General features: G+C 46.1%; 6 protein-coding genes across 11 annotated transcripts; 2 read left to right on the top strand and 4 right to left on the bottom strand.

Annotated features, from left to right (window-relative positions):
• Window positions 1-82,458: 82,458 nt before the first annotated feature.
• Window positions 82,459-90,178, top strand: HOPX (HOP homeobox). Of its 3 annotated transcripts, XM_041479756.1 has the most exons (4): window positions 82,459-82,809; window positions 86,589-86,715; window positions 87,291-87,466; window positions 89,737-90,178. In XM_041479756.1, exons 3-4 carry the CDS (start codon window positions 87,323-87,325, stop codon window positions 89,812-89,814), a joined length of 222 nt encoding a protein of 73 aa, XP_041335690.1. In that variant the 5' UTR covers window positions 82,459-82,809; window positions 86,589-86,715; window positions 87,291-87,322; the 3' UTR covers window positions 89,815-90,178. The 3 variants fall into 3 exon arrangements, with proteins under 3 accessions (XP_041335690.1, XP_041335688.1, XP_041335689.1); XM_041479754.1 differs by lacking the exon at window positions 86,589-86,715 and having other exon boundaries at window positions 82,464-82,809; XM_041479755.1 differs by lacking the exons at window positions 82,459-82,809; window positions 86,589-86,715 and adding an exon at window positions 86,956-87,028.
• THEGL (theg spermatid protein like) lies at window positions 89,921-99,845 on the bottom strand. 2 transcript variants are annotated; one of them, XM_041479751.1, is made up of 8 exons: window positions 98,562-99,845; window positions 97,758-97,811; window positions 96,657-96,779; window positions 94,984-95,097; window positions 94,570-94,690; window positions 93,391-93,522; window positions 92,758-92,927; window positions 89,921-92,168 (listed from the first exon to the last, which is right to left on the bottom strand). In XM_041479751.1, the coding sequence occupies exons 1-8, from the start codon at window positions 98,615-98,617 to the stop codon at window positions 92,054-92,056; spliced, it is 885 nt and encodes a 294-aa protein (XP_041335685.1). In that variant the 5' UTR covers window positions 98,618-99,845; the 3' UTR covers window positions 89,921-92,053. The 2 variants fall into 2 exon arrangements, with proteins under 2 accessions (XP_041335685.1, XP_041335686.1); XM_041479752.1 differs by having other exon boundaries at window positions 99,447-99,845.
• A 777-nt stretch (window positions 99,846-100,622) lies between these two features.
• Window positions 100,623-106,653, bottom strand: ARL9 (ADP ribosylation factor like GTPase 9). Its single transcript, XM_041479753.1, has 4 exons — window positions 106,399-106,653; window positions 105,822-105,990; window positions 102,885-103,060; window positions 100,623-101,804 (listed from the first exon to the last, which is right to left on the bottom strand). Exons 1-4 carry the CDS (start codon window positions 106,546-106,548, stop codon window positions 101,625-101,627), a joined length of 675 nt encoding a protein of 224 aa, XP_041335687.1. The 5' UTR covers window positions 106,549-106,653; the 3' UTR covers window positions 100,623-101,624.
• A 2,014-nt stretch (window positions 106,654-108,667) lies between these two features.
• On the bottom strand, window positions 108,668-122,598 carry SRP72 (signal recognition particle 72). The gene is made up of 19 exons (XM_041479750.1): window positions 122,438-122,598; window positions 121,327-121,447; window positions 119,438-119,561; window positions 118,491-118,634; window positions 117,609-117,720; window positions 116,534-116,565; window positions 115,836-115,960; window positions 115,686-115,743; window positions 115,375-115,506; window positions 114,831-114,959; window positions 114,262-114,334; window positions 113,622-113,686; window positions 112,525-112,620; window positions 111,961-112,064; window positions 111,277-111,354; window positions 110,529-110,666; window positions 110,213-110,250; window positions 109,733-109,892; window positions 108,668-108,921 (listed from the first exon to the last, which is right to left on the bottom strand). The coding sequence occupies exons 1-19, from the start codon at window positions 122,541-122,543 to the stop codon at window positions 108,747-108,749; spliced, it is 2,010 nt and encodes a 669-aa protein (XP_041335684.1). The 5' UTR covers window positions 122,544-122,598; the 3' UTR covers window positions 108,668-108,746.
• A 1,385-nt stretch (window positions 122,599-123,983) lies between these two features.
• LEPROTL1 (leptin receptor overlapping transcript like 1) lies at window positions 123,984-129,316 on the bottom strand. Of its 3 annotated transcripts, none has more exons than XM_041479993.1 (4): window positions 129,189-129,316; window positions 128,894-128,969; window positions 127,465-127,651; window positions 123,984-126,430 (listed from the first exon to the last, which is right to left on the bottom strand). In XM_041479993.1, exons 1-4 carry the CDS (start codon window positions 129,202-129,204, stop codon window positions 126,314-126,316), a joined length of 396 nt encoding a protein of 131 aa, XP_041335927.1. In that variant the 5' UTR covers window positions 129,205-129,316; the 3' UTR covers window positions 123,984-126,313. The 3 variants fall into 3 exon arrangements, with proteins under 3 accessions (XP_041335927.1, XP_041335928.1, XP_041335929.1); XM_041479994.1 differs by lacking the exon at window positions 123,984-126,430 and adding an exon at window positions 126,445-127,335; XM_041479995.1 differs by lacking the exon at window positions 123,984-126,430 and adding an exon at window positions 126,445-127,306.
• A 108-nt stretch (window positions 129,317-129,424) lies between these two features.
• On the top strand, window positions 129,425-139,664 carry SARAF (store-operated calcium entry associated regulatory factor). The gene is made up of 6 exons (XM_041479973.1): window positions 129,425-129,574; window positions 130,215-130,390; window positions 131,630-132,020; window positions 135,029-135,137; window positions 136,641-136,759; window positions 137,277-139,664. Exons 1-6 carry the CDS (start codon window positions 129,499-129,501, stop codon window positions 137,300-137,302), a joined length of 897 nt encoding a protein of 298 aa, XP_041335907.1. The 5' UTR covers window positions 129,425-129,498; the 3' UTR covers window positions 137,303-139,664.
• Window positions 139,665-140,962: the final 1,298 nt, after the last annotated feature.

Below are 140,962 nucleotides of genomic sequence, written 5' to 3'. Positions count from 1 at the left end.
AAAAAGTAGTCATGGACAGATTTGCACCTCATGAATCCCTAGGAGACTAGACTGGTGACTGCCCCCATTCTGGGTAAAAGCAAATTAAAAGAAGCCCGGGCCAATTTACTTAAAGGTCTTCTCCAAGTCCAGCACTGTCTTTGGACTTTATCTCTAAGGCCACCTTGAAGCTAGACTACCCCCTTAAAGCTGGACTATCCATTGCATAGCCTAATTAGATGTGCTTCTTTCTTTCCACTGCCTTTTTGCAGGTGACTTTTCTCTGGAGTGACCATCTATGCTGGGGTGTGCTGCCACCTCTTTATTTTATCCAGGGGTGTCAGTAGCATATTTTCATGTTCTTGAGCACTTCAAAATGAAGTCCAGATGGAAACGATGCCTGCTGAGAAATGTGGGACCAGCTGACTACACTGCTCAATGTGGCCTTCGCTGTCTTTTTTTTTTTTCCCTCAGAATTAGGAACATGAGGGTAATGTCAAAAAGGATGACTTTTTCATGGGATAATTCTATCCAGCTCTGAAACACCCTTATTTCTGTCTAAAATATCTCTGGCCTTTGAGCTGTAGCATCAGCATTTCCTTCCCACTGGAAATATTCAGGATTTTTTTTTGGAATTGCGTGCATGGGATTGAGTGTGTGGGTCATATGTGCTGTCATTTGGTGATGGGGCAATTCTGACAATGCCAGGGACATTGTTTCCTGTTTAGCAAGTTTCTGAGTGTGCACTAGTGTACCTGTGAGAGAAAGGACAGAAAAGTGATCCTAACTGTGCTGGGACACCTTCCAGCCCTGTGGCAGGCTGCAGTGTGGGTCACAGGCTGCTGTACAAAAGCTGTCTCTTGCGCTGTCTTTTCTCTGGCTGATGTGCTTTAAGCACCACCACTGCCAGGTCACGTTCCCTAGAGGAAGCAGAGAAATATCAGGTCTGTGCAGCCAGTCAGCATTCAGATAGGTAACAGCATCCTTGTTCTGACTAGACTCAGGCAACTGAAAGCCAGAAAAGTAAAAAATAAAATAAGTGCCCTCCAAGTCCCTATGATTTGCAGGCAAACACGGTTCAGTGCCACTGTGCTGCTGGCAGGGCAGCACAGAACCCGTAATTTAGCCCCAAAACCTTGTCTAGGAAATCAGCAAAAGTGCAGGACAGCCAGCTAATGGCTCTACAAGGACTGGGTACTGGAAACGAAAGGACCTTTCAAAACAAAACCAGGAGCATTTGCTTTATGTGAGACAACAGGAAGGTTTCTAAGTTTTGAAGGATGCAAATGGATAGAAAGAAAATCACTCCTTCACCTGGGCAGGAATGTTTCTAAGTTTTGAAGGATGCAAATGGATAGAAAGAAAATCACTCCTTCACCTGCAGGAGTGGTTCTTCTGCACCCAGCAAGAAGGCTAAACCCCTGCTTGGTGTGAGGTTTCTCTTCCTTCTCGCCAAACAAAAGAAGTTGAGCTGGTGTCAGTCACTGCTGTGGCATGTCTTGGGTCTCCTGCACAGTCTGGAAGGGGCTGGCAGAGGAAACCCAGGGTCAGTTTCTTGCTTTCTCTCTCTCTCCCCCATCCCAGTGCTGAGAAACCTGTCATCTTTTCAGGAAGGCCACTGAATGGAGATGAGGTGTTTGAAAGAAGAGACTGCCACAGCAGCCCCAAACCTGCTGGATTTGGGGCAGATATAGAAGCTGGCTTGTTTTTCACGTAGACCAACAGCCACACAGGAGCTGACTGATGAGTTTGTAGGCACCTTGGAAATCCTCTTAGAACATGCCTACCAGTCTGGTCTCCTGAAATCCACCTGGCTGGAAGCACCCCAAAGCACTGCTCCACTTCCCATGGTGAGCTGCTGCCACAGGTCAGAGCAGCAGCCATGGCCCAGCCCCAAGGTGTTGGAGGGGCAAAGTGGGGATGACATTCCTCTGACCCACTCTTGTACACTGCCAGGGAGGGAAAACCCAGCCCTTTGCAAGCAGCTCCCCCACAATCCCAGCTTCTCAGATTTCATCTTTTGGGATCCACCACTGGCTGGTCCAAGCACTGCACACTAAGTTACAAATATGCAAACAAGTGACATGACCCAGCTCACAGCTGGTACAGCACCTTGCTGTGTCCTGCACTTCCTTGTGGAATTGTGTCGGGTCAGTTAAGCACCATTTCTCCTTTTTAAGTCTGTGCTGATTTCTCCTGATTACCTTCTTATCCTTCATGATCCTGGAAATTATTTCCAGGATTAGCTGAGGTGAGGCTGGCTGGCCTGTAGTTCACCATACCTTCCTCAGGATAGGAGTGGCACTTGCTTTCTTCCAGTCTTGAGCAAATGCTCCCACTTGCCATGACAATTGACACACCAAAGGTGGGGGAAACAGCGGACAGGCCCTGCATGTCATGCTCAGCAGTTCCTCACCTCTTCACAGGTATTTCCTCAGCCAAATTACACTAAAACCAGGGCTGCCTTGAGATCTTACACAGTTTTGACCTCTGATACTGAGGATTTTCTTGCCCTGTGTGCTGCTTTCTCTGGAAAGCAGAGAGTGATGTGACATGCCACTCCAAGCTCTGCTGGGATAGGGTCTACAGCTCATTAGAGCATGGCTATGTCTTTAATTGACCAAGATGTTTAAATTTAAACTCATAGTTAAGGACATTACTGGATCTGGATCTAAAGGAGTGAGAGACATTGCTGCTGTAAATGATCCCACTGCTTCTCCTGGCCACTTCTACAGTCTCTGTTCTGGCCCACACTCCTGACTGCCTCTGCACATATGTGTGGCCCACTCTGCAGAAATAAGAGCAGCACTTTAAACCTTTAAGGTAATTATTGGTTTAGCTTCAAAGCACATACACCCTGCCTAAAAGAAGAGTTTTGCACTCACACCCAAAGCAAGAAAAGCCACTTGGGGATCTCCGGAAGAGCTGAAGGAAAATTTCTTTAAAAGCCTCGGGTTTGGAGAAGATGAATAAACATAGGAAGTCAGCTGTTTGGCATTCACTCTGGGCTCTCTCTGTGTTTTCTGAGTGCCTACCAGCCCCTGAGGATGGAGCAAAGGCTGACACATCTGGAGGGGTTGCTGAAATGACCAAGCCTTTACTTCTGCAGAGAATTACAAAGCTATAGGGCCATGAGGAAAACAAACATGGGAAGTCTAAAGAACAGAAAAAAACCCCACGAAATTTGACAAAGAAATCCCCCTTCTATTTTGTATTTTCCATGAGCCACAATCCTACATATTACTCTTGGTCCCATTTTTGGCATCTACAGGTTTCTGATTGACTTTACAATCCTCACTCCTCCCATCAAACCAAATCAAAGACCAAATCCCAGTCCTACCCCCAGAATTCCTGGACTGGACAGATATTTTGGATCTGAAAACAGATCCATGGGCCATGGAGCTTGGCAGGCATTGTTGGGTCTCCTCCGCACGCAGGGCAACACGTGAGGAACAACAGGGCCCTGCCAGGGCTGGGCAGGAGGGAAGGCATGCGGCAGAAAGACAGTCTCCGTGACCCATGTGGGTGGATTTGGCTCCTTTCTTTGGAAATGCTATCGACAGAGGCAGACACTCCCTCTGGAAGCTACAAGCCAGGCTACCAAACCACCCTCACATGTGCAACGTGGCTCTCTCTGCTTCTGCCAGCCAGAGGCTCCCATGGGCAGTTCGCCAGGCATGGAAGGGACAGGAAGCAAAGGTGGCATCAGGGTCGTCAGTATTGGCTCTAGTCTGTGGGGAAGCAACTTCGAAAAACATGGAAAAATAAAGATTTGGAGCTACCTTTTGCTCCATTCCCCACTGGTGGATGATCTTTAAGGGATTTTGTACCCTCCTGCCAAAGAACTGGGAAGTCTTGGGGAAATGTCCCTGCACTACACAGCAGTGTCCAGATGCACAATGTTCAGAGCAGCATCTACCAGGATGAAGGTCCCTCATGCCCCTCTGATGCCCCAGCTAGGAGGTGACCTCACCTCGGTGATAGAGCCAGCAACACATGTGTTGAAAAGCCCCAGCAATTTCACCCGTGGGAGACAGCAGTGATCACCTGGGACAGGTGAGCGCATCCTTGTGTATTTGCTTTCTTTCTGAAACTAGTCATTAGAGAGGGTGTCACTTGCTTTCAGCTGACAGCAAGCAAGGCGTTGTTACAGTCTTCTTTGCATGTCAGAACTTTCTCACGGTCAGAAGCGCTCCTGGGCATGGGAAGGGTAGAGGAGGGAGTGGTGCTGCCCTCTGAATGTGTGTCTCATGCATTGAGGAAACACTCACACAAGCCAGGAGGAACAGGAACTCTGCTGAGGTGATTGCACCAGGCCTTTCACATCAGGATCTCACCAAAGCAGCCATTTCTCTAGGTCTTTCTCTGGCATAACTTTCTTGTCTTCCTGTGGATTTTCCAAGCTCTGCTCCCTGCTTATAGAGCACCTTGTGTTTTGACTTGAACGAGCCTGCCAGGCCCCATGGTACCCTGGGAGCTGGTCTGCTTCTGGCTATTGCTGACATTTCAGAGCAATGGGAGCACCTTACAGCTGATCTGGAGAGGGCAACTCCAAGGGACAAGTTACTGTACTTGCCACCACAACATGCAGCTCTCCCACTTAGGGGTACCACAGTCTTAGTCCTCCTCCAATAGCTCTTCTTGTTGCTCTGCTGTGAATCCTGACAAGCTGTCTCTCTGTGGAGCCATCTCTTCTTTCCAAATTCTGCTGCATTGCTCCCAGGCTCTCCTCCCATCTTCCCTCAGCACAGCACAGCACACCTTTCTGGCCAGAATCCAGCCAGTATCATCATCAGAATGTTTGTTGATCCCCAGAATAACACCTGCACGTTCTTTAGCAAGCACTGAATTTAGTTCATGGCTGTTTTGCCCTACGTGTATTTTCACTGAGTCACACACTGCTTGCTGACTCACAGAAAGCATTGAGGTGGAAAGTGGCAAGAATGGTAGGATGCAGGCTGGATAGACTCTCTCCCAGTGGGAGGTGGATGAGGCTCATCTGTTTAGCTTAGAAGGAGACCACACACCTCTACATGCATCCATATCGAATGGAGCTTTCTGACATTTGAGATTTATTGGCAAACACAAAACAGAATCTGGAGGTTGGACACGGACAATGGACAAATGCAGGCTGAAAGAAGGGAGGAAGGCACACAATGTACGAAATCTCAGAAGCTGCCCTGCCATGTAATTCTAATAAAATCTTCTTCCTTGTGTTCTGGTCAAACATTGCTGCTTTACCAGAGACATGGTTCCTGTGCTCTGAACCACTCCCAGAAGGGATAAAGCACTTGCAGGACTCAGGGTGCACCAACCCTAGAGCCCTCCATCGACACAGGCATCACAGCTCTACCAGGAGTGAAAAAGAAAAAAACACCTCTATCCATTCCAATGTACAGAAGGGACTGGCAGACTTCTTGTGGGGTATATCTGTGGCACTCCAACAGGGACAGGCCAGTCTGGTGCTGCTACTGCTCCCACAGTGCTCAGTCTGGGACTTTAGCACTGTGGCATCTCATGAAAGTTCCTTTCTGACAGAGTTTTGACAAGACAGGACAGCCTCCACCAGAAGGAAGGCTGGAGCCAAGACCAGATAAAGCAGGTGGAGTGATTTATCAAACTGGAATAGCTATTTCATAGGTCCTAGATCAGTCCTTTTGCATGGTGTGCAGATATTCACCGTGGGTGTGTGTTCCAAAGTCCCCTGTGCCTGCAGAATATCCATGCAGCTTTAAGAAGGTCCTTAATCCAAAACATGAGAAGCAAAGCAGATGCAATTTCCCTGGCTAACAATGTTGGACCCTGAGGCCTCTACAAAACTGTAGTGAAGTCCCTACAGCTTTTGGGATGAGTGAGGACCATGTTAGTGGCACTGAAGGGGTGACAGTGAGCTGTGAGACTTGCTGGCTGCACGTGTGTTTACCTCATTCATTCACATCTCACATGTAGGGAGCTGTGGATTCAATTAGAAAATAATAGCCATTTGCAGTTGATTGCCTGAGACATCAGCTTTAATAGCAGCTGGAGAGAGTTAGACGCCTGAATCGGTTGTGAGCTGCACTTCCTAGTTATTATGCTTCTAATTATGGCAAACCTGCTATTTGTCAACAATGTTTTATCAAAGGTGGGGAGACGAGACACTCATCTTTTGGGAGGTGGCTCAGACTTTCTATTAGGTATTACGCAAGATGGAGTCTGCCATATACCTGTTTGCCTTTCAAAGAAGCATCTGAGCCTTGCTTTTCGTGGCAGTGCGGGTGTGCAGAGAGCCCGTGAGCTGTCAGTCTGGAAACTCTGTGGCATCCGTGTTTCTCTTCTGATATACAGGGGCTCACTCATGCTCCAACTTATTTTTCGCTTCCATCTGGACCAAAGCTGCAAGAAGATCTGTTGTAGAAGCCATTAAAATTTTCATTCCAATCAGATCAGCAGACAGCTGTGAAATGGTCTAGAGCCCAGGACAGAACTTTGCTGATAGTTATACGTGTGTAATGAGGGAGCAAATAGTACTTCTTGTTCCTGCTGCAGCAGCTCAGCAAGGACTGGCCAGTGGATCTTGGTAGCTTGGTCTTGGGGATGCCCCAAGACACAACCTTTTCTGGTGGAGCTTGATTCAGAAGAGCTGCACTTGTCCGTGACACAGGAGTCTGATGTGCACTGCTTGGTTTGATGTAGAATGTACAGCAGGTGGCTACAGAGCAATTGCAATGCTCTTAAGCAAGCTTCAGATTGTCTACCAAATGCACCCACCCCAAGAGCAACAAAAATCCCTATTCCAGGAAGACAGCAAGATGAAGGTTTTTGCCAGTATCCTCAGTGCCTGCAAGGGAGAGAAATTTGCTAAGTGGAATTCCCATGGGTGCCTGGTAAACAGACCACATCCCTGTAGCAGAAAGCAAAACAACAACAACCCAGCCCTGCTTTTGCTATCCAATTTACTTCAAATTCCTTCCTGACTCCACATTTGATTGTCTGTTTAACTCCAGTCAAGACACACCAGCCTGGACACTTGGGAAACTTGCTGGCATCCATAGATCCATCATAATCCTCCATGCTTAGCTGCAGTCAGCCTCCAGTGTTCAAGCAATGTGTGTCCCACATCTTTCTTTCCAGCACTGGCTCTGCTGGCCTTTTTCCTGCGGCAGTCCTAATTATGGCCAGTGCCTCAGACACTGACAAAGCGTATCTCTGGACATGCAAACACAATTCCTTTTGGAGTGTCCTTGGTAGTGTATCCCTCATTAACTTAATGATGAACAAGCATCTCACTTTTGCAGAGGGATGTGAGCAAGTCCACTGGTGATATTAGACTCTTTCAGAAAAAAGAGACCAAAGATCCCCCAGAACTGGAGCTTCAAAATAGCAGCACTGACATTCCCCAGAAAGCTCTTCCATGGAGAAAAAAATGCCCTTCCTGTGAAAATCACAGGAACCAGTTCTGGTCAGGGCAGCAGCATAGTAAACAGCTTTCACCTTCCTGTGACCCTACTGCATATCACTGTAGCCCATGTGCAATATATTTGGGATATATAGTAATCCCACAAAGAGCAGATGACTATAAAACCAGAAAATAGCAAAAGGCATGTAGTTAAACTATAAGCTTAATTGTTAACATGTAATGAGGTCTCATGGTATTTCCTACAACATCTGAAACCCTGAGGCCTCAGGATCGCGCATCTCTAAAAAAATCTCAATACTTTACTTAAAATATGTCCAGAAGATAGATATTTCTTCCCACTTCATGAAAAAAAAACAAAACAAAACTTGAGTTTGTTTTGAAGGCAATTGTTACCTCTTTTAGATCTGAATTTTTAGGGGATAGTAACACATAAGCCAACTTGTTCATCAGCTGGATTTATGAGACTGAGCCTACTCTCTCCAGTTTCAAGGATGAGTCCAAATTGGGGGAAGCATCTGATGTGGGCAGGAATGCAGGGCTGTGATTCTGGGGGACTGCAGTGGGCTGGAATGCTGTGCCAGAAGTCACAAAGTCTAACCAAGGCAAGAGCAAACTCCTACACCTGGCATGAATTGGCTTTTTACACCAGGACAGGCTGGGGACTGGATAACTGGGAAGTAGCTCTGCAGAAAAGGGCCTGAGGGTCCTGACAAACAAGACATTGAATGTGAGTCAGCAGTGTGCTCCACAACGATGAAGCCCAGCTGCTCCCTGGTTAACATTAGCTAAAGCACAGCCAGCAGACTGAGAGAAATTATTATTCCTCTCTGCTTCACACTTACAAAGGTGCATCCAAAATGCTGTGTCAAGATCTGAGTCTCTTGAGTGCAAGAGAAGTTTGAATAAACTGGAGCAAGTCTGGCAGAGGCCACCAAGATGGTCAGGGCCTGGAGCACATGTCGCAGGAGGAGAGAAGCTGAAGAGCTGAGACACTTGTCCTTGTTAAGCACGGAGAAGAATCTGACTCAGTCTTTCTTGTAATTCTCCATTCAGCAGAGATAGACAGCAGCTAGATCCCTCCCCTACACACATCTTTCTCTTCTCAAGGTTGAGCATACAAGCTCCCTCAGCACCTCCTGGAACATCATCTGCTTCTTCTCATATTCCAGCTGGCTTCCCCTGGCCTGCTTGCGAGAGCTGCCAGCACTGAGTTTGTGAATGTCTCCACAGGGCAAAGAGCTGGGGACTACAGTACAAGGGGAAGAGGAACAAAAGAAATCTTCAAGGAAGGCTGATGGTAGTCTTGCACCAGGGTCCCTTTGCTTTGCAGAAGCTGAGAGTTATGACTAAAAGAGTCAGAGAACCCACACTGCTTCCTCCAGCCCCATCACTGATGTGCACCCACACAAGTTGCCTTTCAGAAGACAGTGAGGTTTTTTCACTGTACTTCAGGCACACCATGAGCTATAAGCAATCATTTGGACTGGAAGGCTGTTCTGCAATCCACTGCCTACTCTGGGGGATTAGAGTACCTAATGAGTCTCCTGCCTCTTATAATTGTTGCCCCTATACAATTACTGAAAAACCTGCCTCAACATGACCCAATATTCTCTCCCCGCACTTGCTAATTGCCACAGGTCCTTAGTGTTGCGCACGTGGCTGTAGCTACTGGGAAATGTTCTCTTGCTCAGATAAAAATTGTAACACAGGTATTTAAACTGGGTGGTTTTGTTTATTCATTCAGCTAGGAAAAAAAAATAGCTGAGGGAAGAGCCAGCTAAGCAAACAGCATTAGATGAGCTGAGACACCAATGTTTTGTTTAGGCCGATGACATGCAGTAGGGTCTAGAAGACATGTTCCTAGCGAGGGGCCCCAAAGGAAATCAGTCTTAATTAACCTGTCTGTGGTCTAAAAAGTGGCCCAGTTTGGAATCCTGAGTCTCTTGGACTGTCTCCAAGAGAGCAAAAAAACTGCAGGTGTTAGGTTCCTCTGAATGAGCCTAAGGGATGGCTGAATCTACTTGTGGCTGAGAGCATTGGCATTACTGAGAGAAGCTGGAATAAGTCCTCGAGGTCCAACAGAAGTACTCCATTCACACAGGTGCCTCTCTTAGGAATTGTTTGCCACAGCTCATTTCCATTCTATTTTGCCTACTGATCCACCTGCCCAAATTCCTTAGACCTGGCTCTGACCAGTTGCTCCCCAAGGCTGAGAAGTGAGAAGCCACCTGAGACATATCCTCTTTCAGCATCCTCAGATGCTTCTGTAGCCCCAGTGCTGAGTTTGGGGATTGAAACAGGGATGAGGTTCTTTGGTTTATACAATCAATTTTACTGAGGACAGTGATGGGAAAGGACAAGGACAGTAAATTCTTCACCTACAACAGACTTGTTGTTGGGGTGAGCCAGGTCCCTGAAAAGATGGAAGTTTACAGACACCACATCCTACAATGTCCCCTTCTCAGCAATAGTTATGCTGGCACCAGGCAGCAACCTTAGACTGAAGACCCCTGAAGCCAGGTAGGATGACCCCTCTCTCCTGGACCTGCATCATGAGATTTATGTGAAACTGAATCCATCTCCTGTCTCTTCTGTTTTGTTTTAATTTCATTCAAGCTTTCAAAGGAAAACCAGTCAACTCAGGTGTTCCACCAGGTACAAAATACATTTGTAGTGCACCATCCTAGAATCTTGCTCAGACTCATCTGAAAATTTCTTCTTCCCCCCTAACAATCTGGATACCAATCAGATTTGGTAGTACAAGTATGTGCACAAGCACATGTGTTTCAGATACCAAGAAGAAACAACCTCAGGTGCCTAAAAGAGGAATCACTGAATTTCCATGGCACACGGATATGAAAATCCCCCCTCTTTCTACTTCAAAGGATTGGCAACTTTTACACAACAGGCCACAAGTTCACAATGTGCTGCACCTTGAAAAGCAGGACAAAAAGTCCCATTTTTGATCTGTATGAGCCATATTGAACACTTCAGTGCATGCTGGCCACCCATGTATCTCAGCAATGACTGTTCAAATTACACCTTGAAGAGAAAGTAGAGCCAGAGAGTATGACTCCTACATTGAACAGGCTGCATCTAAACACAGTAATTAAGGTATTGTGCAACCTCTCTGGTACTTAAGTATCTGAAATAATTATGCACCAGGAAAGTAAGCCCAACACATGCTCACAGTCTTCTCCTAGCATATGGATTGTTTACACATTCAAGTTCCCATCTGATCTTCTTGATAGGTTAGGAAAAGCAGAAGCTGAATATGAGGCCACTGATGATGCCATTTAATTCATAGCTTTTGAAAAGGAAACAGGAAGCTAGGTTCAAGATTCAGATATGAGTTTCTGCACTTGTACATTCCACTAACTACCACCATTCCATGTACACCAGCATCAAGCTCTCTTGCTGGTGTTTTAGTCCAACTCTTCTGCTCTTGTTTCCCCAGTGATTGTCACACTTGCATTCTCAAGTGAGAAGTCCCAGGGATCTGTCTTGCAGACTCCAGGATCCTACTATGAATCAAGTCTGGAAAAGATGGAGAAGTCTTGCCTTCCTGTGAGAAGGCTCAGTCATGGAGAAAGAGCAGCCAAGAGGATACAGAGACTGGGCTTTTATTCAGGTCCTGCTGTGGGCAAGCAGAAGAGCCACAACTAGCCCAAACCAACTGTGACTGTCAACTGAATTCTGCTCAGGTATCTGGTCAGGGCTAGCCAAGGAGTCCTACAATTGATAGCCTGGAAACTGACAGCTGGTACAAACAAACAACATTTCTTCCTTGTTTTAAGCCTGTGGGTACCAAGGTCCTCCCATTATCACCTCTCTCTCCTGTTTGTGATTTCGAGGTCCAAGATTTAACACACAATTTTAACATGGGAACACATCCAAAAAGATCACTAAGAAAAGATTACTATATACTGCACCAAATTACAGAAGACCTTGAATGACAATTACTCCTGAGGCCCTTATACCGATCTTTAAACATTGATCTTTCCTTCACACATCAGCTATTTAATTCAAATTTCTTACAAACCTTTTCCATTTATTTTTTAAGACTCTTTCACATAGGGGGATTTACACAATGTTGTAAGCAGGGCAGAAGGCAAACACATGAAACATGGACTGTACTGTTTAAGTAATCGGGAAGACAAGGAATGGGGCTTGCTGAATTCCTTATGGCATAATTTCACCAAATTACTGCTTGTGAATTACCTACAAAACTATCTTTTTCTTCAGCCCAGTATCTGCTGGATCTATGTCTGCCAGTGGGCTCTCAACTTCATGTGAGGGCCAGTGCACTTGTTATTGAGCTGTATGATTGGTCACTGAAGTAGTTTCATGATTTTATCCAGCTCACTGCATAGTAATAAACCACAAATAAGAGCAGTTCCTGCTGAAACAACCTGAGCTTGCCCACAGACCTGAAGTTTTTCAAATAAGACAGCTTCCCCTCGGGGGATACTTGGTAAGCTATGACCAAACCCCTGCAAGCTGAACACTGAGTGTTTTGATTTTCCACAGTGGTAATGCCATGAGCCTGAGCCACAAGATTATACAGGAGCAGGAGGAAACCCTTCCTGGAGAAGTGGCCTCTGAAGAGATGGTAAGGAGATGAACCCATGTCATGCCAAAAATTGTGCCTGTTGTTTGGAAGGACATGGCTTTTTCTGGGCTAATATTTTGTGTAAGTTTGGGTTTACTGTGAAGTCTGGAGGTCAAAGGTACATTTTTACTTAGCTGTCTCTTCAGTCTCTTGGTTATTAAGAAGGAAGGAGAATATTTATGTTGTCTGGATTTTCATGTTCTTGTCACCATTATTATTATATATAAAACAGGAAAGGAAGGATTTCATTCTGGTTTTCTCTGTTCATTGATGCTGTTTACAACATCAGTAGCAAGCTGGAGGAAAGGTATTGCAATATTGCATCAGTTTGGTGAATTCAAGATCAACTCAATGTCCCTGGGGTGGCTGCTACCACCCTCTTTGCTTGCTGCATGTTCCATGCTATGTGCTGCCTCGAAAGCAAGACGGATTGGCCACACGGAGAGGATGCAAGGTGTCCCAGACAAATCCAGATAAACTACCAAATTTGGGAATGCCTCATGGAGCCCAACCCACATTCCAGAACTTGTTGAGGTGCACTCCTCTTGACTCATAGCGCAAAGTTGACAAACTACCCACAAAGGGCTCTGAATTCTCTCTAATTAATTAGCCACAGGAAAACCTCAGAGAAGGGAGAAGGGAGCAATTTAACACAGCTCTCAGGATGACACAGGATGCTGAAATGCTGAAGAGTTAATCTGTCCCTTCTTCTCACCAACCTGCCCCTTAACAAGGTCTCCCAAAGGCGATCCCTCTGAAGGGGAAGGTCCCTACTCCAGAGCAGATGGTGATTCTGTGGTTAGTTTTCCAAGTCATGAGAATGTCTTCCTTCCAACCTTACAGGTTTTATACTGTAGACGACATAAACAAGCAGCATTACTCAGTGGAAACCTTCTAACTGGAAGTGGAAACTAACTTCCATGGCAATTGAAAGAGGCCTCGTCCTACTGCTGATCTTCCTGAGATGCCACTGCTGAGATATGGTCTGTCCCTTTGCTGCTTCAAACACCTCCTGGTGTCTTAAGATCCAGATCTAGGTAACAATGTGTTGTGTGCTAGACTCCCTGCTTCTCCCTCTTGTCTCCATCCCATGGATAGTCCATCCTCATGATACTATTTTGGGACATAACAGCAGAGATTTTCTTCAACAATTCTTCATCCATGGGCGTCTTTGATCACATCATCCTATTCGGTTGGTATTTCCCCCAAAAACATCTGCTTAGAGGGTTTGAGAAAAGAGGAAATACTAAAATGAGGGGAATTCCCCCTCTCCTCTTCAGCCTGTCTCTAATGAGTGAGTCCACCTCATTCTAGGCTTTCATTTGTAACCATCTGTGACATTTAAGAAAAAGCTGAATGAATTCATCATCACAACATGGTGTGCAGCAGAGAGCTCATAATTTCCCAGTCATTTACTTAAATTACTACAGAATAAGTGAACTAAACTAAATTACAATGTGGAGAAATGAGAAAAAGGCCTTGTTGTCTTTGATTTCAATACTCCACCTAAGAGCCAAATTTACTACCTCATTATATCTTCTGCAGTGTTCAAGAAACAGGAAGGAGAGCAACATGCCTCCACTTTAATCACTTATCTAATCAAACTTTCTGCTACTTTTAGAGTGGGAAGGTTGGAAAAGAAAAGATACATTTCCCCCTCCCAGACTCGTACTGCTAAAATGGCACTTGGTGTACAGTGCCCCCCTGCCCTAGTCCATTCTCCTGACACCCAGGTGTAAGCCTGCTCTCCATGGCTGTGTAAGTCATCCTCCAGAACACTGTCCTGCAGTGGTGAGGAAGCCCAGTTGGCCAGAGATCCACCTGTGCCCTAGCTGCTCAGTGAATCCAGCCTCCAGAAGAAAAGGCACCAGGGCAGATGTGGCCTTGCTGTCTGGGATGTGAACATAAAACTTCTGAGCCATGGCTCAGGTGTGGAAACGGAGAACTGCAGCCAGCCCACTGCAGAACCAACAGCAGGGTCTCCACCCTGGATGGTTTCTTCTAAATTTCCTGTGTACAGCCCCTGTTTGCAGCACTCTGTCTTATTCCCCTGTCTCACTCAAGCCACTCTGATTCTTCTACTGTCCTGACACGCAACAGCTGTGTGGACACCCAGCTGGTTTAATATTGGTGGATTATTCCAGACCTTTGCCAACATATTGCTCCAAGCCAACCTAGTTGCAGCTGCCTTTCTACAGACTTCTGCAATTGTGTAGTGCAGCTTAAAGGGCCAAACTAGAAGGGCACATCTGCTTGTTGATTTCCCAGAGCCCTCTTGTGGCAATGAGGGAGAGCCAAGGAAAGGCCCTTGCCTCCCTGAAAAACAAGAGGATTTTGGGAGGTGCCCTGCATGGGTTTTGCCATCCTACAATGGCACACCAAGGGCTGAACCCAGAGCTGACCTCAGCAGACACATCTTTGCTTGGCTGGAGCAGAAATGTTTACACCACAGAGTGGCTGATGCAAGACCCCAAACAGTCTGTTCTGGGTATCTGTTGCTGTCCCTTTCTTGGTTTGACAGGGAAAACATTCTAGATGATGATGCCAATGTCTTTTCATGGCTTCACATTAGAAAAGGTGAAGCAATCCAGTAATTTTGAATGGGTTGGGAGCTTAAAGAGGCTCATAAATTTTAACAGAAATGCCTCATCCACTAAATATGGATTGTTCGCATTTGCAGGTTGCCTTATGTGTCAGCACAGCCAACCAGGACTCAAAGTTCACTTCAGCCAACACACCTAAACTACATCCCAGAATTCCATCCAGACTGAGATGTGGCATACCATCCCTCAGGTGAAAAGCAGATCCAAGACACCGACATCAGCTCCTGGAGCTGGTACCAGAGTAATATTGTACAGCAGCACAGGTGATGTCACTGAGGGCATTCTACTGCTCCTGCACCGTGCCTAGGAGCCTCGCAGAAGGTATCAATTCATAGCTCTTCCCCACCTCAAGACACAGGTCTGCATCCTGCTTTTCTGCAGCTTACACTAAAGTGGCTGTAGGGTTTTTTTAAGGTTTATCACTGCTGTCAAAAGCGGCAAATTCTCCATGTGTTGGGCAAATAAAACAGAAAGCAGTGGACTTACAACACACCTTTTGCCCCAGAACGCAAAATGTCAGTGTCGCAGGAATTCCTGCTCTGCCTCATCATTATATCTATGTAATGCCAACCAAGAAAAACATCTTTAGCACAGTGGTCCAGAAAAAAATATATGTGATTAAAAAATACCCTCACAGTGAAGTACCACAAACCTGCCATTTTTGTACACAGAAAAGTTTGGTCTGCCAGGAAAGGTACACGCAGCACAAGCTGTTATCCTTGCACTCAGTTCTGAAGAAATCTCCACTGCAGGAAGACCAGAATCTTCAGCTGGAGCCAAAGATAAATTCTGTTTGGTCTTGACTCAAAAACTCTACAGGATGAAGTGTCCTTCAAAGTGTCCTGTACTGGTGCAGTCTTCCTGTGAGTGTTTAAATGTCTCTGCTCTTAAAGATGCAGGTTTGCATTTATTTTTATTGTGCACATGATTTTTTTAAAAAGGATTCTTGTGATTTTATATTGCAGAATTGGAGAGATGTGAAGACATCCTTAGTTTAATTAGATCAACCTCTGTAAGCCAAAGAAATCCCATCACCATCTAATCTTGGGAGGAGAGAAATTTTACATTTAATGGATATAAAAGAATAAATTTTCCAAGCAACATATTACATTCTTCCTCCTGAATGATAGTTTCTCTTTCCTTTGCCTCTTCAGAAATACTAGGTACAAGACAGGCAATGATGCTGTTAAAGCCTCTCTGAGTCCTGCCTTGTTTTTACAGCAGGATCACACTGACAGCTCACATTCAGTCTGTGTTCTTCTACAACCCCCACATGTTTTTCTGAAGTACTGCTCAGACAGTTATTTTCCATTCATATAAAGATCATAACTCACATGTTCACAAGGTTTTTAATTCTGTCCAGCTAGCATGGCATTGGGAATTAAACTTCTAAAGTGCAAAATGTTCACCTGTCTTTTATCAAACTTTATCTCACTGATTGCAAATCTTCTCTCCAGTTCAAGAGATCATGCTGAAATCACTGCTGTCAAAGTTCTTGTCATTTAGCCCCACAAATTAAATAGCATGCCACTTGTTCTTTAATATGTCCAGTTTAGTAACAGAAATTTGAAATTGTGATTAGACGGTGAAGATGGATCCTTGAAGATGGATTCTAAGGCCCTTCCAGTTTGACAGTTGCCAGCAAACTACTGGTAATGACTCTTTTTATTTTTCTAATAAAGACGCATAAGGAAGGCATATCCATTAAGGCTTTGGGTTCACCTAGTTTAGAGAAAAGGAGGCTGGAGGGTGACCTCATTGCTCTCTACAGCTTCCTGAGGAGGGGAAGTGGAAAGGGAGGTGCTGAGCTCTTTTGCCTAGTACCCAGTGACAGGAAATGTGGGAATGGTTCAATGCTGCACCAGGGAAGGTTCAGACTGGATGTTAGGAAGCATTTCCTTACCAAGTCAGCAGCCAAACAAGAGGTGGTCAATGCCCCAAGCCTGTCAGTGGTTAAGAGGCATTTGGACAATGATCTTAACAACATGCTTTAGCTTTTGGTCAGCCCTGAAGTAGTCAGACAGTTGGCCCAGATGATCATTGTAGATACCTTCAAACTGAACTAGTCTGTTCTGTTCTATTCTATTTTATTGTATTCTGTGCTATTCTGCATTTTTAACAATAGTCTAACCTGTGCTATCATTCCTGAGTTGATTGTGAGTCTGTCACCTGGGGCAGCATCACAACAACTTCTGTCAAAGCATATCACACTGATGATACGCCCTGACTTAAAGGGCACCTGACCTACTACAGGAGAAAGTTTGGTTTAACTGGATATAATCTCCCAAACTAGCCACAAATGTCGTGGCAGCACTGAAATGTCTCCACAGAACTTCGGTTTCATGCAGCATTTGCTCTTGATGGCTTTTGATAGTCAGACTGCTTTTCAGTGAATGCTTTGGTGGAAGCACAGTTTTGGATTTTGACCATTTCCATTCTATGGGTGCATTAAATGGTAGGACAGAGCTGGAGAAAAACACATTACGCATTTTGCTGCCCACGTGATAGCCACTCGTTCTCACTCCCCATCTCAGAGGCCACCACAAGAATGTCCCCACAGAAAGGTGAGCAGCTGCCCTGTACAACATCTGTGGCCACTGCAGGCCAGCAATGAGCACAGTGATTCTCATCCCAGCATTCTTCAACCTCACGTCAAAACCCACCAAGAAAATACGCCTGAAAAAAAAGTAAGCTTGGTTATTTTCCCATGCTGCACCACTTAAAGGCAAAATGATTTTCCTTTCCCATGACAGATGGAAATAATTCCTACGGTTTCCATCTGTTAGTGAGTGATACTGCCCTGATAATGCACAAAACCACTCCAAGACAGAGGCATCGATTGTACTGAGAAGCACTTCTTAGCAAATAAAAATAAAAAATGTTTCCCATTTTTACGATATAATTAGAGCATGAGGGGAAGTGGTTTCTAGTCCTGTTCTGTGAATTAGCTTTTTCCATTTTCTGCTAGATTCAGGGAGGCTTGGGAAGCTGTTAGCATGCAGATAACTAAAAAGACAGTCATTCCAATTTGATTCAATATGATGCTTAATTCTCAGAGAAGAAGGAAGAAGCTGCTTAGAGCTTTCCCAGATGTCAAGTTGCCATTTTTCCTGCCCACATATTTTGAAACCCTTATGACAACTGTTTCAGATGTTTGCAATAACAAAGCCAAGGCCAATAACAAATTCAGCCATTGGCCAGTGTTAAAACACTCCAGACTCTCTTCTGAAAATTCCACCTACCTGGTTATTCTTTAATTCCTTCTGCCCCAGCTCATGGTGTTGCTGAAAACAATCAAAGGTTTGCCAGCCAATCTACATGGAGACCAGGAGAAGACAGTTCTTTCTGAGCACTTGAGCACAGAGATCTCCCAGCAGTTTATATGTCCACCTATTTTTGGATGGTTTTTTTTCACCACCTTCCTTAGAAACTGCAAATTGCCCCAAAAACCTTGGAAGTTTTTAATTTGCTTTATAGCTGAGGAAAGACAGATATTTTTTTTTTTCCCTGAGGGGGTCACAAGTCCTAACAGCAAGCCTGCTGCAGTGTGGGTTTCCCACAGGGCCACAACCTCCTTTGGACATCCACCTCTTCCAGCAAGGGGTCCTCCAGGAGCTGCAGGTGGATCTCTGCTCCCCTGTGCGCTTCCATGGGCTGCAGGGAGACAGCTCCTTCACCATGGTCACCACCAGGGCTGCAGGGGAACCTCAGCTCCAGCACCTGTCCCTCCTCCTGCACTGACCTGGGTGTCAGCAGGGCTGCTCCTCTCATGTATCCTCACTCCTCTCTCTGCAGAAGTATTTTTCCCCATTTTTAAATATGTTATCTCAGAGTGACTACCAGTATCACTGCTGGGCTTAGCCTTGGGCAGCCGTGCATCCGTCCTGGAACTGGCTGGCATTGGCTCTGTCAGACATGGGGGAAGTTTCTGGCATCTTCTTACAGAAGCCACCTCTGTAGCCCTCTGTCACTACCAAAACCTGACCTTAAAAACCAAATATGCTCTTTGTGCAGCTGCTGGTCCCTTTTTTCTTTGAAAAGATACAAAATATTTTTGTAGTAATTTGTTCTCGATTTTTCCAAAGTGGGGATTTAGTGAGAAGGAATTTAAGATAGTTCAACTCTCAGTGATCAAAGGCTGGCCTCGTGACCCCCACACTGCATTTGGAGTTCATGGCAGCCTCACAGGATCACATAACGTGTAGGCACCATAGGGACACTCCCTATTCACTTTGTGCACAATGTGGGCAAGATCTGATCCACTTTACTTGGGAAACAGTTGCTGAAAGTGTGCCTTCAGTCTCTGCCAGCAGGTACCCAATGCCCCATCTGCTCATGGAGCTCAGTGTGTCTTCAGACACATCACTTTTCCATCACCTGCTCTTTCGTCATTGCCTTTTCCATGAGCAATTTCCAGCCTTTCCAGGGAGCTATTGGGTCTGTTTGCCATCTGTCCTTCTCCTTCCCCTGAGAACACTTGGACAATGTTTCATTTACTGGCTTTTTTTTTTTTTTTAAGTAACTTGAACATCTTTTGGTAATAAATTGCTCTTGGTATCCCTTGGAGCCACTTACATCTCCTTTGGTGACCTCTTGCTCTTAATGTACACTTTTGCCATTTCATTGCTCCACATCTGACGCCAGCACAAGTCATGATCCTGAGTCATGATCCTATTATTCTTCTGGAGAGTGCTTACTACTAGCCAGGATTATTTTTCCCCTTAGCATTACTCTTTTCTCATTTACATTCTTTTTTCTATATGTGTGTGTTCTCCATTTCATTCCTTGATGTTTCCCATCTTTACTTCTGGCACTCCCCTTTCTTTTGCCCTTCAAAAACAAAGCTTCAAAAACCTATTACAGCTTCAAAAACCTATTACAGCTTTCTAGATAAGATTTTTCTCCTGATTAACTTTTTATTGTTTTTGTTTGACAGAACAAAAAGTATTTGTGTATACTGAACACAGGAAGGAATAAATATGGATAAACTTAAAGACTCATCTAGGTTAAGTTAAGGGAAGAGGTGGACAAAACTGTATTTAAGGTGATGCACAGAGAGAGAACAAGGGCAAATGAAAGCAGAATCTGGGAGTGTTTTCACTTAGCCAATTTTTACAGACAAAAATAAAGCAAAGTTCTTCTAATATGATAAAAAATAGAACTGAGAAAATATATAACTTCATCTAAGACTGAACTTGGCCTCTCTCTTTTTTTTTCCATGCTGGGATTGACAGAATTTTCCAAATTTCCTTTAAAATATTATTTGCTTAAAAACCAAACAGACAAACAAAACCCATCCCACTAACCAACCAACCATCCAACCACCAGCTGAGTTATACCCTATGAATGATAGCAGTGTACAAACAGGAAGTAGTCTCATGAGGTTTCTAAACTCCTCCTGGTTCCTGGACTGACCCCTTCCTTCTTCCACTTTCTTTTCTTCAGAGGCCTGCTCCTAGTTTATTTAAATGGAGCTAGTGAGAGCTATATGGCTTGAGTCTCTGGGAGCCTCCAAGGTCCATGCTGTCCCCTCCCCTGGGCAGCCCCCTTGCCACTGAGAGCTGACAGCTCCTCAGACAGCAAGCACAACTGAAGCAGGCTGCCCAGGCAACTCTCCCAGCCTCCTACACCAACACAGCCAAAACTGTTCCCCAGCTATTGCATTTCAATAAGGAATCCCAATTGTACCTTGCATTTTTCCTTTGGGATTGTGACAGGGTGGGTTTTTTACAGGGCGAGGGAATACACCCTGTAATTGTGTACTAGTGTTCAAGCACTGAGCTGGTGAACTCCTTCTAGCTCAGGTGAGTGATAGAGAAATTCTGACTCATTTGCAACCAGGAAGGAAGCAGAGTATACTGTGTGCTCAGAATTAGGGACAGCCAGCGAGATTATAGCTGGAAAGGCTGCCTGCTGAGAGCACAGTGTATTTAGAAGCATCTAAAATTATTTGTGTGACTCAGTACTGTTATCCTAACACTGGCAGCAGCATGTGGTAACTCTCCCCCTTAGGATGCTCTTTTTATCCTCCTTGGTTTTTAACTTGTGGGTGAGGAGGAGGAGGAAGAAAAATGAAGAAAAGGGAGACTTTCTCTGCTGTTTTTCAAAAACAAACAACACTTTGCACTTCTCCATCAATTCAAGGTGATTTGCAGATGAACTTGGAGGTGTTGGACTTGGACCTGGGCTGGTATCACATAGTATCTGCTGTTGTATACAAGAGCAAAGTTGTGTGATTATCTCTAAGCTGTTCTGATTGAGCTGAAGGGTTTGTTTGTCCTGGAACAAATCCTTTCTTTTCTGCCAAAGACAATTTTACACAGTTAAAATCATGACAATGTGTGGGTGGGCACCACTATGAAATCTGGAATGTTTAATACATCAATTTGAGGAGCCAGGAGGACCCAACAGTAGCAGCACTGTGAAATGCTATAGGAAGATGCTAACAACTCTACTACAATTTATTCACCTTCGTATTACAGAGGTCTTTGGTCATCCAGTACTACCAAGTGTGTTTGATTTTCATCCCATTTATGCCAGTTGCTCAAACATTCTCCCATCACTCATAATAATGTGCCCCTTCAGAAAATTTCATCTGATGGTATTATGTGGAAAGTGATACCTGTTCTCAGCTCAAGGACTTTGAAGAATCTACCACATGAGCTGTCCCAGGATTTAATCTACTTTCCAGGCAATAAAGCTCAGTACCTCCTGCTTTCCCTAAACGGCTTCACATCTGGATCCAGTCACTACAGTTGCCTCTGCCTACTGGATCAAGCAGCACTTGGCAGTCAAGAATGCTCTGCAGGTTCCCAGTGGTTGGAGATCATGACTGAGCTACCTCATTGCCAGCTCATTTGTGCCCAGAGCTTTCTGGGAAGCCTAAAGGAAAGAGAGTTTCATGTCACAGTGTGTCTCTGCAGGTCCAAATGGACCTCATGCTGGGCGGGTGAGTAGGCACAGAAACTGCTGTGCAGTCGTGATGATAACACGCCAGTGCCTGAGCCAGCTATTCCCTCCAGTGATTCATTCTTTCCCCTCTTATCTCCTTCCCTAACCAGCTTTGCTGACAAAATTAGCAGCTTACCTGCTGTATGCTTAGTGCTACTGTTCACAGCACAGGAGAAAATATTAATTCATTATAAATAGAAGCAAATGGACTCACATTAAGCAGAAAGCAGCTTACACTTGTATTACTGAGTCGAAGTGAATAGTAACCTTTGACTCATCAAATAGAGGCCATCACAGAGAAGAGCCTGCTAGGCAGAAAAGAGGAAGTCCAGATCTGGATGAGAAAGCATCTAGTGACACCAGGAGACATCCCTAAAGCTGTGCAAGTGTCAACCACAGCAGGTTTTTTTCTTCCAATCCCCTTACACATAGTCATGCAGCTATCTGGAATGGAGCTCGCCCTGATCCATCCAAACTACAGAAAAAGCAAATGGGCCCACAGCAAGACACATCTTAGCCTTCCCCCTCTCTATAACCACCTCCACTTGTACTCTGAAAATTAAAACTGAGGAAAGCAGAAAATCCAGCTGAGAAAGAGCATGGACTAATGTGTGAGTCATGCAGCCAGATACCCTCCCAGACTTCTTCTGGATTCTGTTTTTGCCTGGGTACTTGCCAACCACCCAGGATCTGCTGGTTGAAAGAATCTACTCTCCATTCATGGAAAGGACTCACCCTAGTTCTAAAGATAAATGAGTACTATTTGCCAGCAGGGAAATGAATTCTGTCCATGTGTTCCACTGACTGCTACACACTCACAGCCAGGACATCTGCACAGACATCATTGCACCAGTCAGTTCCTTTTCCAGCTGTCTTTCTATCATACTGTAGAGGACACAAGGAGTCAACTAAATGCTCTTCTTTAGGAACAGACATACATTGATGAAACAATTGTTCCACGTCCAAAATGTTGCTCCCACCTTTCCTCCTTTCCCTAAATCGCTTTCCCCAAAATTAGCATCCCAACAGAAGCGCATTTCAGCCCACAGAGACAAGCTCCAGACATGATGGATTTTCCTCCTTCATTCAAGGTCAGCTGCAATCCTAAGGCACTGGCTTATTTTTTTTCAACAAAGCATTACAAAACCATGGTAATGGGATCGACCTCTGCCTGCAAGCTGCTAATGACTTCCTGGGTGAGCACCCAGGGAATGGATCCACTCTGCTCCGCACGCCGCTGGGGGAATTAATTCACTGGAAGAGCATTGCTTAGCTGACTTTCAGCACTTCCATGGGAAAAAAAAGGGCTCGGCAATGGCTGGCTGAAAACTACAGCTTGCCAGGGGGGCTGGCTGTTGTCAGATGTTGTTAAATCTCACAGTGCTGCAGAGCCACGGCATGTCCCCAGCAGACAGGGTGTTTTCATTCAACAGTTATTTGGGAGCAAAGTGCATCAAGTACCTTAGGCAAGCATTATTATTAACTCCGATTATTCATCACTGGTTTTGCTATTACTCTACACCTAAGAGAGGGCACAATGACTCAGATCCCAGAAGGCCAGTGAAGGAATGCACAGAGCAGGCATGAGTTCATGTCCCAGGCAGGCACAGCAAGGCAGGTATGGTCCAAAGACCTTGCATGCTGCTTGTAGTCCAGTGCTGACTGCAGAACCCTCCTAGGGCATAAGGCAGGCATGGAGAGCAGGCTGCATCCCTCATTTCATGTGATGTAGATCACTGAAAGAAGAGAAAGGGTTTTCCTGACAACAACAACACATCACAAATAAGAATGAGCCAGACTTGTGTGTTCAGCTGCATTGTGAATAAAGTCCAGCACTTGAATTGCTTCTTCAGAAAAATAAATAAATTAAATGCATGCTAAAACCAGGCCTGTTCCCCTTGGCATTTTGGGCCCAGCTCCTTTCTGAGCTCTAACTTGCAGAGACATTCTGTAAGTCCAGAGAATGGAGGAGATGTTTTAATTGCTCAGAACAACACGTTGTAGAAGTTAGGGTGGGCCTGCTTGATGCAGATTTTGGAGACAAATCTCCAGAAGTTCTGTTCCACCTAAATTGCTTTATGATGCTATGATCTTTCCTGCTGGAAACCACAGCAGGTCTCTTTAGCCACTAACATCCAGCAGAGGCCTCTCAGGAAGCATACCCTCCTCTCCAAAAATAGATGCATATGCACCAAGCCTTCCATCACTGATCATTAGTACCTTTTGAATGCCCTGTACTTTCCACAGTTACTGGATAAGCAAAAAATCAATAACAGTTTCTCTTGTCCTTCAACTAAACTCATAGAAGGATCACTTTTACACTGGAATGACTCAACTGGCTTTGCAGCCATCCAGCTGCACAGGGATTCCCAGGGACCTACCAAGAAGATCCAACTTGAATATTTCTAGTCAACAAATACGGGAATTCAGTGCACTTGATTTTCAAGTTTCCTGGTTTATTAACTCAACAGTATGCCCAAGAAGAGGGTTGTGAGCCAGGTTTCCTGACTTGTCAAGGCCCTGGCTGCATATAAACATAGTCACACCCAATGCTTCCATTTAAGCCCAGCTCTGGATTTTCCTGTCCTGTTTAAGCTGTTCTGTGGTTCTGCTCAGCCACAGCTATGCCCATTCCTGGCCACAGACCTGTGGGTCTGGCCTCTCATCTGCAGGCTGGCCTCCTAAGGTGACCTAGAACATGCCTTGTCACCAGGAACTTGATCAGTGATCTTCATTCCTGGCTGAACCTGGCCTTCCTCGAGGCCCGCCTTGCCTGGGTGCTGTGAGTACGGAACGGGGCTCAGTTTCCTGAAAGCCACACATTTGGCACACATTCTCATAAGAAAAAGGATCAACCTTAAAAAAACCTCAGAATCACAAACCTGGTTCTAATACTGCTTCAGCTTTCAGCTCAGCAGGTAGTACCTTTCCTCCATGAAGAGGTGGTTGGTTTTTTGGGCATTGAGGTTAAGTTTCCCAGGGCTGGCAGATTTCTCCCAAGGCTGAGAGCTTTGTTTATCTTTTCTCCTATCAGTGGAATCAACATTTACAGCTGATGGATTTTTCAAAACTAGAAGGAAAAGAGAAAACCTGGATTGCTATGCCAGTCTGACAGGTCTAAGTCTGTAACATTGGATTTGCTTATGAATCTTTTCCCTTGTGTCTGATGGATCATCTGACATGCATGCATCCAAACTCAGGGAGCTGATGTAGCTATTTGCAAATGGGCTTCACCTCATCCCAGGATGGATGCATAAGCTGCACAGATGATTCATTCTCTGCAGGTCTTTACAGTCTTTACAGTCCCATCATAACCTTCAGGAATGGTGCTTTGTCCTATTCCAGCACCCGCTTAAAACAAGTAAGCACAAAACCAGTAATGCCTCATTGCAACAATTCTCATCAAATTTAGATTTGAAATCTTACAGCAGGGAGATGTAGGTGGGCTACACTGCCTTCCTTCTGCCACTCAAAAAGTTGAACGAATCAGATTTTTATGCTAACATAAATGGGAAAAAATCCTCACTGGAAGGAAAGAGTTAAATTCCAGTGACATCATCCAAAAAGAAGGACCAGAGTAACTTTTTAAAATTTTTTTTAAATCTTCTTTTCCCAAACCTTTCCCTGAGTCTCTTTCTTCATTCCCTTGGAGAACAACAGTCTTTTTTCTTGATCAAGGAAATAATAGCAAAAGCAAAGAACTGCCTTAAATTGCTTGGGCAGCAGGAGTGGTTGGTTCAATTAATTGCCTTAACTTTGCAGAAACACCTGGCGTGCTGTTTACATCCTGTGAGAAGCAGACTTCCATTAGAAACAGAGTAAAGAAGATGAATGAAAATCAGCAAAGACTCACCTACAGACTTTGGCAAGCAAAAGATCTTTAGCCTAGTCCTGCTGAAACCACCCTGCAAATGCATCTGCCCACGCAGGCTGATAGGCAGGGTAATACAGCTTTCAGGTGCTTACAGGAGCTTTGATCCCAACCATGTGGCAAATGGGGATGATAAAAAGACTAATTATCCTTGCTGTTATTGCAGGGAGATGATCTAACATTGAAAAGTGCTCCTGGACTTCATCTAGGTACATCCAGCAAGAACACGAGGACCAGAGACAAAGTGGTGCAAACTGAACGACAGGCTTGAGCCTTCATGCAAAGCCTGGACCGCTGTGAGCTCACTGAAATGCGTGACCAGCATGGCACAGAGGGCTTCATGGGGTTTATCAGAAAGCCTCTGTGTGTGACTGAGGCAGGAGAAACTGCAAAAGTGAAGAACCAGAGCCATTGCTATACATAACTTGACCTCTGAAAACGAAATTTACTTTCTTGGTTGCAGTACTGGCAAAAAAAAAGGAGGTTTCAGATGTTTCCTGGCTTCTCTTCCAGGAGACAGGATGCTCTGTCCACCTCAGAACAACACTGCTCATCATCAAATGGAAGGGATGATTTCTAAAACACAGTGGTGCTTCAAAAAGTCAGGCCAGATTTTCTGTCCTTCCATGGGAGTTGGTATGCACTTGGTACTTTAACAGGCAGGTGAAGACCTTGGCCTCTCTGACTGGTAGGAAGCTCCAGGGAAGGTAACTGGCTGGCTCAGAGGCGCCTTAGAGACCCACAGCACATAAGCTGGCTCTCTTTGTTTGTAACCATTAGTGAAGCACACATTCTCCCACAGGCTGTGGATGATACAGCTGTACAGATGCAGCAGGAGTCATTCTCAAACCTCTTTTGAGAATGACTCCTTTCTCACCCTGTTTGAAATTCCTCATGCTCAGTATTTCCAAAAGGGCAGGAAGGGAGCAGATCTAAAAAAAAAAAAATATTGTAAATTATTTGTTTACCAGTGGAGGGACTTTCTCCCTGCATCTGGCTTTGCTATTATCCTGAGCAGCCCACCAGCACAGAGCAAGCAGGGATGTGTAGCGTGGGTGGGTTGGAAAGGCTTAGCTCATACATCATCCTCAGCTCACTGCTGGGACTGAATGGGGCTTGCTGGCTGCAGGAGATTTAATTAAGAGGAGATGTATGTTCCACTGGGGACAGGGCTCTTGCCTTGGCATGCTGTGTTTCTATTGCACACTTTTGACACGGAACATAAATGTTTTTCCTTCTTCCTAACATCAATTCTTATTCCAATAAAACCAATGCCTGACTGGTCCTGTGAGAGCACAAGTCCCTGTGTATTCCCTTAATATGATGGGGAATCCATCTTGAGACTCTCAGACCCCCTTGCCTCTTTGTTTCTTGACAGGAAGGCTCATGCTGCTCTCCAGAGCCAGCTTCAGGACAGAGCAGCAGGGGCACAGTGAAGCCTGCTGAGGTGTGGAGCCCTGATGGGAAGCCCAGGAGCACTGCTTGCTGGGTCACAGCCACTGCCTGAAAGCCACCCCTGCAGCAAGCATTTGCTTCCCTATGTTCCAGTGCACCCCCACACAGGAGCATCCATCACGTGCAGGCAGCAAAGCTGAGCTAAAATTAGAAAGAATAATTTCTGTTAGATTAATAAATTAAGGGTGTCTTTTGCAGGACCTTACCATGTGTGTGTTAGGGGGTGTTTTGGCTTCCATTTAGCCATGACATATCAGCCATCTCACACTGTGCCTTGCCTGACATTTTACAGCTCTGCCTTCTCTGTCTTTCAGACCATTCAGCCACCTTCTTTCATTATTGTTATAGCCTAATTAACAACAATTCCAGTCCTCTTTCTTGAGGGGGCAGCTCACGTGCACAGTTTCTTCATCTGGCTTGTGTAAATGAATATTCAGAGATAAAATGGTTGTTCTGGAGTGAATACAGTGTAGTGACACCCTGAGAGGACTCTGCTGACACCAAACACCGAGGCCATGGCATACACAGCTAGAGTGCATTAGCAGAGCCCATTCAGAGGTTTGCCTCTCTCAGGGCTGGTTTCTGCTCTTTTTATTGGTGGTAAATTACTCTCCAAGCTCCCCTGTGAACTGAGGAGACACCACTTAATTTTAAAATGATAGATCGTTTTGATGTCTCTCACTTCCTCTCTGCTCCCTCCCACAGGAGAGAGTGGAAGCCCCAGTGACCACCACTTTAAAGGCTGTGTTGGCCCCCACATTAAGGTCTATCCTTATCAGAAGCAATCTCTCATCCTCTGAGTGGACAAAGATCTTCCACTGCCTGGAGGTTACTCTCAAAGTCATTTTTAATGCAGGCTGTGCTCAGTCAGGGTATGGCAGCCATCAGCTCAAGTTCAAACACTGTCAGTAACTCTTCTTATACAGAAAGTCTGTAGCCTGCTCCCCAAAAGGCTGGATCCCAGAACCTCCTCTTTTCCAAAACCTTCAGTGCAAATGGACTGCCACTTTATTCACCAGGCTGATGGGGAGTCTTCCCACCTGCTTTCAGCCATCTCCTTCAAGATCAGTATTGTGAAGTCCATGGACAGAGTCAGGTCCTTCCAGATGGGGAATCTTTTTCCTTACCTGATATCCAGGAGGGAAGAATTTAACCCCTTCAGGAGATGAGGTATTTGGATTAAAACCCATGCCTGTGCTGTTCAAGGTACAGATGCTATTCCCTCCAGGAGTGACCTAACAGTAGTGAGTCCCCTCTTTCCAGAGTCATCTTCTGGACAGAGAGTAAAGGATTAACTTTTCTTGGGTTCCCTCAGGTTTTCTCCAAGCAAAGGCTGAGCTCTGGGAGTATTTCAGGGACATGCATTTGACAGGCAGGGCACCAGGGCACCTGAAAAATCTCCACTACTGGAGGCAATCTCAAGCCCATCCCAATCCTTTGGGCTCAGTGAACCCAAGCAGTGCTGGACTTCTGCCTCAATCTACTTCCCAGAACTATATACAGCAGAGTCACAATGTATAGCCCAACTGGACTCATCCAGTAATGGCAAACATTTTGGTATGCACCCCTTGGTACCAGCTTTGACCTCTTTATCTCATTCTCATCAACCCGCTCTTCCTAAAGCACAAGCCAAAAATAGACTGTGGCAGTGACTCAGAAAGGGAAAGAAGAGTCATTCTGACTCAAATACCAAGGTGGGCCTCCAGAGGATGGCACATGGGACCCTGCACCAGCCCTTGCAGCTCCCCGTGTCTCAGCTGCCAAAGTTCCCTCCCTAGAGACTGCAGCATGCTGGAAATGCTGCTGCTTATCTCTCCAGCAGCAGAGGTGATGCTCTGCTGACTCCACAGAGTGACTCAAAGGCATCACTGCTTCAATAGGTCTTGACCACAGGCTGAAATCTGAGTAGCTTTATCTGGGCTGGGAAATAACATGGGACAAGATTCCCGCTCTGGCCTGGAGCAGCACTGCAGAATTTACATCCATACAACTAAACTCTCTTCTCTGTCTATCCATCCAGGGAGTATTCCCTGATTGTTGTTTCACCTGAACCCACAGCCAGGCAGTGCTGCAAGCTGGAGCCAAGACAGAGATGTGGATGAGTTCACAACTAAGCTCACAATCCAGTTCTAATTAGGAAAGTCAAGGTTACAGAGCACTTGTATTTAACTTTCCTAAGCTGGTCTGACTCTTGCTAGTACCAATGGCCCTGCTAACAAGCATCTTGTCTTCAGACATCATTCCACTGCCCTTCTTTCTGAAGGCACAGCTGAATGGGAGACTTTTCCTTGGGAAAGAGAAGATAATTTGCTCCATTGCCCTAGAAGGAGAGAGCAGACCTCCATTACCAGTAGCTAATATTCTCTCTTGCTCTTTTTCTCATGTTCTGTGCGTTTTCCCTTTTGTCCAGCAATATAGCTCAGATAATAGCATCACATGGACTCCTGAGTTTGTAAGTTTAAGTCAGATGATTGGATAAAATAAGGCAAAGTATGACCAAACTTAGAGCTGGACAATCCCAGAGAGTGGTCCTATCTCACATCACCTCCACATCACCAGGAGCAGTGGGATCCCTTCCCAGCCGGCTCAACAGATCATGCTGCAAGGAAAGCAGGTCCCCAGAGGACAGAACTACATCCTCACATCTTACAGGAACACTGTTGGTTTCCCTTGCTTTCCTCACCGTCTGAAACACAGCCCACAGCAGTGTTAGCTCCTCTGACTGCTTATAAAAGGTCAGCAGAGGTCAGTCCATGGGTAAAGGAGCTGAGGAGTCCTCTGGTTGCATCAATACTCATCTCATCTATTTAAATGTCCTTTTTTTACAAACTGGAGACCATGACTGAGGAAGTATCAGCCCCAGCCACCACCTCCCTTCAGCAGAAGCTAAGAGAAAATTTCTCCTTTGAATTAGTTACAGCAGTACTGAGACCAATTTTGTGTCCATGATCACCCATAGTTCCTTCAGCCCCTTCCACTCTGGAATTGCTCTGCCCAACACATTCAGAATCAAGATGCTCTTTGCATTCTCCAAAACACTGAGACATCTGTGGTCTGAGCTGAGCAGACTTACCCACTCTCAGACTCTACCTCTATGCTTGATATTTTACAGCAGAAGGTTTTGACTCAAAAAAAAGAGATAGCTTTGATCAATGCAACCCCTAGTTAGAGCTAGGAAAGCATGACCCTGAGCTGACTTCCTTCTGACAAATATCACATTCTGCTTCAAAGCAGAGAGAGTCCTGAAGATGTCAGAATTTTTTTAATCCATCATTTTGCCTCACCTTGTTCTGGGAAAGAGGCAACTCATCCGAGCTGCAATTTTGCAAGTACATCAAGCCTGGGCCAGGCAGGCACCAAGGACATCGCTGCTTGAGTGAATTATGTATTCCTAAGGATCAACCCCATCTTTTAAATGGAAATATCAAGGAAGTACCTGTGCCCCTTTCTGCTATCAGACCAGTGTAGCTCTTTCAGGCAAAGGAACCAAACTGCTGCCCAGTTCACTACTCTCTGCAGAACCACAGCCAAAGGCTTTCCCAGCTGGCAGTCCACATCCATGCAGGCAATGTGCAGACACTGTAATTGCTCTCTCATGCTTGTTTTTCCTGACTTTTCAGAAGCGAGCAGCATCTAATATATCTCAAAGAGCAGGTCCTCTGATTCATAAAGAGCACCTGTCCAGTGCCACTGTTCTTTAATTTAAAAAGCCATTTAGTGTCTGATCACAGCAAAAGGATCAATATTTTTAAGATGCTGCTGAGTAACAACAAAAAACCCCAAAACAAATCACTTTTCTCAGAAAATCAGAGAGTTTCTGGAAGTTTACTTAATTCAGCAATTTTGGAGCAGTATTCCTGGTCATACCAGTCGTGGATGCATGTGCACACAAGTCATTCCTCTGATTTGTTTCTGAGATTGGTTATGCCAGGGTTAATCCAAGTTTGCCCATTGCTGGCCAGGAGGGGCTTCAAACTGATGCTGTGATTACAAGAGTTTCCTCTGAGAACCTTGTCATCCACATAAGCAGCACACAGCAAAAGAAAGCACATCAACTTTCTGCAGCGCATTTGTCACCCCTTCCTGCGACACCCTAGTTTTGAGCATGAGCCAAGCCCTCATCATGGGTGTAATTGACTCTGCAGTCTATTCAGATGGACATATACTTGCTTTTGTTACTTTTATTTGCAGGTTAACCACAGCTGACCCTTAGCATTTTCCCCTGTGCACAAAGGACTTGCAGCTTCTGTGGTCTGAAACTGTGACACAAAGCTTTGTTGCTAAACAGAAACTAAGCCCACCACAAGGCTCTCAGTGCCCAAGAGAGCACATCACTCCTTCTCCTTACTCTCCCACTGCACTGGCTTGTAATTAGCACAGTCCAACTAATAAGTGGTGTCTGATTGCAGTCAGGCTTCTGGAGACTACGGGTTAGACCACACAACTAACTGCCCTTCCTTCACCCAGTCTGATGTTCAGTTCCCCTACCCCATGCCATTTCTCATTTCAGCAGACCAACACAAAAATCATGCGTTTGGCATCTCAGCAGGATGTTAGAAAGTGAGGGAGGTGGAAAGAAATCAAAACCTTTTCACTATGTGTCTAGGAGTTACAACAACAGGGGCCATCACCCAAGACATCGTGGGAGGGATTGCTGACAACCCCCTGTAGGTGCCTCTCACAGGCTGGTGTAAGACTTCAGGATTTTTACCCTCGGAGTCTCTTCCCCAGTCATCCTAGGAAATGGTCATCACTCAATCCCGACCCACAGGTAAGGGAATAGACTCCAGGGTAACACATTGGCTAGGGGAAGAACCAACCCCTTGCCCAGTTTATGTCTTTCCCAAGGTTTAGACAGCTGCTGAGCAGGATGGTTGAAGATCTGCCTGATGGCACTTTTTGGTATCTCTGATCTTCCCACTTCCCTCTTTACTCACTTGCCAGGTGGGAGACCCTGTAAGGAGAGGCAAGGGAAGGTAACTGAAGTGCTGAGCTCCTGCAGTAAAAGAGGCCATGCCCATCACTCAGGCAAGAAACCTCCCAACATCTCACATCTAAGGAACACCCCTGAGCCTATTTATGTGCTCCTCACACCATCCCTTTCCAACTGAAAGCCTGAGTTGCCACCCGGAAAAGACTTCCTGAGAAAAGACCTTCTGGGCCACTGGGAAGCACCTGGGGAGAGTGAGGGTGCCATTGTTAGTAAAAGCTGTCCTGGCTGAGGCGCTGGCATTTCGTTCCTCTTCCTGACACAGACTCGACACACATGCAGTGTTGAACCACCATGGACCACCAGCCCAAAATGATACATGCAGAAAATGCATGTCCCTGCCCATCCCTGAACCTGGCAAAAAATTGTATCTGGAAGAACCTAAGCTTTCCCTTTGCTTTGGAAAACCTGCTTAATCCTATTTGTTTTGTGTGAAACTCCTTACCAAAGGAAAGGCCTAAAATGAATTAACTTAAAGAAATCAAAGGCTGAAATGTCTTATATCTCAGGTACTCATAATGCAAGCTGGCATGTGTACTTAATGGTTTTTGAATGTATCAGAAAAGGAAAAGCCACAGGGCTGATACCATTAAAGACAATAAATCCACCCTAGGAAAGACAACAAATTTAATCTGGTTCTAACATTTCTGATTAGCTTTTCTCCTTATGAACACTTTGATTATTGGAATCTTGCCCTTTTACTCACTGATTATTTAATGCAATTAATACTCATTTCAACTTTGCCATTGAGAGCATATTTTCATTTGCTTTCACAAGCAGAAAGCTGATGTCTGCTCTAATCAAAAGATGCACTCCAGGCATGTGAAATACAGTACTACATTGTGCATTACAAGGATCAATGATAAATTACATGAACCCCTTATTCCCAGGAGGGATTTATTACTGAGGTAAAAGGAACAAATGGTTATAGCAAGAGATGGTTTGTTTCGTCCTGCTGATTTATGCAAAAGGTCCGTTCTAGCACTCACTTAAATGAAAGTGTTAAGGAAAGAATACAGTGTCACATGAATTCATATAGAGAAAAGCTGTGCTGCATGTAGAAGGGATGCTAACAATGCTGTTTTCATCATTTGGTTCAGTTAGTTGCTTCTACCAGAAAAAAAAAAAAAAATGTGGAGGGAAATTGAAGGAACAATATTAAAAAAATGGCATGAAGAAAAAAAGAAAGTATAAAATATGTTTTAAAAGCAAAGAAAAAAAGCATGGATTCAAAGTTACTCTAATAAATTTCTGTCTCATCATGACAATTTTCACTTCCTTGTCTCATCTTTAAGACCTTTTCATTATCATTCCAATCAAGTTGCAAGAGAAGAAAAAAGATTCACCATAACCTGGAGAATCATTGCCTGATTTCCTCCCCTTATCGTTGCTGTTCTCAGCTGAGCTTGAACAAGATCTGATAACTTTGGTTAAGACCTCTACAACCTTTATTCCCACCGTGGACACCCAGAAGAAATCCAACCTCTCCCTCAGCTGCCTTGCACACATAAGCAATGCTTCAGGGCAGTCCTGGTTGCTGGATGCATTTGCTGCAGTCCTGCATTTGGACTGCAGCAAACAGACAGGTCAGCTAACACACAATGACCACAAATGGAGCAGGATATTAACATCTTGAAGAGATCACACCTACTTGTAACTTTGACTGAGGAACATCAAAAATCCAATTTTTCTTAGGCTCAACAGACCTGTCATATGTGGTAGGGAAAATCAGTATGGGATTTCTGTTCCCTCTCTCTGTGAGTCTTCACTTGCCTTTCTGAGCCAACCTGTATTTCTGCAGTGTACCTCATCGTTTTCTAAACACTGGACTGGACATTCACCTAGGAAGCCATTCCTGGCTCCCTGCCATCATTGTGCAGTAATGAACTCTTGCAATAGGAAGTTGCCTCAGCCCCAGGCTGAGGTCTCTCCTGGAGTAAATTCTGCCTTGTCTCTTAGATGGCATCAATCATTCATAGCCTTGTCCTGCTCCAAGCATCTGCTTCCCATTCTCTTTCTTAGTTTCCTCCTGATTAATTGATGAAATTGTTAAGTGTGGTTGCCTCAGAAACTGCCATTTCCTTAAGCATTTTTGGCCCCCTTTATGGTAGAAAGCAGGAAATCTTCACAGGAACCCTGAAGGGACAGAAAGGTTGAATAGGACTCACCCTTCACCAGGGCAACACAGGCTAAGACACCAAAATAAATCCTGGCTGTTCCCAGGCTGCCATGGTGTCTAAGGGCAGAGAGCACAAGGAAGGGAAGAACCATGTGCTTTTCCTGTCATACCCAACATCCAAGTGACAAATACACCATTCTTCAGGCAGTTTGCCCTCCAAGAACATCAACACCAGCTCTCAAACTCCTACCCTTGGCACCATATGGGCAGCATGAAGGCTGGTGCAAGTGCAAGGGGGCAACACTGCAGAACCGCTGCCTGCCCTCTTCCACTCACGCTGGTCAGCGCCTGAAGTCCCCGGCCGCAAGAGCTCAGTGCTCCAGGGTTTCTTCTTGCTTGTGATCAGCCCCTGAAACAAGGAAACACCCCCAGGAGAGATGCAGCTGATGTGAGCACAACAGCATGGCAACTTCCAGGAGCCCATGGCAATGCTTCCTCTTCCAAACAACCCCAGCACCAGCACAGTGATGGTATGCAAAGACGATCTGGGGGCAGAAACAAGGGTGATATTAAAGCCCATCTTCACCTGAAAAGCTAGGAAAGAGGCCCTGGTGAGCCTGAGCCTCAGGTCTGTGGTGTTTTCTCCCTCTCCAACACTCACACATCATGCTTACTGCAAGGCCCAGGCTGCACCAAGAGAATTCTGCAGCATGAGCCAAATTCTGCCTCCCAGGGTTGCCAGGGGACCTGTTCCATCCAACCTTTGCAAAGGCACCAGGCATGCCTACGCTGAAGAACGAGCATGGAGCTTAAGGACATGGTGACATAAAAAACATGGGGACTCTATCATAAAACTCGATTTATGGGCAAGGTTCATTACAAGTGAGCAATTGAGACAAACACAACGAGGACAACTGTCTTGTGGCAGAACTTCATCACTCCTGAGAAGCCTGGTGAACCAAAGTACCTCCTCTGGATGCATTCTGGCTTCACTCCTGGTTGGGACAGGAACCAATATCAGGAAGACCCCAGGGCAGATGCAAGCTGGGGATCCTCTCTCCTTTAGAAAAGGGAGGAGCTTTCACTCTGTCCATCTCACTGCAACAATTCAAAGCTATTAGTGCCAGTGCCTTTCTGCCATCCTTCCTTTTCAGAAGTATTTGCTGATCACTGACAAGAGCTCATGATATGCTGTTTTAATAGGATGACTCTCTGCTTTTATTTGGCTCAAAGAAAGAGCGAACAACATTCTGGCAGCCTAGAGATGCTTATGGTCCCGCTAGCTTTCACTCACAGAAGCAGAATAATCTTTAAAAATGGGGTTCACTTTCTACTCGACATTAAAAAGTAAGTGCTACAACCACTAGAGGCTGATGAGAGATGATACAAGACAGCAAAATAATTGAATTTTGGTATTAGTCAGCAGAGATGTTACAAATCACAGAACGGGTCAGGTTAGAAGGGACCACAGTGGGTCATCTGGTCCAACCTCCCTGCTCAAGCAGGGTCATCCCAGAGTACATTGCACAGGATTGTGTCCAGAGGGTTCTCCAGTGATGGAGACTCTACAACTTCTCTTGGGCAATGTTTCACCTGCACAGGAAAGTTGTTCTTCCTTATGTTTTCTTGGAAATTCTGTGCATCACTTTCTGCCCATTGCCTCTTGTTCACCTGCACCACTGAGAAGAGCCTGGCTCCATCCTCTCGGAAGTCCCTCATCAACTTTTCTTTCTCAAGCAGGCACTCCTTCAACCATAGGAGACCTCTGGATGAGTCTCAGAAGTCACAAACACTGGTAAGTCACCTGCCATGGCTGCGTATGGGAGGTGGCTTGTACCAGGGGCAAAATCAACACTTATAGCTCTCAGGGGCAGCTCAAATGCTCAAATCAATGGAGAGGGGCCTTACTCCCCTTTCGTAGGAAGTCAAATTAAGCAGCCTGGTGTATGCATTGGGAGTCCTGGCCTGAGAACCAGGAGTTCAAATTCCTAGTTTTGCCACTCACCTTGGTAGTCTTGGTCTCTTCTTGCAGTCTCGCCTCTGGCTGCACAGTCTTTGGGCCAGGACTGCTTCCCACTCAGCATGTTTACTCCCCATAGCGCTCCAAACACCGAGACACCAAACCTACTGTAAACTGAAAAGAAATAGGAAAATGCATGCCAGAGCTCCCCTAATGCCCAGCAGCAGTAAGTGCTCAGCCTAGGGGACAGAGGCTTGCTGAAGGAAAGAAGAACCTGCCTAGTGTAGAGGAAGAAATCCGAGAGAATTCTTTAATGAGGATTTCAGGGGATACAAATTGTTTCCTGGGCAATGGCTAATGACAGCTAATAGGGACCCCAGAAACAACTCACAGCACCTTCTTATTTCCTGTGGCCTATAATCACAGTTCAGCTTTTATTTTCATCCTTCTAAGTAGTATAATGGACAATTGCATTTACATTTCCACTTTTTTCTTTTTTTTGCCAGAGATGTCACCACGCCTGTTTTTTTCTATTAACATAGAAAAGCAAGATTTCTTCCCCCCTGATTCCTTCAGTTCTCAGCTAATGTAAAGAGGCAGAATCCAGTGAAAAGTTTATTAGCTAACCTCTCTGGAGAATTAATTTAGCATAGTTCTACATGATAAAGCTTTACTTCTTTTATTTTTCCTTGAATAAAAAAAAAATAAAGATAGGAAAGAGAGTTGTTTTAAATTTATGAGCTGATGCGACAGTGAGTAATGGTGAATCACTGTTTAATATTTTAGTCAACCATCTGCAAGGTGAGCTGTACTCCCATTTCATATTTCTAGAGCTAAGAAGTCACTTCAAGTTTCATGAACAGAATCAGTCTTGCATCAACCCCAAAAAGCTGTATTCAGCACCAAACCCAATCATTGTCCATGCAGAGATCTCAAACACACAGCCTCAGAACACAGGAGAAAACAAGCACAACTATAAGCCGAAGGGGGAGGGTGAATAACACACTGCATAAAAGAAGCCGCAAGGATGAAGCTGGATTTTTGTGAGCTCTCAGTGATTCTGCAGCCAGAGTTGGAGGGAAGAGCACCTTCCTGGCTATGCATGGAGGACAGTGGTTATCACTGTCTTTGTGCTGGCTGCCATTGTCTTGTCTTCTTGGACTTCCAACAGCATTCCTAGCACTCCAGAGGCACTAAATCTCAGGCCAGCTTGGGATTTTCCAGCCAGTTTCCCAGGGGAACAGGGACAACACAAGCTTCTCTCTCCGGATACTTCTTCCCCCAGCCCAGTGACATAAGCAGAATGTCTCTATGTCTCGGGGTCAGGGCCACCCAGGAGAAAGTAGTGCTCGAAGGGAGGGGGATGCAGCATCGTCCTGTGCAGAGCCAGTGTGTCAGCACTCGGGCACCTGCAGATCCACACAACCAGGGAACACCCCTTGTGCAGATCCATCAGGGATGGAGCCTTCAGGTTTGTCAGCACTCAGGCACCTGCAGATCCACACAACCAGGGAACACCCCTTGTGCAGATCCATCAGGGATGGAGCCTTCAGGTTTGTCAGCACTCAGGCACCTGCAGATCCACACAACCAGGGAACACCCCTTGTGCAGATCCATCAGGGATGGAGCCTTCAGGTTTGTCAGCACTCAGGCACCTGCAGATCCACACAACCAGGGAACACACCTTGTGCAGATCCATCGCCTGCCACACCTGCAGGGACAGCACTGGAGCAGAGAAGCTGCAGAGCCAGATGAATGCCTTCTATGGGAGGTCTCCCACTGGGAACAACCCAAAGATACCAACATCCCAGGTGGCTCAGGAAAGCTTCCCTTGGACCTGCTGTTTCCAAATTTCCCATTTCTTCCTGCTCCCAGTGGTGAAATCCTCATCAGCCTCTGGTTCTTAGCTGTTTCTATGATAGTATGGTCTCTCCAGACTGGCTACTGAACTGTCTCTCACCCTTTGCTCATACCCAGCCATCTGCTGCCATTGACTAGAGCTGTCTCTCTAGCATATGCCACCAGCAAAAACAGCCTGTAGGCCCAGCCTCTCAGTCTGTCTTTCTCCAAGGGCATCTTCAAGTTCCTTTCCTTGATTAATGCATGTTAAGACCGACTAATTTCATACCTTCTATCGCTGTAGCTGCTTTACAGTGGGGAAAAATGCAATTTCCTCTCACTTGTCAAGTGCCACGAGTTTGTGAACCATGACAATGTACGTTGCTACTGCTGCACACAGCCTTCCCCTCCCCCAATCTAATGGAATGTGAATAGTGGTTTTGCAATAAATGTGAAGTTATTAAATGACTACAGAGAGCCGGTGCTACAGAGAAGGGTACCAAGAGCCTCTGCGACCCTGCAGAAACAGAGCTCTCTGTACAGCCTGGGCAGAGCACAACTGCTCTACAGGAAACTGTGTCAGCTGCCCTGGGGCTGATTTCCATGGATAGGGAAAAACCCTCACGCTTTTCATTTCTCTTTTATATCTGGAGGAAGATCTCTTATGTTCATTATCTTTACATTATTGCAAAAGACAGAGCAACTGACACATCCAGCTCCTTCACAGCGCTTCATACATATGAACGAGTAGTTTATTCTCAATATTGGTTTGCAGACCTTTCTACCACAGCACCTGCTTCAACCACAATGCAGCGAAATGAGACGTCAGCATGAAGTCAATGGTCCCTCCTTCTCTCCTTAAAAATAGCCTGCTTTCACACTGTGTTATAGATTTTGGAAAGCTTAGGTGAGCTGACTTTGACCAGAAAGATGTCTCCCTCACTTTTCATGCCAATGGTTCACCCACCCACCTGTTAAATAGCTTCATTTGCCAAGCTTCATTTGCCACAGCTATTTCTTGTTTTTTATCAGACCTGGTCCTACAAGCTGAAGGAGCCTTCTGGCATGTAATGTCTTCTCTCTTACAACACATGGAGGCACCATGTTCAGATCACCTTCTGGACTTATCACCCAGCTGGTCAGATTTGGCACTGGTATAGTGTTAAACAAGTTCCTGATATTATGGCAGGATTCATGCCTCAGAGATATTATCTGGCACTTAGAAAAGTGTAGATTTATTTTCTGAATCCTCTGGTTTCTCCATAAAAATTCAAGAAGCTTGTTCATAAGCTTGAAGGACACATCTTGAAGGACAGCAACAGAACAAAACCAAATATTCAAAGAAGTACTTTCTTTTGTGTTTTCCAGGTCTTCCAAGTGAGGCAAAATAAAGAACAAGAGAGCTTTCCACCCTCTCAATTTTTCAGACATAGAAGATCTCGAAGCAAGCACATTTTCCTGTTTTTTGAGGTGAGAGAAGCAAAGGAAAGAGTCGGTAGAGAAAAAGAGAGTATGTTCTCTATCTCTTTAACAACTAGGGGAAAGGATTTTATGGATTTTTAAAAATGAACATGAAGCTCTGTTACTATGATCCATCCCCCAAGCTGTGTGTGCTTTGGTGTACTCAGGAGCTTCTTCTCAGAGACCTCTATTGATGCCTCTCTCCAGGCATTCACACACTCTGTGGTGCACGGTGTGGGTGACAGTGACCACACAGTGAAAGAAGGGTCCCCATCTTCACGCCACAGCAACCCCCTTTTCTCACTGAATCCACTACAAGGCAGGAGTGGCAAAAAAAAAAAAAAAAAAAAAAGGGGTGAAAGCACTCTCATAACACTCCAGTTCTGCCAGGAGAGTCCAGCATGTGAGTGGGAAATACACCCTCCTACCAGCACGTGTGGCCATTTTGCTTTCCTGCATTTGTCTGACTCTCTCACTTCTCCCCTTCCTCCACTCATCCTTTGTAACACAGAGCTGCGATCTGAGCGCCTCGTGTGTATTCATCAGTGCTTCAGAGCAGATGATTCACCTACCCCTCTTTATAATTTTATCTCCCATCAGCTGCAAAGTCAAAGTCTGAATAATGCACCACTGTTGTTTTCAGGAGCAGGCTTGTCACTGTGATAGGAATGACACCAGGAGAAAGGTATGGTTTGAATGGAAACAGAGGGTTGGCAGGTAGCATCCTAAAGCTCCGGAACCGGCAGGTTAAAAATAACAACAATGGAATCGTGTCTTCTAACAACGGGGAGGGGAAGAATAATAATAATAAACAACACAATAGCTCTGGCTGTGGCACTGCCTGGGAAGGTGAAGGTGTGCTGTCCATTCTGGGCAGAAAGTAAACAGTGCTGCTGGTTTTACATCCTTTACAACCAATTGTATCTACAGCCAAGCTCTGCCTCCTCCCTGGCTCCCTGCTGCTGCATCTGGGAGAGCTATCCTGTCTCCAAAAGAGGAGCTTCAAGAGGGGCACCTGCCCTGAGAGCCAGCAGCTGCCCAGCTGCAGCACTCAGGGACAGGGACACAGAGTCCATCTGGGCCAGATCCAGCTCAGGCTCTGCCATGGGTTGTTAATCCCTGAAGGTGTGCAGAAGAATGGACTAGCTCCTGTGGCCGGGAAATCTGACATAGTTGTGAGTCATGCACCGGAGACTGAGGTTTTCTGCATGTTTAGCAAACACCAGTGGGGTTTGCTCTACATCAAAGTGCACTTCTGTCACAGATGGGCAAGGAGCAGCTCAGGTATCAACAGCCAAGTATCAACAGTCAGGTATCAACACTGCCTTGCAGCTCTCTGGAGCTAAGCTGTGCTCCCCCAAGCATCATTGTGCTTTTTGTTTACCTCAGAGCATCTCCCCAAGTTCACAGTAATATAATGAGCAGTAGTATAGCTTCTGCCAGCTCCAGCAAGTTCAGGGCTGGTCCTTGAAGGTCAGAACCCCCAAAGATGGGCCTTCAGATTTAAGGCCTGTCCCAGCTCATGGCTTCTTTTGACAATGGTGGCCACTGCCCTGAGATGTCTAGTCCTGCCCACTATTTTCATTGCATTAATCCTGAAGTTTGTGGGAGGCAGGGAGCAGAATCAGAGAAGTGATATTGCTCTGTGTGTAGGTATACATGTGTGTGTAATCAGCTCCCCAAACTATGGTTTGGTAAAGGGAGATGAAGGGAAGCAGGAGGACATACTCAGGGGAAAAGGAAATCTATGCTACTTCAGGCAGCAAGACTTTTCAAACTATTTCCTAAGTCAGAAAGTAGCCCCTCAGCTCCACCTGTAGTTAGAGGAGGAGAGAAGGATGTAGAACAGCTCCCAGGCTGGGCTCTGGCTCACAACCATCCTTCCTGGAGGCAACATATGATAAACATCTTAAAAGAAAGAGGTGGTGTGAACATCCTCCCACAGTGGCAAGAAATCATTCCCTGCTCTGAGCTGTGGCTCTGCAGAGGCTGGATTGATCCATCAGTCCCATTACCATCAGCACAACCATAATCCCCTCTAGTATGTGCCAGCCTTAGTGACTACAAATCCTCAGCAGTTCCTGCAGGCAGCTGCGTCATGCACCCCTTGCTGCTCGTGGCATGAAAGAGAGAGTAACCTGAAAAACAATGACTCGCTTAACCACCTGGTGTTCTTGGAAAATGCAAGCTTTGAAACACAAATTGGCTGCGAAACAAACATCCCACAAGGACGTCCAAGAATTGGCATGCTCCTACATGAGGTGCTCAGAAAAATATAACAGTGCTTTATCCTGCTCCACACAGCCCAAAATTCATCCCTAAAAACAAAACAAATACTACTCTAATAAAACAAGCTCTGAAAGCAATTTTTCTGGTATAGCCTCCAAAATACTCCTCTTCTAACCTCCTGTGTCCATCAGGATCACTTACTACCTTCCTAGTGACCAACAGAGCAATGCAGTCAGGTGTGTGTCATGTAGACCTGGCCAAGAGAAATCTGAAACAGGCCAGGTGAAGCTCCATCCACTGTTGTGACTTTTGCTTGTTCACCACAAATGTAGCACACCCAAGAAATCACTTATTTCCTAATGAGAGCCATGCTGCAAGACAAACCAGAGCACAACACAGCATTTACTATATTCCTTTTTCCTTAAAATAATTTCTCCCTTTGCCCTAAAATTCTCAGCAGAGTTCCTCTTATCCTTTGTTTGGTAAAGTCAGTATTTACTGCTCAGAACATACTCTGGCTAAAAGCCTCCCTACACTTCATCACCAGGTCAAAGCATCTTGTAACACCACCATTCCAATGGAGAGCCCATCATTCACAGCTTTCTAAGGTTTCTCTGCCTTCTGGGAGAAGTCTCTGTGCCATGGGAATCTTCTGTAATGGATGGATCTGTTTCTGTTCTTTTGGCTGATGGATGTGGTGCTGATCACCGCCTGCAGTTCCCCTGCAGCAACTGTCTCCAAAAACGACTGTTTTTGGAAACACAGTCTGCTTGGAGAAAGTAAATGGGTTAATTTTTCTTGAGAAGAGCCCACCAGCAGATAAGGACCTGCCTTAGTTTACTGTCTGCAAATTCATCTCAAATCCATAGGAAGCTCAGCTAACAGCCAGCAAAGACTAGCATGAGTAGTGAGTACGTGCAGGGTTTCCAAGCCATGCCACAGAGATAAACAGAGATGCCCAGAGATAAATACAGAGCCGGTCTGAAAAGACAAGGATTTTGCAGTTACTGAGTGAGCAGGTCAAAGCACACTCCATCTGTGCTCCATTTTCTGCAGAGAAACTCCAAAACAGTGCTACAAGGACTTAGACCTTCTCCATCTGCTGCCCACGATGGCTGCCTGGACTGCAACAAACGTGTTGCCACTTCCAGCACCCAGCAGTGATTGATGCTGTGTTAAGAGGACACCAGTGGTTCCGGTCTATTTACATTTCCAAGGAGCTTGGCTGGGTTTTGTGCTGGCGTTTTCTTTTGGTATACCAGCTGTGGGAGACCAAAGGGGACAAAAATTACTGCGATGCTCAAGCGAGGAAATGCTACTGTTGAGAAAACATCCTATTTATGCCACATTTTAAAAGGAGCCCGTCTTTAAGAGTTTTAAAGAGCTGCCACTGGCAACAAATGAGGCTGCTAATTTGGCCTGGCAAGCAGCGTTTGCTAAACACCATTTCAGGTTTTAATTCATCACATGTAGATTTGGAATTGGAATTCTCCTAGCAAAACCATCATCAGTGTGTTTTTGCAATTCTAGCTCCCTTTCTTTTCACATCAAGCCTCCCTCTCTCCCTCTGTCTTCCACAGCTGTCAGCTGTCACCAGCCAGGAAGGCAGATGAGCCAGTCACAGCCTTCAGATCTGATCCAATCTCCTGTAAAACAGATGCCCAGACCCCAGGTCCTCTTTGCTCACCAGTCCCTTGTTTGTCTACAGAAACTGCATGTGCTGCCTGCCCCCTGCAAAGTGGGGAAGAATAATTGACTTCCTGGGAAGCAGACTAGGGATAAAATGCTTTGCACATCCGCTCACAAGAGCCTGCTTATGCCACTCAGATGAGGCAACTACTGTGTATCCTCCCTTTCACCCAAGCTGCCACCAAGCAGCTCCCACAGGAAGATCTCCTACTTCCTATCAGTTTCACCGCTGTGAGGTTGCTCAGAGAATGATGCTGCTGATGCTAGCTTGATTCCAGCTGAGTCAAAGTCATGGCAATTTGTGGGGAAAACCTTGAGGAGTTCACTCCTTTCTCCAGCACAGATATCTTCTTCAGGACCGAGTGAGCCCTGCCAAGAACTACGTGGATAAAATTCTACTTTTTCTTCACACAGCCACCACAACCACAGCTTGGGGGAAAGGCTGCAATGGTGCCAGCACTAAAAGTTCTCTGTGGAAAGAGTTCTGGTATCAAAGAGAGATCTCTGAGGAAATGTGGCCCTGTTTGGGTTGTCCTCCTACGCAGCCATCTTGATACTCTGATTGACCCAGTAGCTTTCCCTGATCTGCCCACAAGCCAAAAAAAAAAATCCTTAGCACCTATAAAATAGACATAGTGATGTCCTCTGGCTAGGAACTAGATAAAGGATTCCTGATTTGTTCACACTAAAAGGGCCATCCAACATGCCATGCTGTCAGCACCCTGCCTCCCACAGCAGCACAAGAACATCTGAATATACAGAGCCTGCAGAGGGACCAGCACAGACCCACCTCCTGGGACAGAATTTATATGTTTAAAGCAGGTAGTTACCTTGCACCAGGCTCCTGTCTTCATATAGAAGAAACCAATTGTTTAACAGGAAAAAAATGGAACCAGCAATCTCTTTTGTTTAATGTTCCTTGTATTTTTAATAGCTATTTATTTACTGGCTTGCTACCCTAGAGCACAGGAGACGAACATCACCTTGGAGCAGCTTCCAAACGTCAGACCCCAGCTTTTTATGCAATTGGGCTTTTGATAATTAAGTGTGCCAAGGAAGCTGTGCCAAGGAAGCGGAGCCAGAGGCCAGTCAAGAGCAGGAGGAGGGCAGGTTTCCCAGCCTGCCTTTGCTGACTGGGGCAGGTGGGCTGCTGTTCCCAGGGAAAAGAGCTGTCTAGATACAAGACAAGGAGTCGTGTTTTGAAAACTGCTTTCTGAATGAGTCAGCAGAGCCGTCTCCCAAGGCACTGGAGCCTGCCAGAGGGAAGAACAGATAGTTTTGTTGTTTTTTTCCCTTCTGCTGTTGAGGTCGATCACTCACTATCTTGAAGTACGTCACCAGCCTTGGGAAGCCTTTTTCTGAGTAGAACACTTCTTGACTTTTCTATTTCTGAGTAAGTTTTCCAGCCTGCCTTGCTTCTGTTTTGTCAAAGCCTGTATGTGACAGCAAGGTCTGGAGGAGAAAACAGAGCAGGCTAACATGTTATCCCTGCAGACCTGGCCTAAAGGTGCTTTTCACTTCCAGGCAGGGAAAGCTGCAGCCTTACAACCCTCTTCATCAGGACACACTGATCTCCCTCCCTTCTGAGACATCCCCTTCTGCTTCTCTCTTCCCTCCTCTATGTCACAGGTATCAGACACCTTTTCTTGCAGAGGTGACCTCACTAGTACACACCTAATGCAATACTGAGTAGCTTGGGTGTAACCTTCAAGTCTGCTGCTTCTGTTTCAGACCTGAGGAAGGATAAAAAATGTGTCCTTTATTGAGTGATACCTATTGCTTTAAGAAGGGTGTGCTCTTCCTTTTCTTGTGTTTTTCCAGTCAAGGTAACTGACGTAGACAAAATTACTTTCAAGGGACACAGTAAATGCTTCAGCTCTTCAAATCAAGAACACTTTTGGAAGAGATGCTTGAGCCCAAACAGGCTCTTCTCTGTGTTATTCCTTCATTCTGGCTATGCAGATTTATGCCCCTCAAAAAGTTGGCATTTCTCATCTGTGCCATGGCACAGGGCTACAAGGGCAAACTTCTCAATCTTGGTCACATTTTGGCCTGTCATTCTCCTGATGATTTTGAAACCTTGGCTGTGCCAGGCACAAATCCACAGGTGAAAGTCAGTTTGTGAGTAGCTGGTGCAGAAGATAACATGCTTGCTCATGTCAGGGACAACAGTGTGGCTATGAGATGATCCAAACATGATCCAGCCCTCTAGCTGTCATAATGACAAATGTGAAATGGTCCCAGGGATAAGCTAGAGCTTTCTCAGTCAGTGTGGAGAGAGGGCAGGGATCTCCTGTAACACAAATAAACAAGGAACACTGATACTCCATGCATCTGACAGCACCAGCTCAAAGCAGGCAGCAGCCAGAAGAAACTGCATCTCCATCAGTGTACCTATTCTGCCACATGGCAAAGTCTGGGCTCTGGATAAGCCTAAAATCTAAAAATCATAACCTCCACAACATCTAAAGCCATAGACACAATCAGAGATTTTTATATAAATTTTCCCCACCACCTCTACTCCCAGCCTAAACTCAGCTGATAACTAGCCCAAAAAAGCTAGCTACTTCTTTGTTCCCACAAGCCATCATCCTTATCCCTCTAATTGCCTGATTGATTAGCATAATTAAGTTGAGCTCACAGTAGTTGCTCCTGACCTACCTCTGCTTGGAAGAAGCATCTTCATGCCTGACTTGGGAATGGACTTGTGTGCTGGCAAGCCCATCTGGCCGCTCCCTGGTGTATCTGTCAGCCTGGTAAAGGACAGGAGCTCTTCCTACAGACCACGCTCCAGCGGCTTCCTAAAGCAGGATGCTCAGCTGCTTTTGTAGGCCCCGTGCCACAAATAAATGTACGTCACTAAGGAACAGCTTGATAGTAAAATGGTCACAATGACAATGTATGAAAATTGGTGTCTGGCTGCACTTGGCTAGGATTAGCCCCATCAGATGAAGCACAATTAATGCTAATTAGTTGCTGCTGCTGCAAGCCAGCTTTCCTACCTCTGTGCGAGCAGGGATTACCACTGAGTTTACAGGACCATCTAAAACCAGTTGTGGCTTGCTCCTGGAAACAAATTTTACACCCAGTTCTTTACAGTCCAGTGCCTCTTTTTGTGATCTTTTTAAAACTAAGCAGAAATACTGTGATTCCTTATTCTGATCTGCATAGCACAAGGCCAGATAATTTTGGCCATCAGTTTCTGCACCAACTTTATTAATTTATGATTGCTTTGGAAAGCCAGCCAGTACTACATTATTTCCTGTAAATGACTATTTTTTCATACAGATCAGTTACTGAGGTGTCAGATACTCTGCACTATCACTCTCTGACTCTAACCTGTACTCAGACCACCTTGCTTTGGTGTGGAAAAGCAGCTGAAGGTGTACTTTTTCCACAATTCCCACTTCCCTGGGTTCAATGCACCTGCAGCAATCAGAAGCCACAGAAACAGTAGATATAATATTAATATCCAAATTCCATTACAACAGAAGGCTCCTCTCAGCTTTTCCCAAGTTAGTATGCAATGGAAGTTGAGAAACAATGTCGTTAAAACCCACAGCTAATGCATCCTGTGGGCCACAGAGGAAGGTTCTGGGTACACTGGTATATCTCTGAGGGGGTTTTTTGTGGTTTTTGTTTTTTTCTAGTTTCTCCTTCCTGGGATAACCTTTCACCCCAGGCTTTATGCTCTTTGTGTGTTTATCAGCAAAGCACATCCAGATGCCCTTCAAGGGAGAAATGACTCATACCTGACTCACAATCGCTCAAGCAAAGCTGCAACCTTTAGTTCATTTCCTGGGAGAAGCATCTGTTAGATTCATCTTGGAAGATTAAGCATTTCTCACTGTCATTTTACAGATGGAGGCATTTGTGACTGGCTGGGGAAGGGTCAACTGATTCTCTGCAATGGATGGAAAACAAACTTCTTTGGGCAGTCGGAGCAATGCCCCAAGGACTGTGAAGATGCTCTTTAGCAAGTGCTGTCAGACTCCTCCCGGGACCTCTCACCTGGCAGAAAGACCTCCAGTTTCAATGCACACCTCCAAAAGGGATCACCCTTCCCACGACAAGTGTGCGGCTGTGCAGAGCCGGCAGCTGGCACGCTCCCTGCCCACGCTGTCCCCTGCTGTCGCTGTCTCTCTCACTGGCTGATTCCCTGACAGTCAGGAAATGCAAACTGCCCCCTGCCCGCGCCCCGGACTGCAGTCCCAGCTCCTGAGCTGCCTACCTGGCAATAAATAACACACTGGGAGAGCACTGCAAAAGCCACCTTGTTTCACAAACCAGCAACCCCTCACTCCAAAAGGTTTCCCAGCTGTTTCTGCACAGCCAAGGCCCCTTCATAATATGACCTTTCATTCCCAGAGGACAAAAAGAAGCCGATCCAATAGATATATCAAACAAGAGCTGTGCTGGAAATCTACTTTTTCAATCTCCCTTTGAAGAAATCTTAGTTCTCCATTAGGCTGTGTCCTCATATACAAGATTTGCTTCACATAAATTTAGAATTCTAAAAGATATTTATGTATCTTCCCCTACGCCCTTTTTTTTTTCCTTTTTAGAGACAGAGAAAGACCTCGCAATGTCACTTGCTCATCCTTTGGATGCACAAGTCTTAGGATCAGAAGATCACAGACTTACACACAGACATCCCAATAAACCCTGCCATAGTATATGATACTGCTTTCTTTCTTATGCTTCTTAATAGTATGGAAATGCTAATAATACTGTGTAGCCTTTGGTGTGCATTCCTCTGCTTACCACTCTCTCCCTTCTTGGCTGAATAATCACAGATAATTCACTTGTCTGGATATGACTCACAGCTACTTTATTTCACACAAAGCAATTTCTAATTGCATGTTGTATGTCTGTGTTATGAAATCCAGCACTAACTGTTATTACAAAATTAGTGCAGAAAACTGAAGAGGAAGGAAAACCACAGTGAGAAACCAAGTAACAGCCTACAAAGGGACAGGCCAGAACCAAGTCAGTTTTTTCCTCTCTAGTTCAGGATATTTTCTCAGACAGAGCAAAGAATTTCCTAGTCACTCATACAGTAACTTACAGGCAGTGAGACAATTGGAGTCCTTCTTTTACCCTCAGATGGGCTGAAAGCACTTTGGCAGCCAAATACAACAGAGATACAGTCTGGCTCTGCTTGTCCTCATATAAGGCTCATCAAGCCTTACATCAAAACCAACACAGCCATGTGTGACAGCTGTGAGCTACCAGACAGCCAGGTCCTGTCCTTTGCCTGGTGTCCCAGTTGTTATGGCACTTTCAGGAAAGTTTTATGCATCTCTGAAAGGATACACAGTCAGAGAGAACACAGAGAGAATTTTAGCTGGAAAAAACACAGTTGATGCACAGCCCTGGCAATTTTTCACATTTCTGGGTAGAGCCAAGTCAAAAACACATGGATTTTCAATTTTGCTCAGCCCCCAGCTCCATCTGCTGAGAGACCTCCTTCAGAGCACTGCCACCACCAAGCGCTTAAGACAAAGTTGGGTGAAGCCTGGTAGTAAAGAGCCAAGGGATAATCCATCCCATGGGCTAAATTTTACCCCCACTTCTAATGCGGTGTCTAGACTTCTATATAAAACAAAGTCGGGGAGAAAGATGAACTCCAGAGTCCCCATGCAAACAACCCAACCATTCTTACACTACAGGTGTGATTTTGGCCCATACCAACTGCGACTTTCCCAGGGACGTGGCTCACAGGACAGCACCCACCAGTGACCACTCCCAACACCTCTATGGGCAAGGTCACTTCAGGCTCCGGGACCTGTGTGCTCCTCTGACACTGTCCCAACAGGCTGTACTTCCTCACAGTGTTCTACAAACCACATATTCTCAATTTTGTGCTATGAAAACAGAATGAACGAACAAAATGAATGCAGACACATCTTGCTATCCATTGAGGATTATTTTCTTTTCTAAATATCTTCAGTGAGATGTGGGCAGAATGGTGAGCTCAGGGCAAATCATCAACCAACCATCTGCGTCCATGGGGACTAGGAAGGATCCAAACTCTGCAAGGAAGAGAGCTGCTAAGTGTCATAACAAAGTGCCCACAAGCAATAAAAGACCATGAAAGAGAAGTAATGCCAAACAAGACTCACCAAGCACACTGGGGGAGCAGATTCTTAACAGTAAGGGATGCTTAAACACCTGGAAAGACAACCACAGCATAAGTGTTTGCCATCACAAGTAACATCTATACAAAGATGAGACGTCTTCTGACAAGGAAATCACAGCTCCACCAGAAGCTTTCAGGAGCAAAGCAGAAGCCATTGGAAGGGAGTCCCTGATCTGGACTATGCAGGTGGCCAGTCTTGAAGAGCTAATGGTGCTTTCTGGCTTCAGAGCCAGAGGAAATATTGTGATTTAATCAAGCACAGAAAACCCACATGGGCAAAATCTCAACTCTGGAAGCCTGCCAAGGCTCTGCAGTTGGACTGCAAATGAAGTGCCCAGTCCTTCCCTTGCAGCAGTCAAAATGAGAGGAGTCGGTCCTAGGACCCCAGAATAACACAGGTGCTCAGGGTGATCAGGATTTGACATAAAAGCAACAAATGAAAAAAAAAAAACAGGATGGCTGTGAGGCAGATTTTATGTACACAAGAAAAGCAAAACATGGGCACAGGGCTGAGTGCTCATTCATGCCCACAAGGTGACAGGAGTGGTGGAAAACAGGCATTATGTTTCCTCAAGTACCTCTCTGCCTAGCCCCGTGATTCCCTCTGGTTTCATTCATGTAAAACACAAGGCTATGAATGAGAAACCCTGTGAAGCGGAGAGGAGGAGGGGGAAAGGAGGAGAAAGGATTTCATGCTACCAAGGCAACCGTCACCATGGCAACTATTTAATTAATGAGCTGGTGATGAACCCCAGCAATATGGCTCTAGTGAAGTCATGCTGTAGTAATTACCAGAGTTTCATTCATGCTGTCCTGGCAGGGGCTGCCCAGAGAAGCTCTGACAGACAGACGGGAGCAAGCAGCCTGCTGAATCCATGGAAGGCGATCGCGTGCCTGGGAGCGTGCTCCGAGCCAGCTCCCCGGGCACCGGAGCACGGAGGCCACATGCCACCCAATCCATCTCACAGCCGCACGCTGCCAAAGGGCAAGCCGGCTGGCCCCGTGCCGCCCACGCTGCCAGCACTCGCAAGCACTCTGCAGAGCAAGCAGCCGGCACGGCTACTCCCCCCGCTACGCCTTCAGCCTCCAGAAGATGATAGTGAAAATGAACAAATAAGCTGGTGATTCGCCTTCTCTGGCTGGAGGATTTATCTTCTCACCCAGCAGACAGCAGCGTAACAGCTCCATGGGCATCCCAAGTGAAAAAAGAGCTCCTGATAAACACAGTGGGGTTTTGACAGGCATATATGTACCAGGAATTAAGGAATGTTTCATACAGAGGGAGGGTAAATAAAATACCACAGGTGAGATACTTAAAGCAAAAGACAATACTAAAGGTGAGCATGAGGACAGCTAATTCACTTGTTCTCATGAGATGAGAACATGCTCCATGTTACTGCAAGTCCTGAAACACCGTTGCCTTGTGGTGTTACCTGCTCCACTAAGATCCTCAAGCTTTGTGGGACATGGATATGATTGACACTGATCATCAGGAGAGGACATCTTTCAGTCATATTTGATTGAAAGATGAGCAAGTGTTCAAACTCATGCTGCAGGGCACACCCTATTTTAGCACTTGCTACCAACAGGCCCACTTTGTCCACTTCAGAAAACACAAATTATTCTGTCAAATATTTTCATGACAACTGAGAGAAATCACAAGGATATTCACATCATTCACCTAAACCTCAGCCCTCAGGATTAGCTTAGCACCCCGGAACTGTCACCACAAGAAGAATACCCACACACAGTAAAGAAATACACAAATCCATGAGCACACAGCAATTATCTGTTGGCTGACACACAATGGCTGGGACAGCGTGCTCTCCATTGAAGGGGACCCAGCGCTGACCACCTGGGCAGTCAACTCAGTCAGATGAAAAAGGGGTCGTTTTTGCCACCCATTCAAGTGGGATCTGTATTCATCTTGTTAAGCTGCATCTTCCAATTCCTCCTGCTTTTTCTCACGGTTTTCCCAACTTTTCCCACCAGTATTTGCCCATGTGAACCAGGAAAAGTCAACAAAGCTTTCTGCCCAAAAGGCAAAACTCAGCTTTTCCCTGTGTGTTGTCAGCCATGTAAATCAGTACTAGTGAGTTCCCAGTTTGCATTATTATAGAGAATATTCATTTTAAGATGAAACACCTAGAAACACCAGCGCTCACAAGGTAGTCCATGTTGTCTTTCCACCATAAGAACCTGAACTTCCATTGCTGTAACATCTGTAACTCATGTCTCCCCTCTGAGTTAGGGTCTGGATACGAGAGGGGAGTTACCTCACCCGACTTTAGCAGCCCATGTTAGAACCAGACATAGTGCTCATCTCCCCACAGTCCTCAGGAGGAATTTACATCACTAGCTCAGGGATAGAGCATGGTATTGGAGATACCTCGACATGAACAAAGTAATCATAACTACAACAGAGGGTTACACCAAGCAATGGATGTAGGCAGGCATTGCAATGCTTGGGTGGAAATGAAGGGCTACATCCACACTCAGAACCCAAGATCTCTAGCCAGCATCCTTCTCAACCCACTGACATTTAACTTACCTGCCAACTCCAGCCTCACTGGACCACTATTGCCAAATCTGAGCATTGCTCTCTGAGCAAGAGCAGATCTACACCTGAAAACAAGGTGTTCTTCTAGATGATGTCCTGAAAGGTGTGGGCAGAGAAGAGTATTAAAAATATCTCTACTATAGTGCCTCTCTCCTTTTAATACTGCACTCTGCTGGTACTTATACAAGATTCTGGTTGCAACATTGCTCAAATCCCACAAAACATAAATTCAGTTTCCTTTAAACTTCATTTTGGGACCCTAAATTAAAAAATCTCTGTCCCTCTGATCCTAATCTGGAACCACTGCCTCAGTCTTTATTTCTCTGGTGGAAAAAAAAATAAATCAGAAGAAACCTTTCATCTAGCTTTGAGGATCATTCTTTACAACATTTGAAAATGAGGCAAGACAACAGCCTCAAAAATTTCTCTTGAAGAAAGCAATTCCTTTCTTTTTAAAGAAAACTCTCTCATCCATGCCAACACTAAAACATCCATGGTAAAGCACTGCTTTGAAGCAAAAGCCACCAAGACCCCTCAAACCCCAGCACGTACAGGGTCTGCAGTGGAGGTCTGCCATTTCTTCCCTAAAAGCCTTTCTATTTATACTCATCTTGGCAGGCTTGAAAGTACCTGCCAGATGGACAGAGATAACTGACATCCAGAAAAGACACTCCACCAGCTGCTGTTAGCAGGGGTTGGGAAGCGTGGGGGCTGGTTAATAAGAAACCACTTACTTCCTCACGGCTGCTAGCTGCCCGCTGCCTTCCCGGGGCTTAATGGAATTTGGAGAGAGTATTTCAAGTCAGGCCATCTGTCAGCACACACACAGATCAGCTGAGGCCCAGCACCTTTCCTGCACGTCAAGCACGAGCTTTGTTTCCTCGCAGGAATCTTTGTTGGCGCACTCTTCCTCACCTCTCTGACTCTGGCAGTGATTCCCACAGGACAGGGCTTGACCATGGGTGGTGCTTGCTGCTGAGAGCTGCTGAGCTGAGACCGAGCAGGCAGAGGGCTCCTGGTGTGGCTGCAAGCAAGGGGCAGCTGTGCCCAGTGGAGAGGTAAGAGGAGGGAACACCACGCAGAAGCTGTGAGCTCTTGGAGCACAGGTGGTCCTGGGTGGAGAAGCCCTGGGGATGACAGCTGGATACAAAGCTGAAGGAGCTGGCAGAGCACAACACAGAGCAAACTGTGCCCTGGCCTACACTAGATGCGTGGCCAGCAGAGAAAGAGGAGTTGTTAAAAAATCATGTCAGTTCTTACCACTGCAAGAATCACAAAAGTTAAAATGCACCCGTATTTGGGAATTTTCTGCAATGTTACTGATTTTATGGTCTTTGACACTTCTTAGTTTTGCTAAGCATTTCCTATCAGGCAACACACTGAACAACTGTTCATTAACATCCTGAACGATTTCTTACACCTCTCTCTGTTCAGTTTTCCTTTGCAATTTTAAAACCAAACTCACCTTTTTTCAACTAAAGCAAGGAGTGAGCCTGGATAATCACAGGGTTCCAGGAACTGAGGCTTCAAGACCAACAGAAGCTTGTGGGAGCCTCCTGAAAACTCACAGGCATTTCCTAACTAAAGTGAGTTTGACAGACAGACTGATTTGCAGCTATTTTTGCTCTCCATAAACCCAGACATGGGAGCAGGTCTTCTCTTCTGACGCAGTAACGTGGCACTTACCTGTGGTTCCGTCACTGCATTCATTTCTGTCTTATTAATACATTTGCCTGCAGAGGAAGAATAAATGGGAACAAAAAATTGAGTATCTCTTCTTCTGGGCCATCTTATTTCAGAGACCTGCCTCATACTAATATGATACGTAAGTGACACACATTAAAGCTTCTCTGTATCTCTGATCTAATTTAAAACTAGAGCAATCTTCAGTAACTGTTGAAATCAAAGGAGCTGTTGTTGGGTCAGAATACACCCAATGCAATACCAGTTACAGAGTTCACTGCTCCTTGACAGTTCCAATTTCACCCAGGAGTGTAATTTTTATTAAAGCATCAGATTGTAGAGCCTTCATCTGTCCTTTTGTTTTCCTTTTTTTTTTTTCATTTAAATCCCATTGAGTTAGAAAGAAGTTTGAGACGAGGATAAGAGATAACTAACAACAAATTGTTTTAGATAATTTCACATTTTCCCAGGTCATTCCACCTCTCTGAAGGTGTATTTGAGTTAGGAATTTATCCAGACTAAACCTCTCAGTTGCTGCAAGTCAATAAATCACCACTGCTGACCTCTTGAGAGTAATATTGTTAGAGGCAGGGGAATCAATATCAGATACCTTGGACAGCCCTGCAATTTAACAAAGCTGATGATCATGTTTCAAAATTCTTTTTTTCAGTACACTGGGTCCAAAAAACCCCAAAGCCATTCTTTATCTCTCACCAAATCCTGCCTTGAAAATCAATTGATTTTCAATTCCTTTTATCTGAGAGAGGTCAGGGTTCCATTAAAAATCACACACTGGCACTGATTTGAAGCTTTAGTTTTGGTAACCTTACTATGCTGACAAAAGGGGACACGTGGGGTTAAAACTCATTATTTCCTTGTGGTTTGTTTCCCTCGCATGTTTGTGTCTTTCCTGCTGTAGCAGCATGACCTTCAGAAGACCTTGCTGCGCCCATGTGCTGTCAGAAACCCACTGCCCACATTCAGCCCTTTCATACCCAGGAAGACTCCCTGGAGGGTAAAAGTAAAGGGCTCCTCACCCACAAGATGGCAAGGGATGTGTGGGATGGCAAGAGCTGCCCTGAACAATATGCAGCTGCCTGCCTGTTAGGGGAATTGCAGTAATATGCGGGTGAGCACCACCACGTGAGCGACATTCTGGGGGTAGAAGCCAAAAGAATGAAATGTGAGAAAGCGAATCCAGCCTCCTGGTGAGGGGTCACATTCAAAGGTGGATCAGCTGCAAACAGGCCCTCTTGCTGAACAGTGCTGGCTCAGAAAAAACCCTGGGTTTCCAGTTCCTTCTGACAACACTGGCTAGTGCTCAAACTTGGGTTGTTTTTACGTTCTGCCTGTGCTCCTCAGCTGTCAGCACCACACACACTCCTGTATTCTCAGTTCTATTGCCAACACACAGTTCAATGAGAATCTTCCACTGCAGAGTCAGTCTGGGAAAGATGAAGCCAGAGCTGTTGGTAGTCACTAGGAGTAGGGTATAACTATTAAAAGTTGATGGTTCATGTAATTTTCACTCATTTTTGTGTGAAATTTGCCGTAAGGACATAATCTCAAGTGTTCTGGAAAAATAATCTACTATGCTGCAATTCTTGAAGACCTCTTAATGAAGAGAAACACTTAAAATTAATACTTCGCTACTAGAGGAATTGGCCAGTTCATCAGGGCTTTATTACTGTTAACATATTATCTTTCTCACATAGTGTTTAATAATTCAATAAGAGAAGAAAGAGTGGCACAAGCAGCAGCAAATCCTGAAATGTCAAAAGGGAAGTAAGCTCCAGCAGTCATCCCAGACTTGTCCTGGACTGGGATGGCTGATAGAAGGTAATGCCATAAGACAGCCAAATACCTTAAGATACATTTAACCTATTTTTACAACAGTTAAAATATCACAAGCAATGTTTCTTACTTTGAGACCTAATATTTCAAAACAGACCAGTAGAAACACAGTGAAGAAGATACTGAGAGATTATATATCAGCCCTGGAAGATATGATCACTTCACTTCAGAGGGTTTTGCATTCCTTCAAATTCTGGAATTCAAAGTAGAAGGATATTCAACACAGAAATGTTTGTTTGGGTTTTTTTAGCAGTTGTTAATTTATTTATGGTGGAATGATTTGCATTAATCTGCCTTTTTTTCGCTGTCAGTTTGGTGATTTTGGAATATGCTGTTGAATCTTTAAAGGAATATAAATCTATATGTATTCAATACACTTAATTTCATCATAGAATACACAATAATTTTTAAAATCCTGCTTCTAACTGTGAAGCAAGCAACATTTCCAAAGTTTTCAGAATAAAATTTGTATCTCAAAACAATCTCTTGGTTTCTGTGACAACACTTGAAGACATCAAGGAATCCCTCAATATACCTGCACCTCTCCTTTGCAAAAAAGGACTCTGGCAGGTCCAATTTCTTCTTCTTGAGTGTGTGCATCCCCCAGTTTGTCAGTATATATAAGTGATCAAAAAACAACACTGCTTAAAACTGCTGCTCAAACTGATTTTGTCATTGCCTTTCTAGGAAGGTGTGAACAGGCCCTTTTGTATTTGCATAGACTTGGAAGAGGGAAATAAGGACCAAAATAAAACCACATAAGCACAGAGATATTCAAGGACAGGGTGTTGAATGGAACTGTCATGGATGGAACTGCTCTGGACATTCATGTTTGTTCCTCTCTTTTGGGAGTTTTTTTGGGTAGAGAGCAGTCTGCACTGAGCAACATGCCCAGGTGAGGGGCTAGGGGGCTAAGAGCAGATCTGGTGCAAAGATCCTACAGGCTTCTGCCCACAAGGGATCAAGCTTTCAAGTTCTCACTAGCAAAGTAAATGCATTAATTCACGAGAGCAAATGAATTGTATACTGTGGTTCAAATAGAGATGAGTCTCCTTTACCTACCTCTGAACAGGATTCACACAAAAAGTAAGTCTTTTTTATGCCAAACTCATAATTCAGTTAAATTACTTGCTGTATTAAATTGCTGAATACAGTGATTTATAGATTCAGTCTTAATTGTGACCTTATTTTCATCCTTGTCTTGTTCTTCTTTAATTAGTTTCATGAAACTGCAGTAAATTAGCCTAATAATGTGCTTGATAAGCATATGCTTGCTCACTTTTTTCCTTTTAGTAAAATCCATAAAGAGCACCTGGGGCTGGTCTATCCCTTCAAGTCATATGAACATCCATTTCTGCCTAATATCTAAAGCCCAAATTCACAAAGCAATTGTAGGACCCTAAACCTGATGTTAATAGGACTCACTGTCATAAATTTATTTCATTATTTATCTGAATGAATCAAAGTCTATTGCAGCCTTCTCTGCAAAAGCGCAAAACCTTCCCTCACTGTAGGGCCAGCAAGCCCAGCATGAAAAAATTAGTGCTGCCTCGTTCCAGCCAGGACCCTGCTTGTCTGCTAGTTGTGTTGGCACTGGCTGCTTCCCAGGCATCACACACAAAGTAATGCCAAGGGCTATTGCATGATCGCCACGGTCACAGGCTGCTCTAGGAAAGGTATGAGCTCTGTTGGGGAACAGTCCCAGCACTCATGCCAGAACTAAGTATGAGTTTTGTAGATGGGCCCATTATCAGAACAAACCAAACTGCTCAGTCTGCAAGGTGGCTAATTCCTATTATGTAAGAGCCCACCCCTTTTTCTCTATGCTGGACTTTCTGCAGGAAATCAGAGCAAATTCTGCTAAGCAGGGTCCATGTCCAGCTTGTCTTCTCTCCACTTCAACACTCATCACCCAAAGGTTCCAGTACCTCTTTCCAGATATCTGGAAAGAATTTATTTGGTTTCAGTACCTCTTTCCAGATATCTTACTGCACTGCCCAAGTACTACACATCATGTCCCTGAATTTCAAAGGCTGGGGATCTTCAAAAGGAGCCTGGAACACCAAAACCCTGAAAACATCCTGTGCCCCGTTCCACTTCCACCTGAAAAACACACTTCCTGCTCTGCAGGAAGGGGAGAGTGCAAACGTATCTCATGTACATGTACAGCACTCACAAAGCACTGTGACCATTTTTCTTGGTCCCTGGGCAGTGACCACAACCAGCAACCCAGCTCCAAGTGCATCAGAAAGGAATGTTCAGTGAGGAGTGGTGTTCATAACCATCCTTTATTCTTTGACCGTGTTAGCCTCTGAGATAGGTTATTCTGTCTGTCCAGAACAACCAACCTAAATACACTAAAAAAAAAAAAAAAAAAAAAAAAGAGGGGAGAACAAGGTTCTTAAGTAGCAGAACAACCAACCTAAATACACTAAAAAAAAAAAAATAAAAAATGAGGGGAGAACAAGGTTCTTAAGTAATTTCTTTAATGAAAGAGAAATCTATCAAGCACTGTCAGAAGAGTCAAACCATGTAGTTTAAGTTGTGTTTTAAGAAAGGCGGGTGTTTATTACCTTTTGTTCCAGATTTTTGTTGTTGTCTAGTGCCCAAAGGAAACTTATGCCAGATGCTCATACCAAAGATAAAAATAGAGGGCCAATGTTCCCTGCTTTTGCTATTAGTTTAACTCCACTGGAATGTGCTCTCTAGGTAAATCTCTCTAAGATCTGTCTCTTCCCCATCTAAAGTGAGTCCTTAGCCTCACTCTGTCTGACTGCCAAGCCGAGAACAATTATTAGCAGAATGATCCCCAAATGAGCACTGAACAGGAAACAGGGCTCATTAACTAAGCCAGAAAACTCTCCAAACCTCATTTGAAAGTGTTTTTTCTCACTTAAGGCTTTGCCTGGCACCACTGGGACCACCCCTAACACAGTCACACCACTCTGGTGTAGGATCTCTGTTTAGCAGAAGGCAGTCAGACAAGAGGAAGCTGATCCCCAATATGAGCACAAAATGAGAGACACGTTTTTAATAGTCTGAAATTCCCAGGTGGATCTGAACACCCTGGGAAACATCACTTGGAGTTTTTGAACCCAGACTGAGCAGCACAGACCCTTAGGGAAATGCCACCTAGGGAAGTCTCATGATCCAGACCACTGCAGTCCTCTCAGACCTTCTGATCTCCTTCTGTACAGCCCTCACAAAGCACTGTGACCATTTTTCTTCTTTCAAAAAGTGTATTTCTCATCTACATCACATTACCTTGTGATGAGAGAACTCCTGAGGTCCCTGGGCAGTGACCACAACCAGCCCTGGGAACTGGACACAAAGGCTCGGCCAATCAGGAGTTTTGCCTTCCAGGCAAAATTATGCAATGGCAATTTAGCCATTTATTGCCATGAGCAAATGGTCATCTCTAGCAACAGAATGATCATGCCAAATAGCATTTCCAATTTGTGAGCCTTCCCCACAAATTAATCAATTATCACTTCTAGTTGGGATCATTACACAGCCTTGTTCCCTTCTGCATTGTTTGTTCAGTAATATTGCTGTGTCTTCATTAACTAGCAGTGATTAGAAAAGAAACAACCATAATTCATATTCCAAAAGTCATCCTCCCATGTACCCATTCACTCACCATTCCTAATTAAGTTCATGAAAGATTAATTCCTTAATGGTTATGATTTGTAATGTTAATTAATTAGCTGCTTTTCCATTAAACATTCAAAGGTTTCCAGCATTACACAGATTCCTTAATTAGCCCATGGCAAGTGTAAAAAAAATAAATAATTCAGTAACTTCTCTTTGTCCCTTAGGCAATTTATCAGCTGCTTGGTCTTCCAGTCCATCTCCTTTCCCACTCCATGCAGAATCCCATTCTTTCACTGCTGCAAATGCAAATGTACCTGCTTGGCTCATTCATCTTTCTCAGAGGATAACACAACCCAGGAACAGGCACAGCTGACTGACCTCACTCTTACCCTGGGGAGAAAGTACTTCGATATGAACTTTGCCTCTCTTCAAGTTCCCTAAGCTGTGCAGACCTGAAACTGAAAAGCTGCCTAGGATGTGGCTTGGGATGAGCATCCCCAGGATTGTTGAGCTCTGCCTGATGCCAGAAGTGGGACCGGCATTTACAGTATTTACGTTGCAATTCCAGTTAGCCTGGCAGGAGCTCCCTGCAAATTCAGCTTCATCACAGTTTCCAAGGCAACTTCTTTGGCTCCTGGTTGTGATAGGTTTTGAGGGATGCCCACAGGGGGTTTGCAAGCTCAGCCTGTCCTCTCTGCCCTGATGGCAGGGACTGGAATTTCCCACAACGATTACTCTGAGAGGCCTTTCTTCCCCAAACTCTTCTGGAAGTGGACCAACACCACAGGGTGAGGAGCTTGCAGGAAAAGCTGACCAGCAGGAAAAGCTCCATGCTAAAGTAATAGCAAATAGATGAGTAGGAGGACATAGCTTCTTTGTCCTTTGCACTTGAAAACTGCCATTAGCAATTGTAGTTCATTCCCAAGCTTTCCTGTGGTGTTATTCTGTCATTAGTTACTGCACTGCACTTGGTTCCTACAACAAACTCATCTCATAGCTCCAAGCCCTCCACTTGAAGCCCAAAGCAAAATTAGATCTGCTGCAAAGGGTGCCCTCTGTGTGATAAACCAAAAAGGAAACACACCAGTAGATTTTTCTACTATGGTCATTGTCATGGGGTCAGCACCTGCAAGCAAAAGGGTCTCTAAATGTAGGAAAATTGGGGTTTGCAGGATCCCACAGTAATGGCAATGTGCCCACAGAGTACCAGGCCTCAGTGTAGCACATACATCAGAACCACAGCAAACGTGGAGGGAGCAGAGCTCCCTCATTCCATGACCTGACCAGCATACATTGCAGAGGGAAAAACACAGCAGTAGTCTTGTATTCCTCAGAATGCAGCCTAGAAAATTCTTCCTAATTACTAATTACTATCCCATACATTCATCTCTGATCAGAAACGGCAGTGAAAGCCAAAATTAGTGGTAAAAAACAATGTTGCAAATCACACCCCTCCTTTCTGCTGGAGCTCAGTGAGGTGTAAACCAGTTTTCAGCAAACTGTCATCTCCATGCAGGTGCTTTTATTACAGCAATACGTGCTGTTTAAATATGAAGGGTTTGGATCATTTCTAGTACAGCCAGCTTACACTGAAGCAAATGTCCCTTAGGACAGCCACACGAGTCTGATGAGATTTGCGGTGGCTAGAGAAGCTGACAGGTAGGAAGTTCTCCTGAAACATCATATGCATCTGCCAGGAAGTCTCCACATCATCTGGTGACAGGGACACAAGAGGATTTGAGACAGAGACCACAGCTGAGCCATGTCCCCAGATTACCTCAGCTGACCTTTCAGTTTAGATGTTTCCTGCCACTCAAGTAAACCTTGCCCCTGTGTTTGGCTCCCAGCAAGAAAAGCTGAACAACTCCTGAAGCATCTCTCTTCTCTGCTTCCTACTGTCATTATTACTCGGTGACTCACTCCTGAGTATGCCCACAACCTGCTCAGCCATCGCTGCTGGAAAGCCCTGCCAAACACAACCCTGCAGCTCAATCAAGATAAATACCACCTGTCCCCTTCCTCCCCTCGAGAACCAGCACAGGAACACTTGTGAGCAGAAGAGATCCCAGCTCTCCCAGATGGGGCTCAGAGGGGGACACAGCACAGGCAGAAAAATCCTATGTGAATTAGCAAGGGAAAGAGGAAGATAGGCAGCTGGGAATGGCCCTTTCTACCTGCTACCAGTCCTTGGTCACAGCTCCTGGAAACCTCTGGGACTGCCAGGCAAGGATCTGAACGGCTGGGTGAGATCTCACATGCCCCAGACATCTTCATGACCTCATTCCTGCACAGCCCTGTCACTCCTGCAGTGCTGACAATGGATGTTGAAGCACCGAGCCCGACATTTCACACAGAGTTATAGATGCCTCCAGCACAGCAAGGAACAGAAGCAGTTCTGCACTGCTGATGCTGTGAGGATGAGACCACTCCATTACAGTACCATATTACCCAGCTGACAGCGTGAATGGACCATTGAGCTCTTCACCCTAAAAAAATGCTGCAAACAAAACCAGTCATGCAAGCAGGCAAGCCAGAGCACTTACCGTGTGCAAGGCTGCCACCACATGGTACAAGGACAAGCCTGTAGATTCCTTAAGCCAGAGCAGGAGAGGGGAAAACCATCCTCACACCTCCAGCCAGCCCTTGCCTCACTAACCAGCTACAGCCAAATCGTGATGCCTCAGCTCGATCAATTACTTTGGTCGGGTTCCTCTTACACTCTTCCATCCACTCTAAGTCACTACAATCTCTTGGGAAGAAACCACCTGAATCTTGTAAAATGGAGATTCCTAAGACACAGATGAGATCTGGCCATTCTCACTACAGAAAATCTGAATTGAGCAAAATCAATTTAACAGTGCCCCAGAGACCAGAAAAGGCTGGGCTCAGCAGAGCCTGAGAACACTGATAGACAAAAATCTACCAAACTTTTGCAGCTCCTAAACTCCTAAACATTGCTTGTGGCATAGAACTACTGCAAAAGCATGATACTTCCAATAATGGCTGAGCAGCCTTGGCATCTCGTGTTGAACTACAGAGCAGTTCAGGTAACTGTGATTCTGCTCTGCTGTAACAGAGCCAAAACACAGATGTAGAAGCCAGAGGAGCAAGAGAAATCACAGCTTTATGTTGGAGGAGTACAGGCCAAGTCAGGCCATAGAAGGATAACAGGGAAACAAAGCTGAGATTTACCTGCCTCCATCATCCTCAAGCCCAGGCAGTGTTTTGGGGATTCCTTACTTTTGAAGGTCTTCCATCCAGCAGAACTACGCAAAAATGGTGCTTCCAACAAGTCCCAGGCTTTGTCACTCCCTACTCCTTTTTGCTGTTCTCCTCTCTTGACTGATGGCAGGTTTCTAATGAAAAGACAGAGCCCAAAGTGGTGGCTGGCAGTGGTTCAGACAGTGAGACACAACCAGACATGGCAAGGTGGTGTCTCATTCACTGGCCTTCACAGAGGAGGGACAGCCTTCAGCAGCACTGAGCCTTCATGGCAGTGGTGCCTGACATCTTTGCAGCAAACTCATCTCCATTTCCAAGCCGTCATCACCTTCCCTGGTGAATAAAGGTCTTTTTATCCTTCATTTTACCAGGCAATCCATCAGGTGGACAGGCATCAAAGCCTGACTGAGATAAACCAGCCAGCTGTGAAATCCTTATCTGCAGTTCTCCTCACTCCTGGAGACCATAAAGCACATTGAGTGGGTTCTTCAAGATAAGAATACCTTTCATTATAGGGCCAGAGAGAGCACAGAGTGCCATTAAACATGCTCAGAGCACAGCGCTGCATAAACAGGGCACTGGAAAACGGAGATGTTGAACACACTTCCCCTCGTCCCCTCCACCTGCCCTCCCTTTGCCCTGTTCATAGCTACTGTCTATCCCTTTCCCCCAGCAGGATCAGGTAAAATGTTTTCATCCTACAAACCCAGCCCAAGGGCACTAGAAGTTGGACAGAAGCTCTGCTGGAATAGAGATGGGGACCACATTTCTTAAGCGATCACACCACTCACAGAGCTTTTTCCTGGAGGGTGAAGAGGGTGTGAGGCTGTCCCTGAAAGCAGATCTGCAGAGGAACTGCCCTGGCTGAAACCACTCTGATAAATAGGTGGGCATTAAAGAAGATGCCTCTGACTTTTTAAATTGTCTTCTCATATGGAAGGAAGACAAGTATTGCTGGATCAATTCACTTTCAAGCACTGTACTGATGCCTTGCTCCCAGGGACAGCCTCTGCCCTTTCACAGATGAAAAAAGTTTCTGCTGACCCTCCAGCTGGGCTGTTCCTCTATAGCTGCAGGTCATCTATGGGGTTTGGGTTTAGCCTTAGCACCCAGAAAAAGCTGAGCAGCCTTCCAGGGTAGACTCCCTTAACCTTGTCTCCTTTAACAGCTTAAGCAGTTAGAAGCAACTTTTACAGACTGTCTTGAAAGTTTCTGCTCTTTAAGAAAATTTTTTGACATAAGAAATGCCCCTGGGACCAGCCACCTCCCTCCAAAGGGGTTATGATCCCAGGCAAATCAATAAGACAAAGTGTGTCCCCTTCAGCAGGATGGTGGCCCAACTCTGCCATCAGTCATTTGAACTAGCACACAGAGAGCAGAAGTCAAAGCCAGCACCTGTAAACCTGTCTGTGACAGATCAAGTGGACAGATGTGCTTAACTGAGCTGAAAACAACAGCAGGAAAGCACTTCTGGAGGAGAGAGAAAAAAGAAAACTACGTTGCTTTCTGCCCATCAGGATACCCTTCAGGAGCTTTCTGAAGGCTCCAGGGACTCCTAAAGTCCTTGTTCAAGCCTGAGCATCACAGCAATACACACACATCTCTCTGGCAGGCACAAGGCTGCTGCTTTGTGCTGTGACAGTGACTGAGAGCATGAGCAGATCAGGGAATTTCCTCCTGCAGCCCCTTCCCCACTGTCCCACGGCACACACAGCAGTCCTGTCCTAAAGCATTTCCCACAGGTCAGCAATGCTCCTTAGGGCACAAAACACCGCAGCACCTGCAGCCACCCCCCTTCAGTGAGCACCCCCCATATTGCACATGGAGGGGAAGCAGCCACGGATGCAAAGTGGGCAGCTGGCCAGCCAGTAAATTAATTTCAAAGACAGGCAGGTGATAGATGGGATTCATGTGGGAAACAGGAGAGGATAAATTGCCCATCTGTGACTGATACAGCAGAGAACAGCACATGATGGAGCAAAATGAATGGGCACAGAGGGATCAAGGATGGAAAGACTGAGTGGAGTGTAAATAATTGAATCCCTGAGGCCTGGATCCTGTCTTTGGGACTACGTGGGATTGCAAACGTAGGAACACAACTGAAAGGAATGATTCATGGGCTGTGTGTGACAGATAGAACCCCCAGAGCAATCTCTTAGTGGTGTGGAGGTGGGAATGCCACTTGACAGGATGGTGAGGGAGTGTATGAGATGAGGAGCTTCCTCCACTTCTTTCTATGAACCTTTGAACCCAGCCTCTGTGGAAACAACCTGGAAGGGTCTACCAAAATTAGAGGTGATGCCACAGCTCAGCAGTCAGGGCCTGGTGAGGGAGACAGCTTGTCAACTCAGACCAATTCCCTACACACAACGAACCCAGACTTACACCAAAAGCCTACTGGTCTGCTCAGTGCTGCTGACTTCTTCCCTGCAGGAATTTTTGTCAGGCAGACTAAAATGTTAGAAAAATCAGCTCTATCCCCTCTATCCATCTCTGCCCTGCTGCTGTGCAGGTTCAAGTTGGCAGAATCAGCCAGTAAACAAGTGCCAAACCATTTCTAGGGCATTCCAGTCTCACTGGGAGGCAGGAGCCCCCCAGTGCCTTAGGAAAGAGGCTTTCAGCAGTGCCATGCCAGATCGGTGTGCCAAAAAGCAGCTCAGAAGCACTCTTGATTGTCCTGAGTTATGTTGCTTGGTTTTGGCCCTGCAATTACTCATGTGGAAAGACAAGCTCTTGTACTTATGGCAGGAGCCTCACATGTACACGGCACAAGTGCAGCTGGGATGTGCCCAAGCATTGTGCCCAAGCACTGTGCCCTTCTAGACGCCCTGCAGCAGCACAGGCCCGTCAGCTGCACTGTCCTGCTGCTACAGTGGATTTAACATCCTCCCCCAAGTGACTGGGGGCTGCCAGAGGACACTAACTGCAGGTTATGTGTGACCACAGCATCCCTCTCACCAGCCTCTGCTCCCCAAGAGGCCATCAACAATGGCCAAGAGAAAACAGGAGCAAATGCACATCCAGACTTCCCGTGTGTCGCCTTCCTGCCTGCAGCAGCCTGCAGGAACCTCCTCAAGTGGGAATTTTCACAGTCTTTAAGGCCACCTATGGTTTTGTACCTTGCAATTCTATTTTTTTCTTCCAAGTCTAAACCTTTAGCATCCACCACAACCTGTGGCAAAGAGGGTATTTCATGCCACATTGCTGAATCCTAGAGGTACAGGCAATCCAGTTACTTAGTCCCAATCCTCCTGGTATCTGGACTTCTTCCTGTATCTGTTTTAAGCAGGTGAGGTGATAGATAGGTAGATTTTTTTTTTTCTTTTTGAGATTGTGAACTAATTTTATGCTGAGATCTGCTGTCTCATAGCTCATTTCTGACCTGCCATGCCACCTAAACCCTGGGAAGGGTGGCAGAAAGGAACCTTTGGGTCTCTACCCTCCTGACACTTGGAACAGGACTACTGGCAACAGTAGATCAACAAAATTATAATCTTTTCTAGCTGAGTCCTGAAAATCCCCAAAGATAAAGATGTCAAAGGCCACAAGTCTTCAACACATTTTCTTTCCAAGAAACACCAAGAGTATGGGGAAAGTTCAGATTTTCACAAATAGACTCAAATAGAGAAATAGACACAAATAGACTTAAAAATGAGCATCAGATAGGGATGAATGGATATCAAGTGCAGCCCTGTGGAGAAGGACTTGGGGTGCTGGTGGTTGAAAAGTTGGACATGTCTTGTCAGTGTGTGCTTACAGCCCAGAAATCCAACCATATCCTGGGCTGCAACAAAAGACAAATGGCCAGCAGGTCGAGGGAGGTGATTTTCCTGCTCTGTGCCACTCTCACAAGACCCCACCTAGAGGTGGTCACAATCAGTGCCAATCTTTGCAGCAGGTACATCTCAGAAAGACCTGGCTAGCACTCACTGGGGCAGAAGTAAGGCCGTGGAGCACCAGAAAAGTTTGACTGAAGCTCAAATAAATTCTAGCTTCCAAGCACAGAGGGTTATTCCACTGAGCATAAGGCAGAAACAGACCTTCTCTGTAGGGATGTAACTTCTAATTATGCATTGTTCCCTGCAGCCTATATGCTAGGTTCATTATTGTCTCTCATGTTTGTTAATCAGCTACCTGATTTTAACAAGAAGATAACTTCTAGGAGATATGCAAATAATTCTGCAATTTTCCTTTCCAATGACTCAGCATTTGCATCAGAAATGTGTTAACACAATACAAAAGCTATTAAGAAGCTCTCTGCATAATTATACTCTTCCTTGCCTCCAGTTCTTAATAATTCATGAAACAAAATTAGTATCTTGTAATACTCAATCTTGCCAGAAGAAAAATTGTGTAAGTTATCTTTTCTTCTGTTTAAAATCTCATTTCTACAATTTTCCCTTCTCTAAAGACTTGTATCTAAAATTTTACTTAAATAAGGCAAAATTAAATGCTCTCAGTAGAAAAATATAAGTAAGTGAAACAAAATGCTTTCAGAATCGAGGAGACTGGCACCAGTTTCAAATATGATTGTCACACTGAGAGTCAGTAGAGCACCTTTATTTTACTTTTCCCTATTTTCTCCAGGATAAAATACATGTCTGTGACTGAGTTCATATTACTGTCACAGAAAGGCAACTGAAGTGATGTTCACCCAGATGGTCCCATTCACGCCATTTATTTGGGATCAAGTGCCACACATTGATGATCATGGAATGAACATTAAGTATGTTGGAAAATACATTGGTGTAGAGAATGTTTTTTAGGGGGCAGCTATTCTGCTTGTTGTGCAGGAGTTTTTCAGGAGAAAGAAAGCTGGTCTGGGCTACCAACAGATGGAACACTGAGCTTTTACTTGGTTCATGTTGTTCAGGCTTTTTTTCTGAGCAAGAGCTTTGCATTTAACTGTTTAGAGCATAACTATCCTGTATTTAAGTCCTTACAATCCTTCCCCCCAGGATGGCAAATCCAGCCACCAATAACAAGGCAACAGAAAGACACCTTCATCTCAAATGGCTTAGCAGGCAAAGCTGGGACAGAAAGTTGGGAAAGCTAGGGAAGGAGATCAGGCAGAGAGAAATAACCCTCTGCATGCTTCACCGGCCACAAAACGTTCTGATTAGGCTTTTTGCTTAAAACAGCCAAGGCAGAGGCCTTTGCATGAAACATGCCTTGTGTTGGGTAGTAATCACAAAGGTGTGCATGGAATGGAAATCTGAAACTGCAGAGGTTACCTGGAGGAATAAGAACATATTAAGCAGATAATAAAATAACCTGCCTATGATGCCATGTAGGCAGGGCACACTGTCAGAAAGAAAAAAAGCCATACTAGAAAGGACTCAGAGGTTGACACACAGACAGGAAAGATGTGTGTGATGCCTGTGTACGTACCTGCATGGGACATATCAAAACACTTGACAGGTCTAGCCCCAGCTCATACACAGAAGCACAGGCCATTTTACAAGAAGTTCATACCCTAGATTTTGGGAAACTGCATGAAAACATTTGCAGAGCTAGACCCTCTAGCTCTGCAAATGTTTTCATACAGTTTCCCAAAATCTAGGGTATGAACTTCTTGTAAATACAGGTTGCAAAGCCAACCTCTGGGCCCTGCAAAGCTAACCACTCTTATCAGTGACCGACAGATGAGACACTCTTTGGAAAGCAGTGCTGCCGAGACTCCCAGCCATGCTGGTAGGACAGCGTGCCAAGGCTTCCCAGCCCCCTGGACTCTCCTTGGAGGCAGGCGGGTTGCTTTATTGCTGGGGCAGTTTTCCCGTTCCGTTAGGAGCGCACTCACAGCTCAGCAGAAGCCATCTCCTGTCACTTTATGACGAGACGCGGGCTCTGACCTTAACAGCCGCATGGCACTGCCGGCGTATTTCCAACCTCCCTGCGCTGCCCAAGACACTGCGACCAAAGCACAACCCTGACGGGCTGAGGGAAGCCTGGGGCACGCTGCAATCCCAGCCATTAACTGCGCTGCCCACCCACACTGCTCTGACGGGAAAGTTTTCATCGCCGTGAGCGCGCTCCCGGGGAGGCTCCCGCACCACCCAAGGCCGTGTCCCGCCGTGTCTCCCCGGCCGCGAGCGCGCCCCGCGCTCCGCCCGTACCGGCTCCGCCCCGCGCCCCCCGTTGGCTCCCGCTCTGCGCGGCCGTTGCGCCCCGAGCCGCCGCCGCCGCCGCTCAGTTGGTGACATGGCTCTGTCGCTGGCGCTCCTGCTGCTGCTGCCCGTCCTCCTCGGCGGTACCGCGCGCACCGCGCCGGGGCGCCGGCGGTCGGGGAGGGAGGGGAGCCGGTACCGGGGAAGTGGGAGACGGGCTGGTACCGTGTCCCGGCCAGTCCCGTCCCAGGGAAGGGGAAACCTGAAGCGGTGCCGTGCCCCGGCTGGCTCAGCGGCACGGCGGCGGAATCTAAGCCGGGGGTGGGCACCAGCCATCCGGAGGCAGGGCGGGGAACCGGGACGGGATGGTGCCGGACGGCAGCTGGCCGGGGCCGGCACCGGGACAGCGGCTAGACGGGGGATGGCGGGATCGGACAGCGGCTGGTGAGGGTGTCCCAGGAGCGGACAGAGACTGGCCAGGGGTGCCGGGACGGGCAGCGTGCGGTCGGTAACAGCCGGGGCTGGTCCCGCGGAGCTCGGGGGATCCGTGAGGGACCAGGCGCCGTTAACGCTGCTCGCTCTCCACAGGGCTCCTCTCGTGTCCCGGAGCCATGGCCAGCTACCCGGTGAGTGCCGCCTGCCCCGCTGCCCTCCCTGCCTCCAGCCAGGCCTCCCGCTGCCCCGGCCCCTTCCCCAGAGCCGCGGGCCCCACGCTGGGCTCTGCGCCGGCCCTGGCTCCGGAGCCCCGGCGCTGAGCAGGGGTCTCTCCCACAGCTGAGGCGCCCGGGAGGCTGCTGGCTCCGCAGCACACACGCCCTGGCGATGCCCATCCCTCACCGTCTCCGTCTGCATTGCCCTTGCTGGGGACTCGCTGTCCGTGTGTCCCGCGGAAGGGCTGCGCTGTGGGGCACACATAAGTCCTGACACCACAGCTAGGCCGTGCCAGGCAGCAGGAGCCAAGCCTCAAGTGATAAATTCCCACAAGAGCATGATGTGGCACTTCAAAACGCTGTGCCAGCTCCCATTGGACACCTTTTTTCTGGGCATGCCAGGATTCTTCAGAAGCCGAGCAGAAACCTGTTTCAAATGGTGTAACTTTGGCTTCTTTTGTACCTGTCTTCCCCAGCCTGACTGCTCCAAGTATGGGAAGTATATGTGTCCAAGGGACTACCATCCAGTCTGTGGCACTGATGGAGAGACCTACGGAAACGAGTGTGTGCTCTGCCTTGCTAACAGGTAGTCAATTCTGTCCTTCCCTTCCCTACGTGCCAGCAGAACATTCACCCTGACATTCCAGATAACTGATAGATAATTTACTGGCTTTGGATCATTTGCACTGTTGCACTGCAGTTTCAGCAGTGCCCTCTCAGCTGTGATTCCCTTGCAACCTTATCGTGCTACCTGTAAACGGCTTCGATTTAATTTGGTCAGCTGGATACACTGAATATTTGTGTTAGTATTTCCTGAGAAGAAGTATATTAGTTCATACAATGCCATACAACCAATAAATATAATGCCAGACCCTTCCACACTGTCCACCCGAAAGCACGAAAGATCCCACCCAAAACGCAGCTTTACATATAAAATATTTATGTTCAAGATCCAAGCTCCTGTTCTTCTTTTCACAAAGAAGAGTAAGAGCAACAAGTGTTAGAAGAAAATGTTATTTTGCCTTCAGGTTGTCTAAAAATCATGAAAAAGACTGTCTGATATTTGAGAGAGCGTAATTTATTCCTTAATAATTTAATTTTAAAAAAAATACTGAAAACACAGAGAATTGATATCTAATAAACATTATTACTCCCCATTACAATTGACTGGAAACCTTTATAGAGCGGTCTCTCAGTACAAACTGAGAGGAGCTGCTGTGAATAGAAATTTTGATAGTAAAAGGCAATTTATATTAATGAAATAAAAGATACTCTGTTTCCATCAGAAGGTATAAGTAAGAGTAGCAGAATAACAGAAACAAAACTGTGAACAGATAGATCTCAACAGAGGGAAGGCTGAAATGAGTTTCTGACATTGGGGCAGAGGAAAGATTAATTCTGACCAGACGATCTACAAAATTCAAATGATCAAGATAAAAGAAACATAGGCCAAAACAAAGAAAGTGACAAAGGTATCAAAGGACACTTAAGGTAATGTTGTAAAGAAAGTGCTGAAGTGTGTCATGCATATCTGCAGAATTTGGTAACACTTTCACCAGAGCACACCACAAACAAGCAAGCGACAAATTGCAAAGAGAATTGGTAAACCTACAGTTTAGGAAAAAAAAAAAAGAAAAGTAATCAAAATTCACACACAGTAGAATCTGTTAAAAGGGAAGAAAAGAGGTTCTGGCATGTTATGTATTAGGAGCCTACCCATCTTTCCTGCCTCAAGTGATGTTGGAGTAAGTTACTAAGTGATTGGCTTTGTACACAGCCAGAGGTAAAGAGGAATGTAAGCAAAGCAGATACAGATTTGTCAGAAATAATCCGATCAAATCCATGAGATTTAGTTTTTTGGCATGATAACTGGCCAAACAGAGTAGGAGGAAATAGAAGTATTGTGCATGACATTAATAAGGAAGTTTACATTATCTCCACTTGACATTCACATAAGCAGACAAATAGTTATTCAGCTGAAATTGTTAAAGGATGAAGTCACATAAGTTTGAAATGCTGTGGTTCAAAAGCAGTGATCAGCATTTTACATTTGAAGGAGCTATCATATTTCATATAATAAAAATTGCAAAATGGCACGGCTATGGTGATCTGTGCAGGATATTAGAAAAATTCCCAGAGATCTGGAGAAATGGAGTGAAATCAGTACAGTAAAAGACAAAAAGAAGTGCTGACTATTGCCCATAGAGAGTGCAAATCCATATTGTGGAGACACAGGCAGGAAGGCGTCTCACAACCTAAGCAGTGTCTTTGATCCTTTCAGAACAGAAGGATGGCTTTGAGATCCAGCCTTTCTAGGATTTCTAGGATGCTTCATTTTTTTAGGCATGATCCCTCAGTTCCAGATAGATGCATGGCAGATTCCTGAATGCAGCATTGCACACAGAACAAAGGGTTCTCCAGTCAAATCTGCTGCTTATTTCAACTCCTTAAGTAATTCCTTAAGTAATTAGTGATGGGGCTTTATGGCTTTTTAGTATAAGAAGAAAAGTACATGTTTTGTGTGATACATGGGATTAAATCCAGTTATAAACACAAGATAGAATTTTGTCTTAACCATCTTTTTTTGCTGTCTTCTTACATGCTCAGAAACATGTATTTTGGTCTGAAGGGACACAGCGTGGTCAGATACTCTCCTGATCATTTTTCTTTTATAGTTCAGTAGTTGGCATATTTGGGGGCTTTCTAGTTCAGCCTGGAGTTGTTCCAAAGTATTTGACTTGGCATGAACATGACGCGGATAAAACATTTTGCTTTATTGGAGGAATTTCAGCTTTGAAAAACAGTCCGTAGTCATAAGCAATGATCATTCCACTCCAAGTAATCCAAGGTACAGTCTGTCACACTTCTTAGGAAGACAGAACAGAGAGATTTTTCTGTCCTATTTAGCAGGATGCATGCCTAGTTGCTGAAATAGTGTGATGTGGTAATAGTACACTGTATTTCTGTATTACACTATAGTATAGTGTAATATAGAAACAGATACAGGGACACATCCAGTACTAAATTACAAAACAGTCACTTCTCAATTTGCTTGGAGTGACTCTCAATTGCCATCTTGCACGTTTGTTCTAGCCCATATTTAACCCCATGAAGGGACTTCTTGGAGAGAGTTGTACTTCCTGATGGCCAAGACAGTACTGTCCATGAGCTTTAGCCATGAAGGACTGTGTGGGCACCTGGAGAGCCCTGTGTGAATCGAGTGCTGCAGAAGAGGTTGCTGCAGTTGATCCATGATAACATGAGACACCTGGGGCAAAGGTGCAGCACAAACCCTCCCCATCCTGGCTCCGCAGTGAAGCCCCTTAATTGTAACACCAAAGTTAGTTTTCCTCAATACTTTATTTTTTTCTTTTAAAGCTTATATTTAATCTATTCTAAGTGGGTGCTCAAATGCAAATCCCAGGTCTCTCTGATCTTAGTTTAACCCTAGTCCAACAGCAACACGTGCTCTTTGGAAATAGATGCAGCAGCTTGAGGTGTCTCTGCAGGGTTTAGTGTGAGGGTGTCCTTCAGCCAGAACCACTCCTTACATCCTTACTGGTGTTTTACATCCCCTGGCCTTGATTTTGCCTTTCATATCCCTGATCTGCCTTCTGGCACTACCTTCTGGTTAAAAGCTCCCTGAAAAGATTATTGCTAACTAGTACAGATTAACCCTGCTTTTGGGTAAACATAAGTCTCTTGAATTTCATGAGGAGTAAACTAGCTTGATTCTGTTAAGATAAGGAAACAAACTGATTATCTGGGACAATTTGCATTCTATTTGTTTCTTTTTCTGTCTGCATTTGCCTGGTAAATTGAGATTTGTAAATGGAGTACCCCAAAATACTGTGTAGAGGACTTGCAAGAAAAACAAACCAGTGTTCCCAAACTAAGGGGTACTTGGCTAAATTTTCCTTAAAGAAGATTCCCGTATTCAGAGAACCACACATTTAAAATTTAGCGAAGCCTCAGATGCCGAGGTGCATCAGGATGCGCACCCTTGCCACTGAATTCCCATGTTAAAGCAGGAAATACTGTAAGCTTTAGAACTGGTTTGCACCTCAGAGACTGCGAAGTTTAACTTGTATTAGTGCTTTGTAATGGACATGTTAGTCCTCATGGTGTGATTTGTCGTGTGTGTGACAGATTTGCAGATGGTTTTATCAGGTTTTTATAGGTAACAAAGCCTGTGGTAAGTTACTCTGTGTATTGATTTCATAAAATTTTGCATCATGTTTGATGCATGATGAATTCAGTAAGTGATGCCATTAATGCATCACTGCATTTAATTAAATGCATAGAAAGAAATGAGAGTCCACTTTATAAAATGTGTCTGTAAAACTGAACAAGTAGTGTACGCCAGTTATGTGTTTATGAAGATTTATAGCTCAAAAAGATGGTGAATTTCAGTACAATGGGTTTTTTTTAAGTTAAAACTGTACATTACATTTAGGACCATGTTGAGAGCATTATCTAAACACTTCTTGAACTCAGACAGGCTTGCTGCTTCCCGGGGAACCTGTTTCAGTGCCTAACTGCCCTTTTCCTAACATCCATCCCAAACCTCCCCTGGCACAGCTTCACAACATAACTTATAATATTAACATAATAACAACAGATTCATGGCATGATTCATTATTCAGTGTTATAGAATGATGTTACTGTAACCTTTAGACATCAACAACCTTATGGCAAGCATTCCTGTTGGCTTATTACTCGTGTGTGAGGCTAACAAGGAGTGATGCCAGCTGAATGGCATGATCATGAATCAAGAAAGGATCTCTCTTCTGTCTGAGCTCAGGTGGCTGAACAATATTTTGATTGATTAGGATTTTATGATATTTTCTAGCTTCACAGGATCAGCACAGCCCTGATCCCACTGGGAGGAGAATGTGCAGCCATCCATATAGATCAAAGGAAGGTCAGAAGATGTCTTACTGCCTTTTGCTAATCAAATGTGCAGACGAATGGCTTTTTTTCCCCTGGCTGAGTTGCAAGAACAGCAATTTTTTTTAACTGATTAAATTCTCAACTCTCCCTCCTGTAGAATTTGAATTGTTTTTAAATTTGCCCAGGAAAAATGTTTTTAAAAGTTCCCTGAACTCCACATACTGTCGCTCAGCAGGCAGTGTGTGATGTTTTCTGGGACAGCTGGGCTCCAGCTCCCAGCTTAGCTGTGGTAGTTGGGAAGTGCTCAGCCCCTTGCTTCAGGCACCCTTTGAAGGGCACGCAGGCTTTCTCCTCCAGAGGTGTAACTGCTCAGTAACACTGGTATCTAGAAGAAAAGAGAAGTCTCTCCTGGTGACACAGGACCATGAGCAAGAAAAGCCATGTCTGAATCCTGTGGGAGACAGTCAGTACGAAGAGCTTGGATTTGTGGATTTCCAGCTTGCTCTCTAGGCGGCAGCATTTGTTTTCTTTTAAAGCTCCTTTTGTGTTCTCAGTAGGGGGTGTAGGAAAGGCTTTTTATTCATCATTATCGTTTGAATGCATAAACGTTCTGTTAGAGCTGTTTGTTTTCAACTGTATTATAGTATTAGTGTCAGTGATACTCGGTCAATCTCATTTACTTGGCAAAGCTAACTTGCTTTTTCCTGATCATTGAATCCAAGTGGTTTTTTGGAGGAGACTCCACGGCACACAATTTGGTAGAAGCGTTATTCTGTGGGCAGATGACTCAGAGATGAAGATGTGGCATTCATTGCCATGTGTAGGATTGCACTGGCTTCTATCTTAGCTTTGTGATTTTTGAGCTGGTCACGTAGCAACTGCTTCGTTTTTGAACTCTAATCATCTACAGAAGTAGCACAGGTTTCTGGGGAATTCTTAGCTAGATAACGTCAGAGAAAAACCCCAACTTTTCTCTGTGAAAATGGCTCACCTTTACACTGAGGAAAAATTAACCCCTTTTAAGTGCTTCTTCAGTCAACTGGTGAGAAATTATGCAAGAATCTGGAACATGTGTTTAATTTTACCTTTTAAGCAATTCTGAATATTTCTTCCTGACATTAGGAGTTGACCTAAAACTGTTCTTACATAAGCTAGTCTGTTCCAGCTTCCCCAGTGAAAAATCCTACTGTGAAGCACTCTGGAGCAGAGAATAGGGCTGGGACTGAGGTCTTTAACTTGCCAAGGAATATCTGGTGACACTGTAGATTTTGTGAGATATTGTACCAAGCCCCAAACTGCTGCTCTGGAAGGGTCTGGGTTTTCTGGAAGTCCTTTCTTATCTGCCAGTCCCCTTCAAATATTTTGGATATCCAGCAATTTGCAGATGTCTGTAAATGGAGACTTGAAGTGAACCCTCTCTCTTCATTTGAAGACCATCTGTCAAAGAGGAGTGGCTTCTGTAGGAGGCTCTGGGGCTGTTGTACTGTAGCTATGTGCATGCACACTCTCACATTCTGGCAAGCTTTGGGAAACTCCAAGTAGCTTGCTTCTCTCTGATTTTCAAAATACCAGCTTTGCATTTACATGGGATTCACAGCTTTTCTTGCCCCACAGTGTTTCTGCCTTCACTAGGCCTATGGTTGGGGACATAAATACAGATGGATGCACAGAGCTGAAGTGAAATGTGAGGTTGTGAATGGGAGGTCACAGCAATGAATAAGTTTCTCTGCTAAGAATCATAGAATCCTGTAGGTTGGAAAAGACCTTTAAGATCACCAACTGTAAACCTAATGTGCCAAGTCCAACTAAGCTGTGTTACCAAATGTAAATCCTGACAATCAAGCACAATGCAAATTGTGTCTCTGGTGCTTTCTCTGACTATCAGCTTGCCCTCTGCCCAGAGGATTCACTCAATTCCCTTGGTCAGAGCATTAATAGAGACATTAAACAGGACTGGCCCCGACACTGGGCCCTGGGGAGCCCCACTAGTGACCATCCACCAGCTGAATGTAACTCCATTCACCAACACTCTCTGGGTTGTGCCACCCAGACAGTTTTTTACATGGCAAACAGTGCACCCATCCATGCCATGATCAGCCAGTTTCTCTGAGAGAATGTAGGGATCTTCAACCATAACCAAAATTTAAAACTTGACTATCTGTGGAGAATTAGATAGTATTCATGTCAGAATCAAACAGGATAAGGCAATAAGCAAATTATCTCCATTGAGCCAACGTAAAGACTTCCTAAACTCTGGGCATAAGGGTCTGTAAACTCCTAGCACCACCTGTTGCTATGTGACTGAGTCCAAAAAGAGGATATTTTGGGGACTTCTTCCACTCCTACACAGAGAAAGAAGGATATCCTTTAAAAAAGTTGTCAGAAGAGGAAAAGAAGGTTCTTAACTCTGAAAAAAAACCTGTTTGGGCTCATGAGGAGGGGAAAAAAAGAAAAATTGTTGTTTTCTGACAAACATTGCCTTTAGACTCTGCCATGCACCAGTCTGCAAAAAACCCCACATATAAGTAATAATGGGTTAAAATAGGGATCTTATATACATGCAAAAATTTTGTTAAATACCAGCAAAAATTTCTTTCCCATGAGGAATACCAGAACAGGAACACATAGAGGTTTTAGGAACAACATTCTTTAAGATGTTCACAATTCTGCTGTTCACAATCCTAAGCTACCAGATCTAGAGAGCTCTGCTTGGAGCAGGAGGTTGGACTAGAGACTGGAGATGTCATTTCCACCTCACTTATTCTGCAGTTTGCAATAGCAACAGGCTGCTGCATTTGCAACCAGCACCTGTGCTGCCCAAAGTCAGGTGTTGTCAGAACCACCAGAACCACCCCGACAGGTCTGACTACGTAGGAGAAAGCACCTCAGTTATCTGGAGTGCTGTGTGTAGGTGCACAGTAGAAAGATGCCTCTGAGCCTTCTGCCTAACTCCCCATCTCTTGCATTCAATTTCCTTGGGTGAAAACATCATGGAATGTTTAGGGTCAAAGTCTGCCATTGGGGAGTGATAAGAGTACTTTATTCAGAACAGAATAAAAACACTTTCAGAGCCTTCAAGTCTTCAGAAATGACAGGACTGAATAATGTCTGGCAGAGGCCAGCAGGCTGTGAGCACACCAGCTGTCTCTGCGTCCCTATCCCAGGTCACCAACATTTCCAGTGTTGGGCACAGAGAGCAGAGCTGGCCCCTTGTGTATTTTATTTTCCCCATGGCTCATATTTGCCATGGTTGGGCACACATGTCAGCAAACCCATTTCTATGCACAGGACAGGGAAATGGGCATTCTAGAATTAGAATCTTGCTAAAAGCATGTCTGCTAAGTGAAGTATATTTCAAGGGAAGCAGGCTCTGGAAACCCCTGACAGTCAGTTCCAGTGCTCCCTTGCCATGCAGACAGGCCTGTGCTGGACAGCAGGAGTAGCTCAGGGGACACAGCTCTCCGGTGGGCTCCCTGAGCTCAGCCCCGCTGTGCCCACCCCACAGAGCAGGGCTTTCTGCAGCCCAGCCAGAGACCTACAGGAGACATGGCCCTGCATAAAGCCCTCCCTGGAGAAGATCTTACTAGCCAGGACAAGGCTTAGGATGAGAAGCAGCCTTTGAAGAAGGGAGAAAAGCCCACCCAGAGAAGCCAGACAGACTGGCTGTATGTAGCACCAGCCAGCCAAGAGACAGGCACACAGACACTTGGAGCAACATGAGAGCAATCCCACGCCAGTGCCAGAAGCCTTCCTTCTGCTTCAAACAGCCTCAGATTGGCAGTGAGCCTCCAGAACCTGCCCTCACCACTGATGGGAACTGGCCCCCAGCCTTGGGTGTCCCCCAAACCACTTCCCTCCAGCAGGACAAGGTGCTAAAAGACGTGCTGTGACAAGAGTGTGACTTTCCTAAGCAGTGGTGCAGGTACAGCTTTGTTAGCTCAGGTTTCTTAGGCTGTTTGTGCTTGTTTGAGCCTGCTGGGCTCTCCCATGGGTTGAGCAGTCTCCAGCTGCTTGCCTGTGCAGCACTGCACCCTGCTCCCATACTCCTTCCCCGAAAAGCACCCCATCCACCAGCCCAGTCACCATACCCAAGAGACAGGGCAAAGGCACCCTCCTCCACCCTGCAGCCTCTCTGCCAGGCACACTACACACAAACAAGCCTCTGACAGTGGAGTGCCTGAGCCCCCAGAGCTGGAGCAGGGGGCAATCCCAGGAGCAGGGGATGTCCCACTGAGGGTGACCCTTCCCTGGGGTGATGAGGCTGTCAGAACAATGAGAAAGGCATCTGTGAGTGCTTCTATTGTGCTCACTCAGCTGTCCCCAGCTGTGGCCAGCTGTGTAGAGAAGACTATGGGCAGCTAGCATCCTTTGTCAGTTCCAGCTTTCCAGGAGCCCTCTTTAGCAACCAGGTTGCTAAAGGGAACAAAATTTTTAAAGTTAATCGCTTAGGACTCTTGAAGCCATTCCCTGACACCCAGCAGGTGGAGCAGAGTCTCCATTACGTTCCTTCCCTACTCATTGTCACTCTGCAAGTCATTCTAGTCGTCTGCCAGTGTCACAGGGCACCACATGTGCCACAGGGGCTGTGGTGTGTGTCACACAGAGATGACTGGTCCTGCTTATTGGCTGTGGCAATGCCCAGCAGCTGGTGGCACCAGAGCCACCTCTCCACACATGCCTGTCAAAACTGGTCCAACAGAAACCACAGGCTGCCAGCTGCATGGCACTGCTGCCATGAGGTGGGCACATGGGCCAGGAACCTGTGGGCTCCCTGGCGTGGCACAGCACAGGGGAAAACTTGGTCCTTGTCCCTCATGGTGAAGGCTGAGTAAAGTCATGGGATGGTCAGCACCCGTGCTTGCCCTGCTGAGACCCTTGAAGTTGGTCTTCAGGGTAGCATTCCTGCTGCAACTGAGAGCCATGGTGGCAGGCAAGTGTTTGGACAGAGTTCATCCCTGCTCTGGGGAGGGATAAAGTCCCTTCATTGACCTTGAAGTATTTGATCACTGAAGTATTTGAGTCAGGATCTCCAAAAGCTTTCTAGGCAGCTTCAGCCTAGGGATTCAGAACAGAACAGATTTCAGCAGACACTTTCCAGCCCCCATATCCCTGAGTTGCTCCCTAGAAAACGCACAGCTATCCGAGTCTGTGCAAGGGCACTCGCTCCCCTGCACATACCCCTGGCACTCCCAGGGTAGAGAGTGGATCTGCAGGTCTACTCTGTCCTCCCTCCCTGCCCCTCACCAGTGTTTTCCTGGACTGGGCACGGCAGCAGCTCCCGTGTGATGATGCCCTGCTGGCTGTCTCTGCGTGCTGCAGCACGCTCTGCCTACAAGCTATGCCAGCGCTGCTGAAAATCCTCCCGGCAAGGAACTGCACGTATCAACTCCCGGTTTAGTCACTTCAAAACAATCTGGCTAGTAAGAGTGAGAGTTGGGAGGAAGACTGTACCCCAGGCAGAGATTGCACATGGAAATACCAATGAGATGACACTGTTCTCTGAGAAGTGCTGGAACAACGGGAGGAATAATAAAACACTGCAGTTTCCATCCACACAACTGTATCCCACGGACAAAGTAAAGGCAGGAATCTTATTGGAAGTCACATCTGATTAGTATCTGTCTGGCCTGGATCCCTTCTATTGCTGAGGAGAGACAGGCTGAACCCTGCCCACTAAAACCAAAGGAAAATGCATGAAGGAGAGAGCAGAAGAGGCAGCTGCTGAGGCCAGGCCAGCAGCCCTGCTCCAGCAGCAGGAGCCACCTGTGCCCACCTCCTCTCCCCCCTGCCCAGGGCACGGTCTGGGTAAGCACGGTGTGCTGCCGGCTCCTGGGGTACAACCAGTGTTGCTGCTCTCCTAGGGAAAAAACTGATCAAAAGAACAATGACTCAGTCAAGTTCTTGTGTGTTGGGATGTCCAACAAAGGCAATTGCCAGCTGCACCCTTAAGAACAACCAATCTCTTATGGGCAAATGGTTTATGGAGGTAGAAGTCTCATCTGGTTAGCTGCAAGAGTTGTCCTGTGAGTCAGTACTGGCTAGTTAGAAAACTCTTCTCTAACTGAATGGAAGCCAAAATATTCTGTGAACCCTTGTTTCCAGCCACATTTTTTTTTTTTTTTTTTTTTTGTATTAGTGGCCAGAAAACCCCAGCACACCAGGAAAAAAAAAAAACCCACTGGTAAACAAAACAGAAGATGGCATTTGAGGTTTTCCTTTGCATTGAGGTATTCAGAGGGAGAAAGGAAGCTTTTGCGCTCTCTCTGACACTTGGGTTGGGGTGGAGTCTGGAAAGCACATATTTTTTAATTCACATACTCAGAAAAAGGAAGAAAATCTCTGCTTAATCCCCAGACAAGTGGTGCTGGTGCTAAGCCTCATTTTCAGGAAAGAAAACACGGCAAAATTCAAGGGAGACGCAGGAAAAGGAGGAAACATGAACAAGTCAGAAAAGCTATGTTATAGCCCATTCTATCCTGATGGCTTGACAAGTGGCTTCCCCCCTCTCCTTTCCATGTTTTTTTTTTCCATTCTGTCTCCATGCAGTGTTAAAGGAACAACAACTGGGCCAGGATGGGCATCAGCTGTGTGTCAAATGCCCACCCCACCTCCCCCCAAAAGTGACTTTAGCCAACATCTTGCCATGGAGCAATATGGATGATATTCAAGCCTCTGGAAGAGGGGTCCAGAGCAGAGGGGTGCTGAATGCAGGCTGCAGCTGCCAACCCCTCCCTGCAATGCCACAGTATTACGCAAAATTGTCAAATGTACATCACAAGAACTGTACTTCTTCTCAACAGGAAGAAAGTCTCTGTGATGGGACTGGATGCACTCTTTGTTTTGTTTCTATTTAATCTAATTCTGCTGACAAAGGACATCCTCTGGGACAGGATCTCTTCATATCAGGTGAGACCTAAATTCCAGCAGTACTTCAACCCTCTCCCAGGAGGTGATATGGGGCGTAAAAGATTTCAGAAAAGGTCAGAAAAGCATTAACATGTGCCAGCCAGATGCACACAGATTTGTGACATGACTTTCACACTGTCACTGCAGGACTCCCAGCACCTCTGAAACCATTTCAATGGGGTGTCTCAGCCTGAAACACGTCACTGCTAGTGCTCCCAGTGCAAGCCTGGGCTGGGCTCACAAGCTAAGAGAAAAGGGTTTTTCCACATTAAAGGCTTTCTCTCCGTTGACAGTAATAAACAAGGGAAGAGAGGAGCCCATCCTGTTCCTGCAGGCCACGTTACTCACATTTTGCAACGCTCAGGGCATATGTACAGAAGGAAAAAAAAGACAGCATACAAACATAGGAAAATCTTTCTGGACCAGAATATTTTCCCATCTGTCCTGTCGCCGAGGCTGGCCAAGAGCAGATGCCAGAGCAGAGCACAGACATGGGGCAGATAAGTAGCAATACCCCTGAGAGCTCCCCCAAGGACGTGTCAGTATGCAATTTGGGACCTCTGCCTGGACTTTCCCACACTGGGGTTGAAATCCAAGGCTGAGTCCCGCTGCAGGGGTTTGCTCCAGCCTCCTTAAATGCACCCTGATGCCCCCAGCCACGGCTCCTGGAGCCATCCCCTGGACACATTGTCCAATCTGCTTGTGTGCACCCATTGCTAGCTGTGCTCCTGTTGCTTAGCACCAGTGATAAACAGGACATACTCCTTTGGCCAGGTTCCTGCCCAAGGCATGCAGGATCAAGTCTTCTCCCAAAAACCTCTCTGGCAGCCGCTGAACAGCACCATTTGGTTTATCAGGCAGTGAAGCTGTCCCCCAAACTTGCTTGATCAATGCCATCCTGCTAGGAAAACTAGCACAGGTCTGCCTGTCCTTTGGCACAGATCTCTTTGCAATCTCCTTTCCTTGGCCCATGTTTCCCCCAACATTACGAAACCTCTTCAGGATGGTCTTGGCTCACTGCTAAACATATGGCAGGTTTCTTCCCTGGGTTTGTCCATCCACTTCTCCCCAGAGTCAGAGCTCCCTCCCTCTGGCTCCAGCCAGTTCCATAGCTTTTGCATTCTGTGCCAGTTTGAGTTTTGCTCTGGCAGATAATCCCAGCCACTGCAAGCCATACTCAATTTTTCATGAGCTCTTTCTTCAGCCTCTCTGATTTTCCAGCATCCCTTTCCAGCATCCCCTTCCAGCTGTCTATAAACTGAGAGAAAAATCAGCCCCTCCCCACTGCACTCCACCCCAAAAGATGCCTCTTTTTAAGCTGTTGTCTAATGCTTCCAGACCACCACACTGAGAACTGCAGGTTCTTGGGCACTTCAGTCGAGGCTTTGGCAGAGGAGGACGCCCTGCTCTCCTCCCCATCCCCAGGCAGGCTGTGCCTCTGAGGGCTGCAGCAGCAGGACAGCTGCAGGACCCAGTCCTGCCCTTACACCCGGCCTGGCGGGATCACAGGGCTGACTGAAGTGACAGCAGACTCAGGAATATTAAACCTGGACGCAAGGCACTAAAGCGAGGTGGGAATCCAGCTGCGCACAGCGCTGCCGGCTGCACGGGCCAAGGCGGGAGCGGGGCTCCCTGCAGGGCGCAGCGGGATGAGCCCGGCGGGGACGGGCGGGCTCGGCTGCAGCCCCGCCGGGCGGAGCGCGGTTTCCGCCGCACCCCGCCTGCACCTTTCCTGCACCCCGCAGGAAGCAGCCCCGGCCGGGACCGCGTCCTGGGGCCCCGAGCGCGGCGGGACGGGGCTGGCGGGCCACCGAGAGCCCGCGGAGCGCACAGCCCCGCGCGGAGGGAGCCCTGCCAAAGGGAGCGGGTGCCAAACCTGAATTACCAGCCCTGAGAGCGGCTGTGGATCCCGCGAGCTCCTGTGATTTGCGGCAGGTTTTTCAGGTCCCCGCCTGTCAAACACACACGCAGATACTTAAGCAGTCACCCAAGGACCTGCGGGGTTCTTGTTTTACACACTTCTGGTCCCTGCCAGCTCCAGGTAAGCCCAGGCTTTGAGCTGGGGGTGCTGGGGTGGGTTTGCAGTTGGGGATGGGGGAGATGGAGGGAGGAGCTCCCCTGTGAGTGCTGATGCTGAGGAGGTCGGAGCTGCACGCAGCAGGGCAGGAAGGCTCATGCAGGGGCAGGCAGGAGGGCACCCAGGCGGGAGAGACCCCAGGCAGGGGCCACCGCGGGGTCCTGCCTCTGCTGCAGCAGCTGCTGCGCTCCTGTTTGCTTTGTTCCCATCCGATGTTATCTTCTAAAAGACTGGACGGGTAGTTTACAGGATGCATGACAGGTGTTTTTTCCTTATTTATGGCAGGGCCCGGTTTATTTTTAAAGCCTCTGTCCCACCTTATCCTGTGCGCCATGCTGGCTGATGTTATCCACAGCCACCCCACAGCAGGAGGATGAGCAAAGCTCAGGACAGGACACGGCTCTGCAGCAGAGCAAGGGAGGGTAAGAGGGCTCGTTTGCATTGAGAACTGCTATTTTGATCCCTGCAGTGGCAGGAAATAGCTGCAAGCTAAAACCAGATGCAGATGCCTTCAGTCGCATCCCAGCCCTGACAGTGGGAGCTCTGGGAAAGGGGTCAAGAAGCCCAGCAGAGGCTATGGAGCCCCATCAGCTTGGCAGGAGCTACTGCTCAGAGAGATTTCTAGGGGCTTTTGGTGCAGTAAATCATTAGAAAGCTGCACAGCCAGACAGCTATTGTGACTACTGTTCAAAAAAGCAAAGCTGAGCAAACAGAGATCACGTCTTTTCTGGAAAAGTGGCAGACTTCTGCCAGGATAGTAAATGCTGACTGCACTAGCAGTGCTGGACAAGCATGCTGGGAGACAGAAAGATGTCCTCTCAGATGTCCTTTCAGGCTAGAGCTAGAAGTTCTGCTAGTAACCCCAGGGTGTTTCTGTGGAGCTGGGTGCAACCACAGGACTTGGGCAGAGTACTATATATTTATAATAAGACTTTCTCTTGCTGCAACTTGTGTCCATCAGCCATTATCTTTTGTCTGCTCATTCCAGGAGGTGCATTTTAATGCCCTATCAGTCACACTAAGAGCACCAGGTGCTGTCATGTACACAGCAATGCTGGCTGGAGCTGCCCATGGCCCAGGCAGCTGCTGATCCACTTGCAAGCCTCTGCTCTCACATCGCTCTACCTAAAACACGACAGTCAGAGCCAAGTGTGAATTCCCCAGGGGTCTTTAGCTTGACACTTAGGACAGAGCAGGTGTGGTGGTTTCCCTGTGACAGTGCATCTGACATTGTCATTTCTGCCTGGGTGAGTAAACCCCAGCTGAATGACAGCTGCAGCCCCACAGCCCTTCTGAATGGCTAACATTCCTTGCACTGAAAATGCCTCGTTTTTTTGTTTTTTTGGTTTTTTTTTTTTTAATGTTGTCAAAAATTTAGGAGGAAAAAAGCAGTAAGAAGTGGTGCTTTTCAGCAGCTAGGCCAAACTGCTGTGAGTCTCCATATTTCTGCCAGGCTTAAAGAAATGTAAGTGAGACAATCACCTTTCCTGTACAGGGAAAGATGTTGGACAGCCTGAAGCAGAGCTGACTGCCTGGGCTTAAACCAGGCTCCATTTAAGTAGTGGGCAGGTGATTAGTGGTCTCAATAGGGCCAGTCTGGCCATTTAGGCACTCCTGGTGCCATGTCATATACCCCCAAATTTAGCATGCAGGAGGTGCCAAGTGCTAGAGGCCATATGCTGCACAGGGGTCACATGGCTCCTGAAAGCCTCCAGGACATAGTGGAGTGATGTGGGGAGACCTGCAAAGCCCTCCAGGAGCCCTAAGGTTTTTGCCTTTTCCTGAAACCCATCTCACAAGCTTGAGAGGTAAAAAGTGTTCTCCTTCCAGAGCAGGGATATAGGGGACACAAAGAAAAGCCATCAGGCATCACATCCCACATGCTGGGGCACCCTGAGCTGCCAACAGGTAGAAGATACTGTGTCCTATGGGGAAACGCCTCAGGAACCCGGAGATAATCAGAAGCAGAAATAGCTGTGCAGGTGAAACATGAAAGGTGAAGCATGTGCTCCCTATGCAAATCCAGGCACACACATCAATGCACATTAATGCGGCAGGCTGCAAACAGTGATTTATGAGCTGCCAAGGCATGTTGCTGCTGGTGGCCTGGGCTAGGTGCATGATCTGGAGGTGATGAGGATCCCTTTGTGGCTGGGCTTTCTATGAGAAGGGCAGGTGGCTCAGTCGTGTGCTAAAAGAAAAGAGAGGCAGGACTTGTGGCCTGAGCTTGGCCTCATCTGCATTTTGACCTCATGGAGAGCTTGGCAGCCACAGTGCTGGAGAGCAACACCTCAAGTCCAGGGGACCTCCTTCTACTCCTGCATCTTTTCCAGAGGTCTACAAACATCTGAGGTAGGTGAGCAGCATTCAGGAGACTCCTACTACCTAACATGAATGAGGAACTGAATTATGATGCCCCTTTCCTATATGGATGCTTCTGAACTGAGCTGACCCCAGGAAACCCAGGCAGCTGCAACACAGTGCAGACAAGGCCAGTTTGGCTTGCAGTACCTGGGGTTAGAGATGGTCTTTCCTCAGTCCACCCAGGGCTGGTGGGTGATACTGTCTGTATTGTTGACCAGCACTCCATCATGCTCAGAGGTGCTCCAATGTTACACAACCACTGTGTTACAATCGGTATTTACCAAGTGACTCAAGCAGAGTGGGCTGTTTCACAACCAGCCCTGGTCTATTTATAAGCCCCTACTCAAATGCCAAAGGATTCTTTTATTGCTCAAAGCACTTTCTGTAGAGGAGGCTCAGGGGGATCTTTGCTTTATGAGGTAAAGTTCAAAGAAGAGGATCTCTCCAGCCTCTCACTATGCCTGGCTCTTCACAAGCTGCAAGACAGTTTTGAAGCTGAGCTCCATCCTAGCAGTTTTGTAAGCAAGTGAAAGCCCTGGGGCATTCAGTACCCCAGGGTACCTAAAGGGGAGTTACCACTCAACCAAGAAAGCAGTTGGGTTTAAACCTATGCAGTAGGAGTGCAGCATGATGTTCCAGGATTACACCCCAGAGCCAAAGGGAAGGAAAAGCTGGACTGCAGTTTGGGGGCAGGGCAGGTCTGCAGAAGATGGCCCACAGGAGTCCCACGAAGGGACAAGGGCTCCTGGCAGCACTGGGGAACCAGCAACACCAATCAGCAACACCAACCAGCAACACCAACCAGCCAACAGAGACGGGCCAGGCAACTGGGACAGCAGGAGAGCAGATCAAGAAAGGCCACATTTTGCAACCAGCTCCTCCCCTGCCAATACCCCACAGCCTGGTTTCAAAAACACCACAGTGATTCAGCATCAAGGGACTTGTGCATTCTGCATGGGAGCAGTGCCTTGTGTTTTAGTTGACTAAATTAGCAAGCTCCACCCTCTGCCATGTGAAAGCAAACCTGGAGCCCAGAAGAAGAGAGGTGTGGGATTTAGCCAAGATGCACTTGTTTTGCTTGCTCTTTTGGGCCAAATCTTCCAGAGACTATGCAAAGCACAAGTGGGACAAGTGTTACTCTGGAGGAAAATGTGGGCTTCTCGGTGATGCCTTTGCTGGCAGCACCGAGGACTGACCACAGTCAGAGGCAGCAAGTGCTTGAGCACCAGACATACACTGGGTACAGTCCTTGAGGATTTGAACACTTACACACAAAAACCCAGTCAATCAACTAACCAGTTCAGTGATGCTCAGGAACAATAGGACTAACTGTTTATGCCCACGTGTGGTAACATTAAATATTACTTAAAACATTGCAGCTCACCTTCTCATGGCCAGCATTATGTGATGTCCAGCCACACTGCTAAGAGAAGGACCAGGACACTGATCCTGAAGAGTGGAAACAAGGTCGTTTCTGGATCAAAGACCATGCTCCCAGAAGATCTTGTATGCTCTGTTCTATCATTCCTTTGCACAAACTTGCCTGATAACTGGGAAGCAGGGGGAAAAAAAATAACCAACAACCCACTAGGTTAGGTGTCAGATATTGTCCCTTCACCCAGAGGATTAATAATGTTTTTAAACTAATGTCTTTAAATTAACCCCCTGCACATGCCCATTGCTGTGACATCACTCCTAAGTGACGCCCAGGCCTAAATAGGGCTGTAAACAGGAATCGTTCCCATGGGAGTCACACTGGCTATAAATACAGCACCAGGGGAGTGCTGAGCAGCCTGCAGCTTCCTGCCAGCTGAGGATGGTGAGGCAGCTCAGCGCTGGGCATTGCTGCCGTGTGGTCGCTGCAGGGAGGAAATGAGACAGGAGTTGCTGGGGGGCTGGTGCTCCCAGCTGAGCTCCCTGGCATGCCTTTGGGAAGGGCGCTGAGCCCTGCTGCAGCCAGAGGCCACAGCTGGGGCTGGGGGGGCGGTTGGTCGGGACACGGATGGCAAATCTGGGGCTCAGCAAGTGCGGCCCCACTGGCCACTCCCAGCTTGAGCAATGACACCAGCCCCTCTCCGCAGTGCCTGGCCCCATAGCCCTGCCCTAGGAGGAGATGGCCATGGAAAAGCCAGTGATTCCCACTGAGGAGCAGCTGGAGATCCTGGAACACCACTTCTGCAAGGTGAATAAGCATCCTGACCCCACCACACTGTGCCTCATCGCTGCTGAGACCGGGCTCTCCGAGGAGCAGACTCTGGTGAGTGTGTGCCCCTCATCCTGCCCCTGGCACAGCCCTGCTCCCCCTGCATGCCTCTGTGTCCCACATCTCCTGTCCTGGTCTATCATACACCTGCACCCGTCTGTCCCCCTGTGGCTTCCTACAGCAGCCCCTGCCCTTCTCATGCTCCCCCCACACCACCTGCACTCCTCTGTGCCCCATGTGCTCCCTGCACCACCATGCACCCTGCACTCTCCTCACTGCACCCACAGGTGTCCTCTGCACATCTGCAATCCCCAGCACACCCCTAGCTGCACCCACAGAGCTCTAATGCAACACAGCACCTCCCTGTACCCCACATCCTTCCTGCACTCCACGTGTTTCTGCTCCTGAATTTACAACCCGTGCATGCCGTTCTTCCAAACCATTTCTGACAGTCTTGGATGCCAAAACTACTGCTGGTTTTAAGATCTGAAGAAACTACTATCATTTTAAAACAGATAGAGGATAGATGCAATTCCTGAATGTGGGACATGCTCAGGCTGTGCACCCTCCCCCTCAGCGTCCCTAAGCCCCTATGTCAGGCAAGTCTGTCAGCCTCTCCAGGAGACATAGAGGCCTCCAAATACCCCTCCACAGGGACAGGCTGCCACTGTCTGGGAATTCCACCAAGCCCTGTGTTCCAACTGGCTACCTGCAGGCTACTGTGAGCTTCAGAAGCAAACGGCTTCTTCCCAGTTCCTTCAGGTGGCAGTGCAGCTCATTGTGATGTAGGTTTTTACTAGACCCACAGCAACATTTATGGGTGTAGAAAAGAAATCCATCCCACTGGGAAGTTAGCAGCAGTTTGCAGAGAGCTGCCAAGCCTGGCTCTCCCTCAGCAAAGCCAAAGGGGTATAAAAGCCGAGCTGGCAATTAGCCTGTCCCAGGGAAAGATGCTGGAACAGCATCCATTGCACTGATAGTCCTCGGCTGGAGTGGACTGTGCTTTGGTGACAGACAGGTATCAATCACAGCTTCTTTGAGGCAGCAAGGAGGCAGTACCCCTAAAATACCTTTTTCTCTGTAGAAATGGCACTGTTCCTTTTTTTTCTCCCCTACAGCAACTTGTAAACACAGGCCATATACCTGTGCCCAGGGCACCTCTGTAGTTGTCTTTAAATCCTCCCTGATAGCTATCTTTTTCCACTAATCTAGTGTGCTCCTAGAGATCTGGAGATGGAGGTCATGTTAGGGACAGGATCAAGACTGGGGTGGTGAGCTGCAAAATGCCTGCATTGCGTAGAACACAGGGAATCATTGCCCCTGACATCTGGAGTGCTTTATCATCTAGAAATAGCAGCCATTTTAATAAAAAATTCAGTAACAATGAGATGCAAAGAGGAGGTTATGGTTTAGGACAGAAAGTGAAACTTTTGAGAGGAGGGTAGGCTGTCAATCATGACTGGATGTGGTCAAAGGCAGTGTGAGTATGAGAGGCACTTACAGAGGGCACTGTGGTTGTATCATTATGGACTATAATAGCTTCAAAAATAACCATGAACAAATATAGCAACAAAATGAACTGCAACAAAAGGAATCACAGGCACACTGCCAAACAAAAGGCTGAGCTGTGCTTCCGGCACATGAGTAGTATTTCTTTTCTTTCCTTTCTTCTTAGGTAGTGTAGCTTTAACCAAATAAATTTTATCTAATATTTCAAATTGTGGCTGCCTTGAAGTGGCATCAGCAGCTCCTGGAATAGGCTTCCAGATGCTAAGTTACAACAGATATAGTGCTAAGTGCTGCTAACATAGATGTGCATATTGCCTTAAAACTAAGACAATTTTTAAACAATTTTTAAAATAGATTTGTTCTTAAATTTGTTGGAGAGCCAATGTGCTGTACTTTTCATGCTCTCTGAAACAGGTGAGCTTTCAATTCCTGACAGTTTTGAACTTGCAAATGATTTTTCACTTCTCCAGTCATTTAAACAGACACCATCCAGCTCCTTAGCCAATCTCTTACTCTACAAGAAAAACCTGGGCTTACAGCAATACAAAAAAAAGATTCATTCATGCTGTCAAGGTCTGAAGTGAACTAGAGAAATGAGTTTGAAAGAAGTGCACACGTAGGTTACAAGACCGTTTGGTCAGGAGCAACCATCCTGGCTGCCTGTACTGCCTGGGAACAGCACCTTGCTACAAGGCAGCAGCACCGTGAGTTCCCCTCACCTCGTCCCACGTGCTGACATCTGCACTTTAGAAAAGTTATTTGGAGGCTTCGCTCAGCCCAGTGCACTCAGTCTCTGCTTCGTTCTTTCTCTCCAGAAATGGTTCAAGCAGCGCCTGGCGGAGTGGAGGAAGTCTGAAGGGCTGCCCTCAGAAAGCGGGTCTGTCAGGGACTAGAGGATGCTGCTCCAATCCCCTTGCCTCTTACAAAGGATGGTGAAGCTCTTCAGAGTGGGTTTCCTTGGGGTTCTTCTGTTGCAATAGGTTTTGCGATACAAAGTAATACTCTGCTATTTAACATAAATCTTATTTAACATGTACATAACCAGAAAAAAAGCCACTATATATATATAGAGCTATATATGTATACGTGTGTGTATACAACTTTTGATGGCTGATAACCTATCTTGTGATTCCAACCCATTAACAACAGCTGCACAAGAAAAGGCAATTTCATGCCCTCGTCCCAGGCTTGCAGAAATTTTGCCATGATATATGTTCAAATATAGAAGGAAGAAATAAAGATTCCTTTTCCTTACAATCCCCAGAGGCAAAGTATGTGTGTGAGCTTTAAGGTGTAGATCATCCAGAGAGCAGGGCATCTGGAAAACCAGGTGTGTTCTCCAGGTGATCTGGAGAACATTTGGCTCAACATGCCTGAATCAGCTCTGGATACTGCAAACCAAGTGCCTACACCATAATCAAACCAAGCCAAGCACCCCCTGAATGCCTTTTTGACCTTTCTGTTAAAGGTCAGCAAAGAGAAAGAACTCATGGGTTGTTTTGGGTTTTTTCCTCAGTGCAGTAATAAAAACCCAACATTTTTTGATGACAGGAGCTGTGCTATGTCCCTGCTTGTGCTCCCTGCCCCCATGACAGGAGGCAGACTCCTTCCTCTGGATGGACATTTCTCCCAGGCAGCCTCAGTGGGCACAGTGGGTTTTCCCTTTTCCACAGGGACAGCCATGGGCAGCCTCATCTCCTAGGGCACCTGTGGGTCCATGCATGGCAGCCCACACCACCTCACACACCTCCTAATCTCCAAGGTGGCAGAGGCTGGTGGTGCTGGGGTTCCCCCACAGTATGGGGGCTTTAGGGGGAGACCCCAGTCTTCTCCTGGCCATTCTCAAGCTTGAGGAATGCAGCTGCAGTGGGGCTCTTCCACAAAGTCCGAACTCTCATCCATCCTGGCACAGGACAATTCCTGGTCTAAAAATAACCACAATTTCCCAGTGACCTTACCTTGTTCAAAAGTCCCCTGCTTAGTGGATTACTGAATCAATTAATGGATCCTCTGATTAATCCCCTTCTGGTTTGTGGTCACCTGCCTCTACTCCTTTGGAAGGAGAATCAGCTTAACAAAGGGAAGATTAAAATACATTGGCTCTGAAACTGCCATATGCTTTCATTTGTGGCTTTTGTCCCTTACTGGTGAGCATCTCTCTTGCCTCAGTATCTCCAGCCTGTCACCAGTGGTTGGGCAGCCAGTGTAAAACACACTGACCCTGTAGGACAAAGATAAAAGCATTCTCCCTTTATGTCATGCCCTGCACAGGGGGGGAACAACTGTGTTGTTCCTCTGCAATCCAGATGCCAAACTGACTCACCCACAGACCTGACTGGAGTTCAGAATTTGGTCTGCAGACTCTGGCATCAACACTTGTTTTCTGCTTAGCCTTTGCAACTTTCCTTCTCTCTTACACTGAGGGGAACTCTGCTTTTTTGAGTTAGGCTCCAAAAATCCCAACATAGAACTCTCTTATTTTGCCCAGGGTCACACAACTGAGTATCTGAACCACACAGCTTAAACCCACCTATGTAACTGGATCTGCCTGTTCTCCAGGCATTTGAGAAAACAGGCCCCAAATCCAAGCCGACTCAACATACATTGTAGCTTTTTGTATTTCTACTTCTGTCACAAGCATAAAACTTTCAAGTGTCAGTAAGAAGATATTCTTACTGACACTCAAAAGTTTTGCTAAACTAAAGTTTTGCTAAAACTTTAGCAAAAAAAATAAAACCCAAATTCAGGAGTTGCATTGCATCAACTTACTGTGTGCTTTTGAGTTTAGTTTGCCACACTTCCCTGCATGAAAGGACAGTCAGTTCCTGTGCTGCCTTCCCCCAGCAGCTGTTTCATTACTTCTTAAACTATTACAGCAAAACAATCAAGACAGAAACTCCACACATAACCCATCCTAGGAAGAGAGTCTTCCCACATTAAGTTGAATTCTGTAATTTTCCCTGATGACTATTCTTAAGGAATGATGATTTTATTTTAACTCCCAGAAAGTGTTCCTGCTGAGTGCTGCCTCTGCGCTGTGTTCAAAGAGATGTTCCAGCCACAGCACAGCCCAGAGAGAGTGACGTTCCAAGGGGTGATGTGGGTAGACGGCAGGAGCGTTTCTGAAGGAGCTTAGCGCTGAATTGGTTGAGCTAGTTTTTCGAGCCGTGGAGAACAAACTGCCTTCAGAGCACTCTCTTTCACTCTGAATGCATCTGGGTTGAGTGCAGTCAAGCCCATACGAGGTCTGGAGGAGAGAAATAGGGATAGTCAATCCTGAGTGGAGCAAGGCCAGCTGTCAGCTGCCTGCGAGCTCCCACACCTCCACCTAAGCCTGCCCTTCCCTGTCAAGGGAGGACAAAAGGCATCACACCTCCAATGCTGTCATGAAGGGAGGAACATCTCTCACAGCCACCACAGCCAGGCATTCCCTCATCCTCTGTGAAACATTCTCCCCCAGCACTTCCTGCAGATTGGGCTGAGGTCAGCTGCAACATGCTGGGCAACACGAGTGTATTACACTCTGCCCTTTGCCAGTTAGTTGCTTTTTATAGTTGGAATTAATAACAAGTCCCAACCAGTAATTCTGCTGGAATTAAAGAGTTCCTGTTTCTTCTCTTTTGACTCTCCTTCTACCTCAAAATGGCTTTTCAAATCGCAATCCATGTAGCATTAACTCATCCAAACATATAAAACCCAGGCATTTTGGAAGTGGAAGAGCACTTCCTAATCTTGGCCTGATCTCTCTGGCCAAACACAAATGACCAAGGTGCCATGAGCCACACAAAATGGGCTGGCACCTGACCGTTTCCCCGTGACAGGGAAGCAGTACCTACCTTGCGGAAGGCTGGGCCAGCCCCACAATTCTTTCTGTAGCCACTGCACGCTTGGCAGCCTTTGTCACAGGCCACTCAGGATCCCGTGCAGGCAGGAAATTAGGGTGGAGTTGTTTGGGCTTCGACAGCTCAATGGTCCGAGGGCTTGCAATTACCTTCCGAGATGAAACCTGTGGAAGGAAGAAGGGGGAGGAAGGTCTTTAGAGATGCTCCTGGCATTCAAGGGTGCTCAGCCTTCAACCAACTCAGTGTTACCAGGTTCACAGGCACTGACCACACACAGATGGGACACATTCATATCCTCAGCTGTGTTTGGCACCAGGCAAACTGTAGAAGAAATCACTGCCTCGTTAGTCCCACAACCTGCCCTGCAGCCTCCTGTTACTCACAGCCCTTTGTCCAACCCACCCCACTGGAGATCCCAGTCAGGCACTTGGCCATCTCTCTCCGCCCCTGCAAGTGCAGGTTAGGAACAGCTCTGCCATTCTCCAGGGATATGTGCTGCTATGCCACCCTCATGGAGAGCAGCACATCCTGGGCTGACATGAAGAGAGCCACAAGCAACTGAGCACCTGTGCCCTCTCCTGTGCCAGAAGTTCCATCCGTGTAGGGTCCCAGGTGACGTTGCCTTACCGTAGACGTGACAACACCAGGTTTGGTGTGCGTGGGGCAACAGGTCATCTCCCTGATCAAGGGCTCTGCGAGTTTCTGGACCCGCGCCGATGCTTTGGCCGAGACTGCTAAGCTGGAAACCTCTGTTGGCACCTGCATGGATCCAGAATGGGGGAGGGATGTGCAGACAAAGAGCTTGTACAGCAGCCCACAGGGACATGCCCCCTCTCCACAAGGATGAGCATCCCAGCACCCTTCCTCTGCATACATGGTCACTCTTAATTTTCCAGAATCCATTTTTTTTTTCCACCTGAACTATTAAGTCATTTTGGTGCTATACAGATTCCCCAGCTGTTGCCCACTCAGAGCCAGGAGGGGAGTTCCTGTAATGAGAGCCTGTGTAGCCAGGTAAAAGTACAGAGAAATTCCTTCCATGTTTTTCATATTCATCTTCCTGGCCAAATCAAATAACTTCCCTGCTAAGGAGAGACACTCAGATTTCAGGATAAATTTGCTGCTACAGTTAACTGCATTCCTACAGAAAATGTGGTTACTTCTCCAGCGGGGGACTTCTTCCAAAATTTTTCACAGGTTACTGCTGCCCAGTCCTGCTCCAGGCCAGCCTCCCTCTTCCCAGCCCCAGAGGCTGCATCCAGAAAAACTAGCCTTTGCCATGGAAATGAGTGTAATCTGAGATTGCTCCAAGCCCTTTCACCCCTGCCAAAGCAATGACCCACCTAAAAGGAACAAGTTCAGAAATATAAATTAGGCTTCTGGCAAAATGTAGTTAAAATACACATAGTAGTTGCAATCTCATGCCCCCTGTGTACTCCGATAGGAGCACAGCTGCCCAACTAGAAACATGACTACTCCCTAAGAGCTAAACATGCCATTTCCATCAGGTTTCTTCACTTTCCCAGGCTGCTTTATCAGAGGATGCAGCCCAGATGCCTCCCTTGGCTCTCCTGCTATACTAGGCTGCTCCAACCTGGCTGTTTTTTGTCTCTCAGCAGGAGATTTGCAAAGACAACATTCTTCTCTGAAAAGGAGTTTCTTCCAGTGCCATAAACTGCAGCAGAACCAGGCAGCTTCTCCCCTCCACACACTGGGCACATCCAGGGGTGGGATACAGGGTCTAGAAACTCAGGACAGTCTGCTGCATCCCTGTGCCCTCCAAATCTCACTCAACCTCCTCCTCACCTCTCTGGGCGGCATGAAGTCTGGGTGCAGCCCCTTTGGCTGGGCAAGCTGCAGTATCCGCTTGGAGGCATTATAGTTCTGCGCAGCCAGGGACACAGGCCACTCCGGGGACTCACGGGATCTGGAAGCACAGAGTCATGGCACTGCCACTCACGGCTGTTCTCCAGTCTGGCAGCAGCTGGGTTGTCTAAGCCTCACAATTGCTGCAGCAGAAGGCAGCTTTGTCTTGTGGCCATTTCCAGTGTAGAACTCATCCCATGAGAGAATCCAGAAGTTCTAATCGCAGCAGAGACCCTGCTCTGCATTTTTGCCCTCTGTTTACCCATCCTCTGTTCCTGCATTTATTAGACACCACTGATGCTACAAGACCCAAAGCTCTACCTATAACACCCTGTAGGCTTTCCAGCCTCTCACCTTTGCGCCAGGTAAGCAGGGAGGTATTTTTTAGGTTCAGATAACCTCAGCAGCCGTTCGGAAGGGTAGCCATACTTCACTAGCAGGGGATTCCCACCGATTACTGGTCTGCAACTGTACAGAAAGAAAGATTTTGAGAAGCAGCACAGAAGAGCTAGCAAAAGGCAACAGAGAGCATGATCCTTGTAGATGGTAACCTAAGTCTGGTTAAACATCCATGCCCGCATGTACAAAATTTGGCACTGGTGCACATGGAAAAGCCACGAACAAATAGGCATTTACACCTGAGATTTCCTCACTTTAAATGCTGTTGGCATTTGAAGAGTCCTCTTTTAAGCACTCTCAGTGCACTGCTTTCAAAGTCTAGGCTTCTCCTGAACCATTTAAAGAAGCTGCCCCACAACATCTGGCAGCATTTATGTTGGTCAGCTCTGCCATTTTGAAACCTCTTTGTTACAATGGCTTGATAGCACCTTGTGCCCTTGTAGCTCCTTTCATCTTGGTATCTCCCCTAGTGCCTTGCTCATCCAGCTTTCAAACAAGCATAACTGTTGGAATATGCCTGTCATCACCAGGGAAGAAGGAAGAAGAGGTAAGAAGAAAGGCAGGAAGTGCTGTTGTATGGACACCTTTAGCAAGAGACAGTAGCTCTCAGGAGGACGAGAGCCCATAACTGGTGATAGTGGCAGAGGAGAGAAAACTACAGACATGCATGTCTTGACATTCCTCCAGGTCGAGGAAAGCCAGGAGTGCAACACAGTTTCATCTCCATTCTCATTCCCAGGACTTCTCACAGACTAGCAACCACCATTTTGACTCCAAAAGAGCTTCATCTCCTCCAACAGAGCTACAAATTACTTGTTTCAAGTAATGCAGCACCACTGTCATTTATGCTTTTTATATCAATTTTCATTCCAATTCCAAAACATGATCTAGGTTTTACACCATGCAGTGACAGCAGAGGTTTAACTCAAGGCAAGAGACCTGGATTCCTTCCAGCAGCAGAACACTGCAAGATTTCTCTGTTCCTAACTTTACCTTAAAGACTTAGGTCAGACTCCAAGAGGGGTTCATTAACTGTGTCCAGGTGCCTGGCTGGGCTGCATCAGCGCCAGTGGGACACGCAACACGCTAGGGACAGTTCCTCTCTACTCACAGGTGCAACACACATTCCATCAAGAAATGTATGCATGTACATGATGTCTACTTCAAACCAAAGCACAGCTGCTGGATGGGTATTTTTGTTACAGCAGAGCAACATGCTCCCTTTGTGCTTGGAGACTGAGATCAAGACAAGCTCCTAGGCCAGCTGATGGGAACCCAGAGCTCTAATCAAACCAGCAACTATGTGTTGCAGAAGTCCTTCTCACAGCTGGGAACTGGGTATGAGGAGATAAAAGGGCACCACAATTTAGCACTCCACAGTTCCTCCCCATTTTGGAAGTCAAGTACTTAGGGTGACTATGCTCCCATAGCACTTTCTTCTCTGCTCCAGACAGCCCCTGTTCCAAGCACAAAACAGCTGGTGAGTTTCAGTGCCATGGAGCTATCTGCGGGGCAGCCTCTTCAGGAGAGGAGATGGCATCTCCCCTTTCCCTGGGAGCCAGTATAGCCCCCTAGAGAACATGCTCTGAGCTGCCTCCTTCCCCAGGATGTGCTACCACGTCACTGACCTGCGCCCATACTTGGTAAAATCTTTCTTGGGCTTGCACAGATACAAGGTTCTTGCAGATGGCCGAGCTGTCATAGCACCAGGTGAGAGGGTCCATATCGTCTCTTGGTTTCCCCATACAAGCCTAGCACGAACAGCAAGGTTGTCAAATTTTAGTAACAGGCACAAGTGTGAAATGTGTTTGCTGAGGCTATCCTTCCCTGCCCAGCATGGAACACACACACACAAACACACCCTATGGCTCCCCACACCTGCAAAGTGCCACTAGCACCCCCTGAGCATTCTCCTTCTGTGGCTCTGAATTTCCCAACACTCTCCTGCTGGTTGTTGTCAACTAAAAGGAAAAGAGTCTTAAAGTGATAGGTTTTAGTTACCAGTGGATGCACAGAGAGGGTCATTGCATTACATCTCTGAAACCCCTGGAGGAGTTTCATCATTGCATTTCTTTTGCCTCACCATTACCACCTAACTATACCACAGGTATGAGAGTGAAAATAGTAACAACTTTACAGTCAGGGTGTGCCATGGAAAGTGGGTGAGGTTTTACAGCAGGTTAGTGGTTACTCTCCTGTGCCCAGGGCAAATTGGGAGTTGCTCATCCCTCACTGAGAGGCCACGGTGGGAGAGGGTACCGGGGTAGCTGGGACAGGGAACAGTAGGGCAATGAGTTTGTGGAGCCTTTTTCGAGACCCATACAGATAATGAGAAAAAATGTTATCAAGAAATTGTTGCCCTGGCTTGTCAAGCTGTAGTTTGATCACATCACACAGACAGCAACTCCGTTCCTAAAGCTGGGCTGTAGCCTCCAGGACAGAGCAGCCTGGCTCCCATGGTCCAGCCACCTTGCACCACACACCATCCTACCCCACAACATCTCAGCTGGACAGCTCAGATCAGATGGGGCAACAAAGGCAAGGCTTGGGCCAAGCCCAGGTTTTTGACTGAGAATTTGAGAGAGCAAATTGAAGGGAGCCCTTCAAGTATGGAACATCTCAGTTTGCTTTTCTATGGACAGAAGGGAAAGGAGTGGCCAAGGGTCTGCTCCAGCTGAGTCCCGTCAGTCCCCAGCCCTTGAGCAAGTGCTGTTTGAACACCTACTTACGTGGGACTGCTGACTTGGCAAAATAGTGGCTTGGGGTCTGCAAGTACCTCTATCCTGCCAAAATTGCAGAAAAGGACAAACATGCTATTAACCATACAGTTAAACCAACAAAGCATAAAGAAGCTACTGCTGTACTCAAAGCCATACAAACACTCTCAAAGCCCTGTGCTTTTGCCTCCATTCCCTTGAGAGAGCATGTTAAAGGATCTCTCTCTTCAAGTACTTTCCACCCATTTAATCTGGTGAATTTACCAGCCCATGAATTTTATGTGTTTTCCCTTGGACAGCAGAGATACAAATTTGCAATTCTGCCTCCACTGATGGCTAGGAGAGTGGGAAGAAACTTTTCTGGTCAATAACATACTATGAAACAGGTACAAGAAGGATGATCTCCCAGCCTATGGGAGCCCAGATGAACAAACACCTGTTATCACCATGTCATGGTTTATTAAAAGGCGCCATGGGGACAGCACTGTGTTTCCACATGGCTTTAGGAGCACATTTTATTTCAGGCCACTTAGCACAGAGGTCCTAGATGCTGTATAGACACAGGAACATACATGGTCTCTGCCTTAGGAGCAGCTCTGGAAATGTTTTTACTGAATATACAACAGATCAAAACCTTTCATGAAGATCAGGTATCACTGCTGAGGCCTGAAATCCCAGTGACTGGGAAGTGCCTGAACTTTATGAGCCTTGGTACAGAGAGAAGAACAAGATAATCCAGTGCCACAAGTGTGTTACACAACTCCTCGATGTCGCAGACCAAGCCCATACCCTCCCACTGGGGCTACGGGTGCCTACCCACAGCCAGCTGGTGAACAACCACACTGTGCAGGAGCTGTGGAAGTGCTCCACATGGAAAAAAACACAGAAGGTGGAAGCCTGAGGCATTGCTTCCCTCCTCCATTTCACCGGGCAACGTGGCAGCATGGCCCTAGAGAAGAGCAAGGACACCAGCAGAGAGAGATACCTGGCAACAGAAAACAATCTGTGCTTTGGAGACACACCTGTGGTTTCTCTGATACTGCTAGTAAGATACCAAGCCCTGGCAAATGCTTGTCAGACAGCTCAGCACCACAGAGATCCCTGAAATGGCAGGCTGCTGTTATAGCATCGTCACTGCGCGAGATGCCTGTCACGCCTAACTTGGGCCACAGCGCTGCAAACACGGCTCCTGCTGAGATCCCACAGAGGCAGCTGCCTGTAGGACTTTGGCCCCCTGCCACCAGTTCAAGACAGGACATGGTCAGGAAGGCAGACGTCATTTCAGCAGCCAAAACCCAGTTTAAGCTCTTTATTCCCAAGCGGGTCCCCAGAGGGTTTTCCTTGCAAAGGTGCAAGGGGGTGAAGGATTAGCACACAGAGTTCCCCCCAGCCCAGCTGTGTTGCAGAGCTGGCACTATCTCTGCAAGCAGGCTCATTGCTTTTCCTCAGCCACTGGCACAGATCCAGCACACAGCCACAGCCAAATCTAGCACAACATAGTGCACATGGCCCTAGCGCCCCACACTGCTGTGCAAAGCTTGCATCATGATCCAGCCAAGGAATGAGGCATACATGCATTCAGATCAGGTCTCTCAACTCACTGGGCAATCTTTTTTTGTTCTTTTTCCAATTACAAAAAGAAAAATTACATTTATCACGGCAAAAGCTCTAGACAGACAAGTATCCTCACTCAGGACGTACCTTCAAGCAGCTCTGCAACTTGAAGGGGTTAAATCACCTCACTGACAAGACAGCCCTGGTGGAGCATTTGTTGTTTGGGCCTGCTCATGCTTCCCAGCAAGGCCTTGCTTCAGCCAGACACAGAAACACCTCCCCTCCACTGTCTGAGCATTCACTCATTGCTTAAGGGAGATCAACTCCTTCTGAGATCAATTCCTTGTAAAGCAAAGAGTCACAGCTTCCGTTTTGAAGGGGCAGGATGGTTGGATGTTTTTCAGAAGCTGAGGTAAGGACAAAACCGGATATAATTTCAAGTGTTTATCAGCGTCATCCGATACACTGACTCACTGCTTGGTGTAAATCCCTGACTGAGCCCTCTCAAGAGACATGGAGTATTGGCCTCAACACCCAGCCAGGAGGGGAAGGCCTCTTACCTGCTTCGTGGGTATATACACATGCAAGGTGTAAAAGCTGACACTGCAAAGACAAGAACAGGTGAATTTAAAAGCTTGATAACACCTGGAGCCTGGGCTTCCTGCTCTTTAGCATGCAATAATCATACGGCAGATGAAGTTTGTGCATCTCCCTAGGATAGTTGCTCAGCAGATGTTCGTACTGCTTTTCCCTGGTACCTTCCTCTCTGGTGGCTGCTCCTCACGGGGGGATGCTGGCAGCCCCACGGCTGCAGGACAGAGCACCCCAAGCACCAGTGGTCACCAGCCTGCAGGCTCCCACCTGCTCTACAGCCACCCCTTATGGCTGCCTTCGGCAGCTTCAGGGGAGGTTTTCAGAGCCTCGGGGAAATAGCAGCTGTATTAAACCGGGACCAGGTGCCAGTATAAAACAGCCGGGGGGTAGGGGTTACGGGATGACAGGAAAACCAGCGACGTGGCCACACGTGCAGCCACTGCCCCGACGGCAGCGAAGGCCACGCAACGGGGCCGGCATCCCGCAGTCCCCTCCGCGGCGGCCGGGGCCTGCCGGCGCCAGCCAGCCCACCGCGCCCGGGAGCCCCCCCTCCGCCTGGCCCGAGCTCCGCCCCGGCCCCGGCCCCGGCCCCAGCCCGCGCCGCCGCACGGCCCGGCTTCTGCCCGCGGTGACAAGGTCCCCTGCCACGCTGGCCGTCCCAGAGAGGCCTCCCGCACCCGAACATCTTGTTCCCCAAATGGAAGAGAAGAGAGCAGCCCGGACCCGTGGTTAGGGTGGAATTTTCTGCTTTATGCATCTGTTACAAAGGACAAAACCGTAAAAGCCTCGTACAATAGATGTGGGTGCAAAACAGGTCCTTTACAGGACTGCTCCTGGGTCATGTCCTTTGAGTATAATTAGGAGGACACTGGGAAAGTGACACTCCTCAGCAGCTTGTCACCTGCCTCACCTGCTGAGCTAACAGAAACCACCGTCAAGAAAAAACAGGGTTTTCACAAATAAGACTACTTGCTCCAGGACATCTCGGACTAAGCTTAAATAAGCTGCTCAACCTGATGGACAAGTCTCCCACCTTTGCTACCAATTTAACTTAAAAGCATCCAGTCACTACCTCAAATTAAAGCATTTTGGTTTTTTGCCTGTAGGCAAAGAAACAACGTATTACTGCTTTCATTTTCTTGTTCTTACCCACTAAAGAAGCAGTAACCAACCCAATTTCCAGAGATTACCAATTTGCTACTCCCATAACAACTGGGTCCAACACAACAACAAGAACTGTCACTGTCAAAAACAGTAGTTGCAGCACTTTAAATTTCTGACACTGTCAAGAAGTGAGGTCTCATTTTTAACAGAACACCACTGTTAAAAGGGTTCTGTAAAATTTGTGCAGTAAACATATTTCACTTTAACCTGAGACATCAAGCCATATTAAATTCACTGGATGCAAGTGTCTTCCATGGAAATCAGTGCTTGATTCCCACCTGACATGAAGTTATCTAGCCCATCTAAGCTATATTTCCCCTTAAATCTGCTGCCTAAGAGACAGACTATTTTTCTCCTACAAATATGCTAAAAATAGACTACTTCTCAAATGTATTTTCAAACCACTATAAATTAAGATTTTCTTACCAACTAGATATCACTTTCAGAGGAATTCCACACCCACCAGGAAACCATATCTGCTAATTTCAGCTGCCACACAGCAAACTGACCATATACTAACACCTGCTCTCCCTCAGCTGCAAACACCATGTTGTAAGAAAAGAGCTGTCACTGTGTTTCCAAAACCAGCTGCCCTATCAGCTCCTTGGCATCCTGCATGCTGGAGGAGATCTCAGAGCCATCTTCTGCCACATGGGTACCAATCAAGAACATCTTCCTCTCGTCCCCAATATCAGACAGAGCCAGAGCATCGTGAATATCAGTGATGCAATATGCACCTTCGAGGTCCTGTTACACAAAAATAAAACAACCCTGTTAGTTGCAAGAAGTGGTGGCACCATTCCTACTTTGAGCCACTGCTTTTGTCCAGGGATAGGGAAGGTCTCAAAGGCTCTGGGGCACCATTCTTATGTACCTTTTATGAGGTCACTTCCCATGTCCTAAAATGCCTTGGGGAAAAGAGTTAATTTCTAACCTAATTTCTTCCTGAAGAAATATGGGTACAGTTGTTTCTATTTCTACACTAATTCCACTGTTTCTGATATCTAAGACCACCTGCACAAGGCAGACAAAAACACTGATGGCCCAAGACCCCAGGTGCCCAGCAAAGAGTTACAAGAATAGGGCAAATATACAACAGTCATGCCCTGCCTGCCTTCTCATCCACCAGTGTTTCTGATGCAGATGAGTTTGATGAAGCCCAAGCCTGCACTTGTGTTCAAGAGTAACATAAAAGACTACTAGTAATGGGCCTCAGTTACTAGAAATTTAGGAGATAACAATGTAGAGCAAACTGAGCATGCAACCTTGATAAAGGAGAATCTGTGATTAAAACCTTTGGGGTCTTCAGTCATCTGATTGTACCAGAGGTCCCATTCTTTTCCAGGTACAGCACCGATCATTGAGACTTCCACAAAGATCTTAGGAGGAAGCACTGCCTTGTGAGGAAAGCTGCTCTTCCTCTCAGATTTCAGAAGCAGCCTTAGGAGTAAGCAACCAGACAGTCTGAAGGCAAACAACAGTGCTTCACTCTTTAGCTGCTCCTAGGTGAAGTGGTACTTCTAGGCAGATACTCAGAACAGAAACCTAACTTCAGATCTAACTGTGGTCTTCCCTGAAGTTCCCAAACCTTGCAACTGTACAGCAGCTTCCACCCACAGCTCTGATTGCATCTTCACCAAGCACAGGACCTGCATCTTGCAGATCCAAAACAACCTCAGATTATTTTGTTTTGCGGTCAACAGGTGTGTCAGAAAGACTCCCAGCCGTGTGCCCTCCTTAAAGGCATGAAGCCTCTTTTGAAAGGCTTTGTTGCTGTTTCCAAAGTTGCTGCCAGCCCAAGCTGTGGCAGCAGCAGGGAACTCTTACCTGCTTGTTGGCCAGAACTACCACAGGCAGGGTGGAGTCGTTCTGGATTAGTTGATGAAGCAGCTGTTTCGCCACAGGCAGTCGGGCATGATCAGCCGAGTCCACGACATAGACCAGCAACAGCACTTTGGGCAAGTACATCTTCCAGTATGAGCGCAGAGACTCACTGCCCCCGACTGGAAGAGAAGACAGCAGCACAGCATTCACCAAGTAATTCAAGCAGTACTTCTCCCAGAGGTGCAGACAGCAGGCCCTGAGCTGAAAACCCAAGGTATTTGGATTACCAAAACCTCAAAGTATTTCAGCTACTGTACATGAGATTGAAAACAGCTTTATTTTCTCCAGTCAGGTCCCATGAAGGCATATGTGTATGCTCTGGGGGAAAAAAAAATCTTTCCATTTTAAGCTCTTATTTTGAGAGAATTCTGGATTCAGTTTCTTTACAGTTGCTTTCTGCCTTGTTGGTTCTTGCTCTCAAGCAAGTAAGCAGAGTAGAAAACGGTTCAGTGTCCATAAACACCAAATGTCCCCATATAGGCTCTCCAAATGCTCATCTCATTTTAGGACAAAGCAGGTGTACAATTTCCAAAGGAGAAGTTTAGCTGAGGTGTGGAGGGCTCTCATTGTATTTGTATGACACTAAGAAACTCCCAGCTCAAAACTCAAAACTCCTAGCTCAAAACTCCCACAATTTTGTCAATAACGAAAGGTGCTTCAGGAAGAGACAAAAATCAAGTCCCAGCAGACTCTTCAGGCAACCCTTTGAAGTAATCTTTGCACAGCATGCATTTCTCCATGAGCTCTTCTCTGCTGGATACAGAGGAAAGCTGTTCACCTTCAAAACTAGGTCGTAAAATAATTCTCTGGTGAAACTATAGGCCGCAAGTTGTTTGAGATTGTTGCTCCCATCTGGGGACAAAGAATTCAGTAGTTTGCTGAGTTTAACAGCAGAAGGAATAAGTATCAGTATATTAAGTATTTCAGATTTGTTTTCAGGTCTCTAGGTCATCTTCAGGCACATTGCAGGACCACTCACACAAAGAGTACCGAGGTGCTCAAAAGGCACGTGCGAGTCTCTCAAAAGCAGCAAGTTTACAAAGCAATATATCTGGGGTTCCCTAGCACAGGAGCTCTTTTCAAAATTGTCTGACTATACAGCCATCTTTTATTGCCCTCTTTGACTGTTCTGTGTTAAAACAATTTTGCTTTCATTTAAGTCAAAAAGGTTCAGTAGTTTCAAGAATATGGAAAGGGAAGTAACATTTCCCACTAGAGCATGCCTGCCTCTTCAAGTGGCCCAACGTACCTGGAAGCAGAACTGCAAGTCTGCCACTGTGGAAAGGAGCCAAAGGGCTGTGACTGACATGTAATGTTTGGGACAGAAGCCTGATTCTGTACTGTGATACTGCAGGGGCTCAGCACTGCTCCCTCTGTTAAGTGTATTCATGCATAGCATAACCCAGGGGTCAGCAACCTCACAGAGAACATTTTTTCCCCCCAAACTTGTAGGAACTCAGCAGAAGGCAGGAGCTCCTACCACCTGCAGAGCACAAGATACCATCCAGTTATCTGTATGCTGGTACAAAGAGAAAGAACAGTTTTCCACCTAAGCCAGCAAAATAAAACCCCTGCTGTTTGCTGATCACCTCGTGCCGTGCGATCACAGCATAGGCTGCTAACCCCTGGACTAGGCGATGGTACAGACTGGATAAGTAACCAGATTAGAGAGCCATGCATGGATTTACCTGGCTGAAACTGGCCTGAGACATTGCATTTCCCATGGGTCAGATCGCAGCCATCACATCTCAGGCACTACCAACCTGGACCAGAGAGGGAAGGACGACTCAGAAACAACAGGTTCTGCTGTGGTGCGTGCAGTGCTGGGCCCAGACCATGCCCAGGCAGGGGAGATACTGTGGGTTTCTCTGGGCTTAGACAGGCAAAGCACATCCCAGTAGGAGACACCCTCTTACATACCAGGCGAGGGGCACAGACTACAAGCATCTCTCTAAAGACGATTTCCCCAAACCACTGCAAAAGACTCCTATGGTAATAAGACTGGGAATGAAACTTTGTCTAAGCAGCCTCATCCCCACACCCCAAAAACTTATCTGGGAACAATACAACTCCTTTAGACCTGCTCAAGGTACAGAGGCATCTATGGGCTAGCTGCCAACTGAGCCAGTTGAGCACTGGTACAGCACAGTGCAGAAACAGCAGGAATCAATGAGCAGCTCCTGCCTCCACACAAGGCAGGCACTGATAAGGCTGGATGTCAGCCTCTCTGTACCAGGGAGTGACCTGACCCCAGGGCTTCCACCTTTCCCATCAGCTACCTGCACCTCAAACAGCTGTGATGCACAAAAGGCATCACTGGAGATGCCCTCTGCAGGCACAGACAATATCCAAAAATCAGAGCTAACAACAGTACAGAAATTTTAACAAAATGCTACAGACATTCAAAAGACTGTTTAAAGACTAGAAAATACCGCTTATTAGGCTTTTGAACAGAAAAGGTACAAAGTTTTTTCTCTTCCCCCCCTCTCTTCTTTCACTTATTATTTATTCCCCTGTAACTCCTGCCCTTTGCCAGGCATGAGCACCAAGGAGAAGCAGTACAAGAGCTATGGACCACAACACAGGGCTTACTGGGGAAACCTCTTCTGGTTTCACCCAATCAGGCTTATTACCCATCTCTCTCTGGGAGCAGAATTCCCAGGATGTCAGGGCTGAATGAAAACTGATCTCTAACACCATTGTGTCTTCTCCTTCAAAGAGGCTGAGTAGGAAAGCAGAATCCCCAAGGAGAAAATAATCACAACTTCACATTATCAAAGCAGGCATGTGGGGACGTTGAGGTTTTAAAATATGTGCCTGATCCCTACGGCACAATACAGGAACTTATTTTATGTTCAATACTAAAACAGGTTCACTCACTCTCCAGAAACTCCATCTGGGACTCCTCGGTGTTGATGCAGATGGCATTGAAGCCCTCGGTGGGAGCCACGCTGCGCTTGACGTGGTTAGTTGCCAAGGAGTGGAGAATGCTAGTCTTCCCAGCCCCATCCAGGCCCAGCACCAGGATCTGTCTACCGTGTCCTTTACCCTGCAAAACGAGGGGCAGCACACTTACCCGGGCAGCCGGGGCAAGAGCAAAGCTTAGCAGGGCTGAGGGAAAGAAGGAGGCTGAACAAGGGGCCTGGAGGGCACAGCAAACGCCCCTTCGCGATGAAGAAGCTGAAGATGCCCGCGGGGCTCCTGCGGCACAAGCGCACGGCCGCAGCGCTGGGGGATCCCTGGGACACCAGCCGGCCCCGGGCACCGCGGGGCAGGAAAGCGGGGAGAGCGGCCCCGGCCCGGCCACAGCCCCGCCGCGGCTCAGGGCGCCGCCGGGGCCGAGGTCGCGGTGGCCCGAGACGGGCGGGGCGGCGCTGCCACGCCGAGGCCCCGGGCGGCCCAGCGGGCGTTTCCCGACCCCGCGGCCTCGCCCGCCGCCCCGCCGAGGCCCCGGTACCTGATCGGCGGCGGCAGCGGCGGCTGCAGAGGGTACGGGCAGCGAGACGCCGCCCCGCCGGCGGGCCCAGGTCCGGAGGGCCACGATCGCGCCGCCCGCCAGGGCCAGCGCCGCCCCGCAGAACGCGGCGGCCCGCAGGCGGGAGTCCATCGCCGCTCCGGCCGCGGGCACCGCTCCGGCCGCGGGCACCGGACACCGCGCACCCGCACCGCGCACGGAGAGCGCCCCCCGCAGCCCCGAGCGCGGCTCCCGCCGCCAGCCGGGCTCCCGGTGCCAGGCTGGGAACACACGAGCGGCGGTGGAACACAGAGCGAGCCCTGCCGCGGGCCGCTTCTCGCTGGTGCAGGGAGGCCGCGGTTTCCGCACACCTGCTGCTGCACCCCCCGCTCCCAGCCCCGAGGGATTTGTTCCCAGCTTGTTCTGCCTGCGCGCCCAGCTCCGGCGCAGCAGCCAGGACACTGTCCAGGTGCCCGGGACAGGGCTCAGCAGTGTCACGAGTCAGCCTTTCCATCAGGCCAGAGCTTGTGCTAGGTTTCACCAGAGAAGATGCTTGAAGAACAGAGATGCGTTTTCCTCCGATACCTCCGCTCCAAACAAGGGATTGCTGCAGGGCAGTGGTCTCTCTCCTGTAGTCATCAGCTGCTGTCTAAGTGGAGGCACATCGCCCAGTGAAGTAATTTAAAACAACACTCTTTGTTCAGCACTCAGCTGGCAGCAAGTGCCTGCCAGCCATTCATACAACTGGTTTCTTTCTCTATGCTCTGTTCCTTTGTCTCTTTCAGACAACACACTTTCAGCCCCCTTCTCAGATACTCCCCCTGTACAGGTAAGGTAAAAAAAAGTGGATTCTGCATAGTCGATTTTTACTGCCAGGAGACTCAGGAGTTGTTTTTTTTTTAAGCCGCAGTAACATGTCCCTTAGTCCCCACCTTCTAAGACCTTTGCTTTAAATTCTTTCAGAGACAGAAGCTTTTGCCTTTTGGGCTGACATCTGACAAGCCTCTCCAAGGCACATTTCTACCCACTGACAGTCCATGTCTGGAAAAATGTTTTGGCTACATTCAGATCAAACCAGAATTTTCAAGACCTGTGTTGAGAGATACCGGTTTAGCATTAATAAGTTTTCAGCAGAATGAGATACATAGTTATAATACTGTATGATTTAGTATGCTGTTTGCTTAGCTTTACTTGCTCAGGATGAGTAGCTGGATTTGCTGAAGCCTCAGGCTGCAAACCATGAACTTTAAACCTCCATAGCTGAAATTAGTTTTCCTAGTAGCTGGCATATTGCTATGTTTTGTCTTTAGTACAGGAAAAATATTGATAGCACACTGTTGTTTTCATTGTTGATAAATGTGTTTCTCCTAGCTCCTGAGCTTTTTTTGGTTCCCATGCTGCCAGCGAGCAGGTGCGTCAGAAGATAAGGAGACAACTGTCAGGAAAGTCGCAGCTTCACAAGAACCATCAACAGCCTTCCTGCACAGACACAGAGAAACACCTCAGTAAGGTGTTAAAGATCCAGACCAAAATAACCATTGGGCCAAGAGGCATGCAAGGTGCATGAAGGATGGTCTCAAAGGTATAATTTCTTGGGGAGTTCCTTTGTTCTGGGTCCCTCTCCAGAGTCACCAAGCTTAAGCTGACCTGCTGCGGTACCACACTTTATTTTCATAAACCCAGCTCCTAAGACTTGTAGGAACGTAGGGTCAAGGCCAAAAGAGGCGGAAGCGCACCTCAGACAACCACACACATTCTGCTCACTTTTGCTTTGCCAAGCCCTTTAGAATAAGGCAGCGGGCTTGCAGAAAGTGGGACACTGGATCTGCTACCATTCACTTCACCATGCTTTCTCCTAAGTCTTGTTATCCCCCTTCAGCTTATCTTAATCCTATATTATAAAGCCCAGATGTTGTTTTCTAAGATACTTTGTGCCTTCGCTCTTTGGTGGTCAATAACTGACTGACATAAAAGACAGTACTTGCATCATGCATAGATAAATCTGCTAAAGGCCTAAACTGACATATGCAAGAGGAGCATGAAACTACATTTTAAGAAATTCTTGATTATCTCATATCTGTTAAATGTCTGGCAACACACAAACAGATTTCTTCTTAGGGGCTATGTTTGACTTTGATGGCAACAACCTAAGTCACAGTGGGGGCAAATGTGAGGAAGGGAACTTGGTGAGCAGACAGATCATGGCATCTGTACCAGCCCATCTCCCCCCAGATCACTGACAGGCAGGACAGAGATCCAGATTCCAAGAGTCTTTCACCAGCACTTGCTTTTGACCTTTATTCTGCAATCAGCATCACGTATTGAAGGAGGGATGTTACACATCCTGCTTTTTACCACCCTCCTTTAGCCCCTTTCTTCTTTTTCTGCTGCTGCTTTTTCTTGGTGGCGGGAGCACCCGCGGGTTTTTGGTGCCTGGGAGGGATGACGTTACTTGTAGCCGATACAGCTGCCCCGCTGCCAGGCCGAGGGGAGGTAGGTGGGCTGCTGGCAGTTCTACTGGCATCCCTGCAGGAAGGCAAGAGAAAAAGACACCGTGTGGGTTCACAACCACCTGCAAGACGTGGTACTAGTGCAGGGAGCTGACAGTGAAAAGCAGCATCTGCCCCATTAGGTAGCAAGCATTATGTATGAGAGGGCACTCATGCAAGGAGAGGCTTCATCATACAGAAGGAGCTGGCAGAGGATGGGAATATGTCTCGAAGGGCAGCAATCAACTTCTAACTGATGTTCACTAGATAGTGTAAATTACTGACAATGAAAGCAAGGCTAACTTTTGAATAGACATGTGACAGCTCATGCAACACACAGGAAGCCTTTCAGATCCCTCTCCTAGGCAGTGCAAACCCAGCACCTTCATCTCAGATACTAGTAAAACACCATCTTGCTGTCAGGCTTCACACACAATGGTAATTCTTGATTCCAGCTCAAATAATCAGTGCCAGCTTAGAAGTACAGTGTTTTCTCAAATCATGGCTAATGGTTCTGCAGCTGCCAAAAGACTTGAAAGCAAATTGCTCAAGAAAAAGCATGCAAAATTAATCTCATTGCCAAAGGAGAAGTGCATTAAAAGACTACGAGAATTTTATTTGCACCTTGGCTCCTTCAAGCACGCCTATCCTATCACACTAGTTTTCAGGAACCTATAGGGATCTCCAGGGAGAGCAGCTGGTAGCAGGTTCAAGCGGCAAAGTATGATGTCACTTGTGCTACCTGCAGTTGGTGTGGTGACAGAGCTGCAGCAGAGCAGCACAAACACAGCCCTCCCAGTCGCCCAGGAGTGAATCCCCCCATCAATCCTTGCAAAATGGGTACTTACAGTTCAGAGGAGCCAGTTGTGGTTGAACCCTGAGTCCCCTTGCCAACCTGATCCTTCTTCTTGCCCTTCTTCCGTCCACGGTAGTAGGACCGCTCTCGCATTGGAAGCCACCGCTCAGGGTCGGGAGTCACCTTGGGGTCGTAGTTCTTGGGCAGCTTTCCTGCAGAACACCCAGTGCCGGGAAATGAGACAGGGGTCAACACACCAGAGGCATGACCAAGGGACATGCATGGGATGGCAGCAGCAATGGGATGGCAGCGCAAAGAGACCAGCAACTACATCACCCTATCAGGGTGTTGCTCTCACTCCTGAGGAAAAGTGCCCCAACCAAACAAGCTATTATGAAAATCCAGGTATCCAGAGACACAGTCCTAGCAAAGGACTCTAGCTCCTAGGGACCTAGAGGCTAGATATTTGAAGAAAGAATCTGGAGACCTCTCTGGAGCTGTGCTGTTTCAACAGCTAGGAAATACAACTTACCCTTCTTTTTTTTCTTCTTTTTCTTCACTTCCCCTTGTCTGAAAGGAAAACAAGACATTGTGACATACCAGAGACGGAGCAGACAAGTCAACTAAAAACTAGCTCTGGAAGAAGCTAAACCATTCCCATCTCTCTAAGAACTTGGTCTGCTGTTACATAAAGCTCCTTGCAGTCAAGCAACAGGCTCCCTTTCCACCAGCCTGCCTTCTACAGCAATGCCTTCACCACACCAGGTGTGATTCCTGAACCACCCCAAAGAAGGATGTACCAGAGCTATAGCAATAAAATTAAATAAAAATATAGCAGCCTGCTTTACCCTTGCTCCTTCTGCTGGTTGTCTCCAGTGAGCTTCCCAGCTTTCTTCCGAACGTAGGTTGCTCCATGGGAGTTCTCCAGCGCATCAACATCTACTTTCAGTGACATGGTGTCTGAGGAAGGCAAGTGTTTGCTAAGACTGCAAGGGAAGAGTTCAGGCATGCAAACCAGCGAGCATAAACACCCATGTTCTTCCAGACAGCAAGAGGCAACCTCAGCTTAAATAAATTCTGTTAACAACGCAGACACCAGACAGGCCTATGGGGCTATTTCCATCTCTCTCACTAGCTTCTTATACAAGTTGGGATGAGCTGCTTAATCACCATCTGCTTCATTTTTCCCTCTTTAATACAGGGACACAGGGAACAACTTCCAGTGAAAGAGGCTCAGGTGACAAAAGCAGTATGTAAACCAAGCTCCTGCTTACCCATGTTGTTTCAGTCCTGCATTACTATCACAGGTTTAAGATTCTGACAGAAAAGATGCAAGTGCTCTTGTTTTTTGTTCCACCTTGTCTTATTAATTCTCAAAGAGGAGGAGGCCAAAGATAAAAGGGTCCTGAGATATCACAGTAATGAAGCCAATTAGAGAAATAATATAGCTCCATGGATATGGATATGATGACCTGGATATGTAGCTGCTCCAGAGAGGTTCCTTGCCTTTCTTCGGGTAAGTCTGAAGTCCCCACACAGCTGAAAATCCAAGGAAGCAATACCCAAACACCTCTTCCACCACCATTAAAAGGATACACTTTAGCTTTTTCAGGGTCAACCAGGGAATAGGCAGAGATGAGCTGTGCCAGAGTATGCACATCTTTTGGGTTTTGCCTTTTTAGAGGAAAAAAAAAACAAAACAGAAAAGGACCAAGTTACCAATGTTACTCATCTCAAAGACTGGTAACACCACACAGCGCTTGCTACTGTAACACAGTTGCTATCTGCAGGGACAGGCATGTAAGTATGTGGTATCCTCCAGAGCACACCACCAAACATCACTGGTGTGGATTAAGGGAGGTACAGACAATTTCACAGTATCATGAAGCAGGCAATAGAAGAGGGAAAAACCCAGTAGCAAAGGCAAGTTAACACTCCCACCAATAAAAGATCCCATTAAGTGTACAACAGAAACTAAAACCTAGACATCCATGTTTACATAGCAGTAGAAAAAACTGCATTCCAGTCCCCAGAGAAATGTTCACTGCACACAAGAGGCTTCTGGGATAAGTCTATCAGGTTTTCAAGTGAGCATCAACTATAGATCAAATGAATTATCTCGCCTTCTTCCAAAACACAGCCTTGCACTGAAGCCCCTGTGCAAAAGCAACTATAAAGGACAGCTACTAGTCAATCAAAATTGTCAGACACTGCCTGCCACCAGACAGCTTGCAGAGGACTCTGGGAAGAGACCTGCTGCTCAGCAACCACCCAACTCACTTCCAGAGCTCCTCCAAGTCGCTGATTGCTTCCTTCTTCCTGCCATGCTTTAGTTTGAAGTTGGCAGCTTCCCTTATCAGTGACAAATGGACAGGGGACTTTGGCTGAAAGACACAGCAGCCATGATTAGTTCCTTATTATCACAGCATGGAGCCCAGCTCTAGCTGGCTTTATTGCACCTGAGGCTTGGCCAAGGAGAACTGAGTTAACCTCCTGTCATGCAGAAACCAGACCACCTTTGCACTCTGGGAAGTGAGGCAGAACTGCATGGGACAAGGCAGCTTGCTGCTCCACCGTATTTTCCCATCAGGGAGAAGTCCTGATTGCTACATTTACACATCCATTGATGCCACCCTCCTAATCTGAGAGGAGCTGCTGCTCCCTATTTGTAACACATATAAAATAATACATTCTTGATAAATGCTCACAAAACAGGAGCTCACGTGTCTCCAAATCCCCAACTGGATAACTGCTGAGGCTATGCATCAACAGGAAAAATTGAATTGGACTGGCTAGAAAATCCAGGACAGATTCCTGCACATTAACTCCTCTGGTCTGACTTGCCTGGTGTTGCTGATACCACTGGATAGCCTGTGTGAAGACTTCAATTGCACTGTCAATATCCTCTTCATGACTGTACATTGTCACCAATGCAGACACCTGCAAACATTCAAGAGCAGTAAATAGCAGATCTTCATGCAAATTGTCTACAGCCAGAGTCTCAGCAGTTAAATGATGGGATTTCCCAAAAGCAGAGTCAGTGTGAGCTTTCTGCTCTGTCCCTAAAAAACAGCTGTGGTAACAGGCAGGATACCCAGGCCACATCTTCCTACCCAAGTCACTCCCATAGGAACATCCCCAACATCTTTTTGCTATGGTACAAGCCTAAGATGGCATTCACAGAAGGAACCTTCCTGTCTTGGCACTTTATTTGCTTATCACAGGACTCAGTTTCATTAGAAAACCTTTTTCATCCCCCATTCTCTACCCCAAGAGCTATGAAAAAAGAAATCAGCACTGAATAGATTATAAGGATACCATCCATTTGCTGACATCCATTTGCAGTCACAAGTACAGGTGACCCAGGGCAAGGAACTGTTACTCTTAACTGCCCCTATGAATTATTTTGATCATTCACACTTACAACTGAAACAGATCCACAACTATCAGCCCCTGTTCAAGATGCTTATGCTGAACATGTGAGCACTTACAAGGCCATCAAGCTTTTCTGAACAGCAGGTGTGGATAAGCATGCAGATCAGGGTGATGCTGCAAGGATGGAACACAGCTCTTTCCCCCTAAGGCCAGCTGTCCTAAAGCTGCTTCTAAAATGTCCCAACAGTACCTACCAGCAACCAGCAGTTGCTCCAGTATGTTATGCAAGTAAATCCAAGCAACATGCAGGATTGAGAGATTACCAGGCAGTGGGAACATAGGCAGAGAGCATCCCTCTGACAGGCAGAGTACTTCTGTGACTACATTCAGGCTACCTGAAGCAAGTTGTAATACCACCTTTATCCAAGACAAGGAAGATGGACTCAGAATCCCTGCAGACACTCAAGTCAAGTGGCAACCACGGGGAAGAGGCAAAAAGGAGCAAGTGGTGCAAAGCTCTCCTACAAGGGAAAAACCTTACACAGTTCGGACGGAGTTTTGCTTACCATACCAGGCTTGTGCTGCAGTTCTTCTATGCTCCTCAGGATCATGCAGGCTTTGGTGACACTGCCTAGAAGAGAGACAAGGAAGAACACACTCTGAATGGCATCACAACACCTGAACACACCAGTGAACTTTGAGCCAAAGGTAAACAATGGGGACAGAACAATTCCCCTTCTCACATCTCCCCCACAACATCTCCCTCATTGGAGGAGTTAAGGACAGGCCTCTACACAATGGACCCTTCTGCTTTTGTCACATCCTGCATGGGTTCAGGAGCAAGCTTTGGCTACCAGGGAGTTCTCTTCAGGCTCAAGTCTGTGCTGCCTGGCTGCATACAGGAAAGGTACCATTATGGAGCCTGACACTGCTCCAAAAATTATCCCACCCCAGAAGAGATTTAGCATTTCACAGAGACTGTGGGCATTTCTGCCAGCCATCTGTGGAGCCTGTGTATCCAGACATTAGCTGTCAGCATTATCCTGCCACAGCTAAATATCTGTATTACCTGACTGAAAGTTATCTCTGCTCTGCACCCCTGTCACAACAGTGACTGCAGCAAAGACTGCCCTGAAGTCTCATTTTCTTACCCCTTGTACCCTTGTCATGTGCAGACACTTCCCAACAAAAGAGGACACTAGATACCTTGAGCAATTTTTAGCTGGGCCATCGTCAGCTTGATCTCAGCTGCATTGGCAGGGTGCTGGTCTGCAAAGTCCTGAGAGTCAGAAGAAAAAACAATTCAACTTGTGTGTGGGCACCAGGCTGCTGCTTTGGTGAATCATATGTCATGCTCACTCACAGCAAGCTGGCAAGAGCCAAAGAAAGCTTTCCAGCACAGGCAGGTTTCAGCATACAGCAGAAAAGGACCCCCAAGTGCGCCCTTTCAGACTTCTGTTCCAGGCCACTCAATCATTCCAAAGAAGGGTGTTGCAAACTGCTTGTAAGCAGAGCAGCAAAGCCTACTGCTTACCCTAGAAGTCTACTACAGCTTCATAAGCATAAAAATCAGAGCTGTAAGGGAACTATTTCCCTTTAAAAGCAGAATTGTTCAATTGGGTGTGAAGGCTTTCCAGCAGCATTAAACCAAACCAAAACAAGGAGTCAGATACCCCTGGAAATTTAAACCAAACAAAACAAACTAAGGAAAAACAGCACAGGAAAACACAAAGCACAAGTTTAAATGGTGCTTGGTCAACTTTCTCTTAACCTACCTGCAGAAGCCCTACAGCCTTTGCATGCTGCTTCTCACGACACAGCTGGGCTGCCTGGATAAGCACAGGGAGCAGATGCTCGGGGCTCTGGGACTGCAGGCTGGCTGACAGCTTGCGGCACTGATCTGCCTGGAGTGGAAAGAGGGAACACACTTTCCTCAACCTCTGCGAGCACCTTACACAGGGCTAAGAAACCAACAGTACCTAAGAAGAGATACAAGTGGTGACTGCCCTGAAATGAGTACACAGAACCAAGAAGTCCTCTTAGATACATCTAAGGCCCTTCAGATACATCTAAGAACCCCCACATTCCTTTTTGTCTTCCAGTTATCTCCACACCATCCTCCCTACTGGGTACAGCAATACCCAAATCACTAAATAGACAGTTGTGCTTTTAGGGATGATTTTATTTTTCTGCTCACTTATGTGCCCAAAACCAAGTGGTCTAATCTTCTGAAATACAACAGCTGCATCTCCATTTTTGCCCAGTCAAACTCCAGTGGATTTAATCCATAGCTACTTACTGCAGATCAGTTTCCCCTACCTGGTTCGTGTACATTGCAAGCAAAGCCTTGTTGAATTCAATCGCCTGGAGCTGCTTCTTGGAGAGTTTATGCTCAACACCTTCTGCATTGGTCAGCTTCACCTTTTTCTTTGAATCAAAAACATTTTGGTCCTGGGGAAATCGAACATCATGAGAAGATTTCACTACATTCTTTGAAGAAGAAAAGGTCCCTGGGTCCACAATTTAACTACTGTTTAAGAAAACATCTTTACTGATTATCTCCCTTCTCTCCAAAGAAGCAGAGAAGCAAGCTGACTAACCACAACGAAAGTGGCAAGGTAATTCTATACCTTGTTAATTGTGATGATATTATTTGCAATGACAGCAAGGAGTCCTACATCTGTTGGCCTGCAGATAAGAAAAGCAGAAAGCATACTGTTACTGAACAGCAGTCTCGCACAGATGGAAGGCTGAGCATTTGTTTTAAAAAAAACCCTTACTTCAACTTGATTATTTGATTGTAGAGCTGTAGAGCATCCTCTGTACGCCCCTGCAGTTGCATGATATAAGCCATCTGACCATGAATAATAGCCAGTTCAGCCTCAATGTCTTCTTCTGTCACATCCTGAAGGAAAATCAAAGCAAAAAGTAAAAAGCTGCTATCTCACCTCTCTTCCAGCTTCAGCATTCTGCTGGCAAACATCTTTGAGCATTCCTGGGCAGTATTAGTAGCAAAGTACCCCAGCTACCACAGGTGAAGGTTGCAGCCACAGCACAAACAGAAGCATATCTGAGTTAAACTAGGAGAAAAGAAAGCTTCCCCTACTCCAGCCAGAATCTGAAGATTACCTTAACTTGTACATTCAATCTGTTATTCTGCAATGATTGGTTACAAATTCCCTGTTTGTCACCACCCACTCATCCTGTTCATCCCTAGCAGGGGTAGGTCACAGGGAGGTTTCAGACAATCTGTACCCTTCTACTTGCACCAAAACAGGCAACTATGCAAGGAGCACAACAGCAAACACCCTGTGGTGTCAGCTGCCCTCCTGCAACAGCCATGATGGCTGCCCCAGCCTCACAAGCTGGTACCAGCAGAGCAGCCCTGGCTCTGCTCTGGCTCTCTGCACTTTGGGATTGCACCCTTGCTTCCACTGCTGCAAAGCAAACACTCTCCAGAACAACATCAGGAACTTACCGAGTCTTCTGACAGCGACTGGCGGCACAGCTCTACAAGGAAAAACATTGAAAAACACAATTTAGAAGGCTTTAGGGTGAAAAAAAAAAAAAACAGGCAAGAAGCATGGGGGAACATAGAACTTTTTCATGGATCCCTGAAACTTCTGCAGCACTACAAGGGCACAGCAGACTACCAGTCTGATGATGGATAGGACTAAGCACAACAGAGCAGACTATGTGGTGCAGAAGAACAATCAAAGGCACAGAAGATACCGTCCCTCCCAGACACTAATTTTCTGTCCAGAACAAACTTCCTTAGACCTAGCTCCTGCTTCTTCCCAAAGGGATCAGCTGCAACTGCTCACCGGTCTTGTGAGTTAAGCGCTGCAATCCTGCAATGTTCAGCTTACAACACCCTTTATGGGGCAGCAATTCTGTTACTTTTCAGTACCCATACCAGTCACTTCTTTACTTTCTCATACTTCACCAGAATATCACTTGTTTGCTCTCCAAAGGACATAGGCTCAAATTACACATGCTTATCAGTTGTATGGGACACTTGTTATTTTTCATCAAAACTGGGACAGAACTGACCTATTTATCTGCAAGAGCAATTAGATCAGACAGAACTAGTCCTTCCTAGTTCTTTCCCCAGATTTTTTTTTAAACACACAAAATCCCCTTTCACCCCATAGAAAAAAAAATCCTCTTTGCTAAAAGCTCATTTACTGGCTTATACTAATTCACAGCATGAAGTACTTTGAACTTTTATAGCATGTACTTAAATACATACTCATACTAACAAAATCTCATCTCATGTTTATGAGATTACACTCACATTTACTTCCTGCTCCAAAAAAATGCTCAAAGTTATTGAATACAAATCAGGGGGCTGTAGGAGAGCCAGGCATGCTGTATGTCTCTGGAAAAGAGTTCCAGAGGAACACTCGTCCAAAAACACTAGCTTCACAACAAATCCTGCTGCTGATGAGTTTTTAAATTCAAAAAAGCTCTTTTCCTCTGATTTGTGTATCAGAGAGCAAGTAACTACTTCTACTACACAAAGCATCCCTCTCACCTCACCAGGCTTTTACCTTCTGCTTTTTGTAGTTTTTTCATTGCTTCATTCAGCTTTCCTTGCCCAATCAATGCACATGCACTGTTATAACACAGCTCGTAGGTAGCTTCTCGAAGGCCTAAATCCTCCTAGCATGAAAACCAAATATAACATTGCATAAGCACCGACAGATTTAACAGGCAACACACACAAACCACAGTTTTCCTGTACATTCAAACTAGTCCTTGAAAAATAAATTTAAGAAGCACATTTAACAGGGCACACATCTGGCAAGTAAGTTGCAGCACAAAGGATCTTCTCTTACACTGCACAAAGTCAGAGGCAACTGACAAGGCAGCAGGGAAACTCCAGCCTGAACCTGGGGACTACTTCGGCTGGTGCAAGAGGGCAACTAAGAACTGCTGCTCTAGAGAATTAGAATGTGGATCCACAGCATTGAACAGAAAGCTGAGCATGCTGTGTGCACCTCCAAGGACAAGGATTTCTAAACAAATATGAACATTACAATCTTCATTGTTCATTAACAAAAATATTCCCAAGCATGGCTGGGTGATCAGAACAACTAGCTTTAACCCTGGGCAAGAGGGTAAAGAGAGAGAAAAGTGCTAGTCACCACAGGTGTTCTGCCAATGCAGGTTCAGAAAGATCTACTTCCTGCTCTGCTGTGACATCTAGAGTACAAGCTCTCTAGAGATCAAAGGTGAAGTGTAATTCATAAATAATGACAGCATTTATTCCTCCATATAGGGAAAACCACTACGTGATCTTCAATACTCCGAAATCTTTGTAAGACAGGAACACATTTCTGTCCTGTTCAGTATCCACAATTCCAATACAATTTGTATCCTCTGTTCCTTGGCTCTCACTCTTACCCCCCAAGACATACATACTCACTTACTGGCACCACCTTCTCCCATGTGCTTTGTGCTGCCACAACAGCAGAGAGGTTTGTTTTTCTCTCCTCCTCATACTCATCCTGGGAGTTGCGGATGAGATCCCTGTACGCAGCCAGACAATCGTCGTAACGTTCCAGTCTGTACAACTGAGAAAGGAAAGGGATTAGCCCTCAGAACAGCATTCTTCTGCTCATGCTGGTAACTACAGCCTCCTTCCTCCCTCCCCATGGACTGGGGGCAGCAGAGCATCATATGTTTTAAGCTGAACATTACTAACATTTGCATCTACCTTTAAGGGCAAGCTATATAGACTACACTTGCAAGGACTCAAGCAATGACACCAGATACCTGCACAAAAATGACACAGCTCCTACTCCTAAAACAGCTTCTTTAAAAGCAGCAGTTTACTCAGTTTTGTCCTCAAACAGCCTTCTTCCAAATTAGATCGCCTCTCTAAGAAAGAAATTAAATGAATGGTCTTTCACGCAGCTGAGAGAAGATAGCCAATTCTTCACAAAACCGTTCTGATCAACCAGGAAAAAAAGAAGGGGAAAAAGCATAACTTCTTTTCCACATCACTTTTAATGCCTGAGACATCAGGTCCCACAAACCATTCCTGAACAGGTATCTAATGCAAACAGATAGCTGAACCACAAACAAATCCCATCAGATCCCTTCCTTCCTCAACCAGATGGCTAATATCAGGCCTGACCCAGGAAGGGAGCAGAAGTCACAAATGTATTGCTTTGGTTCTGTGGGAATAAGATGATGACACTGCCTCCAGAAATAGGTAACTGAAACTTCACAGAAGTTTGAGCAGCTGGAACCATACCTGTCCTTACCTTCAAGCCAGAGAAAGAAATTCTGTCCCCATACTTGCCCCCCATTAGAGGAGGGACAAGGCATCCAGCATATGAAACTCCCACCAGGAAGAAAAGCTTGTAATTACCACTTGTCCATAAAGCTCCTTCAGTTTGTCTGTCTGCTGACTGGCACTCTGAATGGTCTTGAGAGCACTTTCAATACGGTTCAACCTGTATTCACAGTAGGCCTTCTCAAAGGCAATAACATCACTGCAAGGACAAGACAAAGGCTGACAGCAAGCACCAGAGTTTCATTTAACAGCATTCACTCACATATAACCAGCCCTCATTAGTCAGAGACTGCTACATAACCGAAAATCCAAACACATGATCCCAGATTACTGAATTAGGTATCTGTTGAGCACTGTAAGTATCTTCTATCTACTTGGTGTTCAACAGAGAAAGCATGTAAAAACTTCATCCAAAAAAAAAGGTTCCTTTTTAATGGCATTTCCACACAAACGGTATTCCAAATCCTCTCTGCTCCAGGCCGCCTACTAATTATGCTAATCAAATGCTTAAAAGGTAAAACAATAGCAAACTTCATTCCGCGACATTTCTTAAGGAGAAAGCATTACATTGCAATGCAACATTGTTACAGCAAACTTTTAAACACAATTGACTCACAGAGAGAGAGGAAAAGGTATAAAACACAGTCCCACTTACAGGCCGATACCAAGACAAAGGTAACATTAACCTATTTTGAAATATGATTGCAGCAGAACTGCAGCAAATGGGTTTGCCTTTGCCAACATAATATTGGCTTCAAAGCAAGCTCACACCAGCAGGGAAGCATTCTCAAAGAAGCAGAGCCTTGAATGCTGTGTTCTGCCTACCCCTCTGAGTTACCACTTAAGCCAAAGGAAAATTAATCAGCGATTCCTTTAGTTCATGCTTGGGGCCACTTATTATCAAGCTTTACTTTGCCTATTTAAAATGATCTCGATTCAACTGAGTATTAAGGAAGTTTGAAAATTAATGGCATTTGGAATTAAATCAAAGCAGCCTCAGTGCAAGATAGGAAAACTTCAAGACAGACCAAGAATCACCACTCTCCTTGCTCTGCAGGACACAGACACACAACAGAATGAGCCAAAAGAAGTTATAGGAAGAACTCTGAAACCGACTGAATACAAAAAAAATTTATTCTCCTTACCATAGAATAAAATAATAAGCTAAAAAACTTGAACTAAACCCCTTTTGTCCCAGGAAAGAAGGAACTGGTGAACAGAGTAATTACGTGTTATTCAGATGCAAACAAAAACAAAGGTATGTTTCATCACACTGATAACTTCAACACACCTTTCTGGGAAGTTCCTTAATAAGAACAGCATCTGAAACACAACAATTTTGCTGCCAGCCAGTTCTTGGGTAGCTTGTCATTGCACAAAGAGCATCCTTATGAGGAACAAAATTAGAATCTGAAGGACACAAATGAGAAGCTTGACTTGTTCTTGAACACAATTTGTCTCCAAGGCCCTGGTTTTGAGAGGATGCACAAAGGGCTTGCACCACCCCAAAAGCTGAGGCAGTTCCTTCAGGATGGCAAAGCAGAGGTCCCCAAGGAGCCGTACGATGAGACAGCCAAGCAATGCCAACAGCTCGCTGCCACCAACCAAGGCTTCTCCCCTCTCACTTCCCTCCCAGAGACACCAGTCCCCTTCCCTTGCACCAGCCATGCTACCCAGCCACATCTACAAGCAGAGCCAGCACGTGAAGGAGGATGAAAACTCGGTCAGGGACAATCCCTTCAACAGCAACAGAAAGATGTTAGACTGCCTCAAACTCAACCAGACCCTCTCTCACCCCCTCCCATAAATAAGTGTGTCACTGAGGAGACCAACCCCAATGTCTCTGAGCATATCCTGATCTTTATTTTGCTGCCTTATTAGTCCACTCTACTGAACTAGCTGCAGCAGCTTCTCAAGGACTCGGGAGTTTCATATTTTGCAGAACACAGCAAGACACAACTCACCTGGTTAACACTTTAGTGTGGGTATTGATTACACCAAGGGCTTCCTTGAAGTTCCCATTCTGGATAAGACACACTACTTTACACTGAAGTGCTGTCACGTCGTCTTTGTTGATCTGCAGTACTGGAGGAGAAACCACAATGATCCAACTCAAAGACACCCAGGCTTTGTAAGAGACTCATATTAACAGAGCTGCAAAAACCCATCCTAGAGAGTGGCCACATCAACTTAAAGCATCCTGGCATGGCTTGCTTTGGCTTGGATCATGAAACAAACTCCAGCAGGATAAAAGAATCCAGCATAGATCCTGAACTTACCAGAAGCATGCACTGTGCTGACATGTCTGGAAGAGAGTGGCACCAAAGGGGCTAAACACACCTGGGCAAACCTTTCCTTGGCATTTCACTGCCCGGAAAAGAACACAGTGCCAAGGCCCCAGTGCCACGTAGAGGATACTCAAGAAGGAAAACAGCTGGTACAGAAGAACAGTGTGGCCTTTGTCAGGGAGTCACTTTACACGCTAAAACTTTCTGCCAGTGGATGACAGTGAATGGGAACTAGAAGAGAGGTATGGGTTTTGCTATTTGATCTTTTTCAGGGATGCCAGCTTTTCCAGGACAGGAGATGAATCCCTACCGCCTACCAGCAGCAAAGACAGACCTTATAACCACGACGTGCCTGTTACTGCAATCCCGTTTTGGATGCCTAGCCACCAAAACAACACATCTCAACGTGAACTCTCCGTTTCCAGCAAGTTGTTACTCCCAAGTCAGTTAGTCCATACGCACAACACCACTCCTCCAGTTCCCGGGGGAAAAGCCCTCCTTCCTCCCATGACCAAAAGGAAGGAAAGCCCACGAGTAACTCCGAAGGCTTAACCCACAGCAAGGGATGCGTGATGCAACACAAGGACCCGATGGCCATGGTACAGCAGCGGAGCCTGGGCCCCGGCCGCCCCTCTTCCCTCTGCCCCAACACAGTAAGATCCCCGCAGCCCCGCTCCCGGCACGAAACCCACGGACGGACACCACCCGCTCCCCGCCACAAGGCCAACGCGCCCGGGCAGAGACCACAGACCGGCGGGGCGGGGGCCGGCACTGTCGCCGCACTCACTCTTATTGACGGACTTGAGTGCGCGGGCGAAGTCGCCGTTCTGGCCGCAGCGGTTCACCTCGCTCCACAGCCCCGCCGCCGCCGCCGCCCCCGCGGCCGCCGCCATCTTGGCACCGGGACCAGACACACGTCGCGGGGGCGGCGCCGCGCCGGAAGCGGAAGTGCCGAGCGGGGCCCCGCCCCCGACCGGCGCTCGTGCCCTTCCGGCAGCCCCGCCCAGCGGCGGCCCGGTGGCCTCGGGGCCCCGCAGCTTCCCCCGCTGCGGGCGTGGGGTGTCACCGGGGCCAGCGCGGGCCCTGCACCTGGGCAGCCCTGGCCGTGTGCATGGACTGGGGAATGAGAGGCTGGAGCAGCGCTGCAGAAAGGGAGCTGGGGGCCCTGGTCCGTGGCACTGAATGTGAATCACTGAGCCCTGGCAGCCAGCAGGGCCAGCCCTGTCCTGGGGGACAGCAGGCACAGCCAGGCGAGGGAGGGGATTGTCCTGCTCTGCTCTGCTCTGGGGCAGCCTCACCTCCACTGCTGGGGCAGCTCTGGGTGCTGCAACAAAAGAGAGACACTGAGCTGTCAGAGAGAGTCCAGAGGATGGTGACAGGCCCTGAGAGGAAGCCATAAGTGTGTTGGAGGCCACTTGGTTTGTTCAGCCTGGAGGAGAGAGGGAGACCTCAGTGTGGTCTTGAACATCCTCAAGAGAGGAAGAGGAGAGGCAAGTACTGACCTCTTCGCTCTGGTGACAAGTGACAGGACTCGGAAATGGAATGGAGCTCAGTCAGGGAAGGTCTCGGCTACATATCAGGAAAAGGTTCTTCATCCAGAGGGTGGTTGGGCACTGGAACATCTCCCCAAGGAAGGAGTCACAGCACCAAGCCTGACAGAGCTCAGGAAGCTTTTGGACAATGCTTTCGGGCACACAGTGTGACTCTGGGGATCGTCCTGCACAGGGACTGGAGCTGGACTCAGTCATCCCGATGGGTCTCTACCAGCCCAGTATTGTCAATGATTCTACTGATTTCATTTGCTTTTATGAAAAAGCTCTGCAGATGTAGCACCTTAGTTATTGCCAAATAACTCCACTCCCAATGTCTTAACCAAAGTGAGTGTGTGTGGAGAGAGAATTGGGATTGATCATCCCAAAAGGATTTTCTACCAACTCCCATTACTTTCTTCTGCCAAAAGACTGGCATCAGTCATCAGTTTTCAAATTTCAGAAATGTCATGATTAAAAATATCACAAAGGCTGTGTGGTTTTTTAAAATAAAAATTGCAGAGTTATAAATACATCAGAGGGTTAAGGCAGCCATCACTTTGTATAACACCACCAACATTTCAGGATTTGGCTTTCAAATAGAAACTGAAGGAAACACTGCAATGTGAGATACAACCAACAAAGTCAGCTCAGTGCAACTTGGACACGGGAGCCTCTCTTTATGAAGCAGTCCCAGGTAAAAACCACAAATATTTGCTCTTAGTGAAGGATTAGTGAGCAGTCTGGTGTCATCTCTTCCACAGGAGTAACAACCACATTAAATAAAGGAAAAAGAACAATTAATACTTTAAACAAAATACTCTTTTTATTAGAGTATTTTTGATTAAACATACAGAACTCAAGATTGCTATTTAAAATTTGTATCGCTCAAAGTTTTTCCCTCTAGAAGGATGGCAAGACAATCTCAGTGCATATTATATGGAAGAATCATACCTCTCAACTGTCCCGCTCATGAATCAGAGCAATACTGCATGTGCTTGGTGTGCAAGCAAGGAGGGAGTGCTGTAATGCAATTAACAAACAAAAAATGCACCACCAACACACACAGAGTCAGCTCCATGACCGGTGATCCAGAGAGTAGCATCATGTGGCTTCAGGAATGAAGGAAAAAACAGATCCTGACCAGAAAATGTAACAGACATATTTGCACAAGTCCTAGGCATTCCTCCTCTGTAAGGAATGCAGAGGACTGCGAGTTTAGCCACTGGTTTGGAAGATTTTTTGAAGTGTCCATTGTACTGGGGGCGTGGGTGCAGAAATCTTGCAGAAAAAAGGAAAAAAACACGTGATCCTACAGCCCTTGTGCAGCTCCAAACGCCACCATTGCAGGCAGCCTGGTGAAGCACTTGGTTATGCTTGAAATACATCTGCTCTGGAGCCTTGGCAGCTGCTTGTGCCTCTGTTCCACACACAGGACATTAACAAAGCAGTGTGTGGAGGTAGTTACGCCCCAGCTGCCCCCACCTGCCAGCATCAGTTCCTGGAGCACACCCCATTACTATCACGCTTTGTATACTCATGTACATTTATGAACATATATATATATATGCAAACTTTATACTTCATTTACATCCGCACACAAATACTACAGCCAAGGCCTACAGTTCTCTGCCTTTTCATACTGCTGAGCAAAACCTAAGCTTTCAATTACACATAGTTAAGTTTCATAGACTTACTTTTTAAATAATTGAAAAATAAAGTTTAGAAGTAAGTTTGGTCAAGGTCATCACTGCACGTGGTACAGGCAAACCTGGTTAAGTGGTACTCATCAACTGTGTTGTGATGGAATGTCCAATGGCAGACTTCTTCAAATGAAAATTTGAACAATTGAGAGGTATGCAGAAAACTTGTCTTAAATACTTGAAGCTACATGTGCAATCTTACAGAACACAAGGTACAGTTACAGACATAACAGTAAATCTTATTAACCAACAGTGCATAAGAACTTAAAAACAGTCAGTGAAATCAGTTCAGCCAGTGACTTCCAAAAAAGTCGTGCCTCAGCTGCATTGAGGGGGGAAGAAAGGAAAAAAAATGGGGGGGGAAGGGGGGAGGGGCAGGAAAACTCAGGCAAGTTTAACACAAAGTTTTAATCTACATTTTAAAAGCTAGTTTATTATATATTCATATATATATATGCTATGTATAAAATAAATTAAAAAGGGGAGGAGCAAATAGCTTTGTATATGCTTCAAATTAACACAGACCAGTAGTTCCATAAATGAACATTTTACCATCTTTGTGGTAAAGAGTTGACATAAAAGTTCAAAACCATACAATGCTTATAAATAGAAAGAGTTCAAAAGATACTTTTTTTTAAAAAATGGAATTTAAACATCATTTTCTCTTCCCCTACAATACACTTCAGTTTTGTATATCAGCATCAATACATTTACAGAGTATTTGAATGTCACATCCACAGAATCGGTAACAAAGCAGGTAAAAGAGCCAGTGGTGTTAAAATTTAGGACTTTTCTCCCAAATAACTCCACCTACTCCTCAGCCTTCTCCTGAAATGAAGGCTATCAACATTCATCACCCAGTCTGAGGTATGGGCAGAAGAAAATCTGCAACCGGTACTCTCCAACCCACCTTGCCTCTGCTAAAATATAGCAACAATCTATTGATCTGATAATTGGCAACGGTGGTGGACAATCTCTTACTTCCATTCAGCTTGTATATAATTTAATCCTGGTATTAAAAAAAAAAAAAAAAGAAACATAGTACTAATGCTTAACTTAAAAAAAAACCCCACCAACGAAGAAAAACCCCACCAAAACCCCCCAACTTTAAATCTCTGAAACTATGTTTAAATGTTGTTCCTGGTTTAAAGCTTCACATAAAACATTGGACAGAAGGATGACAATTTTAAACCAAGAGAGCACCTAAAATAACATACCATAGGTAAAAATGAAATCAATCATCTCTCCACTTCATAAAAACGTAGAAACCCTGTCAGCAACAGTAGTACACTCAGAACGAACAACGTCAAAAAGAGCATCTAGAATACTCAAGAGGCTTGCTACGCTACTTCTCTTTATTGCCCATTCTCTCATTTGTATGGATGGCCACTGCATGACAAGATGCCTGTGGATAGTTCTCTTCTCTTCCTTTCACCACTGCTGCCAACTGAAGTCGTCATTGCTGCCAAAGACCAAGAAAAATCCTAGGATGGTGGCAAAGATGACTGTATTCCCAGTGAGAACGAGTGCACATGCGCCCCAGTAAATCTGTGAACAGGGGGAATTCACTTAGACACGTTTGGAGCCGAACACCAACAAGACAAAAGGTAACACTGTCTCATTCTCAACAAAGTTCAGTAAGACGTCTATGATGCAAGAGGCAATACCTCATTATTTGTGGTTACACCAAGCAGGCTGGGTTTACCCAAAATTACTTGACAAATTCACAGCCAGCCGTGCAGCACTGCAACTTTCTTCTAGCTGTACTCAAAGCATTGGCTAGCTACAGGCACGACTGGTTTGGTATGCAAAGTAAGGCTAGACAACAGCATCAAACACATCTGCAGCACAGCTATGCTGTAAGACTTTTTAAAACAGGTATTTAAGGTTTTCAAAGTGCTAGCAGATATCCCAGGAACAAAAAAAAGAGGTGGATGTTTTCACAGGAGAGTAAGTGGATTACTCAAAGGGTGTGAGGCATTCCAACTGCCTACCTAGCTTCTTGCCTAAAGACATTTATGAAAGTGCACTCCATGTTTTTTGACTTGGTAGTGCTTTCTGACATTCACACAAACAAAATGAACTTTTAAAGTATTTTAGTGAAAAGCTGTATACTGGGAAATATGTAATGAGAACTTGGAAGTTTAAGAAAATGATACCAATATCACTTACAATATCATTTACAGTGAGTATAAAAATGCCTTTTTTTGTTTTTTTTATTCATGCTGCTTTAGCCCAGCTAGTCCACAAATTGTCTTTGAAGTATTCTTTACAATTCTATATTTAGTTACTTCCCTGTTAAGTTTTCACAGAATTTTCTGTCTCATTTTCTCTGCATTGCATTGTCAGGCTTCATTCCATGACCACGTGAAGCAACTGGCAATCACAATGTTCTGCCATGCTCCCATTTCTGTATTGATTTTTCTTGCCAAAAAAAAAAAAAAAATCTTGTTCTGTTCCAAAAGTACATAATTGTAAGAGTTATTTAGTGCATGAAAGCTTTACCTTCAATAAACAAACAAACACAAAGAATGAAGTTTTCTAGAAAAAAAAAGGCAATAATGGGTTGAAACACTACTAACCAGTTCTGCTCTTGCAAACACTATGGGCAGCCCAAATGCTGAGACCACAATGCCTGTTGTAAGGAATATGGCCAGCTCCTTGCAGGCATTACTTGTAGCATCCGTGTCATCTACCAATCTTCTTGCTATGCAGTATGGGATAGGAGAGAGGATGTAAAAAAACAGAACAAACAGTGGCCAGTACTGGCTGAAAAAGAAAGGAGAAGAAAAGTTTTAGTTAACTGGATTTACTTCCTGCTCCTCCTAAAATCAGTGCAAGGCATTTTCCCCATCCAGCATCCCCATTTAGGACAGACAAGCCCAGAGAAGGCAAATCCTTTGCCTTGGAATGAGGTGACATTAATCCAACAGACCGTGTGCGTGAGTGGCTTCGGCTGACCTCAGTGGCAGCGGAGCTCACTAACAGGATATTCACAAAGCAAGATTTCACTAAGCAAGCCTAAATCTAATGCCACCTCACAAGGTGAGCTTAACTCCAAGTTTATCCTTTAGAGATACCCTTGCAGCACCCCAGATTAGACTTCCCAGGCACACAAACGCAGGTGCACATTGTTTCAATAAAACTTTACTGCATTGTTGAAGGGCAGCTGGGTAAGGGTCTCCTTCCCCAGGGTTTCTGTCACTAGCACTGGCTTCAAAACATAAGAAAGCTGGCCTAGGGATTCATATATGAATGAAATTCATGTATGTCATACATGTAGATACAGTCATATATGTAGAAACTGCAATTCACAACCAATAACAGGTCTATAAACAGGATATTTGGTATTTATTCAACAGTGAACAAGTAAATTTAAAATCTTTTCTGTAAAGTGAGCATTCACTTGCAAAGAGTCAAAGCCAGAGGCCTCTCTGAGCACTTGGTCTGCTATTTTGTATCTCCTGAAAACCAAGAGATAGGAATCGATATCGGGGAAGTACAGACAGCAATTACTGGAGATGCTACATTACAAGTGTGGGACACAGCCAGGGATCCACTTGATAGTCACCAACAGCCCAGCTACCCCTAGGCAGCCACAGAAAATGCAAACCTTTCCCTGGATAACCCACACTTGCTGCCCACCTCGGGAGCTGCTGCTGTCTGAGGGTCAGGACACCAGTCCACAGGCAGGGCAATGCATCCTTTCATGGTTGGCAGCCAGCCCTGGTAACTTTTGCTGCCATCACTCTTTAGAATTAATTAAATCCCGGATGGTCTTTCTTTTTATTCCCACCCCAATCTTTTGAAGCAAAAGCCAAAAAAGCCCAAACAAACAAACAAACAAAAAAAAAAACCCAAACCAAAACAAAAACAAACAAAAAACCACCAAACCAAAAGACCTGAGGCCCCTGCTACACAGAGAGAACTTATCAATCCACCATTATGGAAGCGGGGCTCCTCTGAAGTTACAGCCACACAAAAAAGCAGAACACAAAGAGTGCACGGTACTTGTACTGGGGCAGGGCGCATCCGAGCATCAGGAACATCAGTCCGACCGCTCCCCCAAAGGACAGGCTGATCAGCGCTACAACGAGAACAAACCCAACCAACGTGAACGCTGCACCGCACCGCGCACAGCACCGACCGCCGCCCGCGAGCCGCCGCGGGGCTCAGCGCGGCCCCGGCCGCCCGGAGACACTCGGGGTCCCGCGGCGGCTCCTGGCGGTCCCCGGCCCCTCCCGGCCCCTCCCCGCGCGGGCCGCGCGCTCCCGCCGTTACCGGCCCCGCCCCGCTCCGCGCGCACCTTTGATTCCCGCCATGGCGCCGCCCGTCCCGCCAGCCGCGCGGCACCGGAGAGGCGCGCGCCGGGAACCGGAAATGCCGCGCGGAAGCGGAAGCCGCTTCCGGCAAGGGGGAGGGGAGGGCCGTGCCCCGCCCCTCCCCTCCCGGGCAGGCCCCGTGACGCTCATACGTGGCGCGCGCGCAGGCCCCGCGGCGACAGCCCCGCCCCCTCACGGAGCTCGGCGAGCGCCGCGCCCTCGCCGCCCATTGGCCCCACGGCACGGTGGGGGCGGGGCTTCCCCGGGCTGGCGGTGACAGCTGCCGGTGCCGCCATGGTGGGGCTCGCTCCGCGCCTGCTCCTGCTGCTCTGCGCCGCCGCGGGAGCCGCGCTGGGCTGGGACCGACCGGGTGAGAGCCGCGGGGAAAAGGGGGCTCAGCGCGGCCTCGCCGCCTCTGCCGGCTTGTTGGCGGCTCCTCGCGGCCTGGCACTGCGCAGCGCTGCCGGTTTAGCGGCGGCCGGCGCGGGGAAGAAGGGCTGGTGGGGTTTGGGCTCCCTCTAAACCGGCTTGTGTCGGAGCAGTGATCCCGCACCGCGGGCAGTGGCGGCTGGCTGCCTGGGAGGAGGAGCCCGGAGCCGCCTCGGGAGGAAACGGGGAGCTCTGCCCTGTTTCCCCCTGGGCGTCTGGTGCCTCTGGAGCTTCGTCTCGTCGAGATGCAGGCGTAAGCTTCGGCCTCCATCGCCGTGTCCTGAGAGCAGGCGCTCGTAGCCAGGAGGACACCTGCACAAGTGCTGACAAGGAGTACACAAGTGCTGACAAGCAATAGGAAGAAGTTTTTCACGGAGAGGGTGGTCAAATATTGGAATGGGCTGCCCAGGATGGTGGTGGAGTCACCGTGCCTGGAGGTGTTTAGGGAAAAACCGGACGTGGCACTCTGTGCCGTGGTCTGGTTGACATGATAGGGTTCTTTTATCGAGGTTGGACTCGGTGGTCACAGAGGTGTTTCCCAGCCTAACGGATTCTGCGATTCCTTGTGCTGCCTGTTTCAGGGAAGGTTCTGCTGCGGGACGTTCAGGCGCTCACTCTCCACAGAGGGCAGTACACAACATCCAGGCGGACAGCCTCCGTCCCGCAGCTGCAGTGCACGGGGGGCTCTGCGGGCTGTTCCCGTGTCCCTGAGGCTGTGCAGTGTTACAACAAAGGATGGGATGGCTACGATGTACAGGTAACTGAAACTTGTTAAACTGTTTGTGAGATCGCTTTCCCCCAAGCTGGGAAGTTCTGAAGGAGCGAAGAGTAGGGAGCTAGGTTGTCAGTTCAGATGCTTTTTGTTAAATGAACTCTTGCACTAAAACTTAACCTAACCTAAACCTGGATTTTCCAGAACTGCAGTAGGTACATGTTTGAAATCTCTTTGGAGGAGCTAATGTAAAAGCACGGCATAGCAAACCTTTGATGGTTTTAAATAAAATGGTGCTCGAGTTTATAAAATTAAACTCTTGCAAACCCCAGAGGATGCTTTTGAATTATTATTGCTGTGTCGATTTCCATTTTTTATTAGCGTGGAAAGGGCTTCTTAATATTTGCTTCACTTCGGTTCTACCTTTTCAAAACTAAATTTCAGACTTGCCTGACTTTCACTTGCACCTTAGGATATGAGTGCTAGTCAGTAAATAGTCTTGATTTTCAGCTGTTAAAGAGCTGCTGTCAATAGATAACCAGGAGTCAAGGCTGAAAGTAATTCATAATACTGTATCAGTTTTAGCAAAGAACAATCAAATATTAAATGGGAGTTGGTACTGCTGTACTGAATTACTAATTTAGAGACATCTACTTTCTTATTTCCTCTCCAAAACACATGTCACGTGCCATTAGAGATCCCTTTGTTTGGGTACCTCAAGGGAACGTGAGCCTGAGGATCCACCTGTGTTCAACCAGAGAATCCCCATTGTAATTGTTAAGTGTTGCATATGGAGGTCTAATGATGTCTGTCCCAGTTTCTTTTCATTTCTGCACAAATGGACACAAATGGACACAATGCTGCACTGGATTTCAGACTCACATGTTATATTTTTGTAGCTGCTATCGAGTTTGCACAGGACAGGCATTTATTATGTAGCTAATAAATGTGTAAAGGGTACACATTTTTTAGAAGTATTGCTATATATCAAGAAGGGATATTTGAAAAATGTATTCAGTGAAGAAAAAGCTTAATCTTCCAGAGTTGTAATTCTTCAGTGTTCTGAAAGATAAGATCTATTTTAAGTTTTAGTATATAAAATTCATTTAAACATCAAATTCCTACTCCTTTTCAAAGTAGGAGCACATGGAAATGTTTTACGTGTGGTCCGTAGATGATTTGTTAGCAATTACAGCTTTGTTTCAGGGTGTATGTGGGGAAGCAGATGGGTGTTTTCATCTTTGGGGCAGTGTGTTTTACTTCGTGTTGTGTTTATTTTTTCAGTGGGAGTGCAAAGCAGACCTGGAAAAAGCTTACCGTTTTGGACAAATGGAAGTGAGCTGTGAAGGCTATGATTACCCAGATGATCCTTACATACTAAGAGGCTCCTGTAGTTTGCTGTTCAAGCTAGAGCTGACTGAGGAAGGTGAAAGGAAAGTGAAGAACTCTGGAGGCTTTGGCTCCAGCTATTACCAGTCAAGGAAAGATTATTCTGATTCTGGTTCTGGAGCAATTGTTGTAATAGTTCTTCTTCTTCTTGCTTTTGGAGTATACAAGTTCTTCCTCAGCAACCAGCAGTCTCAGCAGAGTTCTGGGGGCAGTGATGGCTTCTCTCAGCCCTTCTGGCAGAGTCAGCAGGCACCTCCTCCTCCTGGTTTCAAGTCCACCTTCACAGGTAGGGCTCTGAGCCATTTATGGTATTCAAAAGAGCAAGCAGGATTGTCCTGTTTTATCTGTGGTAGGGAAGGTGGGATAGAGTTAAAACCACAGCATTTGCAGGCAACTGCCAATTGGCTGCAGAGCCTATGGCCAGCTTTGTATTCTGCTCTTTGTTCAAAAGAGGAAATTAGGGCTTGGCTTTCCACAGGCTTTCAGGGCAGGCTGCCCTCTGAACCTTTGAAAAGCTACCTCCCCATGCTCTGCAAGCATTCTTTTCATCACCTGTGAAATAGCAGGATTGTGACAAGGAGAATAATTGTCATAAGTAATCTGGAAAAGAGAATGTTCTTACACAGCCAGAAACAAAGCCATGCCAAAGGAGCACTCTGAAACTTCACAGAACGGCCTTTCAGCCCTGATTTCATTGACAAAGCAGCTGATGGGGTTGAGTATCATGTAACAGTCCTCTGTTTAACAGGGCTTCAGTGTAGTCCCAGCAGCTGAAAGATTTGGTTCCCAGAGCAGAGAAGAGTGTCTGTGAGCTGTCATTAGAGGGTACAGCATCTGAATCTTATGTGGGGCCTTTCATCTGAAGTTGAAAATTACAAAAGCAGTGACAAGGCTGCTGCTGGGAAAAGAGGCAATTTTTCTTTTCCCAGAAAACTGGTGTCTTCTGTCACGTAATAAGCGGTCTTCCTTAGGCCATCATAGTGTCTCAGGGAAATTAAAAACATTACTCATCTGGTGTCTGACTAACTCATTTAACCCTGTAAACATGCAAGCTGCTCACAGCACTGGAGCTTGAATTACATTCTCACAAGTTGCATAATTCCTTTTTTTTTTCTTTTTTTTTTTTTTTTTAATAGAGAAGGGGTTTTGGCAAGAAAATATGTAGCAAGGATTAGGTTTATTAGTCAAAAGTTTATATTTTAATAATGCTTATTAGTGCTTTCTCCAAGATTTGTTCAGCTTGGCCAACAGAGGGTGCAGTGTAATTCTTTTGGATACCCTTGTGCAGGGCGTGCACAGCAGAACCTTTCAGCTGTACCTGCACCAGAAAATTAAAGGGAATCTACTTCTGTTGGCTTTGCAAATTGGTTTGCACGTGGTTACATCAGACTGTCTGTGCTGTGTGGGCATCAGTGGCCATGTGTGGGCATGGCACTGGCTGTACTGTGGTGGTCAGCAGGAGCCCTGGCCATGACACACAGCTCTGTCACACTGGGCACAGGCAAAACAATGAAGAGTTATTTTCATTTTTTTTTCTCTTCAGTTCCATGTCACTTAATTGCCCCAATGCATTTTTCTTTGCAGGAGTCACAAATCTAGCAAGGACAGGGTCTTGAGAATGTTTTCTTGAGGATTGCTGAAAACTGAGACACTTAAAATACACATTGGGAGCCATATAATGCTCAGCTTGTGATGTTTTTAATAAGGCACGGCAATGATTTGTCTTTAGATTTCAGGCAAAGTAAGGAGGAAAACTGGAATGTTTAAAAATCCTAAGTGTTAGGCTACTTCATGCATTCAGTGTCTGCCTTACATTGTGGGAGCAGAGCAAAAGCACATCTCTGAATGTGTATGTCCATGTGTTTCATGAATGTATTAGTCTTTGGAAACCTGGACAGTAATGACAAGCAATGTTGTTCACATATTGCTGTTAATATTTAATTTGCCTCATTTTAAATCCCCTTAACATGCAGAATGTGTCCTGTGGAACTTGTTTAGCTAGACTATCTTAATTAAATTCTGCTTTTTCTCAGTTAGTTGTTTGACGTGATTCTTAATGTTTACTGTAGATGTTTCAAAAAAAAATTTCTCAGTTTTCTGAGTCAGTGTTCAGTCATGGTGCTTTTGAACAAATGAGTTGGTTCATCTCTGATTAACATTGTTTTCACAGCAAATGAAGTAATTTTTTGTTGTTGTTCCAAATCAGCATAATTTAATGGTATATCATCCCAATGAGAGTTTGTATTTCTCCCCACACATTCAAAATTAAATTCAATATCAAATCCAGTCTAGACTGAAACTGATTATTTCATTATTGTTTTACCTTCTGTGACTTCGAACAACCCATATCAGTTTGAAGACAAACCAGGCCCTCTAATTTTTACCTATGTCATCTCTGGCCCACTTGTTCAGGTGGGCATGTTTTAGGGAGACCCTAATGTTATCTTCAGTCCTTTTATACTTCCTTATGTGTTAAACCCATGGTTGAGCTTATTCTTGCATCCATGATTTTTGCTAGACCAGAAAATTATCCTAACTTGGGTTTGTATTTTCTGTTTTTCTTTCTAAATGGGAAACATTCATTCTGGCTCAGAACCTCATGTTATGTGCAGGTCACATGTCAAAAAATTTGTGACTCCCCTTCCCCCACAACCTACTTGATATGCTTGCAGTTTCATCAAGGTATTTGTCAAGCTTGGCGACTCATGCATGATGAAAACTTTGCAATGTGGTTGCAGTTAGCTTGGCTTTTGATAACAAGTGCCAGACTAGGATTACTGGGAACAATACCAGTAATGTCAGCGTTACACTGAGCCACTGTGACTCAAACTGTGCAGCTGTGCTCGGTGAGATTAGGAGCTCTGTGTCCTTGTGGTTTGCTCATTCTCCAGTGTTACCTACTTGATTTGTGTTCCTGCATCTGCTTCTGGCCTGCTCTGGTGACCTTCAGCAGATTATTCTTTCTTAGTTTCCTTTTCTATTTTTAATCTAACTTGTCTGTTTATAGATCAGCAGGCAGGGACTCTTTCCATGTTTTGCAAATGTCAGGGTTGTGAAATGAAGTGGAAGCAGATTTTTAACATAAAACTCTTTATAGTAGTGTTGGTTTATGTGGGGTGTCCTGCTTTCTGAAATGTGAGGCTTTTCAAGTTAAGCTTGATCGAAAATCTGCTGAAATCAGGAGCAGTTTGTCTAATTTTCCATTATCTTTAACAGGAGAGAATTTTGTTGCAACAGCTGGCCTGAGGATTAGTCTGTTACTAACTTATGCTTCCTATTTTCATTTTGTTTAAGATGACAACAGCTTTGGAACTCATTCCCATCATGGAACCAGTTCAGGACCAGGATTTTGGACTGGATTAGGAGCAGGAGGCTTGCTAGGCTACTTGGCAGGCAGTCACAGGTAAAATATGCACACTCTCAGATTTTAAGCATTTAACCTTTCAGGGGGTTTGCTATGTACTATATTGACATTGCTTTTAAGATTTCAGACCTGTATCATTCAAATTATAAAATCCTACCACTAGAAGAATTTTGAGCAGCTGTTTGTAGCTCCAGGACCAGAGACATTTCAAACATGTTTCTGAGGCAGAATTGGAAAGACTGAGGTACTTCATTCTGCTTCCTCTGACCTGGCATAATGGCCTGCAGATTTAAATTGAGCATTTAAACAATTTATCTGCAGAATGCCTTAAAACACACATAGTCATATTAAGCATATAATCATCTGTATATGGATCTCTTGTATCAGTGTCATCTTTCCTAAAATACGTCTGGATGACCATATTTGGTATAGGCTTTTAAACATTAAGAATGCGTCATTTTTAGATTAACAGTTTAAAGAGGGCAGTTGCTGCCATTTTAGGCTTCACTGGAGAACATATGAGATTCCTGCAAGGCATCTTCAGATCCTAAGCAGTTTTCTCTATTTATTAAATGACTTGCCTATGTATCAAGTCTATTCTTGTAGAAATGTAACAGATTAGAGAGTAAGGTATATGAACAGGAGTGTGCTAAGCATCTGTGTTGTAAAGTTGTGGGCTATTTTTAATAACAGAAGCCTTACATTAATTCTGCTAAGAATTTTTCTAGGGTATAATGTGTTAAAGTTTTTATTGGCCCAATATTTCTCAAGGCTTAAATACATTACTCCTGCATTGAGGCATTCTATTTATGTAGTATCTACATACAGGTTAGTTCCCTGATTTGTATGCACACCTTCATTTCAGTAGGCACAAATTATTGTTCAAGATTAGAGATCTACCTGAGTAAGTCCAAATACATAAACAAGCTTCCTAACTTGGGCTTCTTTTTGTTTAAAACTTCAGTCCACTATAATTTAATTTGGTTTCTTAGGCTTTTGAAATTATGTGCTGCAAAATGCTGGTGCCAGGAAGTGTGAGAGAGCTGTTTGTAAATTTCAACAGCAGGAAATTCCATATCCATGGAAGCAAGTAATTTTAAGTGAGTGAGTCAAAGACCATGATATGTTACTGATAATGACCTTTTCAAGAGTTAACAAAAGGATGTTTTCTCTTGCCAAATGTGGCTGGGATGTAGGTGATGCCAAAATGCATGTATACTTCAGATTTCAAACTTCTTTCTTGTCTGATGGAATTTAAGGTCAAAATTTCAGAAAGAAAAATGTCCTCATTTGCAATTGTTAGAATTCCTTATTCTGAAGAATAAAGCTTAATTTCCTTTTGAAAGTCTACAGATTATGGTATCACAGCACTGGATGTCCTCGCTCTCAATGTGTTAAATACATTAAATAGGAATATTTCCAGCTTTGAAATAACTGCTTACAGTTTTTCCTCGGAGGTCCAGTTCTGTTGTTTGGAATGGTATCTTCTTAATTTTTCTGAGGCCATTAACAAAACTTTCCTTCTACTCTGATTCATGCCAGAGCACAGCCACGTTCCCCATATCACAGTATGTGGACAGATCCCACAGCTGTGCCTCCTATGCATGGGCACTCAAGGAATTCCACAGAAGGCAGCAGCTCAGGAACAAGAACTGCTTCTGGTAAGGCAAAACACCTTTTAATTTCCTGAAGCTTAAGAGGCTTTAACCTGTGAAAAACATGCAGATGTTCGTTGTGGTTCAAGGAGCATCCTTGTTTTATTTTACCAGTTGGTGTAGATGGCATGTAACAATGTCCTTTCCTTCCATTCCCTATGGAAGTAGGGCAGCTTTGTGGGCATGAAGTTCCCCACAGGCCTGTGGTGGGCATGGCACCATCAGCATCGGGCTTGTCTTCACTGGCAAGGTGCATTAGTTTAAGGCTTTCCTTTCTGATGAGCACTACATGTACTCTTCTATAGCAAACGTGCACAGACATGTTCTCTGTAGAATGCAGGTTGTCTAGTCTGCAAGAGCAGAATAGTTTCCAGGCCAGTCAGCCCACAGTTTCTTGCTGTTCTCCTTCATGTGGATATGTTTACCTCGTCTCCCTTGCCACCTTTAGCCTTTTTAGAACTAGAGAGTTCAATGGAAAGGCCATGGTGGAGCTGACTTTTTTTTCTTTTTTTTTATTTTGCAGGCTTTGGAGGCACAAAGCGAAGATGAAATCCTTTATGTTATTACATCAGAGTGATTGAACTAAATCTTGTTGTGTACTTGTACTTCTTTTAATAGTAGTATACTTCAGAAGTGGATATGAGGTTTGAAGGATTAGGCAAAGAATTCCTCACTTTCTCTGTGGACTCTCACTGCTGTTTAGGGTATCACAGGTGCCATCCACTAAGGGAGCATCCACTGTTTCAAATCAGCAGCCTCTCCTACAGAAAAAGCTCCTCCAAGTTAAGAAGAATGATGTTACACTGACCATGTATCTGTCTCTACTTGAGGCATTATGGCAATGATAGCCTTACCAGATTTTCAAAACATGTACTTGTGTTCTGGGCTTCATTTCTTTTGGTCCAGAATTCCTGATAATCTTTTTCCTCTTTCCTGGTAGTCCAGCATCTACCTGATACGTAAGGAGTGCTGCTCTTTGAAGCTACTTTTTTTTGCCTTTGCAGAATGCATGTGAACTTTAGTGTAAGTGCAGTCAGCCTCTCAGATAAGGAGTTCTTCCTCAGTGGACAAGAGCAAAACTGTGTATAAAGAGATTAACATTAGTATGCTTGTGTCTGTGCTATGTGACTGTTGGAGTAAAAATATTGCAGATTCATGGATTCTCCATGTTACAGAGTTTATCCAAGATGACTGTGCAAACCTGGGGGACTTTCCCTATAAGTTATTGGGGGTAAATAAATAAGTAACCTGGAAATTTGGACCTTTTCCTGGAAGACTGAGGTAATTTAAATTTAAATTTTGCCTGCATTGAGGCCACAGATTTTCTTTTTAATGGTGGATGTTGGCAATGCTGTGAAAACTTGTGATGTGAATGGTCTGTCCTGCTAGATCACCTGTCCAGGGCACAGTAAACCAAAGGTGCTCATTGCAAAATGGAAAGGAATGTTCTTAATGCAAAGATGATAGAACCTCTGGGACACAGCAGGCCTTGATACTAAGCAAAGAAAGGAAATTGGATATCTAACAGGATGTAAACTTCCCCAAACGCGCTTTTTAAAAACAAAGTGCTGTCGAAGAGTGGGAAGCAGAGAGGCCTTGCTTGTTCTGTGATGATATTTTGGGGCCTCTGTGAAGTGTCATACAGTTCTTGGGTGACTTATTCTCTCCTGGAAGAGGCATTGTTGGATAAGAAGCAGAGAAATTTCTCAGGATTGTGGGGAGAGGGGAAGAGTGAAGAAGAGGCTGCTTGATGACCAGCTCTTCTCCAGTGCCCATCCTAACAGGGTGTAGAAGTGTTTGTGTGGGCGCAGCTCGTGTATGCTGGCAGCAGCCAGAGAAGTGTTGTCTTTCAGCCTTGGGAAAACACTGTGTTTGGGAGTTGATACCAGCTGTTCCAGCGAAAGCAAAGTACTATTCAGCTGATACAGGTTGCAGCTCCACAAGGAAATTAAATAGTCTGGTTAGTCTAAGAAAGTGATTTCAGCATAACTCAGGGAAAAGCAACCGTGTCCATTCATGAATGTAGAAGGAATTAGTTCATATGTTAACACTCCAGTGTATGACTTAAGCAACCAAAAGAGAGAAAATTAAAAAAGAAAAAAATATACTAGCAGACCAAACCAGCAAGTCCCAGAAATCTTTATGAAGTCAACAGCCAGAAAAAGTGCTTCATGAAAAAGTTCTTGTACTAAAAGTGTTATCAGTTTCATTTGATACTTTGAAAATGAGGGCGAAATGGTGGTTTGCTTCTCAGAGCTGCCTGAGGGTTGGGGAAAAATAACTGCATTAATAGCCTGCACTGTGAACATAAAAAGGGAAATGACAAAGACCTTACTCATGGCCTCCTAGAAAGCTCTGCCTTTTATGAGATGTCCATGGTAAATCTCTTATCTTTATTACAAAGTGTAGCAGAAGAATATATTTTAAATATGGAGTTCTTACTTATTTCTAAGTGTATTCAGGTTAAGCTTGTCACAGTCAATGTTTGCTTTGCCAACTAATTGCATAACAATGAAACTGGATTTTTTCTAACTGGGTAGTTGGAAGCTGAAGTTTGCTCTTAAATTACAGTATGGTATGAAGTGTTTTAGACAAAGTTTTCATTTGTATTTATGTATTTATAGTTTCTGCATGAAATGTGCAAAATAAATCTGATACATAATTCTACTATAGCTTCTGAATCTGTTTGGATATGTTTGCCCTTCCCTCTGATAAAGGAATGAATTAAGTGAATAAGGAATATTTTTGTCTTTAAATCGCTGTCTTGAGGCCTGCAGGGATGGCATTGTTTGTTTTCTCAGAGTTCTCTGTCTCATAATCCACTTCCTGGATAAATAATATCATCCTTTTCTCCCAGATGCAAAGTGGGTAAGCTGTATGTTGCTTCAATAAAGTAAAACAATACTGAGAATAGAGTTATTGTATTGATTATGTTTTCAGTAACAAAATACTGAATCCTATAAGGAATTGCTTGGGATCTGAGCCTGCAGAAAAGCTGTCAGCATGTTCCTGGTTTTACAAGGTGGTGAGCTGAACTCTTCAAAAGAATTTATGTTCACTGCTGCTGTTCCTGGTTGTGGACAGAGCAGAACTCTACACAGGGATAGCCTAAGCTGATGTATTGGCTTCTTACACAGAGGATGTGTCACTGCTGAACAGAGACATGGTCTACACAGAGAGTTCAATGTCTTGGCAGTTGTAAACTGGGGTTAAACAGGGGCCTGCAAATTCTGCTGTCAGTGTTTCCTTCATCAAATGCTGCTGATGCTCCTGAGTGAAAAGAACTCATGGCAGGCAGCTTAGAGCTCATACTTCTGAGACCTTGTGCTTCCTTCCTGAGCATGAGATCTGGAAGGTCCTCGTCTCCCTTCTGCTCCTGGGCAGGGCTCTGGCAGCATCTTCACAGCAGCTTCACAGTTGCAAGGTATATGTAAATATACCTCAAACTGTTAAATGCTGTTGTAGATAGTTGAAATCCTGTTTGGTACCTGGGACCAGAACTGCTTGTACTCTGACAATGGTTACATCCTCACACAAAGCTAAAACTACAGAAATGAAACTCCTGGTTTTACAGCTGACTTCCCATGAAGCATGTGATGAAAAAAAAAAAAAAAAAAGATTGACAGAGATAAGCTTTCTCTGTGCTGCTCTGTCTTGTGACTCAGCTGCCAGGTCAGATCTTGGCTAGTTCTGCAGAGACTCATGCTGTGCACCTTGCTCTTTTCCTGGGTGCCATGTGTGTGTTTGATTTAGCACCAAGGCAAGACAGTAGGTGGTTTGTTTGAAAAACGAAATTCTTCCATGGTCATCACTTTACATCACTGACTTCCAAAAAGGGTATTAAGCCAGGTAGTGTGATTTCCAGCACTAGGAGCTGTTGCACAGAGAAATTACTGAAGTAAAGTAGCAAGCAATACCTACCTGCCTGCACAGCTGTCTAAAAGCTGAAAATGCAGCACTTGCACATAGACTGTTGTCCACTTAGCACCAATTAAAAGTGATGTATTTTTTCTTCCTTACTAAAGCAAATTTGTATTCTTAATGTTGTCAGAATCCCTATCAACCAGTGATTGTGGTACAGAAATAGCTCAGCTGCCTGTGAACTAAGGCATATGAACAAATCCACAAAAACATTAAAATCTCACAGCAATGCAGTCCGTACCAGCAGACAATGCTGTTGTGTGCTGTTATGTCTATTGAAACATAATG

The sequence above is a fragment of the Pyrgilauda ruficollis genome, unplaced genomic scaffold (genome assembly GCF_017590135.1).
Source record: "Pyrgilauda ruficollis isolate IOZ18807 unplaced genomic scaffold, ASM1759013v1 scaffold5, whole genome shotgun sequence".
Taxonomy (NCBI): Eukaryota; Metazoa; Chordata; class Aves; order Passeriformes; family Passeridae; genus Pyrgilauda; species Pyrgilauda ruficollis.
Note: the sequence above shows the minus strand (reverse complement) of the source record. Positions and strands in the feature narration are given on the sequence as shown.

What these genes read in the sequence shown, in the direction of transcription:
- HOPX (XM_041479756.1), top strand. Translation starts at nt 87,323, where the DNA reads ATGGCCATGGAAAAGCCAGTGATTCCCACTGAGGAGCAGCTGGAGATC. An exon ending in TCTCCGAGGAGCAGACTCTG is followed by an intron (nt 87,467 to 89,736) that starts GTGAGTGTGTGC and finishes CTTTCTCTCCAG; the next exon opens with AAATGGTTCAAGCAGCGCCT.
- THEGL (XM_041479751.1), bottom strand. Translation starts at nt 98,617, where the DNA reads ATGTGGAGCACTTCCACAGCTCCTGCACAGTGTGGTTGTTCACCAGCT. An exon ending in TGTTCACCAGCTGGCTGTGG is followed by an intron (nt 97,812 to 98,561) that starts GTAGGCACCCGT and finishes CAATTTTGGCAG; the next exon opens with GATAGAGGTACTTGCAGACC. An exon ending in TGCCAAGTCAGCAGTCCCAC is followed by an intron (nt 96,780 to 97,757) that starts GTAAGTAGGTGT and finishes TGTTCGTGCTAG; the next exon opens with GCTTGTATGGGGAAACCAAG.
- SRP72 (XM_041479750.1), bottom strand. Translation starts at nt 122,543, where the DNA reads ATGGCGGCGGCCGCGGGGGCGGCGGCGGCGGCGGGGCTGTGGAGCGAG. An exon ending in CATGGGAGAAGGTGGTGCCA is followed by an intron (nt 117,721 to 118,490) that starts GTAAGTGAGTAT and finishes TTTTCATGCTAG; the next exon opens with GAGGATTTAGGCCTTCGAGA. An exon ending in TTGCAATGTACACGAACCAG is followed by an intron (nt 114,960 to 115,374) that starts GTAGGGGAAACT and finishes TTTCCACTCCAG; the next exon opens with GCAGATCAGTGCCGCAAGCT.
- ARL9 (XM_041479753.1), bottom strand. Translation starts at nt 106,548, where the DNA reads ATGGACTCCCGCCTGCGGGCCGCCGCGTTCTGCGGGGCGGCGCTGGCC. An exon ending in CCGCTGCCGCCGCCGATCAG is followed by an intron (nt 105,991 to 106,398) that starts GTACCGGGGCCT and finishes CTCGTTTTGCAG; the next exon opens with GGTAAAGGACACGGTAGACA. An exon ending in TAGTTCTGGCCAACAAGCAG is followed by an intron (nt 101,805 to 102,884) that starts GTAAGAGTTCCC and finishes TTTGTGTAACAG; the next exon opens with GACCTCGAAGGTGCATATTG.
- LEPROTL1 (XM_041479993.1), bottom strand. An exon ending in TGCGCCCTGCCCCAGTACAA is followed by an intron (nt 127,652 to 128,893) that starts GTACCGTGCACT and finishes TTTCTTTTTCAG; the next exon opens with CCAGTACTGGCCACTGTTTG. An exon ending in TGTTTGCAAGAGCAGAACTG is followed by an intron (nt 126,431 to 127,464) that starts GTTAGTAGTGTT and finishes CCCTGTTCACAG; the next exon opens with ATTTACTGGGGCGCATGTGC.
- SARAF (XM_041479973.1), top strand. Translation starts at nt 129,499, where the DNA reads ATGGTGGGGCTCGCTCCGCGCCTGCTCCTGCTGCTCTGCGCCGCCGCG. An exon ending in GGGATGGCTACGATGTACAG is followed by an intron (nt 130,391 to 131,629) that starts GTAACTGAAACT and finishes TTATTTTTTCAG; the next exon opens with TGGGAGTGCAAAGCAGACCT. An exon ending in TTTCAAGTCCACCTTCACAG is followed by an intron (nt 132,021 to 135,028) that starts GTAGGGCTCTGA and finishes ATTTTGTTTAAG; the next exon opens with ATGACAACAGCTTTGGAACT.